Here is a 121896-nt window from a genome sequence, read left to right as displayed (position 1 = left end):
ATATTCCCATGGTATGCATGGTCTTAGGAGCAAAGCACCGTGACTCAGCCTAAGTAGATCTGCCGCTTATTCTTTTGTAGTGCCAGCAGATTGTGGAAGTAGAGTATAAAACCCATCCTTATGGAGAGATCTGTGCATTTTAGGCTTACTCTAAGTAAGCGGGACCGGCGGGCAAGGACTGAACCGGACCGGACCGCACCGGACCAGCGGGAAAGGACTGAACTGAACCGGACTGCACCGGACTGGCGGGAAAGGCCTGAACTGAACCGAACCGAACCGAACCGGACCAGACCGCTGCGGGACAGTGTACGCGACTCTACGAGTCGAGCTTTTCAACCCTCGCGATCCGTGCACACGCTCGGCGAGTCCGTGTCTGGAGTTTCGGGGCTCGCGCGTGGCGTGGGGATGCGGGTTTCGTGGCGGTGTTTTTTTTTTTTTTTTGGTGGGGGTTTATTTCGGCAGGGGCGGCGGGGTCGTGGTGGTGTCGTCGTGCCCCCCACCCGCATCTGCCGCCGCCGTATAATTTCACTTCGTGTTCCGGCTCAGACTGCACGGCGAGCACAAACACCCCCCCCCCCCGCCCGCACCCCAAAGCGCGGTCTCTCCCGCCCTCGCCTTGCCCCCCGCCCCCTCCGGCCCACCCGCGGGAAGGGCCGGAGGGGGTCGGCAACTGCGCGCGCCGCGCATGCGCGCTCTCCCCGGCAACCGGCCCCCTGCCCCCCGCCAGGTGCCCAACGGTCAGTCGCTCGGAGTCAAGCCCGTCGGGCGGGCGGTCGCGGGGAGGCCAGCGCGGGAGCGTCTTGCCGATCGGCCGAGGAACCCCGCGCGCGGGTAGGCAGGGAGGCAGGCGGGCCGGGACGGGGAGACGGGGACGGGGACGCGGTGTCTCTATGCCTCCCCGGGGGGAGGCAAAGCCGCTGGCGGGGTCGGTTTCTTCTTCAGCCCGCGGCCGGGGCGGGCAGCGGGCCGAGGGACCGAGCGAGCGAGCCACCGAGGAAGAAGCGCGGGAGGCGGCAGCACGGGCAGGTGAGGGGGTTAGGCCTCCGACAGCGGGGCTGAGAAACCGCGGGACGCCCGCGTGCCCCCCCCGCCCCCGTCCACCCCCCCCCGCCGTCCACCCCCGTCCACCCCGGGCACGGAGCCGGCAGGGACGCCCCGGCTTCCCGGGGGGGAGGCGAACTCGCTGGCGGGGGGTGGGGAGGACTTGGACTACTGAATGTATTAACTGAACAAAGCACGGGGTCGTACGTGGCACAAACAGTAAACCCAGAAATGCACATACTATCATGAAGCCTATTTTCTTCCACCAGGCTCCCCCAAATAAGTTACCCCACCAATGGCTAGTAAGTACAGAATTCCACTTCTGTACTGGTACATGTGCAACGCGTTTTATCTCCTCTGCTATTTTCATTATGGCTTCCCCATCGTTATCTCTTTCCAAACAACACTCCGAAGTATTCAGTTTCCCACAGACGCCCCCCTCTCTTCAGCTAAAAGCCAATCTCACGCTCCCTGATTTTGGTACACTGCAGCTCTGGTCTGAGACAATTGTCTCGCTATGAGATTCGGTGCCTCAGCCGTCTGGTTGCTTATTATTTCAACCACTGCTTGCAACCGAATAATTTGGTTTAGCATATATATAGGGGTACGGGATCCCCAGTTTCCACCCCCCGCAGTGAATCACTCCCTGACAGCCGGGCAGGATGGGGGTCTCGGGCCCGGTCCCACTGCCCTGGGCGCTGAGCAGGCAGCAGCTGCAATAAATGGTGATGGGCAACCAAGCACTGGTGTGGTCTGAGTGGGGTTCCATGGGGCAGGATGGGAGAAAGCCCCACTGTGTTTGCTTTTTCAGGAGAAAAATAAGTGCTAAAAAGCCACTGTGGGGGTGCCCAGGTGGATCCAGTGGTATCCAGACCCCCCCCAGAGGGAGCATCCCCCAGCACCCCCAAGTCCTTCGCAGGGCTGCTCTCAGGCCCTCCATCCCCAGCTTGTGTTGATAGCCGTGGTTGCCCGGGGCAGCTGCGTCTCCCAGGCGAGCTGGGTCCCGCCCCGGCCCGCCCCCGGCTCCTCGCAGTGTCCCTTCCCCCGGGCAACGCGGCTCTTCCCCGCAAACACCCGCCGGTGCCGGCCGGATGGAGCAGGCGGTGGAGCCGGTGCCCGGCGCCGAGCGGCTGTGCCGGTGCGCGGCGCGGGGGCTGGGGGTGCCGGCGGAGCGCTGGGAGCGCTGGGCAGGCGGGGAGGCGGCGGGGCCGCTGCTGCGGAGCTTCCTGGCGGGGCCGGCGGGGCCGGCGCTGCTGCTCTGGCGGGGCCCGGCCGGGGAGCTGGAGCTGGGGCCGCCCCCGCCGCCCCCCGCCGCCCGCCGCAAGGGGCTGTTCTTCCTGCGGGCCCCCGGCGCCGGCCCCGGGGAGCTGCTCTGCGGGGACCTGCCCGCCGATGCCCTGCGGCACTTTGCCGCCCTCGTGGAGGAGGTGAGGATGAGGGGCCACGGGGGCAGGCTCAACATGAGGAGAAATTTGTTTGCTGGGAGATGGCAGAGCCTGGCCCAGGCTGCCCAGGGCGGGTGTGGAGTCTCCTTCTCTGAGACATTGAAACTCGCCTGGACCCACCTGTGTGATCTGCTCTGTGACCCTGCGTGAGCAGGGCTTGGACTGGGGGATCTGCAGAGATCCCTTCAACCTAACCAGGCTGGGATCCTGTGAGGCCTGGGCAGCCCCGGAGGTGCAGAGGGAGCCCTGGCACCCATGAGTACCGGGTGCCCCTCGCACATGGCAGCGGGGAAGGTGTCCCCTCCTACAGACAGGCTCCTTGGCCTCCCTCCCTTCTCTGCTGATGCACTTGTACCCTTAACTCTGCCCTTTGCAGTACCATGGATGGCTTTAGAACTCATATAAACCACCTGAATGCTGATCCACATCAGCTCTGTCTATCAGTGGGGTCCTTGTGGGACTGATGTACCCACAGGTGCTGGAGGGGACATCTGCAGGTCACCTACTCCAAACCCCTGCTCAAGCAGGGCCATCCAGAGCCAGTTGCCCAGGGCCATGTCCAGGTAGCTCTTCATTATCTCTAAGGATGGAGACTTCACAACCTCTTTGAGCAACCTGGGCCAGTGCTCGATTACTCTCATAGTGAAAAAGTGTTTTGTGATGTTCAGGAGCCTCCTGTAGCTCAGTGTCGGGTTATCTCAGGTGGGCTGATGTTTTCTTAAAGAGATCGTCAAGAGGTTCGAGTGCTTTTGCTTTGCTGTGTTATTAGCCTGAACTAGACAATGTTGTTTCGGTTTATTCCTGATGGCTCCTCACCTGGAGAAGTCTCAGGAATGAGGCTGTAATGGGAAAGCAGAGGAGCTGCTGGATTTGAGAAGCTCTGATCATGATGTTTGGTATATTAAGATGGTGACTGATAGATTGGATTCCCAAGAGCAGGCTGCCAGACTGGTTATCCTGGTTTTGTGAGAAAACACATGATTTATACGGGGAGCTTTTGTTTTGATGAGCCCCGTGGTCTTGCGAAGTCTGCACAAACAGTGGTTTTGCATCACGGCTGGCCAATAGCATTGCAAGCACCGTCTGCTATGGGTAGATGGTGGGGTAGGAACACTTTGGCAGATCCTGTTAAATCCTGTTTTCTGAATGCCTTTGGGAGCCGGGATTGTGCGTCCCAGCTGCGTGTTTGCAGGCTTTGCTCTCCCCTGTGCAGACATGCAGTATTTCTGCAGGGAGCAGATTGTGCCTGGTTTTCATCCTATTTTCCTCTCAAGCTTCACTTGAAGGCAAAAGCAGCGGTGGTGCTGGGTCAGGCAGATGGGGTGGGTCTGCGTGAAGGTGAAAAAGGTCTTGAATTTCCTGGGGTTGGGGTCGTGTGTTCCTCTGCCCACACTTTGTCTTTATTCAGTGAGGGGTCACAGCTGGTGACCTTGTCCACTTGTTGCTTCACTCCTGCGGTGCCGAAGGGAACACACCTGCTCTGTGGGCTGGGGCTTCATCCTGAGTCCAGTTATCATTTTAACAGTCAGAAAGAAAATGAACGGCTATCATTTGCCTGGTTACAACATCACTGGCATTAGCAGTCCACATGCTTTAAGTAATAGAGACACATCTTGCTAATAATGCAGCTAAAACTGCTGAAGGTGAACTCGTCAGCACCTGCCCGTGTGTTCCCTGGGGTTGTGCTCCCCCTTCCCACGGCTCCCTGGGCACGAAGGTGGCTGGTCGGGTCTTCTTCGGGTCTACAGAGCCAGCCACAGTTCCAAAGAGTCTTCAGCATCCTGGGACAGCACCATGGAGGTGCTGAGCTGCTTTATTCCGTTTCAATTTTATGTCCATTTGCAGCTATTTTTATGCCTTTAGTCACCTCCCCCCCTCCCCTACCCCCACCCTGAGTCCAGTAACACAAAGGGCTGTTGTTTGTCACTAGGGACAACCTGGCTTTGTTAGGCTGTTGCCACAGGCTGGTCCCAGTGCAGAGCCAGCCAGGATAGGTGACAGACACGGTGTTGCTGTCACAGCTCAAACAAGCCAAAAGCAGCTCAAATCTGGGCAAACCCCGACCAGCCCCACAACCCCATGCTGCCGGGTCAGTAAAAGTGCTGATAAAGGCAAAGCTCCTGTTTGGTGGGCTGCAGCTGGGACCTGGGGGACCCTCACCACCAGTGTATCCCAGGGGGTACCAGCAGACCTTCCCTTGCAGCACACTGAGCTCAGCCCAGCCCTGGCAGGCTCAAAGGGCAGCCTGACGGCTGTGCCCATGGGCAGGGACATGGGGACCAAGCACCGGGGACAGTTGTGAGGGCAAGGGACAGCAGCCCATGGGGCCATCTCCAGTTGCGGGCTTGAAAGGCTGGGAGAGCCTGGGGATGGGGCTGCTCACTTTGCCTACTGGCTTCCACCCTCCTTGGCTGCTTGGATTTGGGGAAAAGGGTGTTCTGCTGTATAAAGTGGGCCTGTAGAGATGCCCATTCATCATCAGCTGCCTCTATTTCACATGGGAACTGCTTGAGACAGCAATGAATATGGGTCTCCAGGCTTGGCCAAGCACAGACCTCAGAGCCTGGTGGCCCGTCCGTCTCCTGCTGCACTTTTTTCTCCATTGGTCTTCCGTGACTCCCGCTGTAGGTGATCGTGCCCATCCTAACGAACAAGAAGAACCATCAGGGCTGGCCACAAGTGGTGTCACAAGACATCGTGCGTCATGTCCACAACCTCAAAAGTACCATTTTCACAGTTGTTGGCCAAGTAGACGGCAAGACCTTGCTGCCTCTCCCAGCTGGCTCAGAGGGAATTGAGGACATTGATCTGGAAAATGAGAAATCGTGAGTACCACCCCAAAATAACAGGTTCTGGAAGGTCCAGAGAAGCAGATGCGTTTGTACATCAAGTTGTCATCGTGTCTGGGCTGCGTGCGTGCCCCTGTGGAACCCCAGGAGATGTGTGGGTGCAGTGGAATGAATCACTCCTCAGACAGGACGTGGTGCGGGTGGGATTTTGTGAGAAGTTACTGCTTCCAAGGCAGTGGGGTGACCTGTCCTCAGCTTCCCAGCCCACTTGGTGGTGTTTCTTGCTGAATTAAGTGAGTTAATGACTGCAGGAATGTAGAATATTTTGAGGGAGAATGGTATGGGGAGAGAGAATCTTGCTGGATGTGTGAGTCTCCAGGTCAGATCCTGAACCTGAATGGATCTGATGTGACAATGACTGGCTGTGCAGAGAGGTGGCGACTGGCTCTTCATTTCCACCATTCACTTTATGAACAGTGTTGTTGCCCACACTGCTGCAGACATTCAGCCATTTTCTCCAGAGTGTAATTCCTATATTAAACCAGTGACAAAATCTTATGGGGTTTGATTGTTTTGTGGTTTTGAAATGTGAAACCCTGTAAAATCCAGCTGCCCACACGGCCATTGGAAGTAGATCCAACTGAGCAATGCACATCAACAAAGTTAATCACGTACTCTGTTTACTACAGCATGGAACGGATAGATAAATCTCTGGTGTATGCCATGGAGTCGGCCATCATAGACTGGAGCCACCAGATCCAGGAGGCACTGAAGAAAGAGTCTTCAGAGCCTCTCCTGCAAGGCAGCAATCCGAACCCGAAGGTGGAGCTGGAGTTCTGGAAGAACAGGTACCCAGAGCAGCCTGGCCAGTGCATGGTGCCCTGTGGTGCTGGTTTTGTGTAGAGGGAGAGTGCTGGTGGTGGAGCTGCTAATTCCATGAGTTGAGAAGAACAGGCCACTTGGGGTTCATGTAGGCTTCAACTAAGGAAAATTGCTCCCGCACAGAAAATCATCATGATCTGCAAAGTGCCTGGGAGGTCACTGGGCAGCTGGCTGTGTTTTAACTTAGCCCCACCACAGGGGCTACACCTCAAGGGACTTTTTTCAGAAATGCCCTTTACAGGATCCCAGGCTGGCTGGGCTGAAGGGACCTCTGCAGATCCCCCAGTCCAAGCCCTGCTCACGCAGGGTCACAGAGCAGATCACACAGGTGGGTCCAGGCGGGTTCGAATGTCTCAGAGAAGGAGACTCCACACCCGCTCTGGGCACTCTTTCGTCACTGTTCACTAGGAGCCATCCACAGGGGTAATTGCTGATGGACACCTGCTGGGGGCTGTCTGGAAATGGTGCATCTCAGCTGGCTGCTGTTCATCTGTCAGGGCCAGAGGGGCTTTAGATGCTCAGGAGCCTGGGAGTGGTATTTCCTCCTGCCCTTTGAAAACCTTTGTGCTGTACTGGTTCAGGCTGACTCGGGGCAAAGCCCTGCTGGCTGGAGAGCTGTTGCTAATGCCTGCAGAAACACGATGGCTTTTTTTCAGCGATGTTCTGTCAGTAGCAGAGCTGCTGTCATGCTGAACTCAGCACTTTCTGTCCTGTAGGGTTTGTCTGTGCCTCATGCAGCTTTCTCCCATTTCCACAGTCCATGTGTAGCTGGAGGAAGCCCTGAATCAGGCCCAGGGGAAACAGATGATGTTGGGGGACAGCTGATGGCCCAGTGTAGGTGGGTAACATGGCCACCAGCATCCTGGTGTGCATCAAGAACAGTGTGGCCAGCAGGCCCAGGGCAATGACTGTCCCACTGTACTCAGCGCTGGGGAAGCCAAACCTCAAATCAGTTTTGGGCCCCTCAGGCCAAGAAAGACCTTGAGGTAGTGGAGTGAGTTGAGAGAAGGGAATGGAGCTGGTGAGGGGCTGGAGCACAAGTGTGATGGGAGCGGCTGAGGGACCTGGGGGGTTCAGCTGGAGAACAGGAGCTGAGGGGAGACCTTCTGATCTCTGAACTGCCTGAAAGGAGCTTGGAGCCAGGGGGGGTCGGGCTCTGCTCCCCAGGAACAAGCGCCAGGATGAGAGGAAACGGCCTCAAGTTGCGCCAGGGGAGGCTGAGGTTGGATATTAGGAAACATTTCTTCCCAGAAGGGGTTGTGAAGCATTGGAACAGGCTGCCCAGGGCAGTGGTGGAGTCACCATTCCTGGAGGGGTTGAACAGTCACAGAGATGACATTCTCAGGGACACGGGGCAGTGCCAGGGGTTAGGTTATGGTTGGACTCGATGATCTTGAGGGTCTCTTCCAACCAACTGATTCTGTGATTCTGTGTCTCGGTTGCTGTAGGTGTGATGACCTGGAATGCATTTACAACCAGCTGACAACGAGGAAGGTCAGGAACATGATGGAGCTGCTGGAGAGAGTTGAGAGCAGCTACATCCCAGCCTTCGAAACCATGGTAATGGATGTTGAGGCAGGTGAGATGCTGGGGCAACTTTACCACAGTGCTGGCTTCTGGCCTTTCTTCATGGCCTGGTGTGACTGATTTCAAGCCAAATCTTTCTAGTTTGTGAATTGAGACTGGGCTGCTTGTGCTTGAGTCTAGGCTTTTGTTTCCAGGCTGGGACAAGCTCCATCGCTGGTCTGTTGAGCCAGACTCTTGCCAAAGTTCAGGGTGAATGGGTTTGGGAGTTTATTCTGCTGTAATAAAGTGTTTGCATTACTCTAACAGGACTCACCTCAACTTCCACCAGCTCCTCTGGTGTTATTATGCAGGAATGGGAGTTCAGACTAAGAGGACAGATCTTGTACCTAAGACTGCTTTGTTAGAGCGCTGCTTCTCAGGCTTTGGCCACTGCAGCCCGAATTTCCTTGCTTTGCTTTGCTTAGGGGAGTTGAGCGCAGCCCAAGGAAATATTGCAAATCCCTGTCTGTAGTGAAAAACAGTGTAGTCCTGCTGGTCTGTCCCTGCAGACCAACACAGCTGGACATCCATGTCCAACCCAGCTGCTCTCTGGCACAATGAAACCATCTAGACTGTGTTAGCTGTGCACGTGCTGGCAGAAAACACTGTTCTTCACCACTTCACGTGCAAACATTGAATCTCTTAAGGATCTGTGTCACACTCTGCATTGTGCCGTTTAAATGGGCTGGAGAAACACCCCTTATATAAGGAGCCAAGGGTTCATTGTTAAACTAATTAATACTTTAAGGGTTTAATCAAAATACAACAAATATTTGGTTTTAATCCGGCTACAGCGATACTAACCCTAATTGGATAATTTGGACTATAATTGTTAATTTCCATTACAGCGCAGTTCAGATTTGTGTGCACCTGCTTTTAAGTCTCTGCCCCTTTCCCTGGCATTGTACTGGTGTGGCTGCTGTTGGTGGATTTGCTGGGAGGGTGATGCTGATAGTGGGAGTCTCTTCTTCCTTGGTCTTGGGCCTTAGGGGTTATTTTTGCATGCATTCAAGCACTTCTGTCACTTCTTGTTGGTCCACAGGTTTAATTGCACAACGATCTGGTTTTATTAATGCTTGCGCTCTGGGGTAATTCTTCAGGGTAAAACCACACAGCTGTACAGAGCTAAGCTAAAGCTTTCGACGAGTCAGACATCAGTTGCTTTACTGTTGACAGGTTTTCTATTACAGTCAGGACTGGTGGGGCCGTCGTCATCTGCCCACTGGACAAGGAGTTGCTTGAGCCAAAACTGAGCTAAAAAGGGCTCAGGCCAAGGCTGTACAGCCTGTCGTGCTGTACAGCAAGGCCATGGCTCACAGCCATGGCAGCACTGTATTTTTGGTGCTGTTGGGCAAATTCCGTGTGACTTTTTAGCAGTTGTGGACTCAGGCTCTCCACGAAGCCCTGTCCCAGCTCCCTGTCCCCTGCCATCACATCAGCTTATTTCTGTTCTGGTTACTGCCGCAGGTGAGTGATGTTCACGAGTGAGTGACCTGCAGCACACAGGTGGCTGAGGGTGCTCAGTGCTTGTCAGGACAGTTTCTTTTCCCAGGCACTTTTCCATGTGGTGAGGCCAGCACCTAGCTGGGAACCCAGCACACCGCAGCTGGGTGGTTCTTACCGCTTCTCACGTCTCTCAACACAGCTTTGACTGAAGCTCAGGACGTTCACCTGCACCTGACACCCCTCAAGCGCCGCTTGGAAGACGTAGAGAGGGTTGAGTTCAGCGAGGTGAAGCCTTTCCTGCTCCCCCTGCTCCACGTGGTGTGTTTGATCTGGGTCACCTCCAAGCACTACAACATGCCCGTGCGGATAGTGGTGCTGCTCCAGGAGATCTGCAACCTTCTCATTGAGCAGGTCTGTGGCTGTGATGCCTGTGTTTGCAGTCCCCTGTGTCCCCTCTCCCCTTCTTCCTATTGTCCTTCCCTGGAAAAGTGATTCTTTAGGCAACATTTAACTTAATAAACAGGTTCAAATGTGTTCAACACAAGAAGTCCTTGTTTTCCATGATGGCAGAAGTGACCTCTCAGGTGTGATTTTGCTCTTCCAGGCCCTGGTGTACCTGTCTCCAGAAGACCTTCTGAAAGGGGACATGGAGGAGAGCCTGGGCAAGGTGCGAATGGTGCTCGGTATCCTGAACATGTTCAAAGAGGCATTTGAGGAGAGAAGGGAAAAACTGCACATGTATTATGAACCAGGCCAAGAAGTGAGGGAGTGGGACTTCAGCTCCACGATGGTGTTTGCGAGGCTGGACACCTTCCTGAAGAGACTGGAGATGGTGGAGGTGAGACTCTGGTCTTGAAAAACATTGCAAACCGTCAGGAGAACTCTGTAGCCAGGAGATCACTTGCTGGCATCTTTCCTTTCTATAGCTTCACCTGATACCAGGGAATGGGGCCACTCTTTTGCTGTTCGGTCTCCTGTTACAGCGAGTCTAAGACTGTGTTTTACTATGTCCTGCTCAGTGCATATGTAAGCTGGTCAGGTTGATAGGTGTGTTTTTTGCTCTCAGGAGTCCCGTTGGACTCCTTGCTCCTGTTGGGGCAAGAAAAGGAGGATTACTGGAGGTGTGGTTTGCACAGCTGTAAATAAAGCAATGTAATCTCCCAGGTCTCCTGGTGCCATCAGAGACAGATTTAGGTTATGGTTGGACTCAATGATCTTAAGGGTCTCTTGCAACTGAAATGGTTCTATGATTCTATGACACCCTAGAGCTGGGTCCTGCCTGTCTTGGAGAGGCCAGATGGCAGGATCCCCTTGGCTGTGCCACGTGGGCCTGGGGAGGAGCAGGGACACGTTCCTCACCAGGTTGTCCCTTCGCATCCTCATAGTCCATCAAACTGGGGTGCTGTGGCTCAGGGGTGTCCCTGTTTGCCAGATCTGTCACCTGAGGCAGGGACATTGGGGTGTCATCCCTGAGCTCCCAGTGTGGCCAAGGGCTCCTTGAGCCACAGGAGATGTTCTGCAGAGAGCAGGTCTGAGTGTGAATGTGGGAGCTCCCTATGCTCTCCTTACCACATGGCTGTGTCTGGAGACCACAGACATACAGACACCATATGTACCTGTTATACAGACACTGTATATACCTCTTATACAGATACTGTATGTACCTCTTGTACAGACCTTGCATGTACCTGTTATCTCTCACGTGGCTAACCACACACATTCATCTGCTCTCCACACACATCCCAAATGAATTTCCTTGTTGATTGTTGCTGCGTTCTCAGTGTGTAGGGTTGGATGGCCAGTGTACAGGTTGCTGGTGTTTGCAGTTTTACTGCTTTAAATGTGCCATATACTTTTATGTGTTCCTTAATTAACTATGTTGAAAACTGTCATGACTGGTGCCTATTTTAAAAGTATTCATAATGATGGTTTCCAGTAGGGTTTGATGTGAAATAAACCAAATTATGCTGGTCAGTGTAGAGAGGAATATAAATAGACACAGGAATAACTGCAGGTTATCATGAGGACAGTGTTGGTGACAGGTTTACTGGGACCCTGTAAAGGCTCTGGGGCACTGACTGCTGGGATTCCATGGATGCCATGGGCACACTGTGGATATGGGCTGCAGACAAAAGCCAGTGGGGAGGTTTTGAGCTGGGGCACTGTGCGTTTTGACCAGTGTCTGTTTCCTCCTTCCGTGGCTGTCCCACACTCCAGGGACAGTAGAAGCTGCAGTATCTGGAGTCAGAGGGAGAGCCTGCGGAGTGAGCTGTAAAACAATAATTAAAAGCATAGTGCACACCAGCCTGTTAATGAGGAAAACTGCTGCATCTCTCTCCGTCTCAATTTCCCCTCATCACTTCATTTCAAGCAACCTTGCAAGACAAAGCAAGGGACAACTGGTATTTCCACATTATTTTTTTGCCTTACTAGGTATTTGTTCAAGCGGATGTGCTGGTGTGTCGAAGTGAATATGAATGCATATGTGCATTTGTTTTCGAATTTTCATAAAAGCTGCAGTTACACTGGTGCATGGGTAGCCCATGAGCACGTGAAGAGGGAAGGATCCCTTTCCTTTGGTTCGTTGCACTGTTTCATATTACGTGTCTGTGGTAAAACCTGCTGCCCTGCTCGGGTGGCCCCAGGACAAGTGCAAGCAGAGAGTGGCCACCAGTACATTCCTGTGCACATTTCTCCTGGTCCTCTGAGACAATGGATGTTCAACCAGCCCTTACTTGGCCCTACCTAGGGAGACAGATGAGGTGGGATGGCAGCAGAGCTGCCCAGTGCTGCCACCACCACTGGGGGAGCGGGACATTTTCCCAAGAGGTGACACTGCCAGGCTGCAGAGGATGGGAAGGGAAGGGAAGGGAAGGGAAGGACCCGTGTGCCACCTCAGCAGAGAGGGCCAGCGGGGCAGGTGCTGCAACACCCACTTGGACACGTGGAGGTTTGACTGCGCAGGAGCTTTGGACAGTTTGGGTACCTGTAAATATTAGAAATCTGTCCTTGGTTAATACCTATAAAATTGGGATTCTTAGCTATGCTGGATGACATATAAGAGTCTCATATCCTGCTTTGGATCTGTCCTTTAAATACACTTAAAAGCGATTTTACAGTTGTCATGGTATTTCTAGTGGCTGCAGCAGGTCTCACTGGGCAGGGACGTGTTATGAGCAGCCACTGATGCTCAGGACAGGCAGATCAGGCTCCCCCCTTCCCATCCCTGCCACCCAGCCTGAGCACCAGCGCTGTGCTTGGGAAGGTCCCTCAGCAAGTGCAACTCTGTCGTGACAACTGTTGTCATCTTCTTTTGTCAACATCATGACCTGTGTCTCCCTCCGTTGACTTTGAAGGATCTCCTGGCAACTTCCTTGGACTTGATGAAGCTGGAGAAAATTGAATTCAGTGGGATTAAAGGGAAGACCCTGGGCCAGCAGGTCCTGGACATGTATGAGGAATTCCAGGAGGCATACAAGGTGTTTTCAGAGCGAACCTATGACTGTCTTGACCTGACCAACACGGTAGGTGGGACCAGTTTGCGGGAACATCAGGAACATGTGCATGTTTCCAAAGCAGCAGTTTCCTGCTATCTTCTTCCCAGCTCTTTCCTCCTTTCATTATGATCTGATCTGGTACTGGAGGGAACAGGGAGCCGCTGGCCTTTCCTGCAGAGATTTGGGACTTCTTGCACGTCTATATCTAACATATCTTGCTAGATCAGCACCTTAGATCAGTGCAGCTGGGAAACTGGGATTTCCATGAGTTATGCACAAGCTTTTGCTGTACATGGTGCTTGCTGAGGTATAAGAGCTATACCAACACCCACATCTCTTTGCTTTCCTGCTCTTGGTATTTACCATGTTTCCCCAAAAATAAGACCTACCCCAAAAACAAGCTATAGCATGATTTTTCAGGATGCTTGAAATATGAACCCTATTCAAAAAATTAGCCCTAGTTACAGTTCATAAAAAAGTCAATATAAATAGGGTCCAGGCAGCTATACATGTAAAAAAGTAAGCATCTTTTGCAGCAAAAATTAATATAAGACTCTGTCTTAGTTTTGGAAAAACAAGGTAGTTTGCCTGATGAGGGCCAACTCAGATCATCTCTGGGATGTGTTCGCTCCTGCCTAGATGAACACATGGCATCTGGGGCTCTCAGAATTCAAGGATGCTCTATTTTATTATCAGTAGTGCTTTAATTAAAGGAATATTCCCAGCCCTCTGGGACCTGCCTGGTGTGGGGATGGGTGGCTCGTGCTTTGCTTCCTGCAGCTCCCAGTACATCTCTGCAGGGGGTGGCACGTCCCCAGTGTTTCTTGCTGGAAAGCTGCTTGCTCCATAGCACCCCTCCTTCAGCAGGGCAGGCACAGAGGAGAGGTGACAGTGGCTCTGCAGGAGGTGGCTTGGGTTTGGTGACCCCATGGCCATTTGTGTGACTCTGAGTCATGTTTGTTCTTTCAGTGCTCTAGTTTTGCACCCTCTGCCACTGCTGGAGCCGTTTTTTTTAGCTAAAACATGGCATCTGGATCTGCTGGAGCTCAGCAGTAGCAATAGTAAAAGCTATTTCCTTGCACTTTGTCCTTTGGAAAAGAGACACATGACCTCATTTTTAGTGGTTTTGTCCAAGCTAGAACAGAAGGACTGTCACGGACTGTCAAGTTCAGTCTTTGATTTGGACTCTTTTACGTGTAGGAAAACAAATATAGATGTTACTCTTGAAGTTCAAAGGATTTATTACAATTGAAGCAAGAAAAGCAGTGCAAGAAGATGATGGAAATTACAGAAACCCAGTACTGTTGAGTTTGAAAAGGACCTCTGGAGATCACCCAGTCCACCTTCCCTGCTCAAAGCAGGCTCAGCTAGAGCAGGACTGTGACTGGTCAGGTGAAATATCTCCAAGATTACCTATGTCCAAGTGTGGAGACTCCACAGCCTCTCTGGGCAACCTGTGCGAGTGTTTTGAAACTGCCTCACTCACAACCAGCTCACCATGGAACCACAGGCTTGTTTTGACTTGAAAGTAGGTTGGATTTGGGACTCAGCAGGTGCATCCGTGGGTTTTCTGGATGATGGTGTGGTCTTCAGGCCAAGTGGTGGGGGAGAGGGTGTGGAAATAGTCCATCTTGCCTGTAGGCTGAAGATAGTGCCATGTGGGCTGTGGAAAGCCCTCAGGACCAAAGGGTCCCTCCCAGAGAAAGGGCCAACATCTCAGCCATGGGACAGCACAGAAATGTTCTCAAGCTTCGTGAGGACTTTGCCACGTTGCGATGGCTGAAGATTGGCCAGAGGAGTGGCTTAGTTCACGGTGAATAAGAGAGGGCATCTCTGGATCGAGGAGTTACAGGTACCTTCCTAGTGCCATCTTGCAGCCTCACAGCTTGTGTTTTGCCTTTGTGCAGGACTTTGAGCAGGATGCCTTTGGTTTCCAGCAGAAAGTAGAAGACATGGACCGTCGGCTGGGCACCATTTTCATCCAGGCTTTTGATGACGCCTCCAACTTGGACCACGCCTTCAAGGTTTGTTTATCGCTCCCTTGCTCTTCCCTAAAAGGGAAATCAGGGCACCCGGCTCGGTGAGAATCACGCTGAGGAGACCAGGCGGTGCTGGAGCCACAGGCACATGGGGCTGGTGTTTGCTGGTGGGACAGTGGGACTTGTAGCTTTTGGGCTGCTCTTGGTTTGGGATGCTCAGGCTGGTGGGTCCCTCACAAAGCTTTTGGATGCCAGGAGATATATTTGTGTCTCTCTCTGCAAGTTGGGGGAAATCATGCTTTTTCTAGGATTTCCTGGTGAGAATTGATATTGTTAGTATCAATTTGTTAATATTATTAATACATGGGTCTGTTTCAGTTTTGGAAACAGGTTTTCTAGAAACAAAGCTGGTTTATTTATCAATTAATCTATCTTGCAGAAATAATAAATGGTATTTTTTTAAAAAAATCAATATAAGCATTTGTAGAAAAGCCTTTAGCAAGTGACAGTGTTTATCTTTGTAAGTTTTTTGAAAAAAATAGAAAATCTTGAAGCATTTGAAGAACAACAGTTGGAATGTGGTCCAACCCCAGAGAAAGTCGGAGAGGCCCCGTAACAAAGGGAGCAAATTTCCTTTTTCCAAAGTGCCCATCGGTGCGGACAGTATTGAAGCCTCTGGGCTGGGGAGGAAGGTCCCAGCTGATCTCTCTGCAGGAGTCGGGGTTGTAAATTTTTCCCCTCTTCTTTTCCTGCGTGTTCACCCCAACAGCTGCTGGACATGTTCGGGAGCCTTTTGGAGCGACCGGTAGTCGCTGCAGATGCTGCTGGCAAATACTCCGTCCTCATCAGCATGTTCAGCAGGGCCCTGGACCACGCCAGGCTGATCTACTCCCGGCACATCCAGGCAGAGCTGAAGCTCGGTAGGTAGAACGTGCTGAGTAAAATGGGTTTTGCAGGGAGTTTGATTGAGATTAATTTGGGGGGGAAATGATTTATTTTTCTAAGGAACCCAAAACTTTACAAATTGCAGATGTTTTCAGCCTCTGTAGCTCCTAGTGGCAATGGAAATGCCTGGGAAAGCTCTGTTCTTAGTATTAAAGCGAATAATTGGTTAGGAGTAAAAATACCCTTTTTCAAATGTGTATGCATGATATGTGACTGGGAATGGAGACACATGCTGAGCTTTTCTCCCAGCGAGGCTGTGACAGGAGGTTTCTCTCCACGTTTGTGTGCTGCCTCCAACACCCCATGGGACCTGCAAACCCACTCATGTGCTCCTCAGAATGAATTTATTTTGTTTCCCTTACAATGCTTAAAATGCAAAGTATGCGAGTGGGACTTTGTAACCAAGGGTTTAATCAGCCTTTTCCAAGTTTATTATTCCCCGTGACTGTTGGCACAGGGGGGAATGGGTGGATTTCTATCAGATTATGAGGATTCAAGTGTGTCATTTTGAACAATAACCTATTTACTTGCCTCAGAAAGATCATACTGGAACGAGACAAGTCCTGGACTGGAGAGAATCATGGAGAGAATCATTTGCTGTGAATTTGTGGTTATTGTTCTGTGGCTGTTAGATAAGACGGACAGAAGTAACTCCTGGTCAGAAATCCCTATGTCAGTGTTTGTGAGGGGCGGGGAATGTGTCCCAGGCAAGGGACACCTCACATCAGCTCAGGTTTGGACATAGTCTGGGCTTCTCGTTCGATCTCAGCTCCTTATTCAAGATCCAGAGGCACTCGCCTTGGTCACAGACCTACATCAGTGTGGCAGATGTTGGATTTAAGGAAGGAAGCTGGGAAATCAGAGCAGTTTTCTGCAAATGCGGTTCTGTTGTTGCATCTTTGGGGTTACAAGTGCAGTGTTCAGTCAAATGCTGTTCCAATGTGCCCTCCCCAGGATCCCCCCTGTGCACAAGAACATGCCGCCGGTGGCTGGAGCGCTGCGCTGGGCGCAGGAGCTGCGAGCGCGAATCCAGGTGCCGTTTGATCACTTCAGGCACATCCCACATCTGTGCGTGTCTGTTCCAGCTAAGTTGCTTTATGACCACCTTGCTATCTTCTCTGTAATCAATCTGATTTTCTTTCTGTGGTGAACATTATCCCATGGTTATAGCTGAAATAATTCTTAGTCAAAGAGGTGTGAAGTGGTTGCACTGGTGCTTTTCAGCTTCCTTGTGATCATTATTTTTTTTAAGAAACTCATTAACTGGATTTGTTTTGAAGCGATTAAGAGGCACAGTGGGCTATTCAGCTTTCAGACATAGTTCCCGGGTTGCAATTGAAAGAGGTATCAGAACCTTTCCTGCTGCAATCCCACTCAGCATGTTCTCCAGGACCTCCTCAGCTGCAAGTCCTGGTTCTGGCATCATCCAAACTGTGAATAGCAGAGAAGTGCTGGGCTGGACTCAGCTGAGATGGATCGATGGAGCTGGGTTTGCATGTTGGGGAGCAGACGAGCATTTTGTTGGGCAGAAGAAAACTTTCTCAGCGTTAAACAAAGGAGCCATCTCCCAAGATCAAGGAAAGAAACCAATGCTGGTATATTTATCACCCAAATGCTTGTTATAACGGATGGTGTCAGGGAAGTATGGCCTCATACTCACAGCTGGCACCACGTGAGACAACATTTAAGAGCTCTGTAAGCAAGGCAGTGTTGGACTTATGACAACTGAGGATGTTCTAGGGACTGCACCTGGTAGCTCACAGGAATGGCTTCACGTGTGCTGGTCAGGATTCTGTGTAAATGGATCCACTTTTTTAATGTACTTGACCAAAATAACTTGACCGTCACTGTACCATGTTTGTAACCTTCTCTCACTGTATCTTGCCATTAAGTGTCTTTAAGTGCACAGTTATTCTGCAGCAGCAAAGACATTGGTGCAATGAAACAAACTCTTGGGCTGTTCCCAGCACAGAGCCCAAGTTATCATGTCTGATTTGAACCTAAATGGCAAATTTTTGTCCACCATGAAGGACCCAGATCTGCATTTCACACTGATTTTCTGTCCTCTGTTTAGAGTAGTTAATAACATGCTCTGCAACGGTGGTGACATGATGCTGTTGAAAGGGAAAAAGGATTAAAAAGGAGAAACAAAAGTGGTTTTGCTGGGATTTACTTGGATTTGCTCAGAGGACTTGTTTACTTCCAGCAGGTTTCTCAGCACTTGCCCAGCGGTGACTGCTCAGGCGCTCCTTTTTTCCAGCTTTTGGTTAAGTTAATTCAAGTTTTGTCAATATGTCCTCCAAAATCAACAACCATCTTGAGGAAAACTTGGATACTGTAGATGAAACAGTGGGGAAAAGACAGCATGATAAGAATTCCTCTGGCCTGCTGTTCCCTGGGCTGTACAGCCCTGGCAGCGTGGCCAGGGCTCTGCCTCCCGCACTCTGGGACACCTTTGCTCTTCGGTTTGAGGGGCATGAATTGGGCACCGCCAAGAGCTTCATCTGCCGGGAGCCACACTCTGCTTCTTTCTGTGCCTCTTTGACCTCAGAAAGTGGTGGCTGGTGAGCAGAGGTTGCCCTGCTCTGTGCAAACACCGGAGCATTGAGTATGTTACGGAGACCAGTGTTCCTCCAGCAGCTCTGGGCCCTTGTTCTTCCCCCAGGACGTGGTTCTCATTTGCCAGTTGCCATGCAAACACCCGCAAAAGGGCGCACTGGGGCTTGGAGAGCTTTTGTGCAGTGAAATGGTTTTGGGCGATACGGTGGGGTTGGAATGTAAGATCCCCAGCCAGGCTCTGCCTGCAAGGTGGTGGGTGGTTTTGGGAAGGGGTAAATAGAGACTGCAGCCTCACAGGGCTAAATGTAACGCTGAGCTTGTCTGTTGTGCCACCAGCTGCTTGGACTCTGCTGAAGGAAGAAGGGTGATAGAGAAGTATGAAGAAATGATCCAGCTGCTCGACAGGTAAGTGGTGGCTCAGGCACGACTGTAACTATATGAAAAAAAGCCAAACCTTATAGAATCATAGAATTGTTTTGGTTGGAAGAGACCCTCATGTCCATCCATTAACACAACCCTGGCACTGCCCCGTGTCCCTGAGAACCTCGTCTCCACGTCTGTCCACCCCTCCAGGGATGATGACTCCACCACTGCCCTCGCAGCCTGTTCCAATGCCCGACAGCCCTTTGGGGAAGAAATGTTTCCTAATATCCAGTCTGAACCTCCCCTGGTGCAACTTGAGGCCATTTCCTTCTCCTTCTCTAAACCACCTTTCAGCACATTTGCAAGCCCAGGGCCTGAGAATGTCTCTTTCTAAGCCAGAAGGAATTTTGTGATGAGAGAGGAGGAGGAATCCTTTGCTACACACCACAGTCTTTCTGTGATATCTTGAAATGAGAAGTTTGCATGGGAGGGACAGGGGCTGTGCAGCCCAGCAGAAATGTTGGAACGAGATTCTTTTGGATGTAGGAGATGCTGTGGTAGAAAACCTGAGCTGACCAGAAGTCTCAATCCACTTGTGCCCATTCACAGTGTACTTACCGTGGCTGTAATGTGTGTATTCCACAAGTGGGAGTGGGATTCGTTGCACCTCACTTAATATCTTAATGTTTGATGCTAAAACTGAACTGATTGCTCTGAGCTTTTGAATGTTTGTCCCCAAATTTGAATCCTCTGCTAAGAATGGTACTTGGGGGATCTTTGTTTTCCTGACTTGATGCTGTCACTGGTTTTCAGGTGTTTGTCTTTGAAGCCAAGATCTTTATGGAGGTGGTGTGGGTGGGTTTTAAATATTCCTTGATGTTCTTCAGCCCTCAGAAGTGGACTTGGCTTTTATTTGGTTCTATGTCTTGGTGTGCGGGCTTGGCAGCTACGTGGTGGATGTTTTAATTTGTTTGTTTGTTTTCCGGCAGGTATCAGGAGAAGCTCTATGCAGACTGGTCCCAGACAGTCTCTGAAAAATCACAGTACAACCTTACTCAACCGCTTATCCGGCGAGATCCAGAAACCAAACTGATCACGGTTAATTTTGATCCCCAGGTAAGAACTAGCTTTCCTGTCTGCTGGAGGGCACGTCTCCAAGCTGTGCCCCACCGTGCATGGCAAGTCTGGTGGGATCGCTACTAGATCTGTTCTGCTGAGGTCCCTGGAGCATCTGTTATGGGTGACATGAATTAACCATCCCCTTTGTGGGCTCTGTCTCCTGGTAAAATATCAGGATTACAGTTTAAGCAGCGCAGATTGTAATTAAAGCCAGAAAGTCTGTGAGTAGCCAGATGTTAACTGGTGTCAACATCTCCAGAGCAGGTTGGTTTGACGCTGGTGTGGGGAGCGTAGGAGCATCATCCTACAGACGTGGGTTCGTGTTATGTTTACCTGAAATCTGAGCTTCCTGAAAGGGTATAAAAATCCCAGGAAAGGTTTGTTTTGTTACTTCAGTGTTGTGGCTGTTGGATTTCCTTAATTGTGGTGCAGGAGGCTTCCAGTAGGTCTCTGTTCCCTAGGGCTGCCCTCTCCAGCACAGGGAGGCCTGACCATCCCCCTGCCCAAAGCAGAGGCAGGGTCCAAGCCAGCAGAGTGCAGAGGTGGATTCAAAGGTTCTGGGGCCTGATGAGAGCTGGGGCCTCTCAAATGTGAAATGCCATTTGCTGCGGAGGTGCTGAATCTCAGGGGCCTGGGAAAACATCAAACACTTCCCCCTTTCCCTGGGACTTGCTGCTGTTAGAGAAAAGTGTTGAGGTTCCAGAGCTCATTCCAGCTTGGCTCTCAGACAAAGGATTTGTCCAGCTCCTTGGAATCTCCTTGCTAAGGTGGGAAGCAAATGGCCCCAGGGGATGTTTTCCACCCTTCACCCTGGTGCCAGGGTTTGGAGCCTGTGACGTGCTGAGCATGTTCTCAGCTCCAGTCTCTGAGTGCTTCTGCGCTGCTCTCAGCTTTCCATACTGAGGACTGCCTCATGTCCTCAGGTGCCTGCTTAGCAGCCCCTTCATGCCCTTCAGAGAAGATAGGAGCACCTCATTTTGCCTAAAGGGAGGATGTATTTGCAACCCTTCAACATTAAAGAATCTTCCAGAGCTCACCTTCCATGGAGGAGAGGGAAAGAGGGTAAGACATCCTTGACACCATGGTGGGGATGTCTCAGACATTCCAGTGCATAAAAGGGAGGGGAGTTTGGTTCTATCTCACTTGGCCTCCTGCTCCCTCAATCCCCTGCTTTTCCCTTCCTCCCATCCCATCCTCTTCCATCCACCTCCTCAAACTGCTCCCTTCACCCTTCTGCGCTCCGTCTTTCTTTCCTCTTCTTGTCATTGTGGACATAGTCACTTTAGTATTGTAGATACTCCTCACCCCTGCCATTGCCCATACAATATACTGAATTTCTGTCACCCAGCCAAAATGTGCAGTTTCAGGAGCATTTTCCCTCTCACAAGCCACTAAACTGAGCAAAGATTTTTTTTTTTGTCTTAGAAGTGATATATTGCGTTGGAAGACCTTGCTGCTCCGTTTGTTGCAGGGACTCACTTCTACTTGGGTTTATAGTTTAATAACCCACTCAATCCCGTTCCATCACAACTCAAAGATGCTTTTGGTTGTGCCTCCTCCTGCAGGCACAGTATTGCTGAAAGACTGTATTGATGAGGATAGCTGAGAAGACCAGAGATCATCATGGCTTTTAGAGGCTGCACAGGGTTTGCTGGCTGGGTAGTTAACAGAGCTATATGTCTTTGATTGGGAAGCAAATCAGAGGCAAAGATCAATGGGAGGGAGATGGTCTGGACTAGGAGGTGTCCAGGCCCTTCTCAGAGCGTACTGCTTTGTGAATAAAACAGCAGGAACCCCCTAAGATCCCCAGAATTGACGGGAGGGTGTCTACCAGGTGAATGGGGAGGATTGTCTCACATTCAGCTCTCTGCCTTGTTTCTGCAGCTGGTGTCGGTGCTGAGGGAGCTGAGCTACCTGTCTGGCAGCCGCCTGGGAGCCATCCCACCCACGGCAGCAGAAATCTATTCCTCCAAGGAGTCATACCGGCAGCTGGCGGCCAACTTGGAGCTGATGGTGAACAGATACAACAAGGTCCTGAAGACAGTCCTGGAGGTCGAATACCCTCTCATACAGGAGCAGCTGTGGGATATTAACTTGAAGCTGAAGAAGGCAGAAGAAACACTCAACTGGAAGATGGAGGGTGAGCTAGCTCTGTGTTAGGGCAAAAGAGGCCGTACAGGATTTCACAGAATCCCAGACTGGTGAGGGCTGAAGAGACCTCTGGAGATCTCCCAGTCCAAGCCCTGCTCACGCAGGGTCACAGAGCAGATCACACAGGTGGGTCCAGGCGGGTTTCAATGTCTCAGAGAAGGAGACTCCACACCCGCTCTGGGCAGCCTGGGCCGGGCTCTGGCACCTCCCAGCAAACAAGTTTCTGCTCATGTTCAGATGGAGCCTCCTGTGTTTCAGTCTGTACCCGTTGCCCCTCACCCTGGTGCTGGGCACCACTGAACAGAGTCTGGTCCATCCTCTGACAGCCACCCTGAGATATTGATCCATTGATCAGATCCCTCTCAGCTTCTCTTCTCCAGCTCAACAGCCCCAGCTCTCTCAGCCTTTCCTCAGAAGAAAAATGCTCTAGACCCCTCAGCATCTTGGTAGCCACCGCTGGGCTCTCCCCAGTAATTCCTTGTCCTTCTTAAACTGGGGTGCCCAGAACTGGACACACCACTCAGATGGGGCCTCACGAGTGCAGAGCAGAGGGGGAGGATTCACCTCCCTCGACCTGCTGGCCACACTCCTACTCACGCAGCCCAGGTACCATCAACCTTCTTGGCCACAGGGCACATTGCTCATGGTTAACCTGCTCACTTGGGTCTCATCAGATTCCTCCCATGTCCCCAGCCTCCATCGCCTGGTTCCCAGTGACAGTTCACAGCAGGGCAGGGGACTCTCCAGCAGAGCCAGCACTGGGGAGACAAAGGGCAGCCCCCAGCCTGCCTGCTCCTTCCCATCTTACCTTGATCTGCTTGGGCTGGGGACAGGATCCTGATCCCTTCAGCTTCCCTCTGGGCTTTTGGGGAAGAGAGGCTGCCCTGTAAGCAGTGATGCTGAGGAAACGGCAAGATTGGGGTTTGTGAGAGCTGGCAAGGCTGGGGTTGAAGAGTCTGCTCCCTGCCCGTGCCAGCCCAAGTGACCCACTGTGTGGTCATGTCCCTGTGTCCCCAAGGCACTGCTTTCTCCCTGAGTTGTGCAGGGACTGGGACCCCTTGGCCCAGCCATCTGGCTTGGGACAGACTTCTCCCGGTGGGGGCCAGGGCCACCTCGTTATCCTTTCCAGCCAGATGAAATACTGTGGTTAGTGGTGAGGTTTGTGCACCGTGACTTTGGGATGATTTAACCAGTGTTCTTGCTTGATCAGTTTTAACTGCAAAGCAGAATGGAGGAAGACAATTTGTTTCCTCTTGGTGAAAGCAAACTGCTCGCTGTTGGAATATATATTTCTGTCATCAGGCTTGTGGTATGAACAGGAACAAGTGTCCTCCCTTGGGAACTTGCAAAGCAGAATTCCTCATGCTGAAAAACTCTTTCTCCATTGCACAACAAAGATGAAGGGACTTTCCTGCAGATGAAGTTCCCTGAATCTAAATGCAGCCCTCGCTGGTACCTTGGGCTGTCACAGCCTGTGTTTGTGGGGCTGTGGGTCCCTGCTCTAGTGACAGTGGCAGGAACACTCAGCCTGTTGTCCTTGTTCTCTCTCTGGTAGCAGATTAAATCTGGGTACGGGAAAGGGGGAAGTGTCAGACGTCCCCACGGTGCTGGTGCTCCTGGCAGAAAACAGAGGCTGCAGCTGTACCATGGATTGTTGGGGTAGGAGGGAGCTAGAAGTGACTCTTTTGGTTGAGGTGGTAAGTCTCTTGTGTTAATGATGGGTGAGAAATACATGAAACCGTGGGGGAAAAGTCTTATGGAGAGTGCACAAGAGCTTGGCCATGCAGCTCTGAAAAAAAGTAGTCAGTCATCTCATTTTTTACCAGGTGTCTGGGATCACATCTCCATGGTGATGGATGATGTCCATGACCTCGAGCAGAGGATACAGAAAGCCAAAAACAATGTTGAGGAGATCCAGACCATCGTGGGATCGTGGGCGTCGCCCATATTTGTGAGAAGAGGTTGTAAAAGAGAATCGCTGCTGAGCCTGGAGGACTGTCAGGACCGCCTGGAACGGCGTTACAGCCTTGTCCGAGAGTCAGGGCAGAGGATTCATCTGCTGGTGAAGGTGAGGGGGGACCTTCTCCAGGGGTTTGTTGACTCTTCATAGGCTCTGGGTGTCTCTCCGCTCTGGTGAAAATGTCCAGAGCTGCTTCACCTTAAAATTAACTCCCTTAACTCATTTGAAAAACTTACCTGTTGTTGATTAAGGAATACTTTGATGGGTGAGCTGGTACAGCTGAGTGTGCGGGGCTGCTGACCAGGCACCGAGTTTGGAGCAGGAGTGGGAGCCGATGCAGCCCAGTCTGGCTCCCAGTCCTGGTTCTTGTGAAGCCACTAGAGGGGAGTCGTGCATCAGGCTTTGGGATCCTGCTCAGAGGAAAAACTCCTCCGAAATATTCACCTTAAAATGGAGAGGCAGCTGGCTGTGGCTGACCTTTCTGCTTTAGGCTTGTTGTTCCTCTGTGGGAGCAGGAGGTGACGCTGTCAGTCCAGGGAGAAGCTGAGTAACAAGAAAAAAGCTGCTGTCTGAACCCTGGGTCTTTTCCAGTGGCTTTGCCAGAGCTGAGAGTCCTCTTTGCAGAGCAGGAGAAAGCCCAAATCTCTGCGCCTCACCTGCCCAGAGGTTTTAGCGTGTCAGGGACAGCACCTTGGCTGGAAGGCAGATGGATTTTAGGTCCAGCCCACTCCTGAGGGTCGCCATCTGGCCTTGGACTCTGGAGAGACTGGGCTGACCCTCTCTGGGACACTGAGCCCTTGTTGCTCACCTTACTTCACTGTCTGCACTCGGCCTTGGGCTTCTGACCCACTTCTGTACCCTCTGAACCCACGGCGAGGATTTTACTATGCCCACGTTGTCCTGCTGCTACAGCTGTGACAGGCTCAACCACCTCCAGCTACACCCAAAAGATGGGAACACTTCCTAAATTGACCGGAGAGAACATGGGGCTGTGGCCAAGGCAGAAGGGCTGGCACCGCTGCTCTGGTGGCTCACAGGGCAGGACCAACTGCAAAGCAGCATGAAGGTCCGGGGGAGGGAAAGGCACCGTGGCCCAAAATAGGATGTCCCCATGCCTCTGTCCTGCTGTGCTGGTCAAACCTGGAGGAACAGCAGCAAAGGGGCCAAGAGCTGGTCTGCTGTGTTTCCCTTGGGTGTTCAGGTCTTCTTTTGAGCAGGTGAGTCTTGAGGCTGCTGAGAGAAGAGCAGAGAGAGTTTGGGTACGTGCACCCACAAGCACAGGCAGGACAGTGAGATGCTGGCTTGCATTGCCCTTTTGCACCAGGATGAGGCCTCTGGAGGAAAGGTTCAGTAGAACACCAGTGACAAGGGGGCATTGTCAAATACAAGGGCATGGGACGGTGAAGAGGGGGTGGTGCTTTCAAATGGGCATTCCCATAGTGTTCAGTCCTGTGAAGTTCCCCTTTCTCTTGTGTCAGCAAAATGTGGAGGTGAGTCTGCAAGGCACCAGAGCCCTGGCTTGCTCTGTTAACAGTTTAATCACTCAGCGTTGATGTGTAAAGTTGGGGAGCAGCAACTCTGGGTTGACTCAAGCCCAATTGGCAATGCCACTCTATCTTGAGGAGGCTGAGGCCAGACCTTCTTGCTCTCTGCAACTGTCTGAAAGGAGGTTGGAGCATGGAGGGGGTTGGTCTCTTCTCCCAAGTAGTAAGAGATAGGATGAGAGGAAGTGGCCTCAAGTTGCACCAAGGAAAGTTCAGATTGGATATTAGGAAAAAATAATTCACAGAGAGGATTGTGAAGCTTTGGAATAGGCTGCCCAGAGCAGTGGTGGAGTCACATCCCTGGAGGTGTTAACAAATGTACAGATGGGGTTCTTAGGGACATGGGTTAGTGGTGGAGTTAGGTTATGGTTGGATTCGATGATCTTGAGGGTCTCTTCCAACCAGAAGGATTCTATGATCTCATGTGTGCCAAGCTGCCATGCCACTGGGAATGGCACCCTCTCCTGTGTCCCCAGAGATGAAATACAGCCAGCTTTGAACCCCTGGCAGCAGACTGCAAGCTGGACCTTACGTTTTTTTTGAGCCCGTGCCTGTGTTGAGAGCCCCTGGCAGGCTTAGGAGAAAGAGCCCTCAGAGGGCATAGCAAGGCCGGAACAGGATCACGGCAGAGCCTGGGAGGTGCAGGGGATGGATACCCAGGCTGGTCTTGTGGGTGTGGAAGAGGAGACGCAAGAAGGATGGGGCCATTCTGTGGCCTAGAAAACCGTGAATTTCCTGACTGTGAACTTGCCTGGAGGTAAGGAACGCAATAAGCTGAGAAGGGAGGCTGTAAGCCAACCCTTTGTCTTCTGATCCCAACCTTTAACTATTTTCACTTGGTTTATTTAAAAACCCTTTTCTGAATTTTAAAGTTCTCTTGTTTTGAGATGACCATTTGTAGGGCAGAGGTGTAAGCAGTCCACTTGGAAGGACTCATCCACCCAAGGTAACATTATACAGGCCACAAGGACTGAGGCTTCATGCATTGGGATGAGCCTTTGGCCCAGGTCTGCAAAGCACCCTTGAGCCCTTTGGCCTCAGAGAAGAGGGAGGAGAAGGTTGCAGGGCTGCTAAGTCTCTCACGCACTCCATTTTTACCTTGTGATTATTTTGAGTTGCTTCAGATGACAAAGCAGCCCTTGACAGAAGGAGAAAATTGTGGCCATGCTACCAGCAGCAACATCCGTCTGTCTGGTTTCTCTCCCCCCGCAGGGCTGGTACCTGTGTGCTCATTGCCATGAGTCCTCAGCTGTGGGCAGCTCTTGTAGGACAGACTCAGCCCCGCTGTATTTCAAAGTGTCGTCTTTTTCTTCCAGGAAAACCAGAGCCTCTTACTTGCAGACCCAGCATCTGACATCTGGAAGGCCTATGTGGATGACGTGGATGAGATAGTTCTGGATGGATTCTTCACTGCCATTGAGTGCTCACTCAAGTACCTCCTCGAAAACACAGGTAACTGCTGGTTCCTCAGCTCTGGCCGTGATACCATCTTCAGTCTCACCAAAAGGAAGTTTCTGTTTTGTGCTTTGACTTGTGGTGGTCTTTCTACTCTGCCTCTTGCATTGTCTACAGCAAGTGCTGGAGGAGCCTCCAGACTCAGAGGGTAACTCTGTCCCCTGGTCACTGGAGCAAAGCCTTGCTCAAGGGAAGGGACAGAGATGACTGTGCACCATTTGCTGGGATTTGTGAACAGACAAAATTGAGGCATCATTCCAAGTCTGTTCTTGGGCATCAGCCATCTCCTGACCTCCCATGCACAAAGCATCAAGGTGACACAACCTTTCGTTTGTGGAGAGTCTCAAGAGTTGGTTCTGTGGATGAAAGACATGAAAGAAAAACCTCCATCGCTGAGGAGTGAGGAGAGGGGTCACCAAACCAGAGCTCCTGCCTAAGGCTGCCACGGAGGGTCACTCTGCTGAGAGCAGCTGTGTCCAGCTAAAGCACATCTCCAGAACGCTTCCCTCCTGGATGTGGAGGCACACTGAGCTGGAGAATTGCATCCAGTTCCTCACCATCTTGTTAAAAACAAGCACAGAATTTCACATTTGTGGAACCAGTTGGTGTTTTATTTTTTCATGCCTTTCTCCACTAAATTAAAGAGCCTCTTGGTTCCTGTTGTTTTTCTCCTCTTTAAGTACTTATGCGCTGTAATTGTTCAGCTCTCAGACTCCCTTTTGATTAGCTGAAGAGCCTGGTCTCTTTAAGGCTTCCCTCCACAGCATTTTTCCGGTCCTTAAATCACTTGTGTCTCATCTGTTCTCCAGTATCTCCTGTGGGTACCAGAACACCAGCTGGTTTGGCAGCCTCCCCTCTGCGTTGTATGCAGACACAATGTCACTGGACCCAGCGAGTGGGTGTCCCACCTGCCTGGTGTCCCTGTGGGGCATGTGTGTGTCTTGTGGTGGGATGTTAGTGGTGGCTCTAGATCACTTTTCTCCCCTTCAAAAATAACCTGGCACCTCTGTTCTTCCCTACCAGATCCCAAGGCAGGGCTTCCTCCCCTGTTTGAGGTGCAGCTGGATTTGGTGATCCCAGATTTGATATTTCAACCCTCCTTGGACCCTGGCACAAACGATGGCTTCTACGACGTGGTGGAAGGTCTTCTCAACGACATCTACCGGATCTCATCGCTGGTGCCCAGGCTGGCTGAGCACAGCGGCTTCCTCCACTACCGGGTCCGTGGCTGTGGAGCTCCCTCACGCTGTGTGGCAGTGAGGAGGTGCCACGCTGCCCCCGCATCACTGCGAGCTCCTCTCCTCTTCTCTCCAGGCTGACATGGAGGACATGGCTGACCTGGCCAACATGCGCCATGAGCTGATGGGGCGTGTGCAGGCCGTGATGGCGCCCTGCTGTGATTACCGCAGTGCCTTCGACCACTACTCCTACCTGTACGGGGAGGACAGAAAGGAGTTCTTCCGCCAGTTCCTCCTCTACGGGCACATTCTCACTGCGGCAGAAATCGAGGCCCATGCAGAGAACGGGGTCCCTGAGTCACCTCCCACGCTGCAGCAGTTCCGAGAGCAGATTGACTCCTACGAGAAGATCTATGAGGAGGTGAATCGCATCGAGCCCATCAGCATTTTCCAGAGTTGGATGAAAGTTGATGCTCGGCCTTTCAAAGCGTCTCTGCTGAATGTGATTAAACGGTGGAGCTTGGTGTTCAAGCAGCATCTCATGGACCACGTCATGCACAGGTAGGAACCGTTCTACCTCTTCTTCCCAGAACCAAAGTGGGTTTCTCTTGTGTTGGCTGGGCTTTATCACTTCACACTGATAAGCAAAAGGCTAATACAGGAGCAAGAGGAGGGGGCACACACCCCCTGCCAGCTCCATCGCATCTCTGCTAACTTTCATCCCCTCGTCTCTGCTGGGAGCAGCTGGTCCAGCTGAGTGTGTAAAGTGCAAACAGTTCCACGAACTCGGTACCATCGACATCCTGCGAGCTGATGCTCCTACGACCTACTGTGTGGTGTTGGACAGGATGTCTGTTTGTCTGTTCATCCTGGTCCAACTAATCTAATCTCTTCTAGGGCTCTATGCTTATTTTGTTGAATTTGCCATCAGTAAAGCTGCATTAATGCCATGAGATACTTGCTCCGTTTCTAAATGCAGTGCTCTTTTGAGTGCACTCTTTGTAAAAAAAGTAATTTGGGTTGCCTGGCATGAGCAGTCATGGGGAGGCAGTTTCAAGGTTACAAAAAGGAGGAGCTTTGGATGTAAGTTTTGAATTAACATGTGTTCCCTGCTCTGAATAGCTGCTCAGCCGCCTGGTCTCTGCAGGATGATGTGTTAGGTGATTTATTTGAGTAGTAGCAGCTGAAGGATGCCACAGGGCTTGGATGCTTACGAAGAAATATTTACAGACATATGTACTAGTGAAGGCTGCTGCGTGTGGTGGCTGCTGTGATCTCTTGTGTTCTTTTCAGCACGATAATTCCTGTGCAAAGAGGTTTTTGCATAGGTTAGAACAGGCATTTAGGAGTCCTTATTAAGAGCTCCTGACTCAGCAGTTTAGTCTTTAATAGGTGAAGTGTTTAGGGCTATGTTTTGGTCCAGCAGCATCCACAGAATTTAAGCGGGCACTTCAAAAGTAAGCGTTTTGAGAAGGGAAGAATGGAAAGGACCAAAGATCCAGGAGCCCATCAAGCTCTGCTAACAGTGTCCAGCAGCTGGTGAGATCAAGAAGCAGGTAGGGAAACTTCCCCCAAATAGTCTCCTTGTCTCTAACCATTCATACCTGAGGACTTTGAGAGTCATGGGTTGTACCTTTGTATCTAAAGACCTGGATGGATTTTTTTTTCTCCCACAAATGTTCGGTTGCTTTTCTGAACCGCTGTGAATTTTTAACATCTGCATCCTTCTGCAGCAGAGACTTACCCTCTGAAATAAGGCAGCGTGCGAAGAAGAATCCCTGTTTGTTGTAGCTTTACAACCTACCAGGTTCATTTGTTGAATTCTTGTATTGGAAGAGATGACATGAAAACTGTCCTTTCAAATTCACTCTCTTCAGACCACAGACCCGAGCTCACAGGTCTCCCTTATAGAATCATAGGATAGAGTCATAGAATCTGTTTGGTTGGAAGAGACCATCAAGATCACAGAGTCCAACCATAACCTAACTCTGGCACTACCCCATGTCCCTGAGAACCTCATCTATATGTCTATCCAACCCCTCCAGGGATGGTGACTCCACCACTGCCCAGGGCAGCCTGTTCCAAGGCCCGACAGCCATTTCTGTGAATAATTTTTTTCCTAATACCCAATCTGAACCTCCCCTGGAGAAATTTGAGGCCATTTTATCTTATCACTTGCTACCTGAGAGAAGAGACCAACCCCCTCCATGCTCCAACCTCCTTTCAGACAGTTGCAGAGATCAGGTCTCCCCTCATCTCCTGTTCTCCAGGCTGAACAGCCCCAGCTCCCTCAGCTGCTCCTCGTAAGACTTGTGCTCCTCAAATGCCTTTTCTCCAAGCTGTGAAGTCCCAACCCATTTATCCGTTCCTCACAGGAAGCTGTACCACATCTATGGATCCCTGTGAGCATGAACTGTGGTTCTGATGCCCTCAGCATGTTGCCATGTGATGGGCAGAGTTAGCCAGGCCTTTCCCTCTCCGTGCCAGTCCAGCTGCCTGGATGATTCCGGTAGGAACTGCTCTCATTTGGTGCTTTCCTGTTTTGTGTTCTACAGCTTGTCTGACCTGGACGAGTTCATAAAAACTGCTGACAAAGGTTTGAGCAAAAAGGTTGAAAAAGGCGATTATGATGGTTTGGTGGAGATCATGGGGCATCTCCTGGCCGTTAAGGAAAGGCACAGTGTCACCGATGCCATGTTCGAGCCCCTGAAGCAAACCGTCGAACTGCTGAAGACGTATGAGCAAGAGCTGCCGGAGGAAGTCTATAAGCAACTGGAGGTGGGTGAAAAGCTGCGGTGGACACGGCGGTTTGCCAAGTAGCCAGCGTCAAAGAGTATGAGCTTAAGAGCATTGCAGGAATATTTAAAGCCCCACTCCCTGTCATTAGAGGGCCTCAGTGGATAGTATTTTACTATTGTGGGATGTGCCTTAATAGCTCTAAATTTTGGAGTTATATTGAGATTTTTCTTTTAAAGCAGAGATTAAGCCTTTTGTTATGTATGAAAAACATAGAATTGCCTGCTCCAACTCTCAGCGATTACTCTTGAAAAAAATTAATGCATTTTCAAATACATCTGTTAATTAGTTTGAATTATAATTATTTTTAAATAAGCCAGTTCTTGGCAACTGTGGAGATGGGAAGGATAATGTTGGCAGAGGAGTCGCCTTCTCATAGGGCTTCAGTCCTCCACTAGGTCTATAACACCCAATCTGCTTGACCCAAAGGACATCACTGGGAGCACGTTATGAAAGTATTTCAGCACCTTTCCACATCTGGCCCTGATGAATCAATTTTTCTTTGGGGAATTCTTCTCATTTCTGGACAGGGGACCATGAGGTGAAGGTTGGAAAAGCCTGTGGGATGCCCAGCCAGCCTTGGGGAACTGGCAGCAGTCACCATGTTACGGTGGAGGAGCGTGTGGCTGCATACTGATGGATACCCCTTAGTCACGGGGCGTTGTGTGCAGAGGGCTCTGTGTAGGACACCAGGTTTAAGGCAGAGCTTTTTGGGGAGAAGTTCCTCCCTCTGCTGCAGGCTTGGATGGGACCTGAGCGGGGTTTAGCAATCCCCCAGTTTTCTGCTGGTGCAGCCGTGATCCACGGATGGTTGTATCACCAAATCTGACACGGGTAAGGGTCCTAAAGATAACTGGATTCCTACAGACACCCTGAAAAACAGAAGAGCTGCATTAAATGAATGTTTTGGCTGCTACAGCAGCTTCAGTTCAGCATAAAAAATGGTGCTATGGGGAACCCAGCTCTGCTGATTCCTCTGCCCAAGAGCTGCTTGCTTGGTGCCTGTTTGTGCGTGTAGATTTGAACAACTGATTTATTTTTCTGACAGAAGAAATGAGGTATGCAGGGCAGCCATTCAGATGGAGGAGATAACAAAACAGTTTCGTTCTTTCTGGCAAGTGACAGCAACACATAGTTGAATAATTCATTCACTGCTGTACACAGTAGGAAAACCAAAGTAAGTTCCTCCAGGTACCGCTCCCTCCATGGCCATGAAGATGGATGGGCTGGAGCTGATAGTTTGTATGAGAAGGACAAGGAAGCAGCTCCATGTGTGCCCTGCTATGGTCATGGATAGTGATTTCTACAGAGACTGGAACATGAAGTGCCAGAAAGAGACCCCTCAGGAGGGACTGGCCCTGCTCTGGCCGCCTCTGCTGCCTCCAGGTTATTTCGCTTCTTTGCATAGTGTTGGTGCATCTCCATTAGTCTTCTCAACTATGTGCACTGGGATGAAAAGAAGCCCAAAGTCTTTCCTGTAGGCTGGCACAGTACCTGGGGAAGTGGGAGAGCAAAGCTGTGGGACTTGAGGACAGCAGAGCCCTGGCTGGTGTCACTGTCTGGGGTGAGGATTTGGCTCGAGAAGTCTAGTGAGAAGAGAAGAAATCAAATCTCTTTCTAAATAAAATCCCAGGTGCAAAGGGTGGATTGTTAGCAGTGCTGTGCACCAGCAGCTTGGATGCAGTCCTGAGAAAGAAACTGTCTTATTTAGTACTAATATTATACAGGCAGGCTGGAGGGATTTGCCCCAGAAAGCTCTGTAGAAGTCCTTCTGGCATAATATCTTCTGCTCTAAGAGCTGGCTGGAAATTTCCCAGGCTCTGTTTCTTAATTAGCTCTGGGAAGCCGGACGATGTGATGAACTTGCATCCTCAGCCCACCCTCCTGCCCCCAGCCAGCTCTGGGTCCCGCTGGGCTCGGTGTCAGGAGAACTGTGCTCTCTCAACCACTGAGCCATCCTGGGAGCCCAGGATCTGGTCTGGGACCCTTCTTCTGAAGTTATTTAACATGTTTTTGCAATCAGAGCAGTCAGTTTTAAAGTCTCAGTCTTCATTCGTCTTCAAAATTGTGTGATAAGTTTTCAAAATTGTGTGATAAGTTTTATCCCAAATTGTGTTTAGCTTTTGCATCACAACAAAACTTCCTTGCAGTTTTAGGCATGGAATCTGTTGCTTTTCCTGTTCTGTGATTGTCCATAAACAGATCAGTCACATCTTATATCAAATAGCAAATACTGCCTACCGTCATTTAAATTTTGCTTGCAGGAGCTGCCAGAAAAATGGAACAATATAAAGAAGCTGGCGATAGCTGTGAAGCAGCATGTGGCTCCTCTGCAGGCGAACGAAATGACAGTTGTGCGCAAGAGCTGTGCGGCGTTTGATGTTGAGCAACACAGATTCAGAGAGCGATTTCGGAAAGAAGCACCATTCAGGTACAGTGAAATTATAACATCAGAGAAGCCCTGAGGAAGAAAAGCTTCATGGGATCATCTCGGAGTGTCCTGAGGATGTGTTCTTGAACCCTTGCATACATTTCCTACCTGCTCACAGTGTTGTATCTGTTATGCCCTGGGTGTTTTGTCCCTGCAAACACTGTAAGGTGTTAGCAAGAGATTCAATCTGGATGCTGAGTGCACAATATTGCTTAAAGGGGTTGTCAGCAGTGCCATGTGGCTGCACCATCAATGGGTACTATAGATGTATCATGTCTGCTTTGTGTCTCAGAGGCACCATTTGTTTTATGTTTTCTTTAGAAGTTGTTACAATATCACTTATGAAGAATGAACATTTCTTTCTAGGTTTGACACCAAAAAGCCTTATCAACTGCTGGATACAAAGCACATTGAGATTAAACAAATGGAGTCAGCCATGACCTCGATTTATGAATCAGCTGGTCTGTTTGAAGTCATAGTGCCAGACTATAAACAACTGAAGCAGTGCCGAAAGGAGCTGTGTCTTCTCAAAGAGCTCTGGGATATGATCTCCCTTGTGGGCACTTGCCTTGATGACTGGCAGACCACCAAATGGGCGGATATTAACGTGGAAAACATGGATCTGGAGTGTAAAAAGTTTGCAAGAGAGATTCGGAATTTGGATAAGGAGGTGAGGGCGTGGGATGCTTTCACTGGGCTGGACAGCAAGGTGAAGAACATGCTGACGGCCCTGAAAGCTGTGGCAGAACTTCAAAATCCCGCCATTAGGGAAAGGCACTGGAATCAGCTGATGCAGGTGACGGGTGTGAGGTTTGTGATGGACTCGGACACCACGCTGGCTGACCTCCTGAAGCTCAACCTCCATAACTTTGAGGATGAGGTTCGTGGCATTGTGGACAAAGCGGTACGAGAAATGAGTATGGAGAAAGTCCTGAAGGAGCTAAAAATGACTTGGAGCACCATGGAGTTTCAGTATGAGCCTCACCCCCGGACGAACATCCCGTTGCTGAAGTCAGACGAGGAACTCATAGAAACTTTAGAAGACAACCAGGTGCAGCTGCAGAATTTAATGACATCCAAATGTATTGCTTTCTTCTTGGAGGAAGTGTCCATATGGCAGAGGAAGCTGTCCACAACAGATTCCGTCATTTCTCTCTGGTTCGAAGTGCAGCGTACGTGGTCTCACTTGGAGAGCATATTCATAGGCTCAGAAGATATACGGGCACAGCTTCCTAAGGTATGAAATCCCAAATCCTATTTTTCCTGTGTGGAAAGCGTTGAAGAAGAGCCTCCATTACACAGAAGAAGGTTGTCTATATTGCCGTGTTCCCCCAAGCAGGACTGTTCTCTTGCTGCATTGCTTTCTTGGAGGCTCCCTTAATGCTACAGCAGTTTCCCCAGTGTTGCCCCAGGATGTTTTTGTACTGTTGGTTGTGCCTGAACCCTGCTGAGAAACTGTTTTTCCTCCCCTCCACCATTGCACAGCAGATGCAGAGTTCCTGGAGGCTGAGCAGGAGGCTGCTGGCTTCCTTCAGTGGTACAGGCATGTTCCCTCTTTCCTTGGAGGGGAGAAGACGGAGATAATTACTCAGATGGTGCAAATTGTCAAATCAGAGCTGGACCAGGCAGCTTTGCAGTATCCGCTTCCCTGCCTCCAGTGCTGGTGCAGCAGGAGAGCAGCTCTTCTCCCACTTCAGCTTCAGAAAATTGAGCAGAGTTGTCACTGATGCCCTCCTCAGGGTTGTGACCTCCTCAGGGCTGTCTTTGAGTCCAGCTTCCAGTCTTATTCCCTATTCTCTTGATTATTTAGAAAATCTTCCAAGCTTGTTCCTGGCCCCGCTGGACCACTCGCAGCCCTGTGGAGGAACCTGCCTTTCACTCACGAGTGACCCACAGTTGGCTGTGTGACCCCCGTCCCTGTTCACGAGCAGCATCGCTGACAGCACCACTGTGGGACGAACACCCACGAGGGGATGTGCGCAGCCCATTGACCCCTGGACAACACACTGTTCTGTCTCCAACCCTGCACTCTGCTCTGCTTGGACTGTTCCTCCATCTGCTTCAGAGAGCACGCTGTGCTGAGTGTCCTGGGGGCAGTTTTTGGCCCCTCACACCAAGAAAGCCCTTGTGGTGCTGGAGCAAGTTGAGAGAAGGGAACGGAGCTGGTGAGGGGCTGGAGCACAAGTGTGATGGGAGCGGCTGAGGGACCTGGGGGATTCAGCTGGAGAACAGGAGGTGAGGGGAGACCTTCTGATCTCTGAACTGCCTGAAAGGAGCTTGGAGCCAGGGGGGGTCGGGCTCTGCTCCCCAGGAACAAGCGCCAGGAGCAGAGGAAACGGCCTCAAGTTGCGCCAGGGGAGGCTGAGGTTGGATCTGGGGAACAATTTCTTCCCCAAAGGGCTGTGGGGCATTGGAACAGGCTGCCCAGGGCAGTGCTGGAGTCACCATCCCTGGAAGATGTATAGATGAGGAACATGGTTTAGTACTAGATTTAGGTTATGGTTGGACTCAGTGATCTCAATGGTCTCCTCCAGCTAAATGATTCTATGATTCTGGGCACACCTCGCTCACTGGGCAATATATACAGGTGCTGATAACCAGTGCCCTGAGGCTGTACCATGTGCCAGCAAGCTCTTAATATCCAGGAGCTATCTAAAGTCATGTATGAAATTGCATCATGATTTACATTTGCATCCTGCTGGGCAGCTGTCTGCATCTCAGTAGCTGTCTGGCAGTGGTATGAACCATAGAACCATAGGATGTCCTGACTTGGAAGGACCCATCAGGATTGTCAAGTCCAACTGCTGTCCCTGCACAGGACACCCCACAATTCACCCCATGTGTCTGAGGACGTTGTCCAGTCTCTCCTTGAACACTGTCAGGTTGGGGCTGGGAAGGGCTCTCCTCTACAAGAGTCATCATACCCGTTTTGTGGATGGGTGTTGGGATTCCTGTGCTGTAGCAGGAGGGGAGGAGTGCACTCACATGAGGCTGGGAGCCTTTCCACGGTGTGGGAGCATCTCCTGCTGCTGCAGCCAGGGAAACTTGGTACTTCACCTGGACATGGGAGAGAGAGATTTATGAGGTTTTCCAAGGGGAATTAAATCCCATGAAAATGGTTGGTCCTAGACATTGCCTCCTGCATGGAGCGCTTTATCCACAACCCCTTTGGGATACAGTGACAAGAAGGCAAGTGCCTGTTTGCAGACTAGTTTCAGGCAAGTCAGTGGAAGAGCCATTCTGGAATGGTGGAGGGGTCCCTGTCTGCACTGGACAGAAGGTTTTCCCCTCAACCCAAAGACAGCACCCAGAGGATGGAGACCTTTAGCACAAAATCCATGTTTTACCATGAGCATGTTTGTGTTGCTTTTTAGGACTCCAAACGCTTTGAAGGGATTGATGTGGACTTTAAAGAACGGGCCTATGAAACTCAGAAAACCCCAAATGTGGTTGAGGCCACGAATAAACCAGGTCTGTCCCAACAACTGGAGGACATTCAGAGTAGGTAGGTACAACTTCAGTCCCAGGATTTTGTCAGAGACTGGGATCAGCTCTAATAAGTTGGTTTAACCTGTGCTCCAAGGCTTTCCTTCTGGACTGTGCGTTCTTTGCATTCACACATTGAGTCTTTTTATTCATGATCCATCACCCTGAAGCCCCCAAGGTGGATTCTGGCTTTGCGTATGTGCAAACTCTTATCTTGAATATTGATTTGCACACATACAAAGCTAGGCACTCAGTTGGTTTTAATAACATGTGGCCTCACTGCCACCCCAAATTTGGTGTCTTAAATATCTATTTAGCAGTCCAAGCAGGGATATCTGCAGCAGAGCTGATCCCATGTGCTTTAATTAACAAAATTATCTTTGTGTGTGTACCCTTCACAGATGGTATAACTAAACTCCCTGAGAAAGACCTTAATGTCCAGAGATGGATACAGTTCTCACCTAACATATGAGCTACTCTACCTGGAACACACCTAACAAGTTAACGTGATAGCTGTTGTGTCAGTAATAACTATCCATTTAAAATAGAGATCTAATTTTACTTCCTAAACAGATAAGGCCCGTGTTCCCCACAGAGGACTAACTGCATGTTATTTATGAACTTTGAAAGCTCAGCAGCAGTTTAACATGTAAACACTGAGAGATTCATTTTAGAACGGAGCAAACAAGTTTCTTTTCAGGCTTCACAAGCACAAAAAGCTGAGTAGGTTTGAATCAGACTTTAAAATGTGCTCATTAGAATAAAAGCAGTTTTGGAAACTTTCATCCTAGTGTGAAATCACCTGTGGCAGTTGAGAGCTTGTCTAAAACAGTAAGTCAGACTGCAAAGCCTTTCTAGCCTCTTCTTCCACCTGTGTTTCTGCTTTTTGGTGAGGATTCTCTGACTCTTTGTCTGTTTGACCCTTGGGAGTGGAGAGAGATCTATGAGTTACTATGTGCTTTGTTATCTATTTGGAAAATGCTGTAAAGGACCAGCCTGCAGGCTCAGCTCATGTCTGGCATTTCCCCCTGGGAGGGGAGAATCTGCTCGATGACCCAAACTGTAGCACGACACATTAAAGGATATTCACCCGCCTGTCCTGGGCTCTATTTTTCTGCTCTTCTCCCCAGGTTGTCCCTGTGTGAGAAGGCTTTGGCTGAATATTTGGACATGAAAAGATTGGCCTTTCCCAGATTTTACTTTGTTTCTTCAGCAGATTTATTGGATATTCTTTCCAATGGCACCAACCCACAGCTGGTAAGCCTTGCACTGTGTCACCTTCACATTTTCCAGCTGTCAGTAATGTCAGGGTGGAAGATGCTGTCTAGGGACTCAGCTGTAGCTTATCCTTTCTTGAGTGCCTTTTCTCCCACCCTCACTTGGATTAACAATAACTCTTTCACTGCTGGCCTTCATCTGTCGTCTCTGAAAGGCAATGCGCACACTGTATGTTGTCCCATCTGTCCCTGGTGATGCTTGCAGATGGTTCTGAAAGCACTGCACAGAGCAGAGCTATGTTCTTGATACCATAAAAACAGTGGGTTTGTTTCTGCTGGGATACAGTGAGGTTGGGGGAAACCATTTCTTGAGGATCTCAGCCAAAACTTGTTGCTGAGCTTGGTTCCCCAAGCTGGGATGCCAGCAAACAGCATCTGTTGTTGAAAGAGCCACAGACCGATCATTCAAATGTGACAGTGTTGACAACCGAGGGCTTGGAGACGTCTCTGTTTTTAGGCAGAGGAGACATCTGCTAGTCAGCCACTCCTTCCTTCCCCCATGCAAAGGTCTTTGGGATGGCCTGTTTACAGGGGAAGAGCAGAACACAGCCTGGAAGAGGTAAGACAGCTGGTGGTCAGACAGTGGCTGTGGCCAAGGCAGGACTTCCTTGGGTTGCCACCCACCCCTGCACAGCTCTGCTTGGCCTTGTTTGGGACGCATCTTTTATTCAGAGGTTGGTGCATAAAACCAGTCAAAACGTTCACAGCAAAAGGCGAGTGTTGGATGATGAACAAAGTCCTAATTCTGTCTTTTGGTAGCGAGTATTTTCACTTTCTTCAGGCTTTCCACCATTTTCAGTATTGATGTGAGCACAGGAATGGAGCAGGTTTGCATGTGTATTTGGAAATGCTGTTGTTTACCTCTAACCTTTAACGCTGCTTCTATCTGTGTCTGCTGCTGGGTGATTTCAGCCCACAGAGTATCATAAATACATAGTTGATTGATATTTAAAATGAAGAGGAAAAAAAAAACACAGGAAGCAAAGATACTGTGTTGAAATGCTCTATTGAGTAAGAAGAAATTCCTGGTGTTTTCTGTTATTCAAAAGTATTTGCAGTAAAATCAAAGTAAATGTCAAGCAGTATCATACATAGATACACTCTCAGCCTTCCCAATGTAGTTTCAAAGTCTGATGATTCCTAAAGGAGGATTAAATACACAATGACATTATCCTCGTGAACTGGGTGCTGAACTTGTGCAGATTCAGGTGCGCTCGGGCTCTGGCAGCAGGATCGCAGCAAGTGCTGGGGTTGTGTCCGAACCCTCCGGACTGGACAGGGTCTGGGAAGGGGCAGCTGGGGATTTGTGACCAGAAGCTTCTACATGTAAGAAAAAGTTTCTACGGTTTACTTACGGTTTGAAAAGAGATAAGCTTATGGCCTCAAGATACGCTTAATGGCCTCAAGTTGTGCCAGGGGAGGTTCAGATTGGATATTGTAAAAAAATTCTTCCCAGAAAGGGCTGTGGGGCATGGGAACAGGCTGCCCAGGGCAGTGCTGGAGTCACCATCCCTGGAGGGGTTTAAAAGACATTTAGACGAGGTTCTTAGGGACATGGATTAGTGCCAGAGCTAGGGTATGGCTGGACTTGATCCTGAGGGTTTCTTCCACCCAAAATGATTCTGTGATCTGGGGGGATGCTGAGTGCCCTGTGCTTCTCAGAGTCACTTAGCACCTCCCAGGGTTTGGCCCTGCTTGTATGTGTGTGAGAAGCTGCGTCCACTTGCAGCACAGCTCATGAGAGGGAGGGTTGTAGTTCTTTGTGAGTCAGTGAGTCAGAATTAGATGGACAAATCCACCTCCACCCTTCCTTCTCTGAAAGCATCAGAGCATTGGGCATCTCACGCAGAATCCCAGAATGTCAGGGTTGAAGGGACCTGGAAAGCTCATCCAGTGCAATCCCCCCATGGAGCAGGAACACCCAGCTGAGGTTCCACAGGAAGGGGTCCAGGCGGGTTTGAATGTCTGCAGAGAAGGAGACTCCACAGCCTCCCTGGGCAGCCTGGGCCAGGCTCTGACACCCTCACTGAGAAGAAGTTTCTTCTCAAATTTAAGTGAAACCTCCTGTGTTCCAGTTTGAACCCATTCCCCCTTGTCCTATCACTGGTTGTCACCGAGGAGAGCCTGGCTCCATTCTCCTGACACTCCCCCTTTATATATCTGTAAACATGAATGAGTCCCCCCTCAGTCTCCTCTTCTCCAGCTCCAGAGCCCCAGCTCCCTCAGCCTTTCCTCACACGGGAGATGCTCCACTCCCTCCAGCATCTTGGTGGCTGCGCTGGACTCTCTCCAGCAGTTCCCTGTCCTTCTGGAGCTGAGAGGCCACAACTGGACACAATATTCCAGGTGTGGTCTCACCAGGGCAGAGCAGAGGGGCAGGAGAGCCTCTCTGACCTACTGACCACCCCCTTCTAACCCACCCCAGGTACCATTGGCCTTCCTGGCCACAAGGGCCCAGTGCTGGCTCATGGTCACCCTGCTGTCCCCAGGACCCCCAGGTCCCTTTCCCTCATTTCTCATCTCCCCTATGGGAGTTTTTCTACCTCTCTGCTGTAATTGAGAGAGGCAGCTCCTGTCTGGGACTGCTTTGGGAGCTTCCCCTTTCTGTGGGGACGTCAGTCCTAGGAGAATCTCACCTTCATTGGCGTGGGGCGCGCAGTGATGCAGTTGTGTGTTACGCAGTGGTCTGGAAGAAGTGCTGGTGACCTGCTCAGCTCCCAGCAGGCAGATGCTGATGTTGAGAGCCCACAGCATCTCCCTGTTGGCTTTGCAGACTCAGATGGAGGTGAACAGGAAAGAACTGAATTATTCTTTTCCTTCTGGAAGAGTGCTTTTGGTGAACATGGTTGTTCTATAGGAGGTCTGGGCTGTTTATCATAGGTCTTAGGCAGAAATAAAGATCTTTCTTCTCCATGAAAGAGAATTTAGGATATTTCACTAGCACAAAATCAGTTTCTAGTAGTGGAAAAACAGGAAAGTTCATAGTGAAGAAAACTCCACGTTGTGCTGAGAATAGGATGAGGTGGAGAAATGGCTACAGACTTCTCATCACTACATGTAGGGAAATTTGGGGTAGGAGTCATGAGGTGTTTCAATGTTTTCTATGCTTTTGCTCTGTATGGAAGATTTCCCAATGGAGAAACATGATTTATTAAGGCATGTCTGTTTTCTAAATTACGTAGAAATAGGTGGAAGTATTACAAGAGACAGCAAGAGGCTTTTGTTGGCAGTATGTTGGCCACATTTGAGAAGATGTGGTGCTACCTAAATATCCGAGATATTTTGTTAACATGATTTTGCTTGTGACATGTATAGTGATCTTCATTCCGCTCGTCCTATCTCGGTTGCTTTATTTATACAACCCGTTTTGCAGGTGCAACGTCATCTTTCCAAACTCTTTGACAGCTTGGCCAGGATGAAATTCCAGCTGGACTCTGAGCAAAAGCCAACCAAGGTTGGCCTGGGAATGTACAGTAGAGAGGAGGAGTACGTCAGCTTCAGCGAGCCCTGTGACTGCAGTGGGCAGGTGAGAGGGAAGTCCTTGTCTATCAAAACTGTCCGGTGGAGTCTGCTCCCCTGCCCCTCGTGTGAGATCCCTTGCCAAGACGTCATAGAGCTTCACTGCTCTCCCTTGGTGCATGAGAAAAGCTGGAAGAGGTGGTGATTTAGTACCTCCTTACACCACAACCTTTCGTGTCACTCTGGATAGGTCCTCACTAAGGGGGGACGTGGATGTCGCAGTCCACTGTGAGAGAAAGAGCTGTGCCATTTTTCTGACTAGGTTTTTAATTTGATTTTTTCTAAGACCTTTTGAAGGTTAGTCTTAAAGCTTGCTACAAATATCCTCGGTGAGGGAGGGGATGCAGACTGAAAAGAGACTAAGCTATTCCATAGTACCTCTGCACGGGTGTGTTTGGCAGGAGAAGGCCTTTTACCTGTTTCTCAAGTCTTCATTATTTCATACCACGAGTGAAAGTATGAAATGTAAGAATCAAGCTACTGCTCAGCTTATCTATCCTGGTAGTTTCACCTTTCTGCATGGTCTATTACAGGAAGCTAAAGTACGTAATACCGGCTACTGAGCTCCCCAGCAATGGAGCTTGCTGCATTCAGTCTGTCTTCTTGTTGAGGGCTTTGCCTGTGAAATATGAAATTCAGCAGGAATTGTGTTCCCAAGTTTGGCAGCATCTTTCTTCTGCTGCTGGCAGACTGCCCACATCCCACCAGGGATTCTGTCATGGCCTGGAGGTGGAACACACCTGACCAAATTATTCATTGACGGAGTTCATTTTGGTTCCTCCTGTAGCTAGAGTTCAAGAAAAAAATCTGTCTTCTGTTCTTGGTGTCTGGAAGTAGATGCTAATCCTACAGTACCAGAATTAGCCAAATCTACCCAGTCTGAAGGAGGCTGTGAGGTTTGGTTAACTCATAGAATGTCCTGAGCTGGAAGGGACCCACCAGGATCATGGAGTCCAAGTCCTGTCCCTGCAGTGACAACCCCACAGGTCACCCCGTGTGTCTGAGGACGTTGTCCAGTCTCTCCTTGAACACTGTCAGGTTGGGGCTGTGACACCTCCCTGGGAGCCTGTTCAGTGTCCAGCACCTCTGGGTGAAGAACCTTTCCCTCATGTCCAGTCTAAAGAGAACTGAGATGCTTGCCTCATTTCCTATCTTCACTAATTACCAAAGGCACTTAAGAAGAGCAAATGTGTTACTGGGATTTAATCTCTTTTCCAGGTTGAAGTCTGGCTCAGTCATGTACTAGACAGCATGAGGGCTACTGTGAGAGATGAGATGACAGAAGCCGTCATGGCTTATGAGGAAAAACCAAGGGAACAATGGCTCTTTGACTATCCTGCCCAGGTATCTGCCACTGCTTCTTATCACCACTCAGGCTGGCTCGTGGAAAGGTAGCTCTTGGGTTCCCCATCAGTCCTGCCCTTCCCTTCTTTCAGCAGCTGTGGACAGGCATGTTTCTGGCCTCCACCTTGCTATCCAGGAGAGAGGGAGGATGAGTTGTCCTTTATCCTGGCGGTCTCCTGATGGAGTTTTCAGGCTGAGCTCCATGCTCTGGTTGGGGCTCTTGGTTGGGTGACAGAGCCCAGGGGCTTGGGCAGTGCAGTCTGTACAGCCAGAGCAGTGAGAGGTGCAGCAGGAAGGCAAAGTGGTGAGGCCTGATAAGAGTGAAGAGCCCCTCAGATGCACCTCTGACAACCTCGTGGTCTCCAACTCTTCCTCCTCTGCTGTGTCAGGCATGTGAAAGGTGCTGATTTACTTATAACTAGCTGCTAAATGTGCCTATCACTGATATGGTGTTTTAAATGAATGTCATGGAGCAGATCCTTGTTGTACTGTCTGCTGTGACTACTGTATGAAAAAATACTTAATTTCATGTCACGGATGTTTCATCCTTGATCTCCCTGTGGATCCGACACTCTTGAACATAAGGAAGCTTTGGTATTTTCCCTGATACTGAACCAGCCTATTTCCCTAGGTGGCGCTTTGCTGCACCCAGATCTGGTGGACAACCGAGGTTGGGATTGCCTTTGCCAGGGTGGAGGAAGGCTACGAGAATGCGATGAAGGAATAGCACAAGAAGCAAGTGACCCAGCTGAACACCCTCGTTACCATGCTGATCGGGCAGCTCTCCAAGGGCGACAGACAGAAAATCATGACCATTTGCACCATCGACGTGCATGCTCGGGATGTGGTGGCAAAGATGATAGCACAGAAGGTTGGTGTTGGCAGTTCAGCACAGTTCTGTGGGTGCTGGAGAGGGGGCTTCAGGGGGCCCAACCACTGGCCATTCAGATCACTGCCGGTCTCAGTGGGAGACGTATGACTAAATTTATTTCTACAACGTTTGTAGTAAGTGTGCAGAAAGCCCCTGTAAGCCTGCAGAGCTGTGCTGTGTCATGGCCCTGCAACACCAACTTGTAGTTGCTGCAGATTCACACCAGGAGTGAGAGCGCGGCACTGCGTCCTGGTGCCAAGACATGTGCTGGTGGATGATGGTGGTGTGTTGGGAGGCTGCTGGACTCAGTCTCAGTTTTGACTTTAGAAAGTAAGAAAAAGCATTCAAGCTTTGTTCTTTGTAGCGTCCTTTGTCTGGTGTGGGGCCACAGGGACTTATGTGGGACTCCCTTCTCCTGCAACACCTCTCCCACACTACTCCCCTGTCCCTGACACCATGCCAAGTGTTTAGCCTTGCAGGTGGGTGGGAAGATGCCCTGAATGTATTGGGTTGTGGCTCTTCCCTCATCTGTGTCATCTCAGAGGCAGCCAGGCTGCTCACAGGGTTTCTGTCTTCAAGGCTCAGCTGGGCTCAGTGGTGCCTCGGTCCAGCCTGGGGTGAAGTGATGCATCTGGACCTGCCTGCTGGTTGTGCAGAGAGCGCTGGCCATGCCTGTCTTTGTCCACCTGTCCCCAGTCTGTTTCCTTGGTGCTGTCTGCAACCTCTTCCTTGTCTAGATGGCCTCTGCTCCTTCTCTCACTCTGGTTGCGTTATGAGACCTTCTTCATGACTTGCTGCTTCTTAAATCTATTCAGGAGTCTTTTTGTAAGGCTCTTTCTCTTGGCCATTAATTTTTTCCTCTCCCACCAATGTGGTCACTAATTTGGTTCCTCCCCTTTACTGATGGGAGATGGGGAGGTGACATTTCTCACCGCATTGCAAGGAGGCGGCCTTCCTCACCACACCTGCCTTGCAGTGAGGACCAGTCATCCCCCATGAAAATTTTATAGCAGTCGCTATTTTGGCCCCCGAGCTGCATGTGTCTGGCATCCCCGGCCTTCCTGTGATGGTGTTTGTGGGTGTGTTGCAGGTGGACAATGCCCAGGCCTTCATTTGGCTGTCACAGCTCCGGCACAGATGGTCAGATGAGGAACGGCACTGCTTTGCCAACATCTGTGACGCCCAGTTCCTGTACTCCTATGAATACCTTGGCAATACCCCTCGGCTTGTGATCACTCCGCTGACCGACAGGTAAGTCCCTGGGACACAATGTCATAGCTGGGCTTTGCCACACAGGTAGAGAGAGAGATGCCAACCAAAGATGGATTTAGTTCAGACACCTGTATCCCTCTTGTTCTGTCTCCATGTCCCAGCACTCCAGTGGTCGAGCTCTAACTCTTATCTGGTTTTTGGTGGTACCCTCTGGGGAATTTGTACATCAGATCCCTGGGTGGGATTCAGCTCACACATTAAAACACTTGTGGGTGTCTTCCTGTGCACAAGATGTCCACAGTCCATAAAGCTGGTGAGTCTAGAGAGCTTTCATCCCATCTTGAAGCAGACATCTACCTGGTTGCCTCAGTGGGGACACCTAGGGTTACTTGAGATACTCTGTGTTGTCCCACCTGGCTTCCAGCTGCCAATCCAGAAGTGTAAAAGTCTCCTATGGACCCCTTGTCATATCTCTCCACCCTATGTGACATTTCAGCAACCAAGAGCATCTCAGGTGGCTCTAGTCACCTGTGTTAGTCAGCTGCGTCAAGCCCCCAGGTATCATCAGGTTTTGTTGGCTATATTGACTACACCTCTGTGGCTTATACAGGTAGTATAGATACTCACATGTGGACACCACCCCAGTGTCCATCATCAACATGATGGAGAAACTTTGGGACTTGCTGCAGCTTTGAGTTGGGTTCACTCATAGGCCACCTGAGCAGGTTTCTGTCAGTGACAGGTCTTCCAGAAAAGCTGTCCTTTTCTCATACTGCCTGAGATGTGCCCAATATCCATGAGTTGTATGAGGATCCAGAGAGAACACAAGCTGGACATGAAGAGGTTTGGGCAGACCTTGGTGGAAGATGAGTATCTCTTGGAGAAAACAGAGCTGAGCAGAGGTGGTAATTAATGCCAAGAAGGCTTTCAGCTCAGACATGACCCCTGCTCACGTACAGCTTTTCAGAGGAGAGGCTCTGCTGAGTGCAATGCTCTAGTGCTATTGCCCTGCAGCCCACAGTTGACCTATTGGACATATTTCCTTTTTTCATTCATCATTCACTGTGAAAGATGTTACATCACCCTGACCCAGTCACTGCACCTGACCATGAGCGGAGCACCTGCAGGCCCTGCGGGCACTGGCAAGACGGAGACTACGAAAGATTTGGGGCGAGCCCTGGGCATCATGGTGTACGTGTTTAACTGCTCCGAGCAGATGGACTGCAAGGTATGGCTCCCACCTCGGCTGCAGTGCGGTCACATGGGGCTGGGGATGCTCAGGGCCCGAGCAAACCTGAAGGATGAGAGTAATCCAATGGTACCTGGGGTGCATTAGGAGAGGTATGACCAGCAGGTCAAGGGAGGTTGTTCCTTCCGCTCTGCTCTGCCCTGGTGATGCCACATCTGGAGTTGTGTCCAGTTCTGGGCTCCCCAGTTTAAGAAGGAATAACTGCACAGAGTCCAGCAGTGGGCTACAAAGATGCTGAGGGGTCTGGAGCTTCTTTCTTGTGAGGAGAGACTGAGAGAGCTGGAGCTGTTGAGCTGGAGAAGAGAAGCTGAGAGGGATCTGATCAATGGGATCAATATCTCAGGGTGGCTGTCAGAGGATGGACCAGACTCTGTTCAGTGGTGCCCAACGCCAGGGTGAGGGACAACGGGCACAGACTGAAACACAGGAGGCTCCATCTGAACAGGAGCAGAAACTTGTTTGCTGGGAGGTGCCAGAGCCTGGCCCAGGCTGCCCAGAGCGGGTGTGGAGTCTCCTTCTCTGAGACATTGAAACCCGCCTGGACCCACCTGTGTGATCTGCTCTGTGACCCTGCGTGAGCAGGGCTTGGACTGGGGGATCTGCAGAGGTCCCTTCAGCCCCACCAGGCTGGGATTCTGTGATCACCTCTCTCCAAATCCCTGCTACACTCCTTTAAGCTGAATGCCTTTTCCTTCTCCTCCCGTTCCTTCTCTAAGATTTGCACAAGGTTCTTCAGGAGGCAGAGACCCGAACTATCTTCTCTGCCTCATTATGCATTTCCCTTCCTTTCTGGAGTTAGATTTCATGTGTAATTCTTCAAAAACGTTGGTCTGTTCAGTTGAGACCAAGGCTGTGCTGATAGTTGGGCCCTGGTCGTTTCTTCTCGGCGTGCTCGCGACCTGGCAGCCCCTGGCACGGGGAGGGACCTGTCCTGGTTTTCTCAGGATCCTCTCCCAGAATAAACCCAAAACATAGTGAACCTTCAGCCGCTACAGAGCACTGAATCATTAGGCTGAGTCTTGCTCTCTGCCAGTCTGGCACGGTACAGTGATTTTGGTAGCCTCGGATCATATTTCATTTAGCTTATGGGCTCTCCCAGGAAACGGGACCATCAGTAATTCAGCACAAGTGACCTTTAAGTGAAACTGGTGCACAGATATATCGAGAAAGTGCAATTAGCAGATAAAGTGGCAAGCTGCGCAGAGCTATAAATATTATAATTGAGTTGTGCCTGCTGTTTCCATGCACTTTTCTAAATACCCACAATAGACTGTAAATTGCTATAAATAAACAGGCTGGGAAATAAAATCAATTTTTTGCTGGAGTTGATTCCATTTATGATTTCACTCCTGTAATCTTTGTTTTTGTTTTGTTTTTCCAGTCTTGTGGGAATATTTACAAAGGCCTTTCCCAGACGGGAGCCTGGGGCTGTTTTGCTGAATTTAACAGGATCTCAGTTGAGGTCCTTTCTGTGGTTGCTGTACAGGTGAGTGGAGAAACACTCATAAATAAATACAAACAGAGCAGAGCCATTCTGCAGTCTTTGGAGCAAGGGTAAAAATGGCAATTGCATATTGCCGGTTTCAGTTCTGTGTATAGGCAGGTGTGGGATTAGATCTCAAGATTAATCCCATGAATATCACAGCACTGCCAAGATGTCGCAGTTACGTGCTGCAAAGATATTTGTCACTTTTCTTGCCCCAGTTACAGCATTTGTGCCAAGACAATTCTTTGTAGCATCTTTTCCCAGACCACTACGCACCATGGCTCTGTACCTGTTCCTCCTCAGGAAAGCACTCGTGTCATTAATCTGCTGTGAGATAATTGCAGCACATCGTTTCAAGACAGAGAAGCTGCCTTGACTTGCGGCTGCTCAGTCTGCAATGTAGGGAATAATTTTCACAGAGGGGAAGAGGGGTGTTTGGGGCAGATCCGCTGGACTTCTGGGGGTTCCTTATCACCCCTGGTCAGGCACAGGTTGTGTGTCATACTCAGGAAATGGGAATACATTCAGGATTAATTTTCTTAACCTGTCTCCAAAACTGTATGGCTGTGGATTTAGTTCTGGTGTCTGTAACGACAGCTCTGCCAAGTGGCTTTGGAAGGTATTCCTGGCCAACTGGCACCATTCCTTGGAGGAATGTGTGCAGCCCCGTGGTGCTCCCAAAAGCCAGTGTCAGCTGGTGACACTCGGGAGCTGGAATCTGGGGCAGATCTGCGGCCCTTGCTGACGCGCTTGCCCAGGGTACCCTGACACCGTGGGATTAAACCTGGGACAGAGCTATTGGAGCGGTGCCCAGCTGGGCATGGGTGTTTCCCCTGGCGAATGGTTTCTCATCTCCTCTGTAGTTCAGCTGCTCAGTGCATTGTGTTGGTGAGTCTCGTGTGAAGCGCAGCAGCATCCCTGGAGAAGGGCTGGAAGGGAGACTGGCCTCCCCATCGTGCCAGAAAGTCCTGTGCTCTCGTGCTTATATATATAATCTGTCACTTCGCGTCCTCCTTCCCCTCCTCTTACCAGCCCATGAGGAAACCTGGCATTATTTTATACAGGGGAAGCCTTGGGGGGCTTCAGTGCAGAAAACTGAGGTGCCAAAGTGCCCAAGTTCTTCAGGATCCAACTGTCAGCTGAGTGCGTGTTTTAGGATCCTAATATCTGATTGAGGTGCTGAATTGTTCCTGGACTCCCTTTTGGGCTCAGTGTTATAGAAAGATATAAAGCTCAGAAGTTTCTACACTTCTGTAAATGTTTCGGTCAAAGACATTGTTCTTAACCCCTCCATGAACTCCTCATTCTTCTCATCTGTTTCACTCATAATTGGTACCTTATGTGGCATCCCAGAGAAGCCCCAGGCAGGTACAAGAGTTTATGTATCATTCCCTCTCAATTTCTCTTCCGTCAGGTCCTAGTTTAAAGTTGTCATTGAAAAAAAGTCTTTGAGGATCTTGAAATAAAAAGGGAAGCTGAACAAAAGAAGCCCAGGAATGACTCAACTGCTAATGGTTCCCTCGCTCCTGGCTGGAGCGTGGCAGCTGAAGAAAGCGGCACGGCCGTCATTCCATCATGGTGTCTCCTGGCTGCTATTAGGAGTGTTACCATGGCGATGTTTAATTGGCTGTCTTACTCATGCAGCTGATGTCGATATGGTTCCTTACAGGGAAAAATTCGATTAATTGCTTTACTTTGAGATGGCAAACAGTAGTGAGGTTAGAGCGGTGAATAGAGAGAGATTTGCCCCTCGCTGAGGTGCTGTTTGCAGAGAGGTGAACTCTTCGGAAGGAGAGGAATGAGCAGAACAAAGCTGCAATCAGGCAAATATAAAAAACAATATAATATTAGTGAGTGAAGGTGTTAGGAGAGGTTTTACAGCTTCTGCCTTCTGGTTTTGGTTTTAAATCAAACATCTGATGTCCCAAAATCTTTAAAAGTGATATCAAGTGGTCAGTTTACAACTGAGCTGAGGCCAAGCTTATTGGGAGGTGCTACCCCTTCTCTGGGCCTGGTCAGGGAACGGAGCAGGCACAGGAGGGTTTTGGGATGTCCTGAAGAGCAACGCTGTGTGGGGAGAGGTGAGATGGGTAAAGGGAATAATGGGCCCATATTGTGATAGACTTTGGGGAGTGCGTTTGGGTGTTGGCTGTGTTGTGGATACCTGTGCTGCCCTGTGTCTCTCTCACACATCAGACCTCTGCTGGGCTGGCTGGTTCAGAGATGGTGGAGCCTCTGGTGGTGTTTTTGCTGTGAGATGTGCTGAGCAGTGTCCCGCAGGTGATGTCAAAAGCCAAGGTGAATGCAGGCAGTGCTGGGGACATTTCCCGCTCCTGAGTTGCTCTTCCTGACCCACGTTCATCATTGTCTCATGGAGCAAAGGTGTGAAGTCTTGCAACTCCTTTGCATTTTGACTTTCCACTCTCTTCAGCTCTTTTTTCTGCTTTGCCAGAGTTTGACTGAGATGGGAAATTGATATTGCCATGCTGATGTGCTCCAAACAGTGTATAAAGCTTTATGCTGCCGGTAAAAAATAAAACAGTGATTAGCCCCATTTGTCACGAGGCCAAGAGTAACGAAGGAAGCACCGTTGTCTGATGTGTTTTTCATAAGTGAACGCTGATACTATAGTACTGTCTTGATTTCTAGGTGAAGAGCGTGCAGGATGCAATACGGGAGAAGAAGAAATCCTTCCATTTTCTTGGAGAAGACATCAACTTAGTACCATCAGTAGGCATTTTCATCACCATGAACCCTGGTTACGCAGGGCGAACAGAGCTACCTGAGAATTTAAAAGCTCTCTTCAGGTGAGTCCAGGTCAGGGTTTGTGACCTGGCAGAAACTGTCTTTTGGAACATCCAGGCTCGACCTCATGTCCTTGGGGAATTCACTTGCATAGGGCATTCGCAGGTAGTTTAAGCCTTGCACAACAGGCCTGGGTCTGGGCACGCACAGGCAGGGCAAAGGAGCTCTGTCCCTTGTCGTGGGGAAGGCAGAGGGTGACCTGGCTCGTAAAAGAAGGCCTAGAAGATGAAGCTGCAAATGCGCTGCCTGTAAGACCTGTAGTCAAGAAATACTTGTTCTGCAATGCCTCCTCACCTGTCATTTTAGGCCGTGTGCGATGGTTGTGCCAGACTTTGAGCTGATCTGTGAAATTATGTTGGTGGCTGAGGGATTCATCGAGGCCCGGGTGTTAGCCAGGAAGTTCATTACTCTCTACCAACTCTGCAAAGAGCTCCTGTCCAAGCAGGTGAGCCTGGTTCTGTGGCTGAGTGGTATGATGAATCTCCAAAATCAGCAGAAACATGGCACTGTGCTGCTCAGCTCCATGGCTAACGTTTCACAGCTTTTATTTAATGGCTGCATTTGCACTGGCTGCTGGGGGAGGAGAGGGTTGGTGATCATCGGAGCAATAAAATTTTCAGACTGCTTTACTGGAGCATCTGCAGGGACAAAAGCATTTGACCAGCTGCATTAATGGGAGACCTTTCAGTGAGTTTAAATGACACCATGTTTGGGGTAGTATTCAGTGACCTTTTGCTTTCCAGTCTCTTCCTGTTGATTCTCCTGCCTGCAAAGGGTTTATGGTGTCCCTCTCTGAGTTCAGCCTTAGGCTGGTTCCAGGTCTTGTTAGAGTTACTGTCAGTGCAAAGCAAATCAGATTTTTCCTTGTCATTATTTGTGTAGATCGAAGCTGGGTCCAGAGGAGACCTGAATCAGGATTCCTGATGATACAAACCTGATCTTGGCTGTGCCAGCATGAGGCTGGGTGGGATATGCTCTGTCGCAGAAACTTGGTGCTGTGCCTTGAGGGGCCTGGTGGAAGCCATGGCCTCCCACACAGAGCAGTCAGCTGTCGAGCTGTGCTCTGGAGGGTGTTAACAGGACAGAAATATGAACAGTTGTTTGTTGGCTTGAGAGTTCTTCTCATGCCGTTTTGTGGTACTTTTTCAGCAATGTCTTTACTGGCCCCTTATTCCTGGACCTCCTCTGAGACCAAACAGGCTTGTCATCTTGTGATGGGCAGGGTGGAGAAACTTGGGTCTTTGGGGCCTCATAATGGACTAACAAGCCTTTCACCTTGGTGGCTCCTGCAGATGCAGGGGGCTGGCTGGCCTTGCTATAGGTGCTTTATGATTTAGGTGAAACAAATTGCTTTGGTCTCTGGAGTGCAAATCCTGCTGCTGTCTTACTGCCAACTGTGAGCCCATGTGATGGTCTGAACAGCTGAATTATTTGACTCTTTAATACTGTCCCTGACGGGAATCTCACCTACTGAGATGGAAACCAGGTCACTCAGGCTGGAGAAGGTCTCTGGCCACAATGCAAATAACAGATTTAGATGTATTTTCATTGCTTACTAGTCTGGCAGTTTGGGAATGGTGGTTCTTCACCCTACATGGTACTGTCTAAGCATAAACTCATGCCTCTTTTTTTTTCTTCCTCTGGTGTAGGATCACTACGACTGGGGCTTGCGTGCCATTAAGTCAGTGCTAGTTGTTGCTGGCTCCCTCAAGCGAGATGACCCAGAGCGACCCGAAGACCAGGTTCTGATGCGCTCTCTTCGTGACTTCAACATCCCCAAGATTGTGACGGATGATGTGCCGGTGTTTATGGGGCTGATTGGGGATCTATTCCCTGCACTGGATGTGCCTCGGAAGCGTGACCTGAATTTTGAGTCGTTTGTGAGGCAGGCTGTGCTGGACCTCCGGCTGCAGGCTGAGGACAACTTTGTGCTCAAAGTAAGACCAAGAGATCTTCTGCTACACCCACGTCGCCATCAAATCATTTGGGTTTTCTCAAACAGCTTTGCTTCTACAAAGAGAGCTCTGCACAGCATTGTCCTTGCAGGCAGATCTCGCTGGAGGGCAGTCAGCTGTGCTGGGTCTGAGGCAGTTGCACCTGCTCCTGAGGTCAGCACTGGATCAGTCTCTGGGCTTCCAAAGGGGCCAACTTTTGTAGGCTCATGAAAGTGTAGCCCCTGGAGAGCAGGGCCTCATCAGGTGGTGGTTGTCAAGTATAAACAGCGCTGAAAGTTTATCTGCAGGCTGAGGATTTCACCCATTGTGATTAGAGTGGCTGGACCAAACTCAATTGTCAAATCTGCTTGTGTCTCAGGGTCACGTCTTTCTAAAGAGGTGGCCCAGTGGGACCTATTTTATAGACCTGAACTTCAGTTTGGCATCTTTGTCTAAAATTTGGGAGTGTTTTTCTCAGGTGGTGCAGCTGGAGGAGTTGCTGACGGTCCGGCACTCTGTCTTCGTGGTGGGTAACGCGGGCACGGGCAAGTCTCAGGTGATGAGATCCCTGAACAGGACTTACCAGATAATGAAGCGACGTCCTGTCTGGACAGACCTCAACCCCAAGGCAGTCACCAATGATGAGCTCTTTGGCATCATTAACCCAGCAACAAGAGAATGGAAAGACGGTAAATGTCATTTCATGTCTGAAATATGCAGATAAAGACGGGTATTTTTAATGAATTTCCCGAGCAGCAGCAGGGTGACTGGTTCTTCATGTGCAGGTCTGAGAGCCCAGGTGCTTGTCTGCTGCCTACAGCCACATGACAGTTTGTTGTTGAAAGGATACACAGGATGTTTTAGCTCTTTGATCTTCACATGGGAAATATAGCATAAGCCTACTTGATCCTATTGCCCTAAGAATAATTTTAATGCCCATTAATACCAACACTTACCAGTTCCTAAGTGGGGCAGGCAGTTTTTGGGAGTTGGCTGGACCAGTGATGGAAGAGATGTCCCTCCTGCACTGTGGTGTGCACTGGGACCCCAAAAAATGTCCCATCCCCAGGTTTTCATTGCTGATAGCACGCACAGCAGCCTTAACGTCAGTTTTTCCACTCAGTATGGCTGCCCGATCTCTGTAGCACACCAGCGTTTGCCAAGCTGTTGATCCTGCTCACTCCTGAGGAACATTTCAAACTTGCTGGAAGATTACAGAAAATCTGGAGTGGAAATGTTGGGTTGTGACTGATACATAAAGGCAGCTTCGATTTACGTGTGCGGCGGGTTTGGGAGGTGTGGGGGAGGTGAGGGAAGACATTACCATGAATCATCCACAGCAGCAGATGAGCTGCCACCCACCTCCCCTGGCCCCGCCATGGACCCTTCCCGACCCCCTGCTTTGCTCCAATGCCAGGTTAATTTCTTTCTAATTGTAATTAGGGAGCCTAAATCAAAGTGGCAGAGGGACGTGCAGGGTACAGCCTGAACTGTGCAGACTGGCTGCAGCAGTGGCTGCAGATCGAGGGCAGCGGTGACACCGAACAGCAGGAGGGACATTTTACAGGTGACTGTCCAGTGGTTTCTGGCCTGCGATGGTTTAAATGAAATAGTGGCACTCCTCCCTGAGCTTTCAAGGCAGATATTTTCTGCAGTAACCATTCCTGAAAATGTTGTTTCATGTTGTCAAAGACCAGCAAGGCAATCTTCACCACAGCCTAGCAAGAGGTGACCTGTTCCCTTACAGATCAGCCCCTGCTTTTCCGCTCCCCAGTTTTATCCTGTCACATTATCAGAAGTTGAAAAGGTCCTACATGTTAGGTGGTAAAAGGTCCCATATGGGAATCCCAAAAGTGTTCTTTGCAGAACAAAACTCTTCTTTTAAACCCCAAGAGAGCCGTGTGCTGTGGATGCACAAGGTCAGGACAGAGGCGCTTTCCTCTCCCCGCTGCCGCGGTGTATCCGAGGGAAGCCCTGATGCCCTGAGACAGCAACTGTTTCTGATGCTAATAATGTCGGAGTGGTTCCCAAGGCGTGTGTCCAACACGTAAGGAACTGGCTGGAGGCAGAGGCGCTGAAGCGTTATTTTTGTTGACCCAGTCTCGGGATCGCACACCTGTTCCAGGTGAGCCGTTCTGCATTTGCTGAGCACAAGCTTTGTCTTCAGTCAGATGGTGCCACCAGCTGTTCCTGATCTGGATCACAAAGAAATAGCTTGTCCTGGAGAAAAAAAGAAAAAAAAAAGAGTTCTTGTCACAATTCACTGGAAGAGAGGCTTTTTTTTAATGTTTGCCTGATGTTTTTTCATGAAGACCAGCATCTCCCGAGGCATTTTCACATGTAGAGGAGAGCAATAGTTTTGTGGAGTTTTCATTTGCTCTGCAGTGCTGCTGCTCTATTCCCAGCCTTCGTGGTCTTCTTAACATTCATTATTTACTCCCCTTGAGACTCTGTATCCTCTCTCTCCTTGATTTTACCAACATTTTGTTCTGTCATTCAATGTCATTCTGTGCTTGTTCTCCCCTCAGTCTCACTAAAGCCATGACCGAGCGTTTAATGCATCTTGATTGCCCTGATATACTTTGAGCCACAAAAAAATATTTATAAGGATTTCCTAGGCATATTCAGGTGGTTTTCTCTGCATTGTATAACTCATGCCGCCTTTTGCCTTTGAGTAGCTACTCTACATTTTTCTTATCCCTTATGATTCTCGGTGGGAATGAAGCTCGTGCGTAGGTCTGCAATCATTTTCAGTAGTGATAACTGATAACCCTTTTTTCACTTTAAAGCAAACTAGAACCGTATTGTGATATAGTAATATTTACGTATAGGCACATAGAGTTTTGCATGTTTGAGAGGAAAGCATTAATTAGAGTAATTTTTACTGTGTTGCTGGAGAAAACCGTTAGAGCAGGTGTCAAGTTCAGTGTTCATCACCATCTTCCTGTCACCCTCCCAGGCCTGTTTTCATCAATCATGCGAGAGCTGGCCAACATCACGCATGACGGTCCCAAGTGGATGGTACTAGATGGAGATATTGATCCAGTGTGGATTGAGTCTCTTAATACTGTGATGGATGATAATAAGGTAATGAATATAAGTTAAAGAAGGAGATATTCTTTGACTGCATGGCATGGTTCAGCCTAAAAATGCAGATGCTGAAATAACACCTCCTAGAATAATGCGGTTGTGTTTCTTCAGATACACCAAACAATATCACATATAGAAAATGGTGCATGAGGGGAAATAGCTCAAATCATGGTTTCATTGTAATTTCCCTTCCTGGAACTGGGCTCATGGATAATCACAGATGTCCTGATTGTAACTCCAGGCCCTTCAAAAATAGGGTGGGGTCATAATTCCACACCTTTTTCCGCCGCTCGAAGGGAGCGCTGTTCCTTTGAGTCATGGAAGACAGTTCTACTACCTGCTGGAAATCAGCTGCATTCCCTCAAGGAACTGTGCTGGCAGCAACCAAGCTTTTTAGTGCAAAGTGCTGAATGCTTTTCATTCCTGTTCCTGGGGAAGATGTCATTCTGTCTGTCTGTCTGTCTGCCCAATGCAGGTGCTGACCCTGGCGAGCAATGAGAGAATCCCTCTGAACCCAACGATGCGGTTGGTGTTTGAGATCAGCCACCTGCGCACAGCCACCCCAGCAACCGTGTCCCGAGCGGGTGAGTCCTGGCCTGAGCTCCGCACTGGGATTTGCCGTGAACCCAGGAGGATCTAGTGCCATTAACCAGTCTTCTGTTGGCCAACTTGACTCCTGTTGCAAGTACCCAACCTGAGATCACAGCGGCCGTGGGTGGACAGGGCAGGTTTCTGACAGACAAACTGAGGATCCTGACCCCAAATGCACATGTGGAGCTGTCATCATCCTGGAGATTTACCCAGAGCACTCTGACTGTTGGTGGGTGATCATGGCTTCAGCGTTGCTGAGTGCTCCTGTTGTGCAAAGCCCTTTGGATGGACTTTATGAGGAGAAGGACAGTATCTGTCTCAAAGAGTTCTTGATCTTCTGAAGAAGTGCATGAAGTATGGGAGAAGGGAATGGAGGTGTCCCCTAGTTTTACACATGGGGAAATGGGGCCCAGAGCAATGAAACTGCTCAGACAAGACAATGTTCTGAATTTAGGGCAAGGTCATGAAAAGCGCCGTGGTTTCAAGGGTGAAGTTTCTTCACTGTTCATGTTTCTACTCTGCAGTGGGGCAGGAAAAGGGGGCAGGTAATGGGACGTCCCGTCATATTTGATAGGGTTTTAGTTGTGTGAAAGTACCTGGTAAACTCTGCTGGAAGAAAGGAACAGTTTCTGCTATGTCTTTACTATATGTTCTCTCTTACCCTGGGCCTAAAGGGATCCTGTACATCAACCCGTCGGATCTGGGCTGGAATCCTCCAGTGAGCAGCTGGATCGACAGGCGAGAGATCCAGTCCGAAAGAGCCAACCTGACCGTTTTGTTTGATAAGTACCTGCCCATTTGCCTGGACACCCTCAGAACAAGGTACCATCTGATGAGTGATTGTGTCACCCGTGGTGAGGGCATGGGGACACCTGCCACTGTCCAGCCCAGCTGTGCTGCGCTGGGTTGTGCTGCACATGATCCTCCTTGCCCCTGGAAGCCCTGAGCATCATTGGCTTAAGCTCAGAGAACCAGCAGGGCGAGGTGGGCAAAGTGACGCTCCTGCCTGTATCGTGTTGGTCAGATCTGGTTTTCATCTGATTTTGATTTGATTTTTATTGTATTTCCTGTATCAACTCTCTATCTCTTGGAAAATAATTCCGGCAGATCCCAAAGAGAAAGCTTTTCAGCCTCCTGATGTGTCAGGCTAGACCTGAGCCCACTCCACAAGTTATTTTTCATTAAGAACTTGGGTATTTGGAAGGGTCCTAGTGCTTCTTGGCTTGATTTGGCTTTAAAGCAGTGTCCACAGGGAAGTCATGTGGTTCTTGCTTATCATCATGTGAAACCATTCTCTTTCTCATACTGTGGTGAGGACTGGCCAAAGCAGAGTCCCAGAAAACTTAAGGGAGCATCTCCCATCCTCTACTTGCTTCCTATAGTTGCACTTTCCTTTAAAAACAAAAGAAAAATCAGTGAGCATGGGAGATGTCAGCCAAAAGGGGGATGTGTCAGAAGGGTCTGGAATCAGGACTTAAACATTGTGCTAGGGAACTTCTCTCTGTGGGACCAAGTTGGTTTTGACTGTTGGTAGCAAAGTCAATCGGACGTTTCCCATTCTGTTTGCTGAACATTGTCTCAGAGCGTGAAATCCACGGGATTAGCTGCAGGCAACCCTGAGCTGAGTGTTTTGGTAGCTTGCTTAATTCAGAAATCGTAGAACCAACCTTTCAAATAGCTATAATTACTTTATGGAGGACTTCAGTGCAGCTACAATATTAGTTTGGAATTCTGTAAGTGTAGCTTAAATGAATGTAAAATGGCAAGATGAAAGGGTTTATTTTATTACTCCTCTATTTGACCGCTTTTGAACTCATCGTGCTCGCAGGAAATCATTGCCTTTAGCAAGTCTTCCATTCTGCTTCTTTCAAGAAGATCAAAGTTTTAAAATGCTTGAAACTTCTGATTATTGTTATTACTTGTATATGTGCCGGTGCCAGCGGGTCTGAGTGTGAGAATGGGTGTTCTCTTTATTGTACCTGGGAATAGGACACGTACCGCTGACAAGCAGAATGCCAGTGTTCTGAAAGAGCATTTCTAGTCTTCCTGGGTTGTGATGGACGTATTGCTTTCTAATTTCCATCCCTTAGATTTAAGAAGATTATTCCCATTCCTGAACAGAGTATGGTTCAGATGTTGTGCTACCTCCTTGAATGTCTCCTGGCAGAGGAGAACACACCTCCTGACTGTGCCAAGGAGCTTTATGAACTTTACTTTGTCTTTGCTGCCGTCTGGGCCTTTGGTGGATCAATGTTTCGAGATCAGGTAAGACGGAAGATGCCTCTTCAGCATCTTTCACACAGTTTGTTTGTGTGGTTTTGTGTTGTTTTGATTTCTTCATACTTTCTGAAACATAGTGCTATGCCAGTAATGCTGTTTTCCTGGGGCTCTCATATAGGTGATAATAAACTAGAAACACAACAATTCCTTTTACGAAAGGCCTCGTTATCCAGGGTGTAACACCACCGGAGAACAGCTGAGGGGTCAGTGGTAAAGGTGGAGGGATGTTTGCTTATGCAGATGCATTTCACTGGGGAGAAACATAAGGTTAACTTATAGAAGCCTGTGGATGTGCATAATGTGATCGAATTAAGACTGATTTATCAGATGGATGTATCAGTGGAGCAGTCTTTCAGCCTTCTGACTGCACAGGTAGACGTGCTACATAACACAAACCAGCCGGTGTTTTGTCACCAGGGCAGAGCAGAGCCGGAGGAACAACCTCCCTTGACCTGCTGGTCATACTTTTCCTAACGCACCCCAGGTGCCATTGACTTTCGTGGCCACAGGGGCACACCTACTCTTGGGTGGTTGCATCCCCTAGTCAGAGGACGCCTTATCCTCAGATCTAAAGTGTGCAGTCCTGATGTCTGGGTCTGCCCACACTGCACTGCTGTCAAGGGCTTGGAGATCCACGTCTGATCTCCGCTGGGCTTGTGTCAAACTCTGTGTTGTCTGGACTATGCGGGAGGTCTCTCCACGAATGTAACACCAGACACCCCTCCCCAGCTCGGGTGGAGGCACTGCCGTTCTTGATGGCTGCTCAAGTGCTCCCAGGGGTCTCTTTGTGTGTTTTCATGTACCTTAACGCCAGACCTAGAGTGTCTGCTGGTCTCTTCAGATTTGCTCCATGCCAAGGATCAGATGCTTCAGGAAGTGCTGAACAACACAGCTCAAGCTCAGCTGGGTGCTCACTTGGTGCCATCACACCTTGTGACCATTGAATGAGCTGTGCGAGACCAGCTTCCTTGGTCCTTGTGGAGCCTCCATTTCCCATGTGCCAGCTGGGAAATACTCAGCCTTAGTGTTGCCAGTCTAGGATGACTTAAAGAAACAAAACAAAACACAATAAAGCCTGGGAAGCACTACTTGTCTTTGCTTCAGCAGTACAAGCGCAAGTATGCTGGTGTGCGGTGCTGTGGCAGCTGGCCGCTGTGTTCCCCGTGCCGCACAGTCAGTCTCGGGTGCATCAGGCCGGGCTCCTGCCTGCGGTAGTGGCTCTGGGTGGGCTGCAGGAGCAGCTGCAGGCACAGCGACCCTCCGGGAGGCTCCGCCGGGAGCCTGGCTGTGCGTTACTGCCCGCGATGCTCTGTAAATGTCAGAGCTGAGAGTGCGAGGATACAGCAGTCCGAGCAATGGGGAGCCTGATGAAAAATGATCCAATATAAAATCTGTTTATTGCTTTCCACCGAAGGTGCCCTTCGCGCTGACCTTTCGCGGCCGAAATGTCAGGAGAAACAGTCTGGGAGGCTTCCCACTACTCGGTGCTTGTTGGTGGGTAGCGGGGCCCCTGTATAAAAACAGATGATAGATTTGCCATTTCCTGGCTCTGAAATTAGCGGTAATCCATATGGGGTTTTTATTAAGGAAGTGGTTTGAATTCCACACCGTTCTGGCAATAGAGCTGGGGCTGGAGTGGCTCCATTTAACCGCGGGGTCAGGGAGGGCGGGCAGCGCGGCACAGCGCGCTTGCAGGCGGTTTGGCTGTGCGGGGTAAGGGCACCCTTGTGGGAAAGCTTTTAGCAGCCACGCACGTCCCGCTCCACTGCGGGCTACTCTGCTGCCGCTGCTGAGGAGTTATAACAACAGGAGAATGGAGAATTACAGGGATTCTGCCTCTCTGAATAGCATGAGTCTGCAAAATCGTGGATACTGTTAATGTGTTTTTCAAATCCACTGGTCTTTTGAGGGACTGTGGCTCAGGAGGCTTTATGGAGGACACTTGGTTCAGTTCAGCAACAAACCCAGGTTTCCTTATGGAGGCCGAGCAGCCTATGGACAATGTGTTGGTGACCCCACATTGTATGGCTATGGGGAGGAGAGACCCGCAGACACCCCAGGAACAAACTGTGCTGTTAAAACGGGCTAAATGATGCGTCCGGTATTTCACAAACATCTTTCTCACAGCAATTTTCCTCTCCTCCTCCCCTCCACCTCTCTCCAGTTCCCATTGTCCACATGGGAAGGTGTTTGGGCAGAATGGCTGGCCCAATGTCATACAGGAGACCTAGGGCAGAGGAGGGGACTAAGCACATTTTGTGAGTCCTGACCCAGCATCTAAAGCAAAACTGTCACCCCAGTTGAAAAAATTCAGATGCTCCAAAATCTCCATGTGTAGAAAGATACAATGGGGAAAAGCAAGGAAACGGGTGCTTTGAGGGGAATGTGGCAGCGCAGAATCACGGCGGGGTCAAAGGGGCAGACCCTCGCTGCTGCTTTGGTGCGCTGGTGTCTGCAGTCCTGCTTGTCTGAAACGTTGTGGCTTGAAAAGAAGCCAGAAGACAACAACTCACTCTGAATAGAGTGGTGTGATTGATGAGGAAAGGCTTTGGTACGCATGCTGTGACTGACCATGAGCACAGATGTAGACGGATGTTGTGTCCTTGTCTGTTGGAAGAAGTAGGCACCAAGAATCAATCAAGTGGTCTGTTTAGTCATAGGCACGTATTTCTCTTTTTCAAATTGATCCATCTATCTAGTCTCAGACATACCAAGAGTGATCAACACAGAGGATGAATTATTTAGATGAATAAATAGGACTGATGAGCAGAAATGAAGAAAATGAAAAATTAGGCTTAATAGCAGGAAAAATGATAAGAACTTTATGCTGTGGAATATATTTTAAGGACTAATCCCGCTCTGGTGGACTGGGATAGATAACATTCTCCATTACTAATTAATTGATCCAGATTAGTGTATTTTCTCCACTTTTTGTCTTATAGCTTGTGGACTACAGAGTGGAGTTCAGCAAGTGGTGGGTGGCAGAATTCAAGACTATCAAGTTTCCCTCTCAGGGCACAGTCTTTGACTTCTACATTGATCCAGAAACGAAGAAGTTTGAACCTTGGTCTAAACTTATTCCTCAGTTTGAATTTGATCCAGAAATGCCCTTACAGGTATGTGAACCTTGCACGTGTTTTGTCTGGGAAGAGCACATGCATTTTAGTGACTGTATGCAGGCATTTCAATTGAAGTCTCATTCGAGGTCAAGCACTTCATAATAAGAATGGCATTCCGTCCTGGTTTTGTTAAAAACAAGTTTCTCTTTTAGTGAATTTGCCTGTCAGGTAAAACCTTCATATCAGCTGCGTTTTCCTGGAGAACCAGATCCATGTTTTGGTAAACATAGCAATGGAATGTGAGGTTATTGATAAGGACAGATTCGCATCTCGCGAGAGGGGCAATGAGAAACAGGTGACCAAGAAACTGACAAACAGAGTATAACATCCCATTCACGTGAATACTTCATATAAAAGTGGGAGATCACGAGGATCTCGTCCATTTTGCTTATGGCCGAGATTAGGAGAGGACCTTGCTGGTCGTCCCTGCGAACTGAGGCCTCATGACAGACTGAATCCAGCTCCGGTTGGCTGCACAGTCCAGTCCAGGACTTCAGGTGCCAGCTCTGCAGTTGCTGGGGCTTTCAAGATTGGTTTTGTATATTTTGTATTATTTTCTCTATTCTTATTAGTAGCATTAGTAAAACATCTTTAATTTTTCCAATTCTCTTCTATCTATCCTTCTTTCCCTCCCAATCACCTGTCCTGAGTGGGAATGGGGGAGAGAGAGGGGCTGAAGGTGGGGGAGAGGGGGCTAACAACACATCTGCCATGGTTGTATTGTCACCCCACAATCAAAACCCTTGACACATTCTTTATGAAGTACAACTCAATTACCCATCTTTCTTTACTGTACTTTGACTGTGAAGACTCATCCTCCATCCATCTTCCAGAGCTGAGTGATGTACATGAGGCGCAGGCTCAGAGACACCTATGAGCCAGGGCTGGTGTGCCCAGGGTGCGGGATGGAGGTGCGTTTGGCCTGCAGAGAGAAGCAGGATGTGGGACAACGTAGTGACAAAGTCCCTGAGACACCATCTCGTCATTCTGCGTGGCTGAAAATAGGGTTGTTTATATGATTTGGACGAAAAATGAGAGTTGCTGCAGGTAGTGAATTGCGTTTGCCAGCTATGCCTTTCTTTCCTTTTAGAGGTGCCACAGTGAGCAGATGACTTGTAAAAATTGTTACCATTTTAGCAAAATGTGTGTTTGCGGGGAGATCCAGATGTTGCTCTCAGCATCCCGCTGTCATTGTTTCGTCTGTACAGATAGTTTGACTTGAATGGTTGGTAGCAGTGTATTGTTCCCTTCCTAGCGCCATCTAGAAACTCAGGTCACCGCACTCATTCCTGGCTCTCCCAGTTTGATGTCTCCTCAGAACATGGCAGTGGGGTGGTGCCACAGATGGGTACACTTACCTGCTCGTTTTGCCCCTCTCAGGCTTGCCTGGTGCCCACCACCGAGACGGTCCGTGTGCGGTACTTCATGGACAGGCTCCTGGAGCGCCGGCGCCCCGTGGTGCTGGTGGGCAACGCCGGCACGGGGAAGTCTGTGCTGGTGGGGGACAAGCTCTGCTCACTGGATACAGACGCCTATGTGGTGAAGAAGGTCCCGTTTAACTACTACACCACCTCTGCCGTGCTGCAAGGTAAGACAATGGCTGAGATGTGGGACTTCTGCCTGGCAGGTCACCAAATTCCTGGGGTGTCCGTCGGGGTTTGGAGCTGGGTGTGCACTGTGGGCACTGCACTGGCACCCACTGACTCTTAAATCCCACTGTGAAACTCACTGGTCCGCAGACTCCTGGTTTTATGGAAAATGGCATTTCCCAACATGAGGGATTGAATTCTGAACACCACGACTCTGGTTCAGGGCTGTGCAAAGCACACACTTAAATCTGCTGCTGTTCTCTACAGCACACAGCTCGTACTTGACTTGAGGTGTGTCTTTAATACGCTTGAATTTAAGCCCGTGCTGAATAGAATGGGTTGCTTGGCTGGGATCTAAGCTGTCCTCAGAGTGCAATGATGGGAATTGCATCCCAGTTGTCAGTGAGGACAGTGCTAATGGGGATGTGCAGGTGCTGCTGGTTCCTGGGCTGTCCCCCGCATCCTGATGCAGCCCCGTGTGCTCCCACGGAGCGGGTGCCACATCCCACCGCCCCAGGGGACACGGCTGCTGACCCTGGGAGGCTCTGACCTGGGGAAGCCCATGAGAATATCTTTGATGAGGATTTTGGCACATCAGTGAAAGATGAAGTTTGAGACCAGGATAAGGTCAGTTCTGCTGTGTAGTCTTTTCACAGATGAAGAGAAAGAGGGAATTGTTGAAAAGTGACTCATTTTGGAATGGTATTTTCACTTTCAGTTGACCTAAAGAGAGAGGATAATTTTCTACATGTATTTATTAATCAGGAATGAAACAACCTTGCTTGTTTTGAGTTGAACAACAGCTGTGGGTCACTGTAAACCAAAATAACTTCCTTTATGGAGTTTGGTCTGACCCAAGTGTCCTGAAATCCCTTTACTCCCTCTACAGGACCAGCACCAGTGAGACCAAGGTTTTAACCTTCACCATGTGGGTTTTTCCTGGCCAGGTGGCCCTGGGGCGAACACGCTCACGGCCATGAGCATCACAGCCCCTGTCTGTGCTCTGCTGGGCTCCCGACACTGCAGATGTTTTAAGGAAGGTGTCAGAGTTTAAAGTTGCCCTGTGGGACTGATCCACTCGCAGAGGTGACAGCACAGGCTCAGCCCATGCTGTGTCACCTGGGGCTGTGTCGTGGAGTCACGGCAGCTTTCTGGGGCAGGTCTGAAGGGTTTTGGGTCTTGCTAGTGTGTGATGGCTGCAGTCTCCCTCCTCCCTCCCAGGTGCCCCTTTGCTTTTTTCCCTGTGTTGGGGTCTCTGCAAAATGCCCTTGAGCTGCTAAATGGGCTGAGCTGTCTGTCTGTCTGTCTGTCTGTCTGTCTGTCTCTCTGTCCAGCTGCCTGGGTGGGGGACAAAGATGCTGAGGGACCTAGAGATTCTTTCTTATGGGGAGAGACTGAGAGCTCTGGGGCTGTTGAGCTGGAGAAGAGAAGCTGAGAGGGATCTGATCAATGGGATCAATATGTCAGGGTGGGTGTCAGAGGATGGACCAGACTCTGTTCAGTGGTGCCCAACGCCAGGGTGAGGGGCAGCGGGCACAGACTGAAACACAGGAGGCTCCATCTGAACATGAGCAGAAACTTGTTTGCTGGGAGGTGCCAGAGCCTGGCCCAGGCTGCCCAGAGCGGGTGTGGAGTCTCCTTCTGTGAGACATTGAAACCCGCCTGGACCCACCTGTGTGATCTGCTCTGTGACCCTGCGTGAGCAGGGCTTGGACTGGGGATCTGCAGAGGTCCCTTCAGCCCAACCAGCCTGGGATCCTGTGATTCTGTGAATGTGCAGCCGTTTGTCTCCAGCTGGATGGGCGAGTGTGTGCAGGTGTTATTTGTACAGGCAGACCTGGCACCGTGTCCCTGGTCATGAGCTGTGGGCTGAGTCAGTGATTTTCTTCCCCTGCACAGAGGAGCAAGTTGTCTTGTGTGTGGATGAAGATGTGGTGGTGAGATTTGCATTGAGAAGCATGATTTATACTGCTTGGCCTGGATCCCTGCTGCTCATTTTTTAGAGTTAATTTGTCCCTTTTTGTGTAGTTTGTCACTTGGCTGCTTTATTCTTTTCCCCAGCAGGCACATCTTTAAATTTGTAAAACATGGGCACAAAGTAATTTTGGATTTTTTCTTACTTAAAAAAGATCCTAACCTGAGTTCCAGTAGTTCCTTAGACAAGGTGCCTGTTGCTGCAGAGATGTATAAGATGCAGCCCTTAGGGGAAGCAGAGTTGTTGTTCAACCCATCCCTGCATCCTGTGGCTTCCAGAAGCGCCATGTGCACAGGGGTTAAAAGGAGCCCAACACTCTCTCTGCCTGAACCTGGGGCCAGTTTGGGGATTTTCTGTAGTTTATTGTGACTAAATACCACATTCTGTGGCATTTGCCCTGGGCCTCGCTCTGCTTCGTGCCCTCTTGGGCCTCTGCCCCTCCATCAGATGTAGCCCTGACTTCTGTCATTCAGAGAAATTGCAATAAATCTTGTGGTTTTTTTGTTTGGGTTCTTTTTTTCCCTCTCCCTTGCTCCCCAACCAGAAGGTACGAGGTGTCCAGACTGTTTCTTTGAGGTGCTGGTTTGAGTATGTGTCAGGATCTCACACAGACACACCGCCCCTTATTATTATTGTGAGATACGGCTTTGAATTAAAATACCACTTCCACGAACATGTCACTTGATCCCCAGTAATTGTATTTCAGTGTGATGAATCTCTTGCGTACTTGTTTAACCTCAAAAAGGGCTGATTTTATATGTTAATTAGGGACTAATTAAATTTAAATTAAATGCTTATTTGAAACACTTAATTTAACTTGCTACCAGAAATTTCAAATATTGTGGTTTTATTGAACGGGGAGAGAGGCTCCGCTGAGGAAAGATTCATCATTTTTCGTAGCACAAACCATTCCTTTGTGCAGCAACTGTCTGTGACAAGAAATCAGCTGCGTTTTGAGTGGTGGGCAAGGCGAGCTGTCTGCAGTGCACCCAAGCAGGAAAACCCAGCGTTTTGAAAGGTCTGTGATCTGAAACAAACCAACGGAATATAAATCTTCCTTAACAACTTTTGCACGTGATAATAAATGGCTTAAAAAAACTCCCAGTCCCGTTTACATTTGCCAGTCTTCCCTAATTACAAAGAATTGCTACTTACCGTGTGCTGCTTTATAGCACCTTATAGGTCTGTTGCCAACCCAAAACTGCTAATGAAACAAATTCTTCGAGTAAGCACAGGGCAGAAAACCCACCCGGGGTCTGGGCAGAGGAGCGTTGCTTCCGTTTGCTTTTCCACTTACTGAGACAGTAAAGGTTGCCTGGGCTGCAATCAGAGGAATCAATAACCTATAGAACATGATGTGCAGCGACGTGGGGTGATTTTTATTAAATATCAGCCCAGGATTATAAATATTCCCCACGTTTTATGAGCTAGAGCAACATATGACCCCAGCCTTCTGCTAAAACAAATTAAAGTCTTCCAAGGCTTTGAAATGCGAAACTGTTCTCTCCGTGCTTTCCTTTGCGTGTGCGTGACCCTACTTGAAACTAGGTGGTAATTTGACAGCTCGTGTTGGAATTAAGTCTTGTCACATTATCTGGAGGGTTGGGTAACGCTGGTGAGAAGATCAGGGAACTTATGATTATTTGATGCATTTAAATAAAAGTGTCATGTTGGTTGTTCTGAAGATGTCCAGGAATTTGGCCCTGAGATCGCCTATTTTTGTCTAACAGGGTAAAAGATGCATATATTCACAAAACCAGCAGCTTTGCTCGTGGGCTTCTGTGCCCACAGCATCCATCTCCCTTTCTCCATCGCAGCGCCCAGTGCCTGCTGCCCTGGCCACGCTGCAGTTGCCGCATCGCCGGGGCAGGCAGCAGGGGATGCTCACTGCTCTGGCACAGCCACCTCTGCAAGCAAGATTTCGTTTAAAAAATTATGCAGAAGAGATTCAAAAGGCTTTATCTTGCATGAAAAGCTCTTGTTTGCTCTGAGGTAGACATGTTTTGTAGCAGACGAAGTTTGTTGTATTTTTGTTTGGAAGGAAGAGTTGAGAGCTTTCTGATTTAAGTCAAACCAAAGTGCTGACCAAGGGTCCCTGCAGGGCTCCCAGCTGCACTGTAGAATCATAGAATCAGTTTGGTTGGAAGAGACCTTCAGGATCATCGAGTCCAACCGTAACCCAGCTCTAGCACTCTAGTCCCTGAGAACCTCATCTCCACGTCTGTCCAACCCTCCAGGGCTGGTGACTCCAGCACTGCCCTGGGCAGCCTGTTCCAATGCCCCACAGCCCTTTGGGGAAGAAATTGTTCCCCAGATCCAGCCTCAGCCTCCCCTGGTGCAACTTGAGACCATTTCCTCTGCTCCTGGCGCTTGTTCCTGGGGAGCAGAGCCTGACCCCCCCTGGCTCCAAGCTCCTTTCAGGCAGTTCAGAGATCAGAAGGTCTCCCCTCAGCTCCTGTTCTCCAGCTGAACCCCCAGGCCCCTCAGCTGCTCCTCATACAGCTGCAGCTGGGGGACATCTCAGCTCCTTGAGGGGCCGCTGTAGCTACACACAGCACAGCATTGAGCTGGGCTGAGAAATCATTTTTATTTTGCAGCAGTTGCTCTCCCAGTAGATGAGCTTTGCACCTCTGCCTCCCTACAGGTATGCTTGAGAAACCTCTGGAGAAAAAGGCTGGTAGGAATTATGGCCCTCCAGGTACCAAGAAGCTCGTGTACTTCATTGATGATCTCAACATGCCCGAGGTGGACGCTTACGGGACAGTGCAGCCCCATACGCTGATCCGGCAGCACCTGGACTACGGCCACTGGTAGGAGCCTGCTTGGGCTTGGTTGTCGGAGACCTTTTTGTTCAGCTCCAGTGCTGGGGAGTGGGTTTGAGAGAATCTCAAAGCGTGGGTCCCTCTTCCCATTGCATACTGCTGGGCTAGAGCTGGTTGGGAGGCTCTGGGTGAACTGAGAGTTGAGCACCCTCAGGGCTTCCCCTGTCCCCAGCAAACAAATTCACTTAGAATCACAAAACGTCCTGAGCTGGAAGGGACCCGCAAGGATCATCGAGTCCAGCTCCTGTCCCTGCACAGGACAACCCCACAGTTCACACCGTGTGTCCGAGGACGTTGTCCATCGCTTCTTTAATACCGCTTGATTGCTTACTCATAGCTGGGTTGAGAGGAGCTTTGCTCTGCTCTTGCTGTGGCTTGTGACTGTGGTCCCAGTGCAAAGCCTGCGAGGGGAGCGCGATGCTCGGCCTTGCTGCCCCGCGACGCTGAGAGCAGAGGCGGCTGTGGATTTGGCCTCAGCTGGGGTGAACCCCCCTGCTGTGAGCACCTAACATTGTCTTCTGTCAGGCAGCAGCAAACAACCATTATCTAGGCAGAGGTGATTTGAAGGAAAAGCAGTGACTGTTTTGGAAGGAGATTGGTGTGTTTTACACTTTAGCCAGCAGCTCTGTGTGGGACATGAATATTTGCATCTCTCCACAGGGAATACAGGGCAGGGACGCATTGCAATTTCCACTCTCCTCAGCTGTGTGCATGCCTGAGCTCTGCCAAAAGCTTCCGAGGAACAGAGACAGTGGAGCGGAGGCAGAAATCTTGGGCTGTGGGTGTCAGGGAAGTCAGGCAGATAGAGGGTGAGGGAGCTGCGAGGGAGCGTTGGAGGCACAAGGGGCTGCAGCGAGGAGTAGGGGGATGCAGTGAGGCGCAGAGGGATGCAACGAGGTGTGGGGGATGGAGTGAGGCATAGGGGGATGCAGCGAGGTGCGGTGGGATGCAGCAACGTACAGGGGATGCAGCGAGGTGCGGTGGGATGCAGCAACGTACAGGGGATGCAGCGAGGTGCGGGGGGATGCAGCAACGTACAGGGGATGCAGCGAGGTGCGGTGGGATGCAGCAACGTACAGGGGATGCAGCGAGGTGCGGGCGGATGCAGCAACGTACAGGGGATGCAGCGAGGTGCGGGGGGATGCAGCAACGTACAGGGGATGCAGCGAGGTGCGGGGGGATGCAGCAACGTACAGGGGATGCAGCGAGGTGCGGGCGGATGCAGCAACGTACAGGGGATGCAGCGAGGTGCGGGCGGATGCAGCAACGTACAGGGGATGCAGCGAGGTGCGGGGGGATGCAGCAACGTACAGGGGATGCAGCGAGGTGCGGTGGGATGCAGCAACGTACAGGGGATGCAGCGAGGTGCGGGGGGATGCAGCAACGTACAGGGGATGCAGCGAGGTGCGGTGGGATGCAGCAACGTACAGGGGATGCAGCGAGGCGCGGGGGGATGCAGCAACGTACAGGGGATGCAGCGAGGTGCGGGCGGATGCAGCAACGTACAGGGGATGCAGCGAGGTGCGGTGGGATGCAGCAACGTACAGGGGATGCAGCGAGGTGCGGTGGGATGCAGCAACGTACAGGGGATGCAGCGAGGTGCGGTGGGATGCAGCAACGTACAGGGGATGCAGCGAGGTGCGGGGGGATGCAGCAACGTACAGGGGATGCAGCGAGGTGCGGGCGGATGCAGCATCGTACAGGGGATGCAGCGAGGTGCGGGCGGATGCAGCAACGTACAGGGGATGCAGCGAGGTGCGGGGGGATGCAGCAACGTACAGGGGATGCAGCGAGGTGCGGGGGGATGCAGCAACGTACAGGGGATGCAGCGAGGTGCGGTGGGATGCAGCAACGTACAGGGGATGCAGCGAGGTGCGGGGGGATGCAGCAACGTACAGGGGATGCAGCGAGGTGCGGGCGGATGCAGCAACGTACAGGGGATGCAGCGAGGTGCGGGCGGATGCAGCAACGTACAGGGGATGCAGCGAGGTGCGGTGGGATGCAGCAACGTACAGGGGATGCAGCGAGGTGCGGGGGGATGCAGCAACGTACAGGGGATGCAGCGAGGTGCGGGCGGATGCAGCAACGTACAGGGGATGCAGCGAGGTGCGGGCGGATGCAGCAACGTACAGGGGATGCAGCGAGGTGCGGGGGGATGCAGCAACGTACAGGGGATGCAGCGAGGTGCGGGCGGATGCAGCAACGTACAGGGGATGCAGCGAGGTGCGGGCGGATGCAGCATGCCATGGGTCCCCTCCCAGACACATCGAGGCCTTCTGCCCATGTGCTCAGCAGTGCCCACTGGGCACTGTATTGCATGCAGGAAGTTATCATCTCACCAATATAATAGGCTCAGGTAGGATCTCTCAGCAAAGCATATTTTATTAACGATTTTGCAAGGTCGGGTGTTCCACCTAAAGGTAGGCACACAAAACAGGGCAAAAAGCCACTGCTTATATCCACCCCTAATCCCAACTGCAAATTCCCTCCCCAGTTCCCCGTTGGTTGGGTACGGCAGGGTTTACAGACTACCTGACACTTCCTAGCTGCCAAGGCTCAGTTTACCTGTCTCACGACTCCATTCTAATAACCCTTCCCATTATTTCTTTATTTTCATTGAAGGTGTGTTTTCTTGACTGTCTGAATTTTAACCACTGGAATGGTTTTCAATTCCTCCACACCCGCTCTGGGCAGCCTGGGCCAGGCTCTGGCACCTCCCAGCAAACAAGTTTCTGCTCATGTTCAGATGGAGCCTCCTGTGTTTCAGTCTGTGCCCGCTGCCCCTCACCCTGGCGTTGGGCACCACTGAACAGAGTCTGGTCCATCCTCTGACAGCCACCCTGAGATATTGATCCCATTGATCAGATCCCTCTCAGCTTCTCTTCTCCAGCTCAACAGCCCCAGCTCTCTCAGTTTCTTGTCACAAGAAAGGTGCTCCAGATCCCTTAGCATCTTTGTAGCCACCGCTGGACTCTCTCCAGTAATTCCTTGTCCTTCTTAAACCAGGGAGCCCAGGACTCCCGGTCCTCCCCCGGCAGCAGCAGCCTGCTGACCCTTGTCATGTCCCACCTGGCGCTATGGTTGGGGGAAGTGTGACTGAGATTTGTCAGTCCCCTGGGTTGGAAAAAAGTACATACAATCCTGAAGGTCCACAAACAAAAGACCTTTATTTTTTGTAGCTTGGTCCAATTGGCAAATGACTCAGTGGCAGAAGGATTTATGTTACTTAAGCTCAATCGATAAACAGTTTAGCAGCGAAAAGATTCACATGAAAGAGTTTTGTGGCACAAGTGGGGCTCTAAACCTTATGTTACTGTATTACTCACAAAAAGGAAGGCAAAGAAATAGGAATATAGGAAGGAAAGAGAGAGGAAGAAAAGAAGGGGAAAGGAAGGGGGAAGGAAATGGGAAGGGAAGGAAAAGGAAAGGGAAAGGAAAGGTCTCACCACCCTTAGGGCTCCGTGGTGTGTTTGAGGGGTTTGTAGTCTCAGGTCCCGTTCCTATGCAGGAATGCTTGGGTCTGTAGTCAGGGTTCAGCACCCTGTGGTGTGTGGTTCGGTTCCCGTGGTCAGCCCGGTGGGTGGAAGGGTCCCCAGGGTGGCACCCTGCCCGTGCTGGCACAGGTTTTATAGGGTTTATAGCCCTCGGGATCACCTGGGCTTTTGTGCAGGCGTCACTGGGGGTGATTGTGGAAGATGGGGGAGGCCCGGAGGGTCTCTCAGCCTGGGCCTTGACACCGTGTCGGGCCTGTCAGCGCACAGGCTGCGTGTCCTTCAACACAGCACTGCCTGTGTCACCCAGCCTTTGTCTGTGGCTGTCACCTCGGCCTTGACATGTAAATCACCATTCACCTGCTCACGATGGCCCGTCTCCCATGACTGGGTGTTGCAGGGCTGGGTTTGCCACAGTGTTTGAGAGTCACCCTTGTAGTCTCTCACACCCTGTCCCGGGTTGGGATCAAACCAGAGACACTCCTGCTGTTTTCTGCCATTTCCATGCAAGTGAAGAGTATGGCCCAGGGGCTTTGCTCAGTGCTTATTACTGATAGAAATATTAGCTACAGGTTGTTGAAGCTGAAGGATTTCCACCAGGAGCAGGACTCGCGTGTGCCAGGCCGTGTACAGATAGGCCGGCAACCTGGGCCTGGGCCTCATCTTGGCAAGACGCAGAATTTGACCCCCTGAAGACAAGCGGCCTCTGGCAGCCCAGGGACACGTACTGAGAGAGGCAGTGGCCGTGGTCACTGTGCTGCTGCTTGTGTTTTGCCCGAAGGTACGACCGGACCAAGCTGTCGCTGAAGGAGATCACGAACGTGCAGTATGTGTCGTGCGTGAACCCGACGGCGGGGAGCTTCACCATCAACCCTCGGCTGCAGGTAAAGCCCTGCACAACGGCAGGTGCATCGCTGGGTTTATTTTGGGGTGGATCATTTAAACGTGAGGTTAGAGGACAACCACTGGCAGATCCTGCTGTTGTTTTATCAGTACAAATGGCACGAATCTGTCGAGTGACTGTGATTCCTAATAGTGAAGCACCGAACTGGGTCCCTTATTCCCTTGTTTGTTTTTCCTCGCATTCTGCAGCTCCGTCAGAGGAGGAAGTCAAAAGTTGCCAGCCAGCTTAACACCTACTTTCAGGACAACCTTCTGGTCCATACAGGCAGATTTTGCCTTCATTTAGCTCGTATTTAGCTCTGAAGCATGGTGCATTAACGCCGCCTGCTTTCCAGAATTGTCTGCTGCAGCTGTCAGTAAAAAGAGGTGTGGGGGAGAAACCCAAACGAAGAAAACAGACAAAACTAAAAAAAAACCCAAGCCACACCAAAACACAACAACAACAAAAACCCCAACAAACCCCAAACCAAGCAACCAAACAAAACCAACAAAACAAAGAACACCAAAACCAACCAACCAACCAAATCCCCCCAAAAACCTAACCGAACAAAAAAACCCCAAGCCAAACAAAAAGCAGTTCAAGCGCTGCTGATAACAGAAGATTTGGGAAGAGATCTTAAACATTAGACTTTGATTTTTGGGAGCTGCCAACCGATGGAGGGACTGGGTAGCAGTGAGCAAAATTCATTTCATCATGGAGAAACCTAATGACCAGAGTCAGCTTGGACCCTGGCTCCTCTTCAGCAAGGTGTGGAGTTAAAATGAAGTGTCCCATGGGCAACTTTGCAAGTTCCAAATTAGTAAAGAGGTCCTCTGGGAGATGGCGCCTTCCAGGGGCTGCTCTTAATAGAGACAGTGACTGGGCTTTGTCAGAGGTCGGTGGGACCTTCAGAGCCCTTTGGCTCTTCAATGGACTGCACTTCCAGTGTAGCATTGGTGAGATGCAGTTGAAAATCCCTGGTTTAGTGAGCAGAGTGATGTCACTTCCCACCTGAGCTCTGCTGGCAAACTGGGAGAGGGAAATAACCTTGTTCAGGTGGACTGCAAATCAGAGAATCATAGAACAACCCAGGTTGGAAGGGACCTCAAAAGATCATCTGGTCCAGCATTTCATGGGAAAGGGAGCCTAGATGAGATTATCACAGCAAATCCCCAAGGGCATTTTGCTTGAAAGGTGTTTTTCTACCTCTCTGACCTTTCCATGCCTTCCTTTCTCTCCCTCAGCGTCACTTCTGTGTCTTCGCGCTGTCCATCCCTGGGCAGGATGCCTTGTCCAGGATCTATAGCACCATTTTAACGCAGCACCTGACAAGTGGAAATTTCTCGGGGGCTGTGCAAAAATCAGCTCAGCAGCTGATTGCCCTTGCCCTGGGACTGCACCAGAAAGTAGCCGCTACATTCCTTCCAACAGCCATCAAGTTCCACTACATTTTCAACTTGAGAGACTTCTCCAATATCTTCCAAGTAAGTGCAGTTGCTGTCCTGTGGGACTTGAAGCTTGTCCCGATGCTACAAGAGGCTGCGGAGCTGTGTTCCTCTAGCTCTGGTGGGCAGAATGCAGTCTCCTACCTAAAAATGACACAGCACATGTGTGCCCTGAGTAAAGTGGGTGACCTTAGGCCATTCCTTAATTCCTTGTTAGTTTTGGATGGATTCCAGAACCATTGCCCATGGCTTTGAGAAGCTTAGTTACTTTCCAGCCTCTTGTGGTCAGCGGGGAGGGATGAGTAGTTCCAGATGGATGTGCAGGTTTGGGGTGGGTTGAAACGCCCTCTGGCTGTAGAAGGGACCAGCTGAAGGGAGCTTTGGGCTTCCGACTTCAGCACTTAAATGACTGATGGTGAGTGCGATGGAGCTGCGCTCATCTTTGGGAGCCTCAGTTCCACACGTGTAAATGTGGGGATTAATGGCACTGTTCCACCACACAGGCAAAGTATTTTATTGTACTGAAGCAGGTGGTGGATAGTTAGTGGGTTACTGGCCCTGAAGTTAGATCCAGCTTAGCTTGTTGGCCTGTACTGGCGTGTCCTCTTAGCTTCTTGATGGTCAGATGCTCAGTATGTGCATGAAGGGTGGCATTTAAAAAGGTGATAATTGAATCAAACCCAGCTTTGACTTAATTGCTAAAACTGAATTTCCACCAGAGCCAGTTCTGTACCAAGGGGAAGTTGTTCAGATTTAGAAATATTTTCTTCCAACAACGGAGAGACTTTTTTTTCCCCTGAAATCTCATACTTTGAAGCAGTAGATATTACTGCTCAAAGAGCCTTTCAGAGTTTAAGGCTGATTAGTAAAATTTGAGAAGGTTCTCAGCAGCCAAATCGAGAGGTTTGGAACACCATAAACTCTTGTAGAACCCCGGTTTGTAACTTGTTGCTGTCCTTCTTAACACCTGTTCTCCTAAGTACGTACTGAAAGTTTGGTGCCTTGTGGTCTGGTCCATCACACAAGAACTGAAGTAATGACGTAGTGGGAAATGCAAAAACAGGGCCTTGAAAAAGTTAATAACTCTTTTGTGCCAAGAAAGAATCAGACCTGTCACTTATGCTCAGCTAAACATCAGCAGCTTTTGATGTTAGATGTGGGTCGTGTTAACTCCTGACTTCTAGTTAATCTGTGCTTTGAAAGGCAGAGAGAGAAAAGCAGCATTTCCATGGGAAGCTTTAATTTTAACTGTAACCTGCTTGAAAGGTGCTCAGGTTGTGGGATATTAGGAAATGTCCTGCCAGGTCTGGATGCTGGGGCAGGAGCAGCGACTGAGCTCAGGTGTTGTTTTGTTTATCACGTGGCTTCAGGAGTGGGGGAGTCTGGCTCCTGGGCTTCATGATGTTTATTGAAATAGTGGTCCAATTTTTCTTGAAATCCTTCCTTACCTTTTGGATTCATTCTTGATTATTCCTTCACATTAAATATTCTTGAGTTTTTGAGATCTCCTGATATCCTGTTTGTCCCTACGGGAACACAATTTTCTTCCTGAAATTGAGTGTGAAAGAAGCTCTGGACTCCGGGAATGCATTTCCATGTGTTACTTTCATTCAATCTTCATAAACTCATAATTGAGCTCACACTCTCTTGTCCAAACCCTTCTTGTGCAGTGCTAGCTTCAAAGTCAGGTCAGGCTGATCAGCCAAGTTTTGAATGTTTCCATGACTGGAGTTCCCATAACCTCTCCGACCCTTGTCACACCACTAAACCCACTCCACGGTGAAGCTGATATATTTTTATTTCAGTTGGAATTTCCCTTCCTGCAGTTTGTTACCTCTTGTCCTTTTGCTATACACCTCCAAAAAAAATTGGCTCAGTCTTCTCTATAACTCCCTATTAGGTAGTTGTAGACAGAGTGTCGAGGGTTAGGATTGCGGGGTGACAATCAAACCCTGGCAGATGTGTTGTCAACCTCCTCTCCCCCCCACTTCCCCCTTTTGCCCCTCCCTCTCCCCCCTTCCCACTCAGGACAGGCGATCAAGAGGGAAAGAAGGACAGAGAGAAGAGAGTTGGAAAAGTTCAAGATGTTTTACTGATGCTACTGATAAGAACAGAGAAAATAATACAAAATATACAAAACCAATCTTGTAAGTCTCAGCAACTGCAGAGCCAGCACCCAAAGTCCTGGATCAGACTCTGCAGCCAACCGGAGCTGGATTCAGTCTCTCACTGGCCTCCGTTCGCAGGGACGACCAGCAAGGTCCTCTCCTGATGTCGGCCATGAGGAGAAAAAAAAAAGGGAAAAGAGACAAAAGGGACGAGATCCTCGTGATCTCCCACTTTTATATGAAGTATTCACGTGAATGGAATGTTATTCACCGTTGGTCAGTCTCTCGATCACCAGTTTCTCGTTGCCCCTCTCGCGAGATGTCCATCCGTGCTTATCAATAAGTTTGCATTCCATTGCTGGGTTTAACCAAAACATGTGTCGGGTTCTCCAGGAAAATGCAGCTAATATGAAGGCTTTAGCTGACAGGCAAAAATTCGCTAAAAGAGAAACTTGTTTTTAACAAAACCAGGACATTCCACCCCTTATCATATGACATTCACTGAATACTTAAACCTTATTAATACAATCTATCAATACAATCTAATTAATCACTACTACCATATATATATATATATATATATATGTACATATATACACAGGAGTAATTAATCAGTGGACCATCCTTTGAAAAGTTCATTAAGTTCATTTTGTCACCACAGTCTCCCAGGGCAGGGAAAATGGTCCAAGTGCATCTCATGACCCCTGTTGGTGGGTTAAGGACACCAACTTCCAAGAAGGTGTCGGGCGCCACTCGAAGAAGCCAGCGCTGGTTTCATCACCATTGTCTTGATCTGAAAGACACTTATTAAACATTGTTAGTGCAGCAATTCATATCATACAGTTCAGCATTGCATATTTTCACCTGAAATCAAATCCCCTTGAGGTGCACACCGAACTTCTCCATCCTTAAGCATCACCCACCAGGTGCTGCCAGGTCCCTGGGCAAAAACAATCCCACGAATAGGTTTGCCTGTGCCCGAGGCAGGAGGAACCCAGACTGCCTTTCCTAACATATTTTTCATGTGTACTACAGGGACTTTATCTCCTTCTACAGTCCATAGAATTTCTGATTGGGCAGGCCCAGCTCGATTGGTTGATCCCCTGGTGTTGACCAACCAAGTGGCTTTTGCTAAATGTGAATCCCAGTTTTTAAAGGCTCCACCACCCAGTGCCTTTAGTGTAGTTTTTAACAAACCATTGTACCTTTCAGTTTTCCCAGAGGCTGGTGCATGATATGGAATATGATATACCCACTCAATACCATGTTCTTTGGCCCAATTGTCTATAATACTGGTTTTGAAATGAGTACCATAGTCTGATTCAATTCTTTCTGGCGTACCGTGCTTCCAAAGGACTTGCTTCTCAAGGCCCAAGATGGTATTTCGGGCTGTAGCATGAGGTACGGCAGATGTTTCCAACCATCCAGTGGTTGCTTCCACCATTGTAAGTACATAACGCTTACCTTGACGTGTTTGTGGAAGTGTAATATAATCAATCTGCCAAGCTTCTCCATACTTACACTTTAACCATCACCCCCCATACCATACAGGTTTTAACTGTTTTGCTTGTTTGATTTCGGCGCAAGTTTCACATTCATGAATAACGTGTGAAACAGTGTCCATAGTTAAATCCACCCCTCGATCACGAGCCCGTTTTCATGTTGCATCTCTACCTTGATGCCCTGAAGCACCATGGGCCCACCGAGCTAGGAAAAGTTCACCTTTATGTTGCCAGCCCAAGTCCACCTCAGCTACTTTAATCTTAGCAGCTTGATCTGCTTGTTGGTTGTTTCGATGTTCCTCGGTGGCTTGACTTTTAGGCACATGAGCATCTACATGACCAACTTCCCCAGGCAGGCTCTCCAGCCGAGCAGCAATGTCTTCCCACAGCGTGGTTCCCAATGGTTTCACCTCTGCGCTGCCAGTTGCTTTTCTTCCATTGCTGTAGCCACCCCCACAAGGCATTTGCTCCCATCCATGAGTCAGTATAGAGACAAAGCATTGGCCACTTCTCTCGTTCAGCAATGTCCAAAGCCAGCTGGATGGCTTTCACTGCTGCAAACTGACTGGATTCACCTTGTCCTTCAGTGGCTTCTGTAACTTGTCGTGTGGGACTCCACACAGCAGCTTTCACCTTCGATGTTTTCCTACAGATGACAGGATCCACCTGTGAACAGTGCACACTGCTTATCAGTCTCTGAAAGCGGATTATATGGTGGTGCTTCTTCAGCACGTTTTACTTCCTCCTCATCTGCAGACATCCCAAAGTCTTTGCTTTCTGGCCAGTCTGTAATCACTTCTAAGATCCCTGGACGGTTGGGACTTCCAATTCGAGCTCATTGCGTGATCAGTGCAATCCATTTACTCCATGTAACTTCGGTGCCATGATGTGGAGAGGGAACCGTCCCTTTGCACACCCAGCTCAGCACCGGCAGTCGAGGTGCAGGAGGAGCTGTGCTTCAGTGCCCATCACTTCTGAAGCAGCTCCAACTCCTTCATATGCTGCCAGTATCTCCTTTTCAGTTGCAGTACAGTTGGCCTCATATCCTTTGTATCCTCGACTCCAAAAACCTAAGGGTCGACCTCGGGTTTCTCCTGGTGCTTTCTGCCAGAGGCTCCAGGTAAGTCCATTATCTCCGGCTGCGGTGTAGAGCACATTTTTAACATCTAGTCCAGTTCGGACTGGTCCAAGGGCCACCGCATGAGTTATCTCACGCTTCATTTGTTCAAAGGCTTGGCGTTCAGGGCCCCACTCAAATTGGTTCTTTTTACGAGTCACTCGATAGAGAGGCTCACAATGTGGCTGTAGTCAGGAATGTGCATTCTCCAAAAACCTACAACGCCCAAGAAAGTCTGTGTCTCCTTTTTATTAGTAGGTGGAGACATTGCTGCAGTTTTGTTGATCACCTCCATTGGGATCTGACGACGGCCATCTTGCCATTTTATTCCTAAAAACTGGATCTCCCGTGCATGTCCCTTGACCTAGCTTCGTTTTATGGCAAAACCAGCATCCAAAAGAATATGAATTATTCTCTCACCTTTCTCGAAGACTTCTTTTGCTGTGTCGCCCCATACGATGATGTCATCAATATATTGCAAGTGTTCTGGAGCTTCACCTTGCTCCAGCATGGTCTGGATCAGCCCATGGCAGATGGTAGGACTGTGTTTCCACCCCTGGGGCAAGCGATTCCATGTATACTGGATGCCCCTCCAGGTGAAAGCAAACTGCGGCCTGCACTCTGCTGCTGCAGGAATAGAGAAAAATGCATGAGCAATGTCAATTGTAGCATCGCACTTCACTGCCTTTGACTCCAGTTCAAATTGCAGTTCTAGCATGTCAGGCACAGCAGCACTCAGTGTGCTGTAACTTCATTCAGGCCACGATAGCCTACAGTTGGTCTCCACTCGTCACTAGACTAACGCACTGGCCAGATTGCGCTGTTAAAAGGTGAGCGGGTCTTACTGATCACACCCTGGCTTTCCAATTGACGGATCAGCTTCTGGATAGGAATCAAAGAGTCTCGACTGGTGCGATATTGCCGGCGATGCACCGTCGTGGTAGCAATTGGCACCTGCTGATCGTCAACCCTCAGCAGTCCTACAACAGAGGGGTCATCTGAAAGACCAGGCAAATCAGACAGCTGTTCAATTTTCTCAGTGTCCACAGCTGCTATACCAAATGCCCACCTATACCCTTTTGGGTCCTTAAAATACCCTCTCCTGAGGTGGTCTATGCCAAGGATGCACGGAGCATCTGGACCAGTCACAATGGGATGCTTTTGCCAGTTCTTTCCAGTTAGGCTCATTTCAGCCTCTACAACAGTCAGCTCCTGGGATCCCCCAGTCACTCCAACAATATTGATGGGTTGTGTTCCTTTATAATCAGAAGGAATTATTGTGCACTGAGCACCAGTGTCCACTAAAGCTTTGTACTCCTGGGGTTGTGTTGTACCAGGCCATAGTATTTGTACAGTCCAATAAACTCTGTTATCCCTTTCCTCCACCTGGTTGGAGGCAGGGCACCTCTAATTCCTGTTTTGCACAGTCTCTGGGTGTGAATTAGAGGTTCCTTCAAGAGCATCAGAATCTCTTCTGCTCCTTTTGTAAACTGGAGCAGCCACCTTCCTAGGAGTTTTTCCTTTTATCTCACGTACTCGTTCCTGAAGTTCTGAGGTCGGCCTTCCATGCCACTTATTCATGTTTTCTCCCTGCTCATGTAGGAAGAACCACAGTGAACCTCTTTTTGTGGGCTGTCTCTGCCCTCTCTCGAGATTGGAAACGCCTTCTCCTAACAGCTGAAACATAGGTTTGTGCAGGTCGTGAACGGTACGAGTCTGCTCTGAGCTCTTGGATTTCTTGCAGCAGCTTTTCAAACCGGTCATCAGATTTTTCACACAGTTTCTCCACAGCGGAGACACAAGCCCGTAGAGAACCAGCAAGGCTGTCCTCAAAGTACCGGAGCTGCTCAATCACTTCATTAATTTCTTGTGCACCTCTAGCTGACCAGACCATTCCTGCCAATGACTTAGCATATGCAGGTGGTGCACTTTGTACAAATCTGCGCCACATAGATTTTGTACAATTGATTCTCTCTGGGTCTGTCCCCTCTTGGCTGTTTGGTCCTAGATAGATGATCTCTCGCACAGCTCATTCTCTCAGGAAGTGGATACCTCTCTCCATTGTATTCCATTTCCCTAACTTGGATACACAATCTTCCTTGTAGGGAAATCTGACTTTCATAGCTGCAGGAGTCGGGTCCAGAGAGTAGCGGCATTAGACTCTCTTGAAATTGCCCTATCAATGGTGGAATCTTTTGACAGAGATCCCAGCTGCCTGGCTTCACCACCTTCTAATTCAATTGTTTCTGCCCCGTTGTCCCAGCATCGCAGCAGCCAGGTTAAAATATTCTCGCCTTCACGACGACTGAAGTCTTTTTGCAGGTCTCTCAGCTCACCTGGAGAAAAGGACCGAGTGGTGGTCACTTCATCTCCTCCCTGTCCTGATGATGATGCCTCTTGGGTTGATGTTGGCCCTGTGCCATCACCTGCTGCACGGGTGGTCTTTCTAGTGACTTTCTTACAACCAGCAACTGATGCTGATATGGGTTCACCATCATCTGATTCATTTCCAGAGTCTGAATGACTGTCACAGTGATTGCTGTGGTTACAGCAGCAACAGTGCCCAGTGTGTGAAGGCGGGGGGGCTGCCTTGTCAGCCTTTGAGGCTGGAGAAGTAACGTTATCTGCAGCGACCTTGGCAGAGGAGCAATGCGGAGGAGCTGGAGCTTCAGCCTGCGAAGCCGCGGTTTGGGGGCAGTGGCTGGAGCAGCAGCTTTGGCTGTTTTGCCTTTTCTCGAGCGGCCAGGAGTGCTTTTTGCTAAAGCTTCCGAAGGCGCACCGCAAATCTCAGGACTAAAAAGAGACGCAAACCTCCTATTGAACCTCATTTCTCTTAACAGTAACACAAACTGACACACATTCAGCAAACCAGATAACACCATCACAGTTCTATCAAAGCTCCAAGGGTATTCAAAGTTCTCTAACACATTTGCAAACTGTCCCAGCGAAATCACAAAAGTATTGTTAGTCAGCCTTTCTAAAGATTCGCTTGACCAATTAGCAAATATAGAGCCATTCTGCTCTTTAATCTCTCCTGGACGTTTTTCAAGGTAAAGCAGAAGCGAGTAGAAATTCATTAGTGGCTGCAGTATAATGAAATAAACCAGTGCCAAACCACACAGGATCATCATCACGACTAAATAATATCCGAATCAAACAGACGCGCGAGTATCACAACTCTATGAGCTAGCACCGTGCCAAGAAAATTGAAAGGTACGTCAGAGCAGTAGAAAAGCCAAAAATCTCCAAATTTACCCCGTTCTCTGGCCCCACGTTGGGTGCCAATTATCTGTCGAGGGTTAGGATTGCGGGGTGACAATCAAACCCTGGCAGATGTGTTGTCAACCTCCTCTGCCCCCCACTTCCCCCTTTTGCCCCTCCCTCTCCCCCCTTCCCACTCAGGACAGGCGATCGGGAGGGGAAGAAGCACAGAGGGGAGAGAGTTGGAAAAGTTCAAGATGTTTTACTGATGCTACTGATGAGAACAGAGAAAATAATACAAAATATACAAAACCAATCTTGTAAGTCTCAGCAACTGCAGAGCCAGCACCCAAAGTCCTGGATCAGACTCTGCAGCCAACCGGAGCTGGATTCAGTCTGTCAGTGGCCTCAGTTCGCAGGGACGACCAGCAAGGTCCTCTCCTGATGTCGGCCATGAGGAGAAAAGGGAAAAGGCAAAGGGGACGAGATCCTCGTGATCTCCCACTTTTCTATGAAGTATTCACGTGAACGGAATGTTATTCACCGTTGGTCAGTCTCTCAGTCATCAGTTTTCTCATTGCCCCCCTCGCGAGATGTCCATCCGTGCTTATCAATAAGTTTGCATTCCCTTGCTGGGTTTGCCAAAACATGTGTTGGGTTCTCCAGGAAAATGCAGCTGACATGAAGGCTTTAGCTGACAGGCAAATTCACTAAAAAAGAAACTTGTTTTTAACAAAACCAGAACACACACCCACACACTGCACCCCAAATCCTGCACCCCCAAATCATCCAGCCCCATGTCCCAAACCCCCAAACCCTGCACCCTCAAGTCTTGCACCCTAATTCTGCCTCCCCAAGACCTGCACCCCCAAACCCTGCACCACTAAACCCTGCACCCCCAAACCCTGTACCCCAAATCCTGACCCCCACAAGTTGCACCCTAAAAACCTGCACCCCAAATCCTGTCCTACCCAACCCTTCACCCCAAACCCCTTCACCCCAAGATCCTGCTGCCCTAAACCCTGCACCCCAAAATCATCCCTCCCAACCCTGCCCCCCAAACCCTGTCCCCCTAAAGCCTGACCCCGAAACCCTGCTCCCCAAAACCCTGCTACCCCCAATCTTGCACCCCCAGATCCTGCTGCTCCAAACCCTGCACCCCAAATCCTCCAGCCCCACGTACCGATCTCCCAAACCCTGCACCCCACAACCCTGCACCCCACAACCCCTTCACCCCCAAATCCTGCACCCCCAGCCCTACCGCTTAAACTTTCCACCCCCAAATCCTGCCCTACCAAGCCCCCCACCCCAAACCCCTGCACCCCAAGATCCTGCTCTCCTATACCCTGCACCCCCATATCCTCCTTCCCCAAACCCTGCACCCCAAAACACTGCACTCCAAACCACTGCACCCCTAAATCCTGCAACCCCAAATCCTGGCCCCCAAACCCGGCACCCCAAACTCCTGCACCCAAATATCCTACTGCCCTAAACCCTGAACCCCCAAATCCTGCACCCCTGGAACCTGCAACCCCAGACTCTGCAGCCACAAATCAGGCCCCGCAAAATCCTTGCACCCCCAAATCCTGCACCACCTAATCCTCCAACCCCCTAACACAACCCCCTAACCCCTTGTCCCCAGGGTCCATTCTGACACCCTGGGGATCCCCCTTGTCCCCAGGGCCCATTGTGACACCATGGGGGACCCCCTTCTGACTGAGGACCCATTGTGACACCATGGGGACCTCCCCTTGTCCTCAGGGCCCATTGTGACATCCTGGGGACTCCCCTTTGTCCCCAGGGCCCATTGTGGCACCATGGGGACCCCCTTTGTCCCCAGGGCCAATTGTGACATCCCAGGACCCCCCTTTGTCCCCAGGGCCCATTGTGACAGGGTGGAGATCCCCCTTGTCCCCAGGCCTGTTGTGATGTCCCAGGACTCCCCATTGTCCCCAGGGCCCATTGTGACACCTTGGGGACCCCACTTGTCCTAAGGGCCCATTGTGACATCCTGGGGACCCCCTTGTCCCCAGGGCCCATAGTGAAGTCCCAGGACCCCCTTTGTCCCCAGGGCCCATTGTGACATCCTGGGGACCACCCTTGTCACTGGGGACCCATTGTAACACTATGGGGACCCCCCCTTGTCCCCAGAGCCCATTGTGACATCCTGGGGACCCCCCCTTGTCCCCAGAGCCCATTGTGACATCCTGGGGACCCCCTTTTTCCCCAGGACCCATTGTGGCACCATTGGGACCCCCTTTGTCACTGGGGCCCATTGTGACGTCCTGGGGACCCCCTTTGTCCCCAGGGCCCATTGTGACGTCCCCGGATCCCCCATTGTCCCCAGAGCCCATTGTGACATCCTGGGGACCCCCATTGTCCACAGGGCCCATTGTGACATTCAGGGGACAGCCTTTGTCCCTAGGGCCCATTGTGACACCGTCGGGACCCCCGTTGTCCCCAGGGCCCATTGTGACATCCCAGGACCCCCCATTGTCTCCAGGGCCCATTGTGACATACTGGGGACTCCCCTTTGTCCCCAGAGCCCATTGTGACACCGTGGGGACCCCCTTTGTCCACAGGGCCCATTGTGGTATCTAAGGACCCACCAATTGTGCCCAGGGTTCATTGTAACATATCAGGACGTCCCATTGTCCCCAGGGCCCATTGTGACGTCCCAGGACCCCCCGTCATCCCCAGGGCCCATTGTGTCATCCTGGGGACCTCCTTTGTCCCCAGAGCCCATTGTGACATCCTGGGGAACCCTTTGTCCCCAGGGTCCATTGTGAAATCCTGGGGACTCCTCTTTGTCCCCACGGCCCAATGTGACATCCTGAGGACCCCCTTGTCCCCAGGGCCCATTGTGACACCGTGGGGACCCCCTTTGTCCCCAGGGCCCATTGTGACAACCTGGGGACCCCCTTTGTCCTCAGGGCCCATTGTGACACCGTGGGGACCCCCTTTGTCCCCAGGGCCCATTGTGACAACCTGGGGACCCCCTTTGTCCCCAGGGCCCATTGTGACATCCCAGGACCCCCTTTGTCCCCAGCCCCATTGTGACATCCAAGGGACCCCCCTTTGTCCCTAGGGACCATTGTGACATTCCAGGACCCCCCATTGTCCCCAGAGCCCATTGTGATATCCAGGGCACCATCCTTGATCCCCAGGGCCCATTGTGACATCCCAGGACCCCACTTTATACTGAAGGCCCATTGTGACATCCTGGGGACCCCCTTTGTCCCCAGGGCCCATTGTGACGTCCCCGGACCCCCCATTGTCCCCAGGGTCCATTGTGACATCCTGTGGACCCCCATTGTCCCCAGGGCCCATTGTGACATTCAGGGGACAGCCTTTGTCCCAAGGGCCCATTGTGACACCGTCGGGACCCCTGTTGTCCCCAGAGCCCATTGTGACATCCTGGAAACCCCCTTCGTCCCCAGGGCCCATTCTGACCTCCCAGGACCCCACTTTGTCCCCAGGGCCCATTGTGACATCCTCGGGACGCCCCTGGTCCCCAGAGCCCGTTGTGACATCCTGGGGACTCCCCTCTGTCCCCTGGGCCCATTGTGACACCGTGGGGACCCCCTTTGTCCCCAGGGCCCATTGTGACATTTAGGGACCTCCCAGTTGTGCCCAGGGCTCATTGTGACATCCCAAGACCCCCCATTGTCCCCAGGGCCCATTGTGACGTCCCAGGACCCCCCGTCATCCCCAGGGCCCATTGTGAAATCCTGGGCACCCCCTTTGTCCCCAGGGCCCATTGTGACATTCCAGGACACCCCTTGTCCCCATGGCCCATTGTGAAATCCTGGGGACCTCCTTTGTCCCCAGGGCCCATTGTGACGTCCCAGGACCCCCCTTTGTCCCCAGGGCCCATTGTGACAGGGTGGGGACTCCCTTTGTCCCCAGGGGCCATTGTGATGTCCCAGGATCCCCCTTTGTCCCCAGGGCCCATTGTGACATCTCAGGACACCCCAATTGTTTCCAGGGCCCATTGTGACATCCTGGGGACCGCCCAGTTGTCCCCAGGGCCCATTGTGGCATCCTGGGTACTCCTTTTATCCCCGGGACCCATTGTGACATCCTGGGGACCCCTTTGTCCCCAGAGCCCATTGTGACATCCTGGTGAGCCCCCTTTGTCCCCAGGGCCCATTGTGACATCCCAGGACCCCCCTTTGTCACCAGGGCCCATTGTGACGTCCCAGGACCCCTCTTTGTCCCCAGGGCCCATTGTGACATCCCCGGACCCCCCATTGTCCCCAGAGCCCATTGTGACATCCTGGTGACTCCCTTTGTCCCCAGGGCCCATTGTGGCACCATGGGGACCCTCTTTGTCACTGGGGCCCATTGTGACATCCCAGGACCCCACTTTGTCTTAGAAGGTCACTGATCGGACTACTGGTACATCCTGACTCTGCTTTCTCAATAAACATTGAAGAACACCTGGGGTTTGTTTGCTCCAAGGGAAAACTTCCCTGCCACGGTTCCTGGTTCCCGGTCCTGTTTCCCGGTCCGGTTTGGCTTCGCTATCAGAACAGCTGCTGCCTCCACAGCCGCGCTCAAAGTCCCCGTTGTGACACCGGGATGGCGGGAGAAGGGGGGTGGCGGGGGCGGCAGCGGCGGCGATTGGGGGGGGGCAGTCGGGGCTGGGCGGACAAGCGGCGGCTGCTGCGGCTCCTCAGGCAGCGACAGCAGCAGCGATCGGGGGGACGTGGGGGGCGGACAAGCGGCGGCTGCTGCGGCTCCTCAGGCAGCGACAGCAGCAGCGATCGGGGGGACGTGGGGGGCGGACAAGCGGCGGCTCCTCCGGCCGCGGCCAGGACGTGGCTTCGCCGGCACCGGGGCCCGAGACCGCGCGCTGTGGGGCTGCGGGGCGGGTGTGGGGCCGGGGGGCTCCGGGGGTCCCGCAGCGGCCGCTGTGGGGCGGGATGGGGCGGCTGTGGAATTACCTGTGGGGCACTCATGGGGCTGCTGTAGGGGTCTTAAGAGGCATGTCTGGAGCACTTATGGGGCGACTATTGGGCAGGTGCTGGGCTGCTACAGCGGGACCTGTGGGGCAGCCATAGGGCTGCTATGGGGTTGCTTATGGGTCACAGATGGGAGGGGGCAGCTGGGTGTGGCCCCGCCTACATGGGGTGGGGTCAGTGCCGAAGGACGGGTACTGAGAGGGCACGCCCACGGGGAGCCCCTCGCGGGGGCGGAGCCTCTGTGTCACGCCCCATGGGAGGTGGTCTGGGGGCGGGCATTCTCTGGGGTACGCCCCCATGGGAGGAGCCTCTTGGGGTAGGGAGAGGGTGCGGTCAACATGGCACGGCCCCAAGGGGGCGTGGCTTAGCTCGGGAAGAGGTGGAGCCGAGAAGGGGCTGCCCGACCCGGCTCTCCAGGCGGCTCTGAGACGGAGCGGAGCGGGCCGGGCGGGGCCGGGCCGGGCACTCCCCGGGGCCTCGCAGAAACAGCGGCGCAGCGAGTCCGCTCCGGGCTCCAACGGTGCGCGCACGTGGCCGCCGAGAGCGCCCCGTGCACCTCGCAGCGCCCATTTCTGCGCATGCGCATTGGGAAGCCCTCGAGACAACCCTTCCCCCGCGGCCCGCCCCTTCTCTTCCCTCTCCGCAATCTGATTGGCCAGCTAAGCACGTCAATTTCCATTCTCTCCGCCTATCATCACCCGTCCCCGTTTGCCCTGCGCTGCGCTCTGATCCAGTGTCTATTTACACTTAAATACATTTAAACTTCCATTTTAACACTCAGGTATCTTTTCAAATTTACAGATTTTGACATATTTACAATTATATATATTTAGACTGGGATATCGATTTACATTTATTAATAAATTAAAGGTATGTATACGGGTGTGAGTGGATATATATAGATGATATTTATTACCTATTTAGACTATGTAACACGTAGTAATTATACATAGCTCTGCCTGCTCACACTTTTTTCTATTTTAAGTTCCTATCTAGATATTTTTTTCTTTTTCAAGTCCTTCACTTTTTAATCTACAAATAGAGAAGATGTTTGTATTCTTAAAACCATCAACAGAAATTTTTTACATTCTAAAATCCTTTATATAACAGAGTAGAAAAGGGGTTTTATTTTAAAATCATTTTATACCTACATGAATACCATTCTGCAATATATAAATACAAACGACAGACTTCTCTCTGTTTGAAATTCTCACGCTCATATTTACAGGGTTTAATAAGTTTTATCCTCCCCCAGGAATTTTCAGGCATTTTTGGACTGTGACCCCCTCTTTTCAGGGGGACTCCCTTTTGAGCCCCACATTGTGGGGGATTTGAGGGATTTTCTTGCAGTCAGTGAACATTGTATGGAACTGAACTGAACTGAACAGGGCTCTGAGGCCTCTGTGTCCTGCAAGAGAGCAGGAGAGCAGGAGTGGAGCAGCCCCCGTGTCTACGTGACTGTACAGCCTTCTTCAGTGTTGGAACCGAGTTGCTTCGCCTTCTGTTTGTCCACGTGCACACACACCATTCCTCACTGGAAAACAGGCAGAAACCTTTCCACACGCACCCAGGTCTGTGCACCCAGGCCTTGTCTATTCCTGTCGGGTTTGCTGGGCTCTGTCAGGCTCCTCTGGCTCTGTCGTGCTTTGACAGCCTCTGTCAGGCCCTGCCAGACTCCACTGTTCGCTGTCAGGCGCTGTCGGGATTTGTCGGCCCCTGTTGAGTTCTATCAGGCTCTGTCAAGCCCTGTTGGGCTCTGTCGCGCTTTGTCAGGCTCTGCCTGGCTTTATCATGTTCCATAAGTGCTCCAAAAACTGGATGCTCTTGCGATGCTTGTATTCACACAATTATCGCATATTCATTACAATTTGGGGGAATTTTTAGCATCAAACGCATCTATAGTAAGAAAAAATGTCATAAACCTAGGGTTAGACTGAGGTTAATAATTTCATGGTCTTTGCTGCCATCTAGCGTCCCTTAAGAGAATGCACAGAACACACATTCGGAGGGTGCCTGCAGGTGTGTGCCTGTTCTTGGACGAACCTGTGCGCGAAAGCCTTAGTGCCTATAAACGTTGGTCTGTCCACATGTGAGTGCCTTGATGTCAGCTCCATTTATGCTAAAGCTGGAGCATTATCGTTCAGACGTGTGCGTGTGTGCAGTGTGCCAAACATCCACGCACGTGTTTACCCTCAAGCATGTCAGTACATTTCACGTACGTCTTTCTGTCAATAGATGGGACTGGGCACGCTTGTGGAAGTGTGCGTGTGTGTGGCCACGTGTTTGCTTACACATCAGTGTGTAGCTGCGTGTGCGTGCACGCGGTGCTGGGTGCACATACCTGGGTGCCCCACAGGTCCCGCTGTAGCAGCCCAGCACCTGCCCCATAGTCGCCCCGTAAGTGCTCCAGACATGCCTCTTAAGACCCCTACAGCAGCCCCATGAGTGCCCCACAGGTAATTCCACAGCCGCCCCATCCCGCCCCACAGCGGCCGCTGCGGGACCCCCGGAGACCCCCGGCCCCACAGCCGCCCCGCAGCCCCACAGCGCGCGGTCTCGGGCCCCGGTGCCGGCGAAGCCACGTCCTGGCCGCGGCCGGAGGAGCCGCCGCTTGTCCGCCCCCCACGTCCCCCCGATCGCTGCTGCTGTCGCTGCGTGAGGAGCCGCAGCAGCCGCCGCTTGTCCGCCCCCCACGTCCCCCCGATCGCTGCTGCTGTCGCTGCCTGAGGAGCCGCAGCAGCCGCCGCTTGTCCGCCCCCCACGTCCCCCCGATCGCTGCTGCTGTCGCTGCCTGAGGAGCCGCAGCAGCCGCCGCTTGTCCGCCCCCCACGTCCCCCCGATCGCTGCTGCTGTCGCTGCCTGAGGAGCCGCAGCAGCCGCCGCTTGTCCGCCCCCCACGTCCCCCCGATCGCTGCTGCTGTCGCTGCCTGAGGAGCCGCAGCAGCCGCCGCTTGTCCGCCCCCCACGTCCCCCCGATCGCTGCTGCTGTCGCTGCCTGAGGAGCCGCAGCAGCCGCCGCTTGTCCGCCCCCCACGTCCCCCCGATCGCTGCTGCTGTCGCTGCCTGAGGAGCCGCAGCAGCCGCCGCTTGTCCGCCCCCCACGTCCCCCCGATCGCTGCTGCTGTCGCTGCCTGAGGAGCCGCAGCAGCCGCCGCTTGTCCGCCCCCCACGTCCCCCCGATCGCTGCTGCTGTCGCTGCCTGAGGAGCCGCAGCAGCCGCCGCTTGTCCGCCCAGCCCCGACTGCCCCCCCCCAATCGCCGCCGCTGCCGCCCCCGCCACCCCCCTTCTCCCGCCATCCCGGTGTCACAACGGGGACTTTGAGCGCGGCTGTGGAGGCAGCAGCTGTTCTGATAGCGAAGCCAAACCGGACCGGGAAACAGGACCGGGAACCAGGAACCGTGGCAGGGAAGTTTTCCCTTGGAGCAAACAAACCCCAGGTGTTCTTCAATGTTTATTGAGAAAGCAGAGTCAGGATGTACCAGTAGTCCGATCAGTGACCTTCTAAGACAAAGTGGGGTCCTGGGATGTCACAATGGGCCCCAGTGACAAAGAGGGTCCCCATGGTGCCACAATGGGCCCTGGGGACAAAGGGAGTCACCAGGATGTCACAATGGGCCCTGGGGACAAGGGGGGTCCCACCCTGTAACAATGGGCCCTGGGGACAAAGTGGGGCCCTGGGATGTCACAATGGGCCCTGGGGACAAACGGGGTCCTGGGACGTCACAATGGGTCCTGGGGATAAAGGGGGTCCCCAGGATGTCACAATGGGCACTTGAGACAAAGGTGGGGTCCCCATTGTGTCACAATGCGTCCCCAGTGACAAGAGGGTTCCCCATGGTGTCACAATGGGCCCTGGGGACAATTGGGGGTCCTGGGATGTCACAATGGGCCCTGAGGACAACAGGGGGTGCCCACGGTGTCAAAATGGGCCCTGGTGACATACGGGGCAGCCCAGGATGTCACAATGGGCCCTGGGGACAAAGAGGGGTCCCCAGGATGTTCACAATGGGCCCTGGAGACAGTGGGGGGTCCAGAAATGTCACAATGGGCCCTGGGGACAAAGGGGGCTCCCCAGGATGTCACAATGGGCTCTGGGGACAAAGGGGGTCCCCACGGTGTCACAATGCACCCTGGGGACAATGGGGGGTCCTGGGACGTCACAATGGGCCCTGGGGACACAGGGGTCCCAAGGATGTGATAATGGGCTCTGGGGACAAGTGGGGTCCCCAGGATGTCACAATGGGCACTGGGGAGAAAGGGGTGGTCCCCATGGTGTCACAATGGGCCCTAGTGACAAAGAGGGTCCCCACGGTTCCACGATGGGCCCTGGGGACAAGGGGGTCCACCAGATGTCACAATGGGCCCTGGGGAAAACAGGGGGTCCCCACGGTGTCACAATGGGCCCTGGGGACAAAGGGAGGTCCTAGGACGTCACAGTGGGCCCTGGGGACAAAGTGGGGTCCCCTGAATGTCACATTGGGACCAGCAGACAAAGGGGGGTCCTGGGATGCCACAATGGGCCCCAGTGACAAAGGGGGTCCCCAGGATGTCACAACAGGCCCTGGGGACAAAGAGGGCTCTCCTGAATGTCAAAATGGGCCCTGGGGACAAGGGGGGACCCCAGGATGCAACAACGGGCCCTAGGGACAAAGAGGGGTCCCCTGAATGTCACAAAGGGCCCTGGGGACAAGGGGGTGTCCTGGGATGTCACAATGGACCCTGGGGACAAATAGCAGTTCCCTGAATATCACAATGGGCCCTGGAGACAAGGGGTGTCCTGGGATGTCACAATGGGCCCCAGTGACAAAGGGCGTCCCTATGGTGCCAAAATGGGCCCTGGGGACAAAGGGGGTCCCCAGGAAGTCACAATGGGCCCTGGGAACAAAGGGGGGTCCTGGGATATCACAATGGGACCTGGGACAACGGGGGGTCCCCAGGATGCCACAATGAGCCCTGGGGACAAGCAGGGTACCCACGGTGTCACAATGGGCCCTGGGGACAAAGGGGGGTCCCGAGGATGTCACAATGGGCCCTGGGGACAATTGGGGGATCCTGGGATGTCACAATGGGCCCTGGGGACAAAGATGAGTCCCCTAAATGTCACAATGGGCCCTGGAGACAGAGGGGCTCCCCATGGTGCCACAATGGGCCCTGAGGAAAAAGCGGGGTCGCCAGGATGTCACAATGGGCTCTTGGAAAAATGGAGGGTCCTGGGACGTCACAATGGGCCCTGGGGACAAAGGAGGTCCCCAGGATGTCACAATGACCCCTTGGGACAACGGGGCCATTGTGGACATCACAATGGGTCCTGGGAACAAAGTGGGGTCCCCAGGATGTCACAATAGGCCCTGGGGACAAAGAGGGGTCCCCTGAATGTCACAATGGGCCCTGGGGACAAAGGGGGGTCCCCAGGATGTCACAATAAGCCCTGGAAACAATTGGGGGGTCCTGAGATGTCACAATGGGCCCTGGGGACAAAGGGGGTCCCCAGGATTTCACAATGGGCCTTGGGGACAAAGGGAGTCCCCACACTGTCACAATAGGCCCTGGGGACACAGGGGGTGCCCAGGATGTCACAATGGGTCCTGGGGACAAAGGGGGTCCTGTGATGTCACAATGGGCCCTGGGGACAAAGGGGGTCCCCATGGTGCCACAATGGACCCTGGGGACAAACGAGGTCCCCAGGATGTCACAATGGGCCCTAGGGACAAAGGGAGTCCCCACCCTGTCACAATAGGCCCTGGGGACAAAGGGGGTGCCCAGGATGTCACAATGGGTCCTGGGGACAAAGGGCATCCCCATGGTGCCACAATGGACCCTAGTGACAAACGGGGTCCCCAGGATGTCACAATGGGCCCTGGAGACAAGGGGGTCCCCAGGATCTCAAAATGGACCCTGGGGACAAAGGGGGGGCCTGGGACGTCACAATTGGCCCTGGGGACAATGGGGCGTCCTGATATGTTACACTGAACCCTGGGCACAATTGGGGGGTCCTTAGATGCCACAATGAGCCCTGGGGACAAAGGGGGTCCCCAGGGTGTCACAATGGGCTCTGGGGACAAAGGGGAGTCCCCCGTATGTCACAATGGGCCCTGGGGACAATGCGGGGTCCTGGGATGTCACAATGGGCCCCCTGGGGACAATGCGGGGTCCTGGGATGTCACAATGGGCCCCCTGGGGACAACGGGGGTCCCGACGGTGTCACAATGGGCCCTAGGGACAAAGGCTGTCCCCTGAATGTCACAATGGGCCCTGTGGACAATGGGGGTCCCCAGGATGTCACAATGGGCTCTGGGGACAATGGGAGATCCGGGGACGTCACAATGGGCCCTGGGGACAAAGGGGGTCCACAGGACGTCACAATGGGCCCCAGTGACAAAGGGGGTCCCAATGGTGCCACAATGGGTCCTGGGGAAAAAGGGGGTCCCCAGGATGTCACAATGGGCTCTGGGGACAAGAGGAGGTCCCCATAGTCTTACAATGGGTCCCCAGTGACAAGGGGGGTCCCCAGGATGTCACAATGGGCCCTGGGGACAAAGGGGGTCCTGGGACTTCACTATGGGCCCTGGGGACAAGGGGGGGGTCCCAAGATGTCACAATGGGTCCTGGGGACAAGGGGGTCCCCAGGATGTCACAATGGGCCCTGGGGACAAAGGGGGTCCTGGGACTTCACTATGGGCCCTGGGGACAAGGGAGTCCCCAGGATGTCACAATGGGCCCTTAGGACAACGGGTGGTCCCCATGGTGTCAGAATGGGTCCCCAGTGACAAGGGGGGTCCCCAAGGTGTCACAATGGGCCCTGGGGACAATGGGGGGTCCTGGGACATCACAACAGGCCTGGGGACAAGGGGGATCTCCACCCTGTCACAATGGGCCCTGGGGACAAAGGGGGTCCCCATGGTGCCACAATGGGCCCTGGGGACAAAGGGGAGTCCCCAGGATGTCACAATGGGCCCTGAGGACAAGGGGAGGACCCCATGGTGTCACAATGGGTCCTCAGTGAGAAGGGGGTCCGCCATGGTGTCACAATGGGCCCTGGGGACAAGGGGGATCCCCAGGGTGTCACAATGGACCCTGGGGACAAGGGGTTAGGGGGTTGTGTTAGGGGGTTGGAGGATTAGGTGGTGCAGGATTTGGGGGTGCAAGGCTGGGGGAGCAGGATTTTGCGGGGCCTGATTTGGGGCTACAGGGTCTGGGGTTGCAGGTTCCAGGGGTGCAGGATTTGGGGGTTCAGGGTTTAGGGCAGTAGGATCTTTGGGTGCAGGAGTTTGGGGTGCCGGGTTTGGGGGCCAGGATTTGGGGGTTCAGGGTTTAGGGGTGCAGTGGTTTGGAGTGCAGTGTTTTGGGGTGCAGGATTTGGGGAAGGAGGATATGGAGGTGCAGGGTTTAGGGTGCAGGATCTTGGGGTGCAGGGGTTTGGGGTGGAGGGCTTGGTAGGGCAGGGTTTGCGGGTGGAAAGTTTAGGGGGTAGGGCTGGGGGTGCAGGATTTGGGGGTGAAGGGGTTGTTGGGTGCAGGGTTGTGGGGTGCAGGGTTTGGGAGATTGGTACGTGGGGCTGGAGGATTTGGGGTGCAGGGTTTGGAGCAGCAGGATCTGGGGGTGCAGAGTTGGGGGGTGCAAGATTGGGGGTAGCAGGGTTTTGGGGAGCAGGGTTTCGGGGTCAGGCTTTACGGGGACAGGGTTTGGGGGGCAGGGTTGGGAGGGATGATTTTGGGGTGCAGGGTTTAGGGCAGCAGGATCTTGGGGTGAAGTGGTTTGGGGTGAAGGGTTGGGTAGGACAGGATTTGGGGGTGCAGGACTTCGGGCTTCGGGTTTGGGGGTGCAGGGTTCGCATGTTCAGGAACTGGGGGTGCAGGGTTTGGGGGTTTGGGACGTGGGGCTGGAGGATTTGGGGGTGCAGGATTTGGGGTGCAGTGTGTGGGGGTGGAAGATCTGGGGGTGTACGAGCGTTGGGTGTGGGATTTGAAGGACAATGATTTGGGGCTGCAGGGATTGGGGGTGTAGGGTATTGGGGTTGCTGCGTTTGGAGATTCGGGATGTGGAGGTCAAGGATTTGGGGGTACAATGTTTGGTTGCAGGATTTGGGGGTGCAGGGTTTGAAGTGCAGGTCTAAAGGGGGCAGGATTTGGAGGTGCAAGATTTGGTGGTCTGGGGTATTGGGGTGCAGGGTTTTGGGGTGAGGGATTTGGGGGACAGGATGTGGGGTGGAGGATTTGAGCGTGCATGCTGTTGGGGCACAGAGTTTCGGGGACAGATCTGGGGGTGCAGGGTTTGTGGGGCAGGATTCAGGGCTGTAGGCGTTGGGGGTGGAGTGTTTTGGGGAGGATTTGGGGTGCAGGGTTGAAGGGTTTAGATCTGGAGGTGCAGAGTTCTGGGGTGCAGGGTGTCGGGTGCAGGATCTGGGGCTCCAGGATTTATGGGTGCAGGCTTTTGGGGTTTAGGGTAGGAGGATCGTGGGGTGCGGGGCTGAAGGGTTTGGTAGGGCCAGATTTGGGGTGCAGGGCTTTAGGGTGAGGCCTTGGGGGTGCAGGTTCCATGTCTTTAGGAACTGGAGGGGCAGGATTTTGTGGTGCGGACTTTTGAGTGCAAGTTTGAGGGGCCTTGATTTTGGGGTGCATGGTTTGGGGGGCAGGATTCCGGGTGTAAGGTTTTGGGGTGCAGGACTTGGGGGCGCAGGTTTCACACGTTAAGGAAATGGGGCTGCAGAGGTTGGGGGTGCAGCGTTGTGGGCTGCAGGGTTGAAGGGTGCAGGATTTAGGGGTACAGGTTTTGGGGGTGCAGGAGCTGGGGGTGCAGGCTGTAGGGATCAGAATATGGGGGTGCAGGGTTCTGGGGTGCAGGATCTGGGTGAGCAGGCTGTTAGGGTACAGAACCTTGTAGTTCAGCGTTTAGAGGCAGGATTTGGGGGTGCAGGGCTTTGGGGTGAGGGGTCTGGGGTGAGGGGTTCAGGTGTTCAGCACCTAGGGGTGCAGGACTTGGGGGTTGGAAGATTTGGGGGTGCAGGGATTTGGGGGTGCAGGGATATGGGGTGCAACTTGTGGGGTGCAGAGTTTTGGGTATAGGGTTTTGGGGTGCAGAGTTTTGGGGGGGGGGATTGGGGGAGCAGGGTTTCAGGGTGCAAGGTTCAGTGGTGCAGGGTTCTGGGGGTGCAGGGTTTAGCGCCAGAATTGGGGGTGCAGGGTTTGGGATTGCAGGGTGTTGGGGGAAGGATCTGGGGGTACAAGATGTGGGGTAGCAGGGTTTTGGTGTGCAACTTGTGGGGGCAGGATTTGGGGTCCAGGAGGTTGGGGGTGCAGGGTTTGGGGTGTAGGATTTAGTGGAGCAGGGACTGGGGGTGAAGGTCTTGTGGAGGCAGAATTGGGGGTGCAGGTCTTGGGGAGGCAGAATTGGGGGTGCAGATTTTGGCTGTTCAGGACCTGGGGGTGCAGGATTTGGGGATGTAGGTTTTGGGGGGCAGATTTTGGGGTGCTGGGTTCGGCACATGGGTCTGGAGGATTTGGGGGTGCAGGGTTAAGGGGTTTAGGATTTTGGGGTGCACAGTTTAGGGTGCACGTTCTGGGCATGTATGATTTGAGAGTGCAGGGCTTTGGGGTACAGGATTTGGGGTGCAGGGTTTTGGGGTCAGGATCTGGGGGTGCAGGGTGTTGGGGAGAAGGATTTGGGGGTGCAGCATTTTGAAGTGCAGGGTTTGGAGGAGGGAGGTTTTGGGGGTGAAAGATTTGGTGGTTCAGGTTTTGGGGGTGCAGTGTTAAAAGGGTGGAGGATTAGGGGTGCAGGATTTGGGGGTGCACTGTTTGGGGGTGCAGGGTTTAGAAGTCAGGTCTAAGAGTGCAGCGTTTGGGGTGCAGGGGCTTGGGGGGAAATTTAAGGTTGCAGAGTGTGGGGTGCACAGGACTGGGGCACAGGATTTGGGGGTGCGGGGTTTCAGGGTTCAAGATTTGGAGGTGTGGAGTTTTGGGGTGCAGGGACTGGGGGTGAAGGATTTGAGGCTGCAGGGTGGTGGGGGGAGGATTTGGGGGTGAGAGATTTGGGGTGCAGGATGTGGGGGTGCAGAGTTTTGGGAGGCAAGGATCTGGGGCTGCAGGATTTGGGGGTTCAGTGTTTAGGGCAGCACAACCTCGGGGTGCAGGGGTTTGCAGTGAAAGGTTTGGTAGGGCAGGATTTGGGGTGCAGGATTCTGGGGTGCTGGGTTTGGGGTACAGGATTTGGTGTTGCAGGGATGGGGTTGAAGGGCTTGGGTTTCCAGGCCTTTGAGGTGCAAGGTTTGGGAGGGAATTCTTTGGGGTGCAGGGTTTGGGGTTCCAGGAGGTGGGGGAAGGACCTTGGGGTGTAGGGTTTGGGGGGGCAGGGTTTTGGGGGAAGGATTTAGGGGTGCAGGGTTTTGAAGTGCAGCGTTTCAGGGGGGCATGGTTTTGGGGGTGCACATGTGGGGGTCCAGGTTTGGGGGATGCAGAGTTTGTGAATGGAGGATTTTGGGGTGCTGGGTTTGGGGCTGCCTAATTTGGGGGTGCAGTGTTTGGGTGTTCAGGACCTGGGGTTGCTGCGTTTGGGAATGCAGGCTTTGGGGGTGCAGGGCTCAGGATTTGGGAGGGCAGGATCAGGGGGTGTAAGTTTTCAGGGTTTAGGGGTGCAAAGTATGGTAGGGCTGAATTACAGGGGTGCAAAGTATGGTAGGGCTGAATTTAGGGGTGCAGGATTTGGTATTACAGGTTTTGGGGAATCATGGCTTGGGAGGAAGGATTTAGGGGTGCAGGGTTTCAAGATGCAGGATTTGGGGTGCAGTATTTGGGGTTGCAGGTTTGGGGGGTGCAAGTTGTGGGGCGGCAGGATATCGGGTACAGGGTTCTGGGCTGCAGGGTTTGGGGGTGCAGGATTTCAACGTGCAGGGTTCTGGGGTGCAGTATCTGGGGGTCCAGGGTTTGGCAGTGCATTGGCTTTGGGGGTTGAAGGATTTGGGGGTGTAGGGTTTAGGGATGCAGGATTTGGGGGTGCAGGATTCGGGGGTGCAGAGTTAGGGGGCAGGATTTTCAGTGCAGGGTTTCAGGGCACAGAACTTGGTGGTGCAGGATCTGGGGGTGCAGGTTTTCGGTGGGGAATTTGGGGGTGCAGGGTGTTGAGGAAGGATCTGAGGGTACAATATTTGGGCTTTAAGGGTTTAGGGGGGCAGGATCTGGCAGTGCAGAGTTTGGGGACAGGACCTGGGGGTGCAGCGATTGGGGTTACAGGTTCTGGGGGTGCAGGGTCGAGGGAATTGTTTGAGGTGCAGGGTTATGAGAGTGCAGGATTTCTGGGTGCAGAGTTTGGGGTGCTGGGTATGGGGCAGCAGGATCTGGGGGTGTAGGTTTTGGGGGTTCATTCATTTGGGGGGAGGATCTGGGGGTGCAGGGTTTAAGGGTTCAGGATTTGGAGGTGTAGGGTTTTGGGGTAAAGGGTTCTGGGTTGAGGTTTTGGGGTGAAAGATTTGGGGGTGCAGTGTTAAGGGGTGGAGGCTTAGAGGTGCAAGATTTGGGGGTGGAGAGTTTTTGTGTGTCTGATTTGGGGGTGCAGGGTCTGGGGGTGCAAGATCCTGGAATTCAGGATCTGAGGGTTCAGGATTTGGGGGTGCACAGTATGGGAGGGAAGGATCTGGGGCTTCAGGATTTGGGGGTGCACTGTCTGGGGGTGCAGGGTTTAGAAGTCAGGTCTCAGAGTGCAGCGTTTGGGGTGCAGGGGCTTGGGGGGAAATTTAAGGTTGCAGAGTGTGGGGTGCACAGGACTGGGGCACAGGATTTGGGGGTGCGGGGTTTCAGGGTTCAGGATTTGGAGGTGTGGAGTTTTGGGGTGCAGGGGTTGGGAGTGCAGGGTGGTGGGGGTGAGAGATTTGGGGTGCAGGATTTGGGGGTGCAGAGTTTTGGGAGGCAAGGATCCGGGTCTGCAGGATTTGGGGGTTCAGTGTTTAGGGCAGCACAATCTTGGGGTGCAGGGGTTTGCAGTGAAAGGTTTGGTAGGCAGGATTTGGGGTGCAGGATTCTGGGGTGCTGGGTTTGGGGTACAGGATTTGGTGTTGCAGGGATGGGGTTGAAGGGCTTGGGTTGCCAGGCCTTTGAGGTGCAGGATTTGGAGGTGCAAGGTTTGGGAGGGAATTCTTTGGGGTGCAGGGTTTGGGGGCAGGTTTAGGGGTGGAGGGTATAGGACGGAAGGATTTGGGAATGCAGGGTTTGGGGTGCAGGTTTCGGGGTTCAGGAAGGTAGGGAGGGCAGGATTAGGGGGTGCAAGGTTTCAGTTGTAGGGTTTAGGGGTGCAGAGTTTGGTAGGGCCGAATTTGGGGGTGCAGGGTTTGGGGTGCAGGGTTTGGGAAGACAGGATCGGGGTGGAGGATTTGGGGGTGCAGGATTGAGGGGCAGGGTTTTGGTGCAGGGCTTGGGGTCAGGATCTGGGGTGCAGGGTTTGGGAAGAGTATTTTGGGGTGCAGGATTTTGGGTGCCGTGTCTGCGGGGCAGGTTTGGGGTGATCACTGCACCTTTTCCTTTCTCCAGGTGCAGAGCCCGTGCCTCACTTGGTTCCGTCTGCAAACAGCGCCCATCCCAGCTCGAATCCCCCTGCCCCTCTCACCCTGTGCAGCTCTTTGTGCGCTGAGCTCCGCACTCAGCACCAGCGGGTGCGGCTCCTCCTGAGGGGCTGGGGGGAGGGGGCGGGGCCAAGGGCTGGTTTGAGGGGGCGGGGCTGAGGCGGCGAGCTGCGATTGGCCGGCCGGGCCGCAGCGGCCGTTCCCGCCTGAGCCTTGGGGCGGAGCCAGAGCGGGAGTGCGGGGGGCGGCCGGGCCAGGAGCCGCCCGCAGAGCGCCCGGAGAGCGGGCTTCGGGGACTCTGCCCGGGAACGAGCGGCAGGAGGAGAGGAGACGGCCCCAGCGGTACCGGGTGAGCTTCTGGCTGGAGCCTGGGAGCTGTTCCTCCCAGCGAGGGCTGTCGGGCACTGAACGGGCTGCCCAGGGCAGGGCTGGAGCCGCCATCCCTGGAGGGGTTTCCACAGGAGCTCCTGAGGGCCGTGGGCAGCGCCGGGGGGTTGTGCTTGGACTCCAGCACCTTCAAGGTGTTTGACACCCAAAGGGATTCTGTGGCACACTCCATTTTCACATTGCCATGGAGCCTGGAGGTCCCAGCGGGGTTTGGATCAGCGTGTTCTGGAACATTCTCAGTGGTTGCGTCTGTGTGCAGAGTGTGGTGGGAATGAGAAGAGAGGAGGTGGAGAGAACAGTGGGGAGGTGGAGGAGCAGGAGTGGAGGTGAATACCAGAGAGAGCGAGTGTGTGCGGATCAGCAGTGATCACCCCAAACCTGCCCCGCAGACACGGCACCCAAAATCCTGCACCCCAAAATACTCTTCCCAAACCTGCACCCCAGATCCTGACCCCAAGCCCTGCACCAAAACCCTGCCCCTCAATCCTGCACCCCCAAATCCTCCACCCCCGATCCTGTCTTCCCAAACCCTGCACCCCAGATCCTGCACCCCCAAATTCGGCCCTACCAAACTCTGCACCCCTAAACCCTACAACTGAAACCTTGCACCCCCTAATCCTGCCCTCCCTACCTTCCTGAACCCCGAAACGCTGCACCCCAAACCCTGCATTCCCAAATCTTTCCGTCCTATACCCTCCACCCCTAAACCCTGCCCCCAAACCCTGCACCCCAAAGAATTCCCTCCCAAACCTTGCACCTCCAAATCCTGCACCTCAAAGGCCTGGCAACCCAAGCCCTTCAACCCCATCCCTGCAACACCAAATCCTGTACCCCAAACCCAGCACCCCAGAATCCTGCACCCCAAATCCTGCCTACCAAACCTTTCACTGCAAACCCCTGCACCCCGAGGTTGTGCTGCCCTAAACACTGAACCCCCAAATCCTGCAGCCCCAGATCCTTGCCTCCCAAAACTCTGCACCCCCACATCCTGCACCCCAAATCTCTCACCCCCAAATCCTCCCCCCACCACCCTGCAGCCTCAAATCCTTCACCCCCAGTCCCTGCACCCCAAAACTCCACACCTCCAAATCTTGAACCCTGAAACCCTGCACCCCCAAATCCTGTGCCCCAGTCCTATGCACCCCACACTCTGCAACCTTAAATTTCCCCCCAAGCCCCTGCACCCCAAACGCTGCACTCTTAGACCTGACTTCTAAACCCTGCACCCCCAAACAGTGCACCCCCAAATCCTGCACCCCTAATCCTCCACCCTTTTAACACTGCACCCCCAAAACCTGAACCACCAAATCTTTCACCCCCAAAACCTCCCTCCTCCAAACCCTGCACTTCAAAATGCTGCACCCCCAAATCCTTCTCCCCAACACCCTGCACCCCCAGATCCTGACCCCAAAACCCTGCACCCCAAATCCTGTACCCCAAAGCCCTGCACTCTCAAATCATACATGCCCAGAACGTGCACCCTAAACTGTGCACCCCAAAATCCTAAACCCCTTAACCCTGCACCCCCAAATCCTCCAGACCCATGTGCCGAACCCAGCACCCCAAAATCTGCCCCCCAAAACCTACATCCCCAAATCCTGCACCCCCAGGTCCTGAACAGCCAAAATCTGCACCCCCAATTCTGCCTCCCCAAGACCTGCACCCCCAATTCTGCCTCCACAAGACCTTCACCCCCAGTCCCTGCTCCACTAAATCCTACACCCCAAACCCTGCACCCCCAACCTCCTGGACCCCAAATCCTGCCCCCACAAGTTGCACACCAAAACCCTGCTACCCCACATCTTGTACCCCCAGATCCTTCCCCCAACACCCTGCAATCCCAAACCCTGCACCCCCAATTCTGGCGCTAAACCCTGCACCCCCAGAACCCTGCACCACTGAACCTTGCACCCTGAAACCCTGCTCCCCCAATCCCCCCCCCCCAAAACTCTGCACCCCAAAACCCTATACCCAAAACCCTGCACCCCACAAGTTGCACCCCATATCCCTGCACCCCCAAATCCCTGCACCCCCAAATCCTCCAACCCTCAGGTCCTGCACCCCCAGGTGCTGAACACCTGAACCCCTCACCCCAGACCCCTCACCCCAAAGCCCTGCACCCCCAAATCCTGCCTCTAAACGCTGAACTACAAGGTTCTGTACCCCAACAGCCTGCTCACCCAGATCCTGCACCCCAGAACCCTGCACCCCCATATTCTGATCCCTACAGCCTGCACCCCCAGCTCCTGCACCCCCAAAACCTGTACCCCTAAATCCTGCACCCTTCAACCCTGCAGCCCACAAAGCTGCACCCCCAACCTCTGCAGCCCCAGTTCCTTAACGCGTGAAACCTGCACCCCCAAGTCCTGCACCTCAAAACCTTACACCCGGAATCCTGCCCCCCAAACCATGCACCCCAAAATCAAGGCCCCTCAAACTTGCACTCAAAAGTCCGCACCAAGAAACCCTCCCCGCCCAGTTCCTAAAGACATGGAACCTGCACCCCCAAATCCCGCACCCCAAAACCCTGCAGCCCAGTACCCCAGACCACCAAATCTTGCACCTCCAAATCCTGCCCCCTTTAGCCCTGCACTTCAAACCCTGCACCCCAAATCCTGCAACCAAACCCTGCACCCCAAATCCTGCAACCAGCCCTTGTACCCCTAAATCCTTGACCTCCACATCCCGAATCTCCAAACGCAGCAACCCCAAAACCCTACACCCCCAATCCCTGCACCCCCAAATCATTGTCCTTCAAATCCCACACCCAACGCTCGTACACCCCAAGATCTTGCACCCCCACACACTGCACCCCAAATCCTGCATCCCCAAATCCTCCAGCCCCATGTCCCAAACCCCCAAACCCTGCACCCTCAAGTCTTGCACCCCCAAACCATTCTCCCCGAAATCCTGCAACCCCAAACCCCACACCTCCTGCACCCCAAAATTCGTCACCTCCAATTCTAAACCCTTAAACCCTGCATCTCGCAAATCCTTCCCCCCAAAACAGTGCCTCCCAAACCCTGCACCCCAGATCCTGCAGCCCCTAACTCTGCACCCCAAACGCTGCACCCTCAGATCCTGCGTCCCCCAACCCTGCACCCCAAATCCTTTACCGCAAAATTCCCCAAACCTGCAAACCCAAATTCTGCACCCCCAGTTCCTAAACATGCGAACCCTGCACCCCCAAACATTCAGCCCAAAGCCCTGCACCCCCAAATCCTGCCGTACACAACCCTTCCCCCCAAACCTCTTCAACCCAAGGTACTGAAACCCTAAGCCCTGCACCCCAAACCTACATCCCCAAATCCTGCACCCCCAGGTCCTGAACACCCAAAATCTGCACCCCCAAACCCCTGAACTCTAAAAACCTGAACCCCCAATTCTGCCTCCCCAAGACCTGCACCCCCAAACCCTACACCACTAAACCCTGCACCCCCAAACCCTGTACCCCAAATCCTGACCCCCACAAGTTGCACTCTGGGGACAATGGGGGGTGCCCAGGATGTGAGAATGAGTCCTGAGGACAAGGGGAGCCTGACAGGGCCCGAGCAAACCCGACAGGGCCTGACGGAGCCTGACAGGGCCCGAGCAAACCCGACAGGGCCCGAGCGAATCTGACAGGGCCCGACGGAGCCCGACAGGGCCTGAGCAAACCCGACAGGGCCTGACAAGGCCCGACAGGGCCTGAGCAAACCCGACAGGACCCGACAAAGCCTGACAGGGTCCGATGGAGCCCGACAGGGCCCGAGCAAACCCGACAGGGCTCGATGGAGCCCGACAGGGCCCGAGGAAACCCGACAGGGCGCGACGGAGCCTGACAGGGCCCGAGCAAACCCGACAGGGCTCGACGGAGCCCGACGGGGCCTGAGGAAACCAGACAGGGCCCGACGGAGCCCGACAGGGCCCTAGCAAACCCGACAGGGCCTGAGCAAACCCGACAGGGCCCGACGGAGCCCGACAGGGCCCAAGCAAACCTGAAAGGGCCCGACGGAGCCTGACAGGGCTCGATGGAGCCCGACAGGGCCCGAGGAAACCCGACAGGGCCCGACGGAGCCCGATAGGGCCCGAGCGAACCCGACAGGGCCTGACGGAGCCCGACAGGGCCCGAGCAAACCCGCAAGGGCCCGACGAAGCCTGACAGGGCTCGATGGAGCCCGACAGGGCCCGGGCAAACCCGACAGGGCACGCTGGAGCCCGACAGAGCCCGAGCAAACCCGACAGGGCGCGACGGAGCCCGACAGGGCACGAGCATACCCGACAGGGCCTGACGGAGCCTGACAGGGCCCGAGCAAACCCGACAGGGCCCGAGCGAACCTGACTGGGCTTGACAAAGCCCGACAGGACGCGGGCAAACCCGACAGGGCCCGAGCAAACCTGACAGAACCCAACAAAGCCTGACAGGGTCCGATGGAGCCTGACAGGGCCCGAGCAAACCGGACAGGGCCCGAGCAAACCTGACAGGGCTCGATGGAGCCCGACAGGGCCCGAGGAAACCCGACAGGGCGCGACGGAGCCTGACAGGGCCCGAGCAAACCTGACAGGGCTCGACGGAGCCCGACAGGGCCCGAGCAAACCCGACAGGGTCCGACGAAGCCCAACAGGGCTTCAGCAAACCCGACAGGGCCCGAGCAAACCCGACAGGGTCCGACGGAGCCCGACAGGGCCCGAGGAAACCAGACAGGGCCCGACGGAGCCCAACAGGGTCCTAGCAAACCCGACAGGGCCCGAGCAAACCCGACAGGGCCTGACGGAGCCTGACAGGGCCCGAGCAAACCCGCCAGGGCTCGACGGAGCCTGACAGGGCCTGAGCAAACCCGACAGGGCCCGAGCAAACCCGACAGGGACCGACGGAGCCCGACAGGGCTCGAGCAAACCTGACAGGGCCCGACGGAGCCCGACAGGGCCCGAGCAAACCTGACAGGGGTCGACGGCGCCTGACAGGGCCTGAGCAAACCCGACAGGGCCCGAGCATACCTGACAGGGGTCGACGGAGCCTGACAGGGCCTGAGCAAACGCGACAGGACCCGACAAAGCCTGACAGGGTTTGATGGAGCCCGACAGGGCCCGAGCAAACCCGACACGGCTCGACGGAGCCCGACAGGGCCCAAGCAAATCCGACAGGGCCCGAGCAAACCGGACAGGGCCCGACGGAGCCCGACACAGCCCTAGCAAACCCGACAGGGTCCGACGAAGCCTGACAGGGCTTCAGCAAACCCGACAGGGCCCGAGCAAACACGACAGGGCCTGACGGAGCCTGACAGGGCCCGAGGAAACCCGACAGAACCCGACGGAGCCCGAGAGGGCCCGAGCAAACCCGACATGGCCCGAGCAAACCTGACAGGGCTTGTCGGAGCCTGACAGGGCCTGAGTAAAACAGAAAGGGCCCGAACAAACCCGACAAAGCTCGACGGAGCCCGACAGGGCCCGACGGAGCCCGACAGGGCCCCAGCAAACCCGACAGAGCCCGAGCAAACCCGACAGGGCCTGACGGAGCCTGACAGGGCCTGAGCAAACCCGACAGGGCCCGACGGAGCCCGACAGGGCCCGAGCAAACCTGACAGGGGTCGACAGAGCCTGACAGGGCCTGAGCAAACCCGACAGGGCCCGAGCATACCTGACAGGGGTCGACGGAGCCTGACAGGGCCTGAGCAAACCCGACAGGACCCGACAAAGCCTGACAGGGTTCGATGGAGCCCGACAGGGCCCGAGCAAACCCGACATGGCTCAACGGAGCCCGACAGGGCCCGAGCAAACCTGACAGGGGTCGACGGAGCCTGACAGGGCCTGAGCAAACCCGACAGTGCCCGAGCAAACCCGACAGGGCCCAACGGAGCCCGACAGAGCCCGAGCAAACCCGACAGGGCCCGACAAGGCCCGACAGGGCCAGAACAAACCTGACAGGACCTGACAAAGCCTGACAGGGCCCGACGGAGCCCGACAGGGCCCGAGCAAACCCAAAAAGGCCCGACGGAGCCTGACAGGGCTCGATGGAACCCGACAGGGCCCGAGGAAACCCGACATGGCTCGACGGAGCCCGACAGGGCCCGAGCAAACCCGAAAGGGCCCGACGGAGCCTGACAGGGCTCGATGGAGCCCGACAGGGCCCGAGGAAACCCGACAGGGCCCGACGGAGCCCGACAGGGCCCAAGCAAACCCGACAGGGCCTGAGCAAAACCGACAGTGCCTGAGCAAACCCGACAGGGCCCGAGCAAACCCGACAGGGCCCGACGGAGCCTGACAGGGCTCGATGGAGACCGACAGAGCCCGAGGAAACCCGACAGGGCCCGACGGAGCCCGATAGGGCCCAAGCAAACCCGACAGGGCCTGAGCAAAGCCGACAGTGCCTGAGCAAACCCGACAGGGCCTGAGCAAACCCGACAGTGCCTGAGCAAACCCGACAGGGCCCGAGGAAACCCGACAGGGCCCGACGGAGCCTGACAGGGCTCGATGGAGACCGACAGAGCCCGAGGAAACCCGACAGGGCCCGACGGAGCCCGATAGGGCCCGAGCAAACCCGACAGGGCCCGAGGAAGCCCGACAGGGCCCGAGCAAACCCGACAGGGCCCAAGCAAACCCGACAGGGCCTGAGCAAACCCGACAGTGCCTGAGCAAACCCGACAGGGCCCGAGCAAACCCGACAGGGCCCGACAGAGCCTGACAGGGCTCGATGGAGACCGACAGAGCCCGAGGAAACCCGACAGGGCCCGACGGAGCTCGATAGGGCCCGAGCAAACCCGACAGGGCCTGACGGAGCCTGACAGGGCTCAATGGAGACCGACAGAGCCCGAGGAAACCCGACAGGGCCCGACGGAGCCCGATAGGGCCCGAGCAAACCCGACAGGGCCTGACGGAGCCCGACAGGGCCCGAGCAAACCCGAAAGGGCCCGACGAAGCCTGACAGGGCTCGATGGAGCCTGACAGGGCCCGAGGAAACCCGACAGGGCCCGACGGAGCCCGATAGGGCCCGAGCAAACCCGACAGGGCCCGATGGAGCCCGACAGGGCTCGAGCAAACCCGACAGGGCCTGAGCAAGTCCGACAGTGCCTGACGGAGCCCGACAGGGCCCGAGCAAACCTGAAAGGGCCCGACGGAGCCTGACAGGGCTCGATGGAGCCCGACAGGGCCTGAGGAAACCCGACAGGGCCCCACGGAGCCCGATAGGGCCCGAGCAAACCCGACAGGGCCTGACGGAGCCCGACAGGGCCCGAGCAAAGCCTGATAGGGTCCGACGGAGCCTGACAGGGCTCGATGGAGCCCGACAGGGCCCGAGGAAGCCCGACAGGGCCCGAGCAAACCCGACAGGGCCCAAGCAAACCCGACAGGGCCTGAGCAAACCCGACAGGGCCCGACAGAGCCTGACAGGACTCGATGGAGACCGACAGAGCCCGAGGAAACCCGACAGGGCCCGACGGAGCTCGATAGGGCCCGAGCAAACCCGACAGGGCCTGACGGAGCCTGACAGGGCTCGATGGAGACCGACAGAGCCCGAGGAAACCCGACAGGGCCCGACGGAGCCCGATAGGGCCCGAGCAAACCCGACAGGGCCTGACGGAGCCCGACAGGGCCCGAGCAAACCCGAAAGGTCCCGACGAAGCCTGACAGGGCTCGATGGAGCCTGACAGGGCCCGAGGAAACCCGACAGGGCCCGACGGAGCCCGATAGGGCCCGAGCAAACCCGACAGGGCCCGATGGGGCCCGACAGGGCTCGAGCAAACCCGACAGGGCCTGAGCAAGTCCGACAGTGCCTGACGGAGCCCGACAGGGCCCGAGCAAACCCGAAAGGGCCCGACGGAGCCTGACAGGGTTCGATGGAGCCCGACAGGGCCCGAGGAAACCCGACAGGGCCCCACGGAGCCCGATAGGGCCCGAGCAAACCCGACAGGGCCTGACGGAGCCTGACAGGGCCCGAGGAAACCCGACAGAGCCCGACGGAGCCCGAGAGGGCCCGAGCAAACCCGACAGGGCCCGAGCAAACCTGACAGGGCTTGTCGGAGCCTGACAGGGCCTGAGTAAAACCGAAAGGGCCCGAACAAATCCGACAAAGCTCGACGGAGCCCGACAGGGCCCGAGCAATCCCGACAGGGCCCGAGAAGGCCCGACAGGGCCCGAGCAAAACCGACAGGGCCCGACAAAGCCTGACAGGGCCCGACGGAGCCCGACAGGGCCCGAGCAAACCCGACAAAGCCTCACAGAGCCTGACAGGGCTCGATGGAGCCCGACAGGGCCCGAGGAAACCCGACAGGGCTAGACGGAGCCCGACAGGGCCCGAGCAAACCCGACAGGGCCCGACGGAGCCCGACAGGGCCCCAGCAAACCCGACAGGGCCCGAGCAAACCCGACAGAGCCTGACGGAACCTGACAGGGCCTGAGCAAACCCGACAGGGCTTGACGGAGCCTGACAGGGCCTGAGCAAACCCGACAGGGCCCGAGCAAACCTGATAGGGCCCGACGGAGCCCGACAGGGCCCGAGCAAACCTGACAGGGGTCGACAGAGCCTGACAGGGCCTGAGCAAACCCGACAGGGCCCGAGCATACCTGACAGGGGTCGACGGAGCCTGACAGGGCCTGAGCAAACCCGACAGGACCCGACAAAGCCTGACAGGGTTCGATGGAGCCCGACAGGGCCCGAGCAAACCCGACATGGCTCAAAGGAGCCCGACAGGGCCCGAGCAAACCTGACAGGGGTCGACGGAGCCTGACAGGGCCTGAGCAAACCCGACAGTGCCCGAGCAAACCCGACAGGGCCCAACGGAGCCCGACAGAGCCCGAGCAAACCCGACAGGGCCCGAGCGAATCTGACAGGGCCCGACGGAGCCCGACAGGACGCGGGCAAACCCGACAGGTCCCGAGCAAACCCGACAGGGCCTGACAAGGCCCGACAGGGCCCGAGCAAACCTGACAGGGCCTGAAGGAGCCCGACAGGGCTCGAGCAAACCCGATAGGGCCTGACGGAGCCTGACAGGGCCCGAGCAAACCTGACAGGGCCCGAGAGAACCTGACAGGGCCCGACGGAGCCCGACAGGGCGCGAGCAAACCTGACAGGGGCTGACAAGGCCCGACAGGGCCTGAGCAAACCCGACAGGACCCGCCAAAGCCTGATAGGGTCCGATGGAGCCCGACAGGGCCCGAGCAAACCCGACAGGGCCCGAGCAAACCTGACAGGGCTCGATGGAGCCCGACAGGGCCCGAGGAAACCCGACAGTGCCCGACGGAGCCTGACAGAGCCTGAGCAAACCCGAAAGGGCCCGACAAAGCCTGACAGGGCTCGATGGAGCCCGACAGGGCCCGAGGAAACCCGACAGGGCCTGACGGAGCCCGACAGGGCCCGAGCAAACCCGAAAGGGCCCGACAAAGCCTGACAGGGCTCGATGGAGCCCGACACGGCCCGAGGAAACCCGACAGGGCCCGACGGAGCCCGATAGGGCCCGAGCAAACCCGACAGGGCCCGACAGAGCCCGACAGGGCCCGAGCAAACCCGAAAGGGCCCGACGGAGCCTGACAGGGCTCGAGCAAACCCGACAGGTCCCGAGGAAACCCGACATGGCTCGACGGAGCCCGACAGGGCCCGAGGAAACCCGACAGGGCCCGACAGAGCCTGACAGGGCTCGATGGAGACCGACAGAGCCCGAGGAAACCCGACAGGGCCCGACGGAGCCCGACAGGGCCCGAGGAAACCCGACAGGGCCCGACAGAGCCTGACAGGGCTCGATGGAGACCGACAGAGCCCGAGGAAACCCGACAGGGCCCGACGGAGCTCGATAGGGCCCGAGCAAACCCGACAGGGCCTGACGGAGCCTGACAGGGCTCGATGGAGACCGACAGAGCCCGAGGAAACCCGACAGGGCCCGACGGAGCCCGATAGGGCCCGAGCAAACCCGACAGGGCCTGACGGAGCCCGACAGGGCCCGAGCAAACCCGAAAGGGCCCGACGAAGCCTGACAGGGCTCGATGGAGCCTGACAGGGCCCGAGGAAACCCGACAGGGCCCGACGGAGCCCGATAGGGCCCGAGCAAACCCGACAGGGCCCGATGGAGCCCGACAGGGCTCGAGCAAACCCGACAGGGCCTGAGCAAGTCCGACAGTGCCTGACGGAGCCCGACAGGGCCCGAGCAAACCCGAAAGGGCCCGACGGAGCCTGACAGGGCTCGATGGAGCCCGACAGGGCCCGAGGAAACCCGACAGGGCCCCACGGAGCCCGATAGGGCCCGAGCAAACCCGACAGGGCCTGACGGAGCCTGACAGGGCCCGAGGAAACCCGACAGAGCCCGACGGAGCCCGAGAGGGCCCGAGCAAACCCGACAGGGCCCGAACAAACCTGACAGGGCTTGTCGGAGCCTGACAGGGCCTGAGTAAAACCGAAAGGGCCCGAACAAATCCGACAAAGCTCGACGGAGCCCGACAGGGCCCGAGCAATCCCGACAGGGCCCGAGAAGGCCCGACAGGGCCCGAGCAAAACCGACAGGGCCCGACAAAGCCTGACAGGGCCCGACGGAGCCCGACAGGGCCCGAGCAAACCCGACAAAGCCTCACAGAGCCTGACAGGGCTCGATGGAGCCCGACAGGGCCCGAGGAAACCCGACAGGGCTAGACGGAGCCCGACAGGGCCCGAGCAAACCCGACAGGGCCCGACGGAGCCCGACAGGGCCCCAGCAAACCCGACAGGGCCCGAGCAAACCCGACAGGGCCTGACGGAGCCTGACAGGGCCTGAGCAAACCCGACAGGGCTTGACGGAGCCTGACAGGGCCTGAGCAAACCCGACAGGGCCCGAGCAAACCTGATAGGGCCCGACGGAGCCCGACAGGGCCCGAGCAAACCTGACAGGGGTCGACAGAGCCTGACAGGGCCTGAGCAAACCCGACAGGGCCCGAGCATACCTGACAGGGGTCGACGGAGCCTGACAGGGCCTGAGCAAACCCGACAGGACCCGACAAAGCCTGACAAGGTTCGATGGAGCCCGACAGGGCCCGAGCAAACCTGACATGGCTCAAAGGAGCCCGACAGGGCCCGAGCAAACCTGACAGGGGTCGACGGAGCCTGACAGGGCCTGAGCAAACCCGACAGTGCCCGAGCAAACCCGACAGGGCCCAACAGAGCCCGACAGAGCCCGAGCAAACCCGACAGGGCCCGAGCGAATCTGACAGGGCCCGACGGAGCCCGACAGGACGCGGGCAAACCCGACAGGTCCCGAGCAAACCCGACAGGGCCTGACAAGGCCCGACAGGGCCCGAGCAAACCTGACAGGGCCTGAAGGAGCCCGACAGGGCTCGAGCAAACCCGATAGGGCCTGACGGAGCCTGACAGGGCCCGAGCAAACCTGACAGGGCCCGAGAGAACCTGACAGGGCCCGACGGAGCCCGACAGGGCGCGAGCAAACCTGACAGGGGCTGACAAGGCCCGACAGGGCCTGAGCAAACCCGACAGGACCCGCCAAAGCCTGATAGGGTCCGATGGAGCCCGACAGGGCCCGAGCAAACCCGACAGGGCCCGAGCAAACCTGACAGGGCTCGATGGAGCCCGACAGGGCCCGAGGAAACCCGACAGTGCCCGACGGAGCCTGACAGAGCCTGAGCAAACCCGAAAGGGCCCGACAAAGCCTGACAGGGCTCGATGGAGCCCGACAGGGCCCGAGGAAACCCGACAGGGCCTGACGGAGCCCGACAGGGCCCGAGCAAACCCGAAAGGGCCCGACAAAGCCTGACAGGGCTCGATGGAGCCCGACACGGCCCGAGGAAACCCGACAGGGCCCGACGGAGCCCGATAGGGCCCGAGCAAACCCGACAGGGCCCGACAGAGCCCGACAGGGCCCGAGCAAACCCGAAAGGGCCCGACGGAGCCTGACAGGGCTCGAGCAAACCCGACAGGTCCCGAGCAAACCCGACAGGGCCTGACAAGGCCCGACAGGGCCCGAGCAAACCTGACAGGGCTCGATGGAGCCCGACAGGGCCCGAGGAAACCCGATAGGGCCTGACGGAGCCTGACAGGGCCCGAGCAAACCCGACAGGGTTCGACGGAGCCCGACAGGGCCCGAGGAAACCCGACAGGGTCCGACGAAGCCTACACAGGGCTTCAGCAAACCCGATAGGGCCTGAGCAAACCTGACAGGGCCCGACGGAGCCCGACAGGGCCCGAGGAAACCAGACAGGGCCCGACAGAGCACGACAGGGCCCGAGCAAACCCGACAGGGCCTGAGCAAACCCGACAGGGCCCGACAGAGCCCGACAGGGCCCGAGCAAACCCGAAAGGGCCCGACGGAGCCTGACAGGGCTCGAGCAAACCCGACAGGTCCCGAGCAAACCCGACAGGGCCTGACAAGGCCCGACAGGGCCCGAGCAAACCTGACAGGGCTCGATGGAGCCCGACAGGGCCCGAGGAAACCCGATAGGGCCTGACGGAGCCTGACAGGGCCCGAGCAAACCCGACAGGGTTCGACGGAGCCCGACAGGGCCCGAGGAAACCCGACAGGGTCCGACGAAGCCTACACAGGGCTTCAGCAAACCCGATAGGGCCTGAGCAAACCTGACAGGGCCCGACGGAGCCCGACAGGGCCCGAGGAAACCAGACAGGGCCCGACAGAGCACGACAGGGCCCGAGCAAACCCGACAGGGCCTGAGCAAACCCGACAGGGTTCGACAAAGCCTGACAGGGCCCGACGGAGCCCGACAGTGCCCAAGCAAACCTGACAGGGCCCGATGGAGCCCGACACGGTACGAGCAAACCAGACAGGGCCTGACGGAGCCTGACAGGGCCCGAGCAAACCCGACAGGGCCCGAGCAAACCTGACAGGGCTCGACGGAGCCTGACAGGGCCCGAGCAAACCCGACAGGGCCCGAGCAAACCTGACAGGGCACGAAGGAGCCCGACAGGGCCCGAGCAAACCCGACAGGGCCTGAGCAAACCCGACAAGGTTCGACAAAGCCTGACAGGGCCCGACGGAGCCCGACAGTGCCCAAGCAAACCTGACAGGGCCCGATGGAGCCCGACACGGTACGAGCAAACCAGACAGGGCCTGACGGAGCCTGACAGGGCCCGAGCAAACCCAACAGGGCTCGACGGAGCCTGACAGGGCCCGAGCAAACCCGAGAGGGCTTGAGCAAACCTGACAGGGCTCGACGGAGCCTGACAGGGCCCAAGCAAACCCGACAGGGCCCGAGCAAACCTGACAGGGCACGAAGGAGCCCGACAGGGCCCGAGCAAACCCGACAGGGCCCAACGGATCCCGACAGGGCCTGAGAAAACCTGACAGGGCCCGACGGAGCCTGACAGGGCCCGAGCAAACCCGACAGGGCCTGACGGAGCCTGACAGGGCCCGAGCAAACCCGACAGGGCCCGAGCGAATCTGACAGGGCCCGACGGAGCCCCACAGGACGCGGGCAAACCCGACAGGGCCCGAGCAAACCCGACAGGGCCTGACAAGGCCCGACAGGGCCTGAGCAAACCGGACAGGACCCGACAAAGCCTGAAGGGGTCCGATGGAGCCCGACAGGGTCCAAGCAAACCCAACAGGGCTCGATGGAGCCCGACAGGGCCCGAGGAAACCTGACAGGGCCCGATGGAGCCCGACACGGTACGAGCAAACCAGACAGGGCCTGACGGAGCCCGACAGGGCCCAAGCAAACCCGACAGGGCCTGAGCAAAACCGACAGTGCCTGAGCAAACCCGACAGGGCCCGAGCAAACCCGACAGGGCCCGACGGAGCCTGACAGGGCTCGATGGAGACCGACAGAGCCCGAGGAAACCCGACAGGGCCCGACGGAGCCCGATAGGGCCCAAGCAAACCCGACAGGGCCTGAGCAAAGCCGACAGTGCCTGAGCAAACCCGACAGGGCCTGAGCAAACCCGACAGTGCCTGAGCAAACCCGACAGGGCCCGAGGAAACCCGACAGGGCCCGACGGAGCCTGACAGGGCTCGATGGAGACCGACAGAGCCCGAGGAAACCCGACAGGGCCCGACGGAGCCCGATAGGGCCCGAGCAAACCCGACAGGGCCCGAGGAAGCCCGACAGGGCCCGAGCAAACCCGACAGGGCCCAAGCAAACCCGACAGGGCCTGAGCAAACCCGACAGTGCCTGAGCAAACCCGACAGGGCCCGAGCAAACCCGACAGGGCCCGACAGAGCCTGACAGGGCTCGATGGAGACCGACAGAGCCCGAGGAAACCCGACAGGGCCCGACGGAGCTCGATAGGGCCCGAGCAAACCCGACAGGGCCTGACGGAGCCTGACAGGGCTCGATGGAGACCGACAGAGCCCGAGGAAACCCGACAGGGCCCGACGGAGCCCGATAGGGCCCGAGCAAACCCGACAGGGCCTGACGGAGCCCGACAGGGCCCGAGCAAACCTGAAAGGGCCCGACGAAGCCTGACAGGGCTCGATGGAGCCTGACAGGGCCCGAGGAAACCCGACAGGGCCCGACGGAGCCCGATAGGGCCCGAGCAAACCCGACAGGGCCCGATGGAGCCCGACAGGGCTCGAGCAAACCCGACAGGGCCTGAGAAAGTCCGACAGTGCCTGACGGAGCCCGACAGGGCCCGAGCAAACCCGAAAGGGCCCGACGGAGCCTGACAGGGCTCGATGGAGCCCGACAGGGCCTGAGGAAACCCGACAGGGCCCCACGGAGCCCGATAGGGCCCGAGCAAACCCGACAGGGCCTGACGGAGCCCGACAGGGCCCGAGCAAAGCCTGATAGGGTCCGACGGAGCCTGACAGGGCTCGATGGAGCCCGACAGGGCCCGAGGAAGCCCGACAGGGCCCGAGCAAACCCGACAGGGCCCAAGCAAACCCGACAGGGCCTGAGCAAACCCGACAGTGCCTGAGCAAACCCGACAGGGCCCGAGCAAACCCGACAGGGCCCGACAGAGCCTGACAGGACTCGATGGAGACCGACAGAGCCCGAGGAAACCCGACAGGGCCCGACGGAGCTCGATAGGGCCCGAGCAAACCCGACAGGGCCTGACGGAGCCTGACAGGGCTCGATGGAGACCGACAGAGCCCGAGGAAACCCGACAGGGCCCGACGGAGCCCGATAGGGCCCGAGCAAACCCGACAGGGCCTGACGGAGCCCGACAGGGCCCGAGCAAACCCGAAAGGTCCCGACGAAGCCTGACAGGGCTCGATGGAGCCTGACAGGGCCCGAGGAAACCCGACAGGGCCCGACGGAGCCCGATAGGGCCCGAGCAAACCCGACAGGGCCCGATGGGGCCCGACAGGGCTCGAGCAAACCCGACAGGGCCTGAGCAAGTCCGACAGTGCCTGACGGAGCCCGACAGGGCCCGAGCAAACCCGAAAGGGCCCGACGGAGCCTGACAGGGCTCGATGGAGCCCGACAGGGCCCGAGGAAACCCGACAGGGCCCCACGGAGCCCGATAGGGCCCGAGCAAACCCGACAGGGCCTGACGGAGCCTGACAGGGCCCGAGGAAACCCGACAGAGCCCGACGGAGCCCGAGAGGGCCCGAGCAAACCCGACAGGGCCCGAGCAAACCTGACAGGGCTTGTCGGAGCCTGACAGGGCCTGAGTAAAACCGAAAGGGCCCGAACAAATCCGACAAAGCTCGACGGAGCCCGACAGGGCCCGAGCAATCCCGACAGGGCCCGAGAAGGCCCGACAGGGCCCGAGCAAAACCGACAGGGCCCGACAAAGCCTGACAGGGCCCGACGGAGCCCGACAGGGCCCGAGCAAACCCGACAAAGCCTCACAGAGCCTGACAGGGCTCGATGGAGCCCGACAGGGCCCGAGGAAACCCGACAGGGCTAGACGGAGCCCGACAGGGCCCGAGCAAACCCGACAGGGCCCGACGGAGCCCGACAGGGCCCCAGCAAACCCGACAGGGCCCGAGCAAACCCGACAGAGCCTGACGGAACCTGACAGGGCCTGAGCAAACCCGACAGGGCTTGACGGAGCCTGACAGGGCCTGAGCAAACCCGACAGGGCCCGAGCAAACCTGATAGGGCCCGACGGAGCCCGACAGGGCCCGAGCAAACCTGACAGGGGTCGACAGAGCCTGACAGGGCCTGAGCAAACCCGACAGGGCCCGAGCATACCTGACAGGGGTCGACGGAGCCTGACAGGGCCTGAGCAAACCCGACAGGACCCGACAAAGCCTGACAGGGTTCGATGGAGCCCGACAGGGCCCGAGCAAACCCGACATGGCTCAAAGGAGCCCGACAGGGCCCGAGCAAACCTGACAGGGGTCGACGGAGCCTGACAGGGCCTGAGCAAACCCGACAGTGCCCGAGCAAACCCGACAGGGCCCAACGGAGCCCGACAGAGCCCGAGCAAACCCGACAGGGCCCGAGCGAATCTGACAGGGCCCGACGGAGCCCGACAGGACGCGGGCAAACCCGACAGGTCCCGAGCAAACCCGACAGGGCCTGACAAGGCCCGACAGGGCCCGAGCAAACCTGACAGGGCCTGAAGGAGCCCGACAGGGCTCGAGCAAACCCGATAGGGCCTGACGGAGCCTGACAGGGCCCGAGCAAACCTGACAGGGCCCGAGAGAACCTGACAGGGCCCGACGGAGCCCGACAGGGCGCGAGCAAACCTGACAGGGGCTGACAAGGCCCGACAGGGCCTGAGCAAACCCGACAGGACCCGCCAAAGCCTGATAGGGTCCGATGGAGCCCGACAGGGCCCGAGCAAACCCGACAGGGCCCGAGCAAACCTGACAGGGCTCGATGGAGCCCGACAGGGCCCGAGGAAACCCGACAGTGCCCGACGGAGCCTGACAGAGCCTGAGCAAACCCGAAAGGGCCCGACAAAGCCTGACAGGGCTCGATGGAGCCCGACAGGGCCCGAGGAAACCCGACAGGGCCTGACGGAGCCCGACAGGGCCCGAGCAAACCCGAAAGGGCCCGACAAAGCCTGACAGGGCTCGATGGAGCCCGACACGGCCCGAGGAAACCCGACAGGGCCCGACGGAGCCCGATAGGGCCCGAGCAAACCCGACAGGGCCCGACAGAGCCCGACAGGGCCCGAGCAAACCCGAAAGGGCCCGACGGAGCCTGACAGGGCTCGAGCAAACCCGACAGGTCCCGAGGAAACCCGACATGGCTCGACGGAGCCCGACAGGGCCCGAGGAAACCCGACAGGGCCCGACAGAGCCTGACAGGGCTCGATGGAGACCGACAGAGCCCGAGGAAACCCGACAGGGCCCGACGGAGCCCGACAGGGCCCGAGGAAACCCGACAGGGCCCGACAGAGCCTGACAGGGCTCGATGGAGACCGACAGAGCCCGAGGAAACCCGACAGGGCCCGACGGAGCTCGATAGGGCCCGAGCAAACCCGACAGGGCCTGACGGAGCCTGACAGGGCTCGATGGAGACCGACAGAGCCCGAGGAAACCCGACAGGGCCCGACGGAGCCCGATAGGGCCCGAGCAAACCCGACAGGGCCTGACGGAGCCCGACAGGGCCCGAGCAAACCCGAAAGGGCCCGACGAAGCCTGACAGGGCTCGATGGAGCCTGACAGGGCCCGAGGAAACCCGACAGGGCCCGACGGAGCCCGATAGGGCCCGAGCAAACCCGACAGGGCCCGATGGAGCCCGACAGGGCTCGAGCAAACCCGACAGGGCCTGAGCAAGTCCGACAGTGCCTGACGGAGCCCGACAGGGCCCGAGCAAACCCGAAAGGGCCCGACGGAGCCTGACAGGGCTCGATGGAGCCCGACAGGGCCCGAGGAAACCCGACAGGGCCCCACGGAGCCCGATAGGGCCCGAGCAAACCCGACAGGGCCTGACGGAGCCTGACAGGGCCCGAGGAAACCCGACAGAGCCCGACGGAGCCCGAGAGGGCCCGAGCAAACCCGACAGGGCCCGAGCAAACCTGACAGGGCTTGTCGGAGCCTGACAGGGCCTGAGTAAAACCGAAAGGGCCCGAACAAATCCGACAAAGCTCGACGGAGCCCGACAGGGCCCGAGCAATCCCGACAGGGCCCGAGAAGGCCCGACAGGGCCCGAGCAAAACCGACAGGGCCCGACAAAGCCTGACAGGGCCCGACGGAGCCCGACAGGGCCCGAGCAAACCCGACAAAGCCTCACAGAGCCTGACAGGGCTCGATGGAGCCCGACAGGGCCCGAGGAAACCCGACAGGGCTAGACGGAGCCCGACAGGGCCCGAGCAAACCCGACAGGGCCCGACGGAGCCCGACAGGGCCCCAGCAAACCCGACAGGGCCCGAGCAAACCCGACAGAGCCTGACGGAACCTGACAGGGCCTGAGCAAACCCGACAGGGCTTGACGGAGCCTGACAGGGCCTGAGCAAACCCGACAGGGCCCGAGCAAACCTGATAGGGCCCGACGGAGCCCGACAGGGCCCGAGCAAACCTGACAGGGGTCGACAGAGCCTGACAGGGCCTGAGCAAACCCGACAGGGCCCGAGCATACCTGACAGGGGTCGACGGAGCCTGACAGGGCCTGAGCAAACCCGACAGGACCCGACAAAGCCTGACAGGGTTCGATGGAGCCCGACAGGGCCCGAGCAAACCCGACATGGCTCAAAGGAGCCCGACAGGGCCCGAGCAAACCTGACAGGGGTCGACGGAGCCTGACAGGGCCTGAGCAAACCCGACAGTGCCCGAGCAAACCCGACAGGGCCCAACGGAGCCCGACAGAGCCCGAGCAAACCCGACAGGGCCCGAGCGAATCTGACAGGGCCCGACGGAGCCCGACAGGACGCGGGCAAACCCGACAGGTCCCGAGCAAACCCGACAGGGCCTGACAAGGCCCGACAGGGCCCGAGCAAACCTGACAGGGCCTGAAGGAGCCCGACAGGGCTCGAGCAAACCCGATAGGGCCTGACGGAGCCTGACAGGGCCCGAGCAAACCTGACAGGGCCCGAGAGAACCTGACAGGGCCCGACGGAGCCCGACAGGGCGCGAGCAAACCTGACAGGGGCTGACAAGGCCCGACAGGGCCTGAGCAAACCCGACAGGACCCGCCAAAGCCTGATAGGGTCCGATGGAGCCCGACAGGGCCCGAGCAAACCCGACAGGGCCCGAGCAAACCTGACAGGGCTCGATGGAGCCCGACAGGGCCCGAGGAAACCCGACAGTGCCCGACGGAGCCTGACAGAGCCTGAGCAAACCCGAAAGGGCCCGACAAAGCCTGACAGGGCTCGATGGAGCCCGACAGGGCCCGAGGAAACCCGACAGGGCCTGACGGAGCCCGACAGGGCCCGAGCAAACCCGAAAGGGCCCGACAAAGCCTGACAGGGCTCGATGGAGCCCGACACGGCCCGAGGAAACCCGACAGGGCCCGACGGAGCCCGATAGGGCCCGAGCAAACCCGACAGGGCCCGACAGAGCCCGACAGGGCCCGAGCAAACCCGAAAGGGCCCGACGGAGCCTGACAGGGCTCGAGCAAACCCGACAGGTCCCGAGGAAACCCGACATGGCTCGACGGAGCCCGACAGGGCCCGAGGAAACCCGACAGGGCCCGACAGAGCCTGACAGGGCTCGATGGAGACCGACAGAGCCCGAGGAAACCCGACAGGGCCCGACGGAGCCCGACAGGGCCCGAGGAAACCCGACAGGGCCCGACAGAGCCTGACAGGGCTCGATGGAGACCGACAGAGCCCGAGGAAACCCGACAGGGCCCGACGGAGCTCGATAGGGCCCGAGCAAACCCGACAGGGCCTGACGGAGCCTGACAGGGCTCGATGGAGACCGACAGAGCCCGAGGAAACCCGACAGGGCCCGACGGAGCCCGATAGGGCCCGAGCAAACCCGACAGGGCCTGACGGAGCCCGACAGGGCCCGAGCAAACCCGAAAGGGCCCGACGAAGCCTGACAGGGCTCGATGGAGCCTGACAGGGCCCGAGGAAACCCGACAGGGCCCGACGGAGCCCGATAGGGCCCGAGCAAACCCGACAGGGCCCGATGGAGCCCGACAGGGCTCGAGCAAACCCGACAGGGCCTGAGCAAGTCCGACAGTGCCTGACGGAGCCCGACAGGGCCCGAGCAAACCCGAAAGGGCCCGACGGAGCCTGACAGGGCTCGATGGAGCCCGACAGGGCCCGAGGAAACCCGACAGGGCCCCACGGAGCCCGATAGGGCCCGAGCAAACCCGACAGGGCCTGACGGAGCCTGACAGGGCCCGAGGAAACCCGACAGAGCCCGACGGAGCCCGAGAGGGCCCGAGCAAACCCGACAGGGCCCGAACAAACCTGACAGGGCTTGTCGGAGCCTGACAGGGCCTGAGTAAAACCGAAAGGGCCCGAACAAATCCGACAAAGCTCGACGGAGCCCGACAGGGCCCGAGCAATCCCGACAGGGCCCGAGAAGGCCCGACAGGGCCCGAGCAAAACCGACAGGGCCCGACAAAGCCTGACAGGGCCCGACGGAGCCCGACAGGGCCCGAGCAAACCCGACAAAGCCTCACAGAGCCTGACAGGGCTCGATGGAGCCCGACAGGGCCCGAGGAAACCCGACAGGGCTAGACGGAGCCCGACAGGGCCCGAGCAAACCCGACAGGGCCCGACGGAGCCCGACAGGGCCCCAGCAAACCCGACAGGGCCCGAGCAAACCCGACAGGGCCTGACGGAGCCTGACAGGGCCTGAGCAAACCCGACAGGGCTTGACGGAGCCTGACAGGGCCTGAGCAAACCCGACAGGGCCCGAGCAAACCTGATAGGGCCCGACGGAGCCCGACAGGGCCCGAGCAAACCTGACAGGGGTCGACAGAGCCTGACAGGGCCTGAGCAAACCCGACAGGGCCCGAGCATACCTGACAGGGGTCGACGGAGCCTGACAGGGCCTGAGCAAACCCGACAGGACCCGACAAAGCCTGACAAGGTTCGATGGAGCCCGACAGGGCCCGAGCAAACCTGACATGGCTCAAAGGAGCCCGACAGGGCCCGAGCAAACCTGACAGGGGTCGACGGAGCCTGACAGGGCCTGAGCAAACCCGACAGTGCCCGAGCAAACCCGACAGGGCCCAACAGAGCCCGACAGAGCCCGAGCAAACCCGACAGGGCCCGAGCGAATCTGACAGGGCCCGACGGAGCCCGACAGGACGCGGGCAAACCCGACAGGTCCCGAGCAAACCCGACAGGGCCTGACAAGGCCCGACAGGGCCCGAGCAAACCTGACAGGGCCTGAAGGAGCCCGACAGGGCTCGAGCAAACCCGATAGGGCCTGACGGAGCCTGACAGGGCCCGAGCAAACCTGACAGGGCCCGAGAGAACCTGACAGGGCCCGACGGAGCCCGACAGGGCGCGAGCAAACCTGACAGGGGCTGACAAGGCCCGACAGGGCCTGAGCAAACCCGACAGGACCCGCCAAAGCCTGATAGGGTCCGATGGAGCCCGACAGGGCCCGAGCAAACCCGACAGGGCCCGAGCAAACCTGACAGGGCTCGATGGAGCCCGACAGGGCCCGAGGAAACCCGACAGTGCCCGACGGAGCCTGACAGAGCCTGAGCAAACCCGAAAGGGCCCGACAAAGCCTGACAGGGCTCGATGGAGCCCGACAGGGCCCGAGGAAACCCGACAGGGCCTGACGGAGCCCGACAGGGCCCGAGCAAACCCGAAAGGGCCCGACAAAGCCTGACAGGGCTCGATGGAGCCCGACACGGCCCGAGGAAACCCGACAGGGCCCGACGGAGCCCGATAGGGCCCGAGCAAACCCGACAGGGCCCGACAGAGCCCGACAGGGCCCGAGCAAACCCGAAAGGGCCCGACGGAGCCTGACAGGGCTCGAGCAAACCCGACAGGTCCCGAGCAAACCCGACAGGGCCTGACAAGGCCCGACAGGGCCCGAGCAAACCTGACAGGGCTCGATGGAGCCCGACAGGGCCCGAGGAAACCCGATAGGGCCTGACGGAGCCTGACAGGGCCCGAGCAAACCCGACAGGGTTCGACGGAGCCCGACAGGGCCCGAGGAAACCCGACAGGGTCCGACGAAGCCTACACAGGGCTTCAGCAAACCCGACAGGGCCTGAGCAAACCTGACAGGGCCCGACGGAGCCCGACAGGGCCCGAGGAAACCAGACAGGGCCCGACAGAGCACGACAGGGCCCGAGCAAACCCGACAGGGCCTGAGCAAACCCGACAGGGTTCGACAAAGCCTGACAGGGCCCGACGGAGCCCGACAGTGCCCAAGCAAACCTGACAGGGCCCGATGGAGCCCGACACGGTACGAGCAAACCAGACAGGGCCTGACGGAGCCTGACAGGGCCCGAGCAAACCCGACAGGGCCCGAGCAAACCTGACAGGGCTCGACGGAGCCTGACAGGGCCCGAGCAAACCCGACAGGGCCCGAGCAAACCTGACAGGGCACGAAGGAGCCCGACAGGGCCCGAGCAAACCCGACAGGGCCTGAGCAAACCCGACAAGGTTCGACAAAGCCTGACAGGGCCCGACGGAGCCCGACAGTGCCCAAGCAAACCTGACAGGGCCCGATGGAGCCCGACACGGTACGAGCAAACCAGACAGGGCCTGACGGAGCCTGACAGGGC

General features: G+C 54.2%; 1 pseudogene; it reads left to right on the top strand.

Moving 5' to 3' along the window:
- Positions 1 to 405: 405 nt before the first annotated feature.
- LOC139826745 (dynein axonemal heavy chain 9-like) lies at positions 406 to 75116 on the top strand (annotated as a pseudogene).
- The last annotated feature ends 46780 nt before the right edge of the window (positions 75117 to 121896 follow it).

Source organism: Patagioenas fasciata, unplaced genomic scaffold (assembly GCF_037038585.1).
Source record: "Patagioenas fasciata isolate bPatFas1 unplaced genomic scaffold, bPatFas1.hap1 Unplaced_14, whole genome shotgun sequence".
Classification (NCBI taxonomy): Eukaryota; Metazoa; Chordata; class Aves; order Columbiformes; family Columbidae; genus Patagioenas; species Patagioenas fasciata.
Note: the sequence above shows the minus strand (reverse complement) of the source record. Positions and strands in the feature narration are given on the sequence as shown.